Source organism: Salvelinus alpinus, chromosome 23 (assembly GCF_045679555.1).
Source record: "Salvelinus alpinus chromosome 23, SLU_Salpinus.1, whole genome shotgun sequence".
NCBI classification, from domain to species: Eukaryota; Metazoa; Chordata; class Actinopteri; order Salmoniformes; family Salmonidae; genus Salvelinus; species Salvelinus alpinus.
Window position 1 is genome coordinate 38,307,963 of NC_092108.1, and position 127,884 is coordinate 38,435,846.

The following is a 127,884-nucleotide window of genomic DNA, read 5'->3' on the forward strand; positions in this document are numbered from 1 at the left end:
CTGAGCTTTACGGACAATTCCTTTGACCTCATGGCTTAGTTTATGCTCTAACATGCACTGTCAACTGTGGGACCTTATATAGACAGGCGTGTGCCTTTCCACATCATGTCCAATCAATTGAATTTACCACAGGTGGACTCCAATCAAGTTGTAGAAACATCTCAAAGATGATCAATGGAAACAGGATGCACCTGAGCTCAATTTAGAGTCTTATAGAAAAGGGTCTGAATACTTAAGTAAATAAGGTATTTCTGTTTTAAATTTTTAATACATTTGCAAAAAAAATGTAACCTGTTTTGCTTTGTCATTATGGGGTATTGTGTGTAGATTGATGAGAAAAAATATATTTAATTAATTTTAGAATAAGGCTGTAATGTAACAAAATGTGAAAAAAGTGAAGGGGTCTGAATACTTTCTGAATGCACTGTATATATATATATATATATATATATATATATATATATGTCTGTGTATGTATTTATTATTATCTCTTACCGTGATGTCCAGGTGTGTGACTATGTGTAGGTAGTTGTTGACAGTATGCTCCAGCCTCTCCAGCAGAGTTGAGGCACAGCCAGGCTGGCTCAGTGTCCTAACCACCCTCAAACTCCCAGTCAGAGCACCCAGAGACACAGCTATGTCCCTCCTCTTCTCCTGAGCCTGTGGTAAAAACACACACACATAGGTAACACATGCAAACACACACACACACACAAATACAGAGAGAGAGATACAAACATCAAATTATTGCCACAATTGGATGCTACTGAACCGAGGAAAACAAATCATCTGCCTTGAGAAGCAGAAGTTGAAGTGTTTGATAGCGTACCGATTTCCTCTCCCAGGAAGCCTTGTGAACCTTGATGCAAGGGAGCTGAATGGGGGACGGCAGGGTCTTCAAGACATCACAATCAGCCTGAAGAGAGGAGAGAAGCATACAGACATTAAAGGAGAGAGGTAAGACAGACAGACAGACAGACAGACAGACAGACAGACAGACAGACAGACAGACAGACAGACAGACAGACAGACAGACAGACAGACAGACAGACAGACAGACAGACAGACAGACAGACAGACAGACAGACAGACAGACAGACAGACAGACAGACAGACAGACAGACAGACAGACAGACAGACACAGCTACTCTCTGTGTTAAAGGTAACGTATATGGCAGATTGTTTAAAACATACAGGTTTAGCCTCACCAATGCAGCCTCCATGTCTGCCACAGTGTTTAGGTCCCTCCGGGACTCTCTGTCACACACAAAGTCTATGGGCCTGGTCTCAGCATCCCACACCTCAGAGGCTACCATGCACAGCAGCAGCAGTCCTGGACACATACAGTTGAAGTCGGAAGTTTACATACACTTAGGTTGGAGTCATTAAAACTCGTTTTTCAACCACTCCACAAATTTCTTGTTAACAAACTATAGTTTTGGCAAGTCGGTTAGGACATCTACTTTGTGCATGACACAAGTAATTTTTCCAACTATTGTTTACAGACAGATTATTTCACTTATAATTCTCTGTATCACAATTCCAGTGGGTCAGAAGTGTACATACACGAAGTTGACTGTGCCTTTAAACAGCTTGGAAAATTCCAGAAAATTATGTCATGGCTTTAGAAGCTTCAGATAGGCAAATTGACATAATTTGAGTCAATTGGAGGTGTACCTGTGGATGTATTTCAAGGCCTACCTCCAAACTCAGGGCCTCTTTACTTGGGAAAATCAAAAGAAATCAGCCAAGACCTCAGGAAAAGAATTGTAGACCTCCACAGGTCTGGTTCATCCTTGGGAGCAATTTCCAAACGCCTGAAGGTACCACGTTCATCTTTACAAACAATAGTACGCAAATATAAACACCATGGGACCACGCAGCTGTCATACTGCTCAGGAAGTAGACGCGTTCTGTCTCCTAGAGATGAACGTACTTTGGTGCGAAAAGTGCAAATCAATCCCAGAACAACAGCAAAGGACCTTGTGAAGATGCTGGAGGAAACAGGTACAAAAGTATCTATGTCCACAGTAAAACAGGTCTTATATCGACATAACCTGGAAGACCGCTCAGCAAAGAAGAAGCCACTGCTCCAAAACCGCCATAAAAAAAGCCAGACTACGGTTTGCAACTGCACATGTGGACAAAGATCGTAGTTTTTGGAGAAATGTCCTCTGGTCTTATGAAACAGAAATAGAACTGTTTTGGCCATAATGACCATTGTTATGTTTGGAGGAAAAAGGGGATTTTTCCTACAAAAAGTACGATCTTCGGCTTGCAAACCGAAGAACACCATCCCAACCGTGAAGCACGGGGGTGGCAGCATCATGTTGTGGGGGTGCTTGCTGCAGGAAGGACTGGTGCACTTCACAAAATAGATGGGATCATGAGGTAGGAAAATTATGTGGATATATTGAAGCAACATCTAAAGACATCAGTCAGGAAGTTAAAGCTTGGTCGCAAATGGGTCTTCCAAATGGACAATGACCCCAAGCATACTTCCAAAGTTGTGGCAAAATGGCTTAAGGACAACAAAGTCAAGGTATTGGAGTGGCCATCACAAAGCCCTGACCTCAATCCTATAGAACATTTGTGGGCAGAACTGAAAAAGCGTGTGCGAGCAAGGAGGCCTACAAAACTGACTCAGTTACACTAGCTCTGTCAGGAGGAATGGGCCAAAATTCACCCAACTTATTGTGGGAAGCTTGTGGAAGGCTACCTGAAACGTTTGACCCAAGTTAAACAATTTAAAGGCAATGCTACCAAATACGAATTGAGTGTATGTAAACTTCTGACCCACTGGGAATGTGATGAAAGAAAGAAAAGCTGAAATAAAACATTCTCTCTACTATTATTCTGACATTTCACATTCTTAAAATAAAGTGGTGATCCTAACTGACCTTAGACAGGGAATCTTTACTCGGATTAAATGTATTTGGCTAAGGTGTATGTAAACTTCCGACTTAAACTGTACATACATATTAAACCCATTTAAGAAAATCTTTGCTATTGGTCAGTGGCCCTGGCTGGGCAATTCAATTCAGTCAACTTCAGTCTACTTGTATTTGTCCCCAAAGACATAGGCTCATGATAGTTTGATTTTACCCATTAGTTCAGTTAATTATGAAACCCCTGTGAATGGTCACTTTCTGAATACTCACTGCTTAACGCCATACCCCTCTCGGTTGCTTCTGATGTCCATTCATGTGGTCCATTTAAAAAAAATCTGGTTTACTGTCTTCAGTCGCAATATATCCTTGCCACTCCGAATTACCTTCTGCATGTCTGAAGTACGTTGTGTCCCCTCTATCGTCCTCGCTCCCTTCCTACGTTTTCATGGCCGGAAGGGCGCGCATTATCAAGTCCCAGAGCGCGCTCAACTTTCCTGTTGCACGTCATTTCCATATGCCAAAGGGTCACAATATCAAGGATCTCCTGTTCTTACGTCTGTCCCATGTCATTAAGTAACTTTCTCTCACTCTCTCTCTCTCTCTCAATGACAATGGCTCATCAACAGAAATATCATCCAACGTTCAGAGGAGAATATGTTGATGGACTACCTAGCCTAATTCCACCAGAGTTAAGGGTTTATTATTGTGAAATTATTCAATCTAATTCTTTGGTGTGCACAGCTGATCAATCAAGCGATTGGAATTCTTCCATAGCTGTTAGCACGTATCTGCTTTAGGCATGGAGTATAGAGGAAATGGTAGGCCTGAAGCTTAGGATTCTATTGTACCAACTTTAGATTTTTTTTTATCACTGACAACATAATCTTCTAATCTACAATTTACATAGTCATTCAAGTATGCAAACCATGTAAAGCACTTTCACTTTCAAAGAATTTCCCTCCCAAAAATCTCTCTCACTCTCACACACACACACTCCCCCCTCTCTATCGCTCTCTGTCTCTCTTACTCACTCACTCACTGTCTAGGACCGGTGTTTTGTTGTTGTTTTAGCTACATGCTTAGGAGACATCCCGTGTGCGACCATCCAGAGAGGTACAGTACATTCGGAAAGTATTCAGACCCATTGACTTACAGCCTTATTCTAAAATTGATTCAATAAAAAATTTCCTGCTCAATCTACACACAATACCCCATAATGACATCACAATACCCCATAATGACAAAGCTAAAACAGGTTTTTAGAATTGTTTAAAATGTATTAAAAATAAAAAACAGAAATACCTTATTTACATAAGTATTCAGACCCTTTGCTATGAGACTCGAAATTGAGCTCAGGTGCATCCTGTTTCCATTGATTATCCTTGAGATGTTTCTACAACTTGATTGGAACTTGAACTCCTCCTGTGGTAAAATCAAGTGAAAGGACTTTATTTGGAAAGGCACACACCTGTCTATATAAGGTCCCACAGTTGACAGTGCATGCCAGAGCAAAATCCAAGCCATGAGGTCGAAGGAGTTGTCCTTAGAGTTCCAAGACAGGATTGTGTCGAGGCACAGGTCTGGGGAAGGGTACCAAAACATTTCTGCAGCAATGAAGGTCCCCAAGAACACAGTGGCCTCCATCATTCTTAAATTGAAGAAGTTTGTAATCACCAAGCCTCTTCCTAGAGCTGGCCACCCGGCCAAACTGAGCAAATGGGGAAGAAGGGCCTTGGTCAGGGAGGTAACCAAGAACCCAATGGTCACTCTGACAGAGCTCCAGAGTTCCTCTGTGGAGATGGGAGAACCTTCTAGAAGGACAACCATCTCTGCAGCACTCCACCAATCAGGCCTTTATAGTTGAGTTGCCAGACGGAAGCCACTTCTCAGTAAAAGGCACATGACAGCCCGCTTGAAGTTTGGCAAAAGGCACCTAAAGGACTCTCAGACCATGAGAAACAAGATTCTCCGGTCTGATGGAACCAAAATTGAAATCTTTGGCCTGAATGCCAAGCGTCACGTCTGGAGGAAACCTAGCACCATCCCTACGGTGAAGCATGGTGATGGCAGCAGCATGCTGTGGGGATTTTTTTCAGCGGCAGGGACTGGGAGACTAGTCAGGATCGAAGGAAAGATGAACGGAGAAAAGTAAAGAGCACACAGCCAAGACAACGCAGGAGTGGCTTCGGGACAAGCCTCTGAATGTCCTTGAGTGGCTCAGCCAGAGCCCAGAATTAAACCCGATCGAACATCTCTGGAGAGACGTGAAAATAGCGGTGCAGCGACGCTCCCCATCCAACCTGACAGAGCTTGAGAGCATCTGCAGAGAAGAATGGGAGAAACTCCCCAAATACAGATGTGCCAAGCTTATAGCGTCATACCCAAGAAGACTCAAGGCTGTAATTGCTGCCAAAAGTGCTTCAACAAAGTACTGAGTAAAGGGTCTGAATACTTATGTAAATTTGATATCAGTTTTTTTTTTTATACATTTGCAACAATTTCTAAACACCTGGATTGTTTTGTCATTATGGGGTATTGTGTGTAGATTGTTGAGGAAATGTTTTTCTTTAATCCATTTAAGAATAAGGCTGTAATGTAACAAAATGTTACATTTCCGAATGCACTGTATACTACAAAGCAGAATCATTGAGTTAGCAAGCTAACTTTGATAAACAACCACAAATAACCATAGATTTTTTTTTGGTTCATTAAGAAATCTGAACTTAAATAGGCTTCGTGTTTTGATTTTTGAGTCAATTAAACCATCCCATTTCAAGCTTATCTTTCTAAAAAAATAAAAAGTTATTACAGAATATTTTGTCAAGTTAGATGGCTAAATCTTTGATCTTGCTTTGTACTGTACTCCTCAGGCAGTCAAGTTTGTTTACCACCCTGTCAGTCAACCAGCCCAAACTCTTCCAGTCCCAGAATGGACTAGGCAAGTCAGTTAAGAACAAATTCTTATTTACAATGACGGCCTACCCAGGCCAAACCCGGACAACGCTGGGCCAATTGTGCGCAGCCCTATGGGACTTCCAATCACGGCCGGATGTGGTACAGCCTGGACTTTAACTAGGGACTGTAGTGACACCTCTTGCACTGAGATGCAGTGCCTTAGACCGCTGCACCACTCGGGAGATTGCGTCCCAGTGTTAGCCTTTGGGTTACACCGTCATCATAATCACTGCAGCCCTAGCCAAACTGAATAGACACCAAGGCCCGGCTACTGTGCAATTCGCCAGGAGAGGAAATTGCTTTGAGTAGCCTCGTTAAAAATATATTTCAGTCATAGTCCTGAGCTGACTGCAGAGGTATCACACAGTGGGGGCTGTTTAGACAGCGTGCCATCAGTCGGGTCACCAACGGGACCAGTGGCAATTTTAGCATGTAAAACTTGGTGGGGCAAAAAAACAAAAAATATGGGATGCATGCCAGCAAAGCCACTACACAACACTGAACAATACATTAATTGCACTGTAACGGTGACAAACGGTGCCCACAAACTGTTAGGGCCTACATAAAGCTATCCTAACAACAGAGTCCCAACAGCAGTCCCAACAACTTACCACTTCTACAACTGGCTTTCAGCGGAGCCTTGCCTGGCAGCGGAACATTTCATTTAGCCTCATTTACTGCCTTTTAAAAAACATAGCTGATATGGATCACTTGCTTAAACAAATGTGGTTTCTAATGACAATTGAGATGCACAAACTATGGCATAAGGGGACGACAAGTGGATAAGAGGCAATCCGTAATTTCGATTAAAACATTAATGAACGAGCTAGGACGGACGTAGTCAATATAACTATTTGTTCAGTACTTTTGAAATGTACAGCGACAGAATTCAGAACATGGGCCGTTCTTACAGTGTTCTCCCTGTACATCAAGTCAGAACCGGAGGATAAATAAAGGAGGCATATAAGCAGACAATGAAAGCTCTTACAATATTTGATGATTACATTTCTCTAAAACAGGTTATAGACTACATGTGCACCACCAAGTCAGAACAGTAGGCAAAATTAAGAGGTGAAAATAGGCTAAATTATTAGGGTGAGGCACATGGGCTACTAAAAGCTTACTATAAAACATACACTTAGTATTACTTTCTTAGCTACAGTATACATATCTCCCTGGCATATTACATAATTTATGCAGCAGCATACAAGAAATTGTTGGACTCACCTTGTTGTGCTGTGCTCATTTGAACAGGAAGGTGCCGCGGCGGGCCTTCGTGGGCAAATTTTGTCATCAAACTTTGTCATCAAAGTCTGCCATTCTCTGGATTTATGGTGCTTTCAAGACAATTGGGAACTCAAAAAACAAAAAGGTAAACTCATGATGACGTCATTGATCTTCAGGTCATAGCTCTAGAAAGAGGACCGAGTTCCAGATTTACAATTCCGAGTTGGATGAAAGTTCAAAACGTATTATCCCGGGTTCCCAGTTGTCTTGAACTAACTAATGTCAGATTTTGCAGTTCAGAGTTTACAGTTGTTTTGAGCGCAGCACAAATCATGCTTCATCAACAGCATGGCCAACGTTGAATGTTAATTTTAAACTAGGAAAAGAGACCCTTAATCTTAGACTAAAAATGTGGGGCTCAAAACAGGCTCTACCCCACCTGCCCTGAATGATGGGTCGCCACTGAATGAGACTTACAAGATGACATTGATAGGCTCACGGTGAACATTTTTACCTGCAAGGGCTATCATAAATAATAGGCAACTAATAAAAATGTGATGAATATTAATCCCACTAGGCTATATGTGTTTGAAAAGGGTGTAGGGCTAATTATCTGGATTATCATTAGAATAATGTTAAGTCTTTTCTCGAGAATACTTGACTGTTCCAGTGTTCTTCGTGGCAAGGTGAATTCAAGATTTCATGAATTATCCATACTTGAATTTGAATGGCACAATGCAACACACACCGGTGGCGGTCCTGCTGATGCTTTTATAGCTCAGTAGCCAACCATTAGGTCTACTCTGTGTATTTATATTTCAGGAACAGAAGAGAACAACAAGTGTTAGTCATCACCTCGGATTCAATCTTTCACCGGGTGCTACTCGAATGCCCACGGGTCGCAGCTGTGAGAGGCAGTGATGATACAATTCGATAGGAGGGAATAGCAAAATCTCAGGGTGGACGTTGATTGATCCCCGTATTTGTGGACAATCAAGCCAGCCAGTAGAATGATACTTCGAGACGTATTGCACCCCATATTAACTGAAAGCATGTGTGTGTGTGTGTGTGTGTGTGTGTGTGTGTGTGTGTGTGTGTGTGTGTGTGTGTGTGTGTGTGTGTGTGTGTGTGTGTGTGTGTGTGTGTGTGTGTGTGTGTGTGTGTGTGTGTGTGAGAGAGAGAGAGAAAATGAGTGTGCACTGTTTGTGCATAGGCTGTATGGCCGGCTTTGTGTGAAGTGTTGAGAGAGTGTTGAGTGCACACCCGTCACAGGTTGCACACGGCCAGACAGTGATAGTGATACTCCCTCCATGCCTTTATCTATCTGCAGACACCTCGAACGGCGCTTGTTAATTAAGACGAATGCGCCACCAGCTCACGGTAATGGCAACCACGTCTGGACTTTCTTCACAAGGAGATAAGGGGGAAACGTGGCACTGACAGAACCCGCATTGCATCACGAACACCCGGTAGCCTACCCCGCTGCCGATACAGCTCGAGCCCCGCGGGAAAGCCTATTGCAGCTTTATTTATATAATAAATATTTTGGCAAAAAATGACGGTCACAGTCACACACTCACATTTGACCGGGTAGCTCTGCTGTCGCTCCGGGGCCAGCTGCTGTCTGAATGCATGCGCATCGACGCGGATGAACGCAGCAGTGTTCAGAAGTTTGAGGTGCTGTGTGCGCACAACCAATCAAGGCATCAGCAACAGGCCACCAGTTTTCACGTTTACCCGAGGTGCAGAAGAGTGAATGAGACAGGAGATTGGAGTGGAGCGCCTCTGCTTGTGGATGGACCACTGATCAAGGGGGAAAGTAAGCTTGGAAGTTGGAGTTTATGCACGGAACGCGCAGAGATATTCCTCATTTTTATTCACTCTGTTACACGAAGGATGGAGGGGCGCAGCTGACGGTTAGGGATCGTAGCCTCGAAGAGGATAAACACACCGAAGGAACCGAACTGCCGGACGAGGGAAATGTGAGTATGAATGAGTCCTCGGCAACCTCAAGTCCATCATGCACCCATACCGCCGCCGGTGTCCTGTCTTTCCCCGGTGACGACGACAACAACGGGTCAAATTATTTTGTCACTATTCCCCTCTTGTTTTCATCAGGTAGCCTATCTATAGAGTATCAATTGAACTTCGGCAATGTGTTCATGCTCGAGGGAAAATAAATTGGTTATTGAATCAGAGTCACATTGAATTGTCTGTATCCCGTAGGCTTTAACATGTTTTTATTGCAAAAAATGAAATCATGTTCAATGTAGTGACATTGGGCTATATATCTATTGGCATCCTTTATCTAGACACCGAAACTTGTTAGGAGAAGAGGTACAGGTGGTTATGTATCCTATTCCACTTTCCGCATCAAGTCGTCGTCAGGGCTCAAGGTCCTTATAAGGTCTCTCATTGCTGCGGTTCATCTTGAAATTTACGCGCACGGCGAACGGCTATTTTATTCGCTCAGAGGACTTTCCTTTATGTCGTTTCTGTAACGTTTAATAATAATAAAGTGTTTCTACTTCTAAGACCTGTATGTCATATTTTGACATTGAATCCACTCATTGACATGCAGTCTATGAGAAAAATTGCGATGACGTCATCGAGAGAGTATGATCCAGTCTGCAGATTTTATTTAGGTTTCTTTAAATGGTTTGACCCACTTGGAAATCCTAAAATGACTCTCTTCAGTTCCCTGACTGGTACTTGTCCACCCTCCTCCTCCACGTACATGTGAAGCCCCTCCAGTAGTTCCTCACCGCAAAGAACGTAGACGTTACCTCAATGCTGAAGAGCACACCTGCAACACACACACACACACACACACACACACACACACACACACACACACACACACACACACACACACACACACACACACACACACACACACACACACACACACACACACACACACACCTGATGCACAGAGACACACACACACACACACACACACACTCTACTCTCAGATTCATCTCTGTAGGTCATACCATTTATGAATAATTTGTTCCCATCGTGGGGTGCCAAAATAAACTCCACAGGTGTGTATTTATTCCGGATTGTTCCTGTTGAGACTGAAGGTTGAACTGGGTCAGTGTGTTGGTGCTTGGGACTGCAGAGCACCTAGTTTCACTACTGTAGGAACGACAATACAGCTGCTCAAAGACACAGCCACAGTAGTACTTGCATGGTATTCAAAGCAGAAGCACACCTACAACAATAGATATTGCAGAGAGAGACCAAACAAACGTAATAACTCCTCTTTCTCACTGATAAGAAAATGATATGTTTGTGTTGCCACAGTTTGAGCCTATGTCGAAATAAATATGGCTTGGATTATGTGTGCACGTTTCTGCATATTTGTGAATGTGTGTGTGTGTGTTGGCCTATGATTTTGTTGTTCCATTACCATGAGCCAGTTCCATTACCATGCCAACAGCCTATCAACAGCCTCATCACTGCAGCGGAATTCTTCTGTCAGCCAATCAGAGGCTCTTTCTCTCAGGGGAATTCAGTCTTTTCATCCTGTGTACGATGAGAGCCACTGATACTCCAAGGTCCTAAAGGCCTGGAGCGAAATGGCAAATTAGCACAACACAGCACAACACAACATGTAATATTCATATGGAAACAAATTCAGTGATCAATTGCCCAGTTTTGTAGGCTACAGAGTGGGTGAGGGAAAGGTCATTGTTGTATCTTCAAAAGTTTCCAAAGTCGGTTTTGATTATGGGGTATGCGTGAAGCAGATTGTAGTTTTCTGTATTCTATCTTGTTCTAAGGGCAGTTCTGCCTCCAGGGCAAAACTAATGTGATTGGTTGAAAGCTCAACAGTCAGTGGGCAGAGCTCATAGGTGGAAGGTTGGTGGTAGGTTGCAGGGCACCACATCCAAGGTTGCAGGGCACAACCCCAACTCTTACCCTAACCCTAAACTTAATCATTTGGAATTACTTGCCTAAATTTAACCAATCACATTTCATGACTGAACTTTCGCACAGACCTGGGTTCAAATACTATTTGAAATATCTCAAATACTTTCACATACAGTACAGTCAAAGCAAGCGTTCAGATATATTTTATTTGAAAAGACAAGTAGTTGAATATTTAAATATATTTGGAAATACTCAAATACACTGACTCAAATACACTGCCATGCATTTAACCCAGGCATTTGAAAATAGTATTTGAAATAAGTATTAGAAAAAACTATTTAACCATTCAAAAACTCAAATAAAAGTATTTGTTTTGGGCTGTGTATCAGATATTCAAATACACATGTATTTGAACCCAGGTCTGAAATCCTTAAGAGCACCCGTGCGTCAATCTAAGTAACATAATAAAAAGAATCCCCATCAAAATGGGTCAGTTTAAGCTAGAGATATCATGGGCTGCGTCTCAATTTACCACATCCACCTATGTCGGCCTTCCACATCTGCGATGGAAGGTGGTCAAGCTACAGCTGTGTTTGTCAGAACATCAGACGTCCGAAAATCAGCCTTCTCACAAAAGCGTCTGTAGAGTCCGAACAGTGTTCTTCGTTTTGTTCTACGACCCCTACAAAAGTCACAGGACCCGTCTGAAGGTAACCCATTCAAACGAATGGAAGTATGGAGGTAGTTTTGTGCAAACAAAAATAAGGGGTTAAATATGTGTCCAAAAAAACTATAATATTTCTTGAGCTTTCTTATATCTCCTAGATATAGGACAGACACTTCAAAACCTTATTTCTTATGATTTATCATTTGACTGGCTTTTATTGCCGTTTATGAATGTGTTATTCAATGCGTTTCTATGGGCTTTGGTAGTAAAGGCCAAATTCAATATTTTATCAAATAGTTTTAATATATATATTTTTTTATACCTGAAGGGGTCCTACAATTCTAAATCAAATAGCTAAATGATCCATGGTATGACCATCCTGAAACAATTCCATATGTTAGATTAGTACCCCTTCCCCCTCCTCACATTTCTTCCCTAAACATAACCCAACCCCTAACCCTAACCTTAACCAATCGCATGTCTTGCTTAAACTTAACTAGTCACATTACATTTCTGCCCTTGGGGCACAGCTGGCCTCAGAAGAAGATTCAATAAGGGAAGCTCATATGAGAATTGTTGAATGTCTTGAAACTTGCCACTAAATTAGCAAATGTCTCTTCACAATGTCCTCATGTCATGGAGCTCCGTTCAGTGATCTGTCTTGCAGTCTCTTTTCCCTCTGATTGACTCACTGACTGTGATGATGGAGGATGACTTATGCAAAGCAGTACTGTAAATCGATGCTGTAGCTTTACTCTGTGATTCAAAACAATGTATGGACTCAATGGGCTAGTACTTTATGTCCCTGCATAGCAACCAGCATTTGCAGCTCTAGTCTACAATCCATTTTAATTACAGTGCCTTTATTAGGTGTAACAGAGCTGAGGGCTCTTGTTCCACCCATGGTCCCCCAAGCAGCTCTCTATTAGCCTGACGACTCACACTAAATTCTTTCGCTGCTCTGTCGTTCACTACATACTTTAGTCTGAGACTGCCATCATTGAAGTCGTTTGTGGTGACGAGAGCAAGATGGGTGTTGTACTAAACAAAGTCATCAGCAATTGGATCATCTCTAACCAATCAGAGTATGACAGCCAGTTACGAGTTTTAAAACCGTGGCTTTACCCACGTGTGTTCTGGCTCCGGCCCAACCCATCAGTTTCTGGACCAATCAGATGGCCCTGAATGTCTTCACATTCGTTGAAAGGCACTCAGATCCAGACTCAATGCGGAGAAGAAACTAACGTCCATGGGCATGGCGTAGCGTTTGGGCGGAGCAAGGAGTCTGGGTAACCAGCAAATTTATCTATCCCTATTCCCCAGTAATCCACTGTGTAAAGACACTGCTTCCATATGCTGTTATTGGGATTGCACTGTCTTCTTTTCCCTGATCACTCAAAAGCATAGCTGTGTGATCTGTATGGCTGCTATGCATCTGAGTGATGCTTTTGTTTATAGGCCATGGTTTGTCAGTCAAGTGAGACCCGAACATTGCTCATCTGAGGTGAGATAAAATCTATACCACACATGCAGTGTGTACTGGCTAAAGTGTAGCTTTAAGTATCAGGGGAAGCCATGGGCTGTGCATGTCACTTGAATGCGGCTATACAGCCTCCAGTGTATATCATAGGCTTACAATGAGTAATGAGTACACAGTGCATTTGCAAAGTATTCAGATCCCTTCCCTTTTTCCACATTGTGTTACTTTACAGCCTTATTCTGAAATGGATAAAATTATGATTTTCCCTCATAAATCTACACACAATACCCCATAATGACATCATTCTTAAATGGACGGAAGCAACTCCTCAGTAAACGCCACATGACAGCCCGCTTGGAGTTTGCCAAAAGGCACCTAAAGGACTCTCAGATCAAGAAAAACAAGATTCTCTGGTCTGATGAAACCAAGATTGATCTCTTTGGCCTGAATGCCAAGCGTCACGTCTGGAGGAAACCTGGCACCATCCCTACGGTGAAGCATGGTGGTGGCAGCATCATGCTGTGGGGAGGTTTTTCAGTGGCAGGGACTGGGAGACTAGTCAAGATCAAGGGAAAGATGAACAGAGAAAGTACAGAGAGATCCTTGATGAAAACCTGCTCCAGAGCGCTCAGGATCTCAGACTAGGGAGAAGGTTCTCCTTTGTACAGGACAACGACCCTAAGCACACAGCCAAGACAACACAGGAGTGGCTTCGGGACAAGTCTCTGAATGTCCTTGAGTGGCCCAGCCAGAGCCCGGACTGGAAACCCAATTGAACATCTCTGGAAAGACCTGAAAATAGCTGTGCAGCGACGCTCCCCATCCAACCTGATAGTGCTTGAGAGGATCTGCAGAGAAGAATGGGACAAACTCCCCAAATACAGGTGTGCCAAGCTTGTAGCGTCATCAAATCAAATCAAATTGTATTAGTCACATGCGCCGAATACAACAGGTGTAGACCTTACAGTGAAATGCTTACTTACGAGCCCCTAACCGACAGTGCAGTTTTAAAAAATATGGATAAAGGTAACAAGTAATTAAAGAGCAGCAGTAAAAAATAACAATATATACAGGGGGGTGCCGGTACAGAGTCAATGTGCGGTGGCACCGGTTAGTTGAGGTAGTATGTACATGTAGGTAGAGTTATTAAAGAGACTATGCATAGATGACAACAGAGAGTGGCAGTGGTGTGGAGAGGGGAGGGGGGGGGGGGCAATGCAAATAGTCTGGGTAGCCATTTGACTAGATGTTCAGGAGTCTTATGGCTTGGGGATAGAAGCTGTTTAGAAGCCTCTTGGACCTCGACTTAGCGCTCCGGTACCGCTTGCCATGCGGTAGCAGAGAGAACAGTCTATGACTGGGGTGGCTGGAGTCTTTGACAATTTTTAGGGCCTTCCTCTGACACCACCTGGTATAGAGGTCCTGGATGGCAGGAAGCTTGGCCCCAGTGATGTACTGGGCCGTTCGCACTACCCGTAGTATTGCCTTGCGGTCGGATGCTGAGCAGTTGCCATACCATGCAGTGATGCAACCAGTCAGGATGCTCTCTGGTGCAGCTGTAGAACCTTTTGAGGATCTGAAGACCCATGCCAAATCTTTTCAGTCATACCCTAGAAGACTTAAGGCTGTAATCGCTGCCAAAGGTGTTTCAACAAAGTACTGAGTAAAGGGTCTGAATACTTATGTCAATGTGATATTTCAGTTTTTTACTTTAAATAAATTTGCAGAAATGTCGAAAAAACATTTTTTGCTTCGTCATTATGGGGTATTGTGTGTAGATTGATGAGGAATATATATATATTTTTTTTTTTAATTGAATAAGGCTATAATGTAACAAAACGTGGAAAAGTCAAGGAGTGTGAATACTTTCTGAATGCACTGTATGAATGCACTGAATGCACTGTATGTGGAAGCCGTTCTCAGCAAGGACAACTGTCCAGAAGAGAGAGCATGTTCCATTCTTTCTGCCGTTCTCCAGAGAGATAAGTGGTTCATGTTTTCTGTGAGAGCTCTTCCATACAGGGCAGCACTGAAGGTAGCCTAGAGGTTAGAGAGGCGGGCTAGCAACGGGGGAAATGTGGTGGGCATCCTCGGTGTTATCTTCTTCCATTGTGCCCTTGAGCAAGGCACTCGACTTTAATCTGCTCCAGTGGTGCTGTACTCTCTGTGGGTGTTGTAGTCTTGAGAGCAGTATTGCAACAGTCTTACATTATATTGCCTATCTAAGTTCAAGGGAAAGGGGCATGGGAACAATAACATGTCTACTTGACCCAGCCTCACAAAACTAGCCTCAGTTGTCTTGAATCTTCATCATGAGCTGTGTACTTTGTGCTGGGCGCTGTTCAGTGGCTGTGGTGCTGAAATCAGCAATCAACTGTCTTCTGTTTTGAACGCTTAGACCATGGTGCTGTCCATGGTGCTGAATGTCTGTGCTGTATTACATTCTTAGAATAATGTGTTCTGTATAGAACCAAAAAGGGTTATATGCTTGCTTCATGTATGGCGTCCCTTAAAGTTCTGTATAGAACCGACATTGGTTCCATATAGAACCTTATATGGAAACAATTTTGGTTCAGTGAACAAGAACCCCTGGGGTTCTGATCAAATAACCCTACAAAAACCTTTAGGAGTGCCGTATATGAAGCAAGCATATAACCCTGTTTGGTCCTATCCAGAACCTATTTTTCTAATAGTGAAGGGCACAAAAATGTATTCCCGTAGGCCAGTTTAGATGTCTTTGTTGCTTTTCCCAGATACTGTAGTTAGTAGTTCCATCAGCCAGTTTGATTGTCCATGCATGATTAAGTCTATTCTGGATTAATTTGCTCACGGCTAATAATAATTTGCTTTTAATGGACATGTCTAATGCTGTAAAATATTGGGCTAATCTTTATCCAGGAAGTCACAGTTACATATATTCAAGAGTCCCTTATACATGGTTAGTTGATCATGAAATCAATTACATCTTAATTAACTGAGCCAAAATTAGGCACTCTTGACCTGAGGTAGGACGATATTGCTTTTTGACTATGATTTAAGCTCAGTTTAGTGTTTTTCTTCAGCACATGATGTATGGTTATAGTATTTGGTTAAGATTATCCTGGATCTGTGCCATAGGGAATTTTGCTCCCAGAGTACTCATGAGTTATGTGAAACTGTCCCTTATAAACTGTAGCCTAGGCTGCTTTAGTTTATTTTACTTTAAACAAGTGTGGGTAGACTATTATTACCAAATTATGACTCATCAGTTCTCACCTGCAGACAAAAGAACACCGGTGCGCCGAAGGATAGATTCAAGGAGAAACAGATAAGAGCTATTGGAACGAATACAAAACATAATTGTAAGCTCATTGTGCTTGGACCCTGCACCACCCCCGCAAAACACAAAACATCCACTCTGCTCCCTTCGAACTCCGCTGGGACCGACTGTACCAACATGTGGAGGAGGGAGGCAGCGTTGAAACAACCCGCATATGCGGCTACTCATCTGGAATAGATCGCACTAGTTCTTCAGTAGCAGCGGCGGCTTAGGCTATGATAATAACTTGCTACACTACACATGTGTAGAAGGCTATAGCTGTATAAAGGCAAGGAAATTGAGTGACAAATTAATGCGGACCGTTGATAAATCATATGGATGAGGATATTGAGACGATGCCGGCAAAGGACAAGGCCGAGAATCGGTCGCTCCAGTATCAGCAAACTTTGGTGAGTTTTTAGTGGGATAATCCCTAACCGGTCATGCTCATGTAAAAGTTATGAGTGCAAATCACTTGGGGACATGCGCCATTCATTTGAAATCCCGAGACACAGTCACTGAGCAGTGCCTTTTTTTGTAGGCTTGTTAGATTTTTAAGTGACTGTCAGATTTTTTAAATGTCATTCACAGAACATTAGATAACACCAGGATCTCAGGTTGCTTTTTTCTCCGCATTATTGCTGTGACTGGGCTGCTGCGCTGCTTGCGAAAATATGTGGCAGCGAGAAAATCGATTCAAGACAAACATCCATTTCAAAAGCTGGGCACCGGCATTGTGTGTGTGTATTTGTGTGTGTGCGTGCGTGCGCGTGTGACAGTGATTCGTGGTTTGTATTCCAGTGTGAACTGTTGTCAAGGCACAGTTATAGTGGCTGCCTGGATTTAAAGGTTGCCGTCCGTTTATCGATAAAGCACTCGGTCGTGACCGTCCACCGTTTAGGGCGCTATTCTGAGGCCTGCGGGCTCTGGAGCGGAGCGTGAAAGGTGTGTGCCAGGTCAGGTCTCTACTGTAGATTACGTCACCTCATCTTCAAATATCCTCAGGTGTCTGCCTTATGACACTGCGTCAAAACTATCCACCTGTTTCACAGATGTATAAAATTATGGACTGGTTGGCGTTAAAAAAAGTAGAACTCCCAAATAGGCAGTGTAGGCACAGGTATATCACTGCAAAGGCCTACTCTCCTTCTCCCATCCTTCTCTTCCACTATCTCTCTCTCCTCTCATTTTCCACCACCTCACTCTCTCCAACCTATTTCCCCCACTTTCCTCTCCCCATCTACCACATTTTCTCTTCTCCTCCACCTGTCTCAACCAATATCTCCACTCCAACTCCATTCTTTCTTTTTACACTTTATCCCCCTTTTCCCCTCACTCCTGCCTTGCTCACACTGCCCCTCTATTTCTCCACCTGTCTATACTCAAAGCAACCAATATCTCCACTCCAACTCCATTCTTTCTTTTCCACTTTATCCCCCTTTTCCCCTCACTCCTGCCTTGCTCACACTGCCCCTCTATTCCTCCACCTGTCTATACTCAAAACAACCAATATCTCCACTGCCCCTTTCCCTCTCTTTCCCCCTTTCCCTCCCTCCTCCATCTTTCCCTGCTAAATCTGCCCATCTACACAGGAACTAAAAGTGGATCTGATCTGAATAATAATTGCTTCATGCACCAGTTTTTCCCACTCATGTCACTGTGTGATTGACAGATGTAGCCTGGAGCACTTTATAGGGATATCTATAGATGGGGACAGATGGAGGGACACAGAGAGAGAGAGAGAGATGGAGGGAGGGAGAGAGAGAGAAAAAGAGGGAGAGAGTGTGATCAGAACAGGATGCAGAGAGATGGACTACTTGAGAGATTGATAGAGAGAGAGAGTGATCATACCAGGAAGAAGAGAGATGTACTGAGATAAATGTGTTCCTCCATAGCTGTGTGTTTCTTTGACTGAAGTCCAGCTTTTAGTGTGTATCTGAGAGAGGGAGAGAGAGAGAGAGGGGAGAGAGGGGAGAGATCAAGAGGGGAGAGAGAGATCGAGAGGGATATGGGGGGGATGACTGCAATCTGTTCCTCTATCTGCTTTATCAGACTGCGTTCCTTGTCAATATCAGACTGCAGTAGTTGTCTGTCTCTGTGGCTCCTATAAGCATGCATTAGTGAAAAGAGAGGGAGGAGGGGGCTCTCAGGCATTTTTAGGAGATTTTGTGCTATTTATGCTCTTCAGGAAGGCGTCACGTGGCAACAGCACACCCGGACAATATGCTAGTGGTGTATATGTGGGAGTGTCTGGTGGACATGTGAGAGAAACTGTGTGTATTTTTGTGCATATTTTTGTGTTTTCTGTGTCTCGTTTTTTTTGGTGCACATCAATGTTCAAGAGTGTGTGCATTCACTCGTGTGTGTGTGTGTGCATATGTGTGTGTGTGCGTCAAGTTCAAACTAACTTTTCCCGCTCCATAATGAGCCTAAATGTCCCGATTTATTTGAACTACAATTTGTATTTTGCCTTCATTAAATAGCATCCACTATGACATGACCCTCAGCAACAACCACGAGGACGTGACAGCGTTTACAGGGGAAACACATAACAGTAGACTAAATCAAACGATGTAGGCCTAATGGAATGATACGAATGTAGAGCACCAATTGAAGGGAACTAACACTACATTGACAGTTAAATATGTGTAGTAATTACTGACGGTCGCTACCGATAGAGGCTACCCACTGGGCACAGACGTCAATTTAACTTCTATTCCACGTTGGCTCAACATTATTTCATTGAAATGATGTGGCTACAATGTTGATTCAACCAGTGTGTGCCCAGTGGGTATATTTAACATATAGCCTACAAATGGAAGGAAACAGGAAAAGTCGGGTATATGATTTAAACGTTCTACAGAGCACAACCCATTACATTTAGTGCGACTCTTTGCCTTGTCATCCAATTTGGCTTGCATCTCCAAATGTAATCCTTGCAAGTTATAAGGCCATACAATATAAATTCTGTACATCCACACTAGAGCCCGACCGAGCCCGCCCCCATTCTCATCGACGGGGCTGCAGTGGAGCAGGTTGAGAGCTTCAAGTTCCTTGGTGTCCACATCACTAACAAACTAACATGGTCCAAGCACACCAAGACAGTCGTGAAGAGGGCACAACAGAACATATTCCGCCTCAGGAGAATGAAAAGATTTGGCATGGGTCCTCAGATTCTCAGAAGGTTTTACAGCTGCACTATCGAGAGCATCCTGACTGGTTGCATCACTGCCTGTTATGGCAACTGCTCGGCCTCCGACCGTAAGGCACTACAGAGGTTAGTGCGAACGGCCCAGTACATCACTGGGGCCAAGCTTCCTGCCATCCAGGACCTCTATACCAGGCGGTGTCAGAGGAAGGCCCTAAAAATTGTCAAAGACTCCAGACACCCTAGTCATAGACTGTTCTCTCTGCTACCACACGGCAAGCGGTACCGGAGCGCTAAGTCGAGGTCCAAGAGGCTTCTAAACAGCTTCTATCCCCAAGCCATAAGACTCCTGAACAACTAATCAAATGGCTACCCAGACTATTTGCACACCCCCCTCCCCTCTCTCTTTTACACCGTTGCTACTCTCTGTCACTTTAATAAATCTACCTACATGTACATATTACCGCAACTAACCGGTGCCCCCGCAAATTGACTCTGTACCGGTACCCCCCTGTATATAGTCTCGCTATTGTTATTTTGCTGCTGCTCTTTAATTACTTGTTATTTTTATTTCTTATTCTTATCCGTATTTTTTATTTTATAAACTGCATTGTTGGTTAGGGGCTTGTAAGTAACCATTTCACCTGTTGTATTCGGCGCATGTGACGAATAAAATTTGATTTGATTTGATATGGGATTTTTGGGTCGAGTACGATACCGATTTTAGGGAGGCAAAAGTCACCGATTACTGATATATCTACTGATATATTGTTTTTTTTAGAGGTGGAATGAAAAACATACTTTTTCCCCCCCTCATTTTCTGCTCTAAATTATTATTTCTTAACTAAATATAAAAATGAGCATTTATTAAGAACATCTTATTTGTGGTTTACATGACAACCACCAAAAAGCTATATCCTATATCTAACTAAATCCTCTATAAATACAAAATTAAACACAAACACTTGTTCAGTTTACCTTCTTAGATTCAACATAAAGAGTTGTCTATCTATGGCAGTGGTTAAGAATGCAGAAGTGTTTGTGCTGAAGCACCACAAGCACACTAATAAACGAGAAGGGATGAATTAATTAAACTTTGTCTCAAAGTAAATCTGAAACTGCACTGTTCACAACCTATGCAGTGAAATGCAGTACCATGCAGTTCTTAATGTCTACACTAGATGTCAGCATTTGTATTGAGTAGATTCACTGCAGTGCTTTATAACATTCAAAGGTCATGTAAAGAAACACTTTATGGCATCGTCTGGTGCCCAAATTTATGACATATGTCGCACAGCGAGAGTCGAGTGGAAACTAACAGATTTGGTCCAGTCAGTCGTCCTGATGAGCCCTTCCCAGCTAGCTAGTTTAGGCTTGTGGCAAGAAACTTCAGCATGAATTTGAAACTTGTCTGCCGAAATTGGGACTAGGGGGTGTTCAGAATCATTCCGTTTTTATCGGTGACGTTAATACCGTAGTTGTACATTTTCAGTGAAAATCACTACAATAAATTTGCTTTATCTGTCATGGTCTGATATTGGCTAAACTATCTAGCTCTGCTTACTGGGGCAATCGGGAGTGAAGGACAGTGTGCCTTGTTGCCGGCTTGCAGCGCAAACTCTCCTCATTGAGCAGTAGATTGTACCACGGTGATGGTTACTACCACTATTAGATGTATTTCTCCGTCGCCCATCGAAATAAAGTTTTAACTAGCGCCATGCTGCTATTGTTGCCATTTAGCCAGCATAAACTAGCTATGTGGGAAGGGCTCATCGGGACTACTGACTAACCTGTGTCCCCGCACATTGACTCTGTACCGGTACCCCCTGTATATAGCCTCGCTTCTGTTATTTTATTGTTGCTCCTTCATTTTTATTTATTTATTTTTTACTTTAGTTTATTTTAGTAAATACTTTATTAACACTTTTATTTCTTAGAACTGCATTGTTGGTTATGTGCTTGTAAGTGAGCATTTCACTGTAAGGTCTACACCTGTTGTATTCAGAGCATGTGACAAATACAATATGATTCATCTTCAAAGCTGCCGCGACACACGTCATCAATTTGCGCCCCCCAGGGGTGTCCGTATAGCCTCTCCCGAGAACTTGTTATGACAAACACACACTTGCAGTTCATTAGGACAATGTTTTCTTACTGAAACCATCATGTAAATTACACTGTTATTCAATTCAAAATCTATACAAAATGTATTGGATGTATATTTCAACTGCAAATAGCATGTGCTGATGATTTGGCTGAGAATGTTCGTGCAGGAAAACCCTTGCCGCACTGGTTTTAGTCATACACGTTCTAATTTAGCTTGCATATTTCGGGAAACTAAATAAACTCGTTAACATAATAGACCCAGACAGTAGCGGTGTTATTTTTGTATCAAGGATAAGTGTTCACTTTGGCACCAGTTCAGTGCTGCAAACATAAGTAGCACAGATTGCTGGCTGGCTAGATAGAGACTAACTAAATTGCTGGCTAGATAGCCAGCTAACGTTAACTAAGTGAGAATGTGATGAGGATAGGGCTGTTTGCTTGGTGAAGTGTACTTTTGATGATTTACTTATTCAAATATGCTGTCGCTGACTGCGGCAAGCTACTCACCGTCAAAACACCACGCCTACTCTCACGTCGTGACTTAGTGGTGAATGATGTTCAGTGAGCAGCTCGTAGAGTGCCCTCTTTAGGCAACCATTATATTTAAAAATATATATATATTACAGGAAATGAGCATACGTATTTGTTCATTCTATGTATATCATTTCAGTGCATTTTCTGTGGAATAGAGACAGATACAAATATTTCTCAGATCATATCAGTGATTTCATACTTCACTGTGGAAAAGGGGCAGAAATACCTGTAATGTTGATATGCTTTTCAGTTTCCTGACATATTTTAGATTTAAGTAATTTAGCAGATGCTTTTATTCAGAGTGACTTAAAGGAGCAATTATGGTTAAATCCTTTGCTTAAGGGCACATCGACATATTTTTGACCTACGGGATTTGATCCAGCGACCTTACTGTTACTATCCCAAAGCTCTTAACTGCTACCTGCCACCCTGGTGACTGGTTTCACATTTGTCTCCAGTGATAATGAGTTAAAATATATCTAAAATAATTCTAATTTACAAACCTAGCTCTTCTCAGTAGCTCTTATCAATTTAGAAATTACAGCGCGTGGGGAATGCTGTTATTCCCAGCGGGAAAAAAGAAAGTAGATGTTTTTCCACCACAGACAGGTTTGCTCGACCTTATTCATGGTTTCCTCGCACGGAAAGGTGGTGGAAATAAGTCAAGGTCAGTATACACATCTGTGGACACACCTTTGCCACCTCCATTTCTGTGATCTCCACCCCAAGCATATAGCTGGCTGGCACATGCGTTTCCCCATACTTAAGTTCATGGTCAGAATGCATGCAGAGAGAAAAGTGTATGAAAAAATTATTACGTTCCATTTATGCGTGCGTATCTCAGGTGTGAATTCCCCTCTGGCTTTGTACCTCCAGTTCATTACAAATAAATAAATGGCCTATACAATTGCATGTGTGTGCGTGTGTCTGTTTGTGCTTGTCTGTGTGCCTGCATGTATGTGTGTGATGGTATGTGATACATTAAACTCCCTTCATCATCTGAAATGGAGGTAGGTCTTTTTTCTCCTCAGGGAGAATTGATTGACAGATGGCTCGTACTCCAGATATTAACCAAACATGTGAGAGCTATTTGACATGTACTGTGGGGCAAGCGGGCCCTGTACCTTTTGCTCTCCCAGTTAGAAATGTAATATGACTCTGCTATGTATTGGTGTTTAGACATAGCCTAGGACTCGGAGCTACAGATGGGTCTGAAACAGAAAATAGGCCTTGTTTTACTAAATCAGGGGTTGGCTCATTTACCCTGTCTGGACTGGTGTCAAGCAGTGATGTAGTGAAATAAATGTTTACGTTTGACATATTTAGCAGAGGATCTTATCCAGAGAAACTTACAGTAGTAGGTGGATACATTTTTGTACTTTTTCCCGTACTGGTATACACCGTTAATGCAGTACCTTCGGAAAGTACTCAGACCCCTTGTCTTTTTCCCCAAATAATTACGTTACAGCCTTATTTTAAAATTGAATAAATTGTTTATTTTCCCGCATCAATCTACACGCAATACCCCATAATGATAAAGCAAAAACTGGTTTGTAGAATTTTTTGCTAATTTATAAAAAATAAAAAAATAGAAATAGAAATAGAAATAATGCATTTACATAAGTATTCAGACCCTTTACTCCGTACTTTGTTGAAGCACCTTTGGCAGTGATAACAGCATCAATTCGTCTTGGGTATGACGCTACAAGCTTGGCACACCTGTATTCGGGGAGTTTCTCCCATTTTTCTCTGCAGTTCCTCTCAAGCTCTATCAGGTTGGATGGGGAGCTTGCTGCACAGATATTTTCAGGTATCCCCAGATATGTTCGATTGGGTTCAAGTCCTGGCTCTGGCTGGACCACTCAAGGACATTCAGAGACTTGTCCTGAAGCCACTCCTGCGTTGTCTTGGCTGTGTGCTTAGGGTCGTTGTCCTGATGGAAGGTGAACCTTCGCCCCAGTCTGAGGACCTGAGCGCTCTGTAGTAGGTTTTTATCAAGGATCTATCTGTACTTTGCTCTGTTCATTTTTCCCTCCATCATGACTAGTCTCCCAGTCCCTGCTGCTGAAAAACATCCCCACAGCATGATGCTGCCACCACCACTCTTCACCATATGGATGGTGCCAGGCTTCCTCCAGATGTGATGCTTGGCATTCAGACCAAAGAGTTCCATCTTGGTTTCATCAGACCAGAGAATCTTGTTTCTCGTGGTCTGAGAGTCTTTAGGTGCCTTTTGGAAAACTCCAAGTGGGCTGTCATGTGCCTTTTACTGAGGAGTGGCTTCCGTCTGGCCACTCTACCATAAAGGCCTGATTGGTGGAGTGCTTCAGAGATGGTTGTCCTTCTGAAAGGTTCTCCCATCTCCACAGAGGAACTCTGGAGCTCTGTCAGAGTGACCCTCGGGTTCTTGATCACCTCCCTGACCAAGGCCCTTCTCCCCTGATTGCTCAGTTTGGCCGGGCGGCCAGTGCTAGGAAGAGTCTTGGTGGTTCCAAATTTCTTCCATTTAAGAATGATGGAGGCCACTGTGTTCTTGGGGACCTTCAATGCTGCAGACATTTTTTGGTACCCTTCCCCAGATCTGTGCCTCGACACAATGCTGTCTCGGAGCTCTACGGACAATTCCTTCGACCTCAGGGTTGAGGTCGTGTTGTCATCTTCAGCTATTGTACTCATAAGTTATTTCTCCATTCATATCTTTTAAAGGTCCAACTCCAACTAAAGGTCCAACTCAGCCGTTTTTATCTCAATATTAAATCACGGGTAAAACTTAACTGTGATTGTTTTCAATTAAAATGGTCAAAAATAAGCTAAAATAGCTTCTTAGCGAAAAGCAATTTCTCAATCATGAATTTTGCTTGGACTGTCTGGGAGTGGTCAGAGTGGGAATGAAAAAACAGAAAATGTGTTATTAGCAGAGAGGTTTAGTACTCTCTTTCTTATTGGTCTATTAACTAATTAAGGCAGGCCAAAACTCCATTACACCAAAATGTCAGGTGATCTTTTCAAACAGCTCTTACACTAAAAGGGAATTATCATGAATTTTACAACTTCACAGTATTATTCCCAACACATAGTGTGGAAATATATATATATAGTGGCAAGAAAAGTATGTGAACCCTTTGGAATTATCTGGAATTCTGGATAAATTGGTCACACAATTACATCTGATGTTCATCTAAGTCACAACAACAGACAAACACAGTCTGCTTAAACTAATAACACACACATTATTGTATTTTTCTTGTCTATATTGAACACATCATTTTAACATTCACAGTGTAGGTATGTGAACACCTAGGCTAATGACTTCTCTAAAAGCTAATTGGAGTCAGGCGTCAGCAAACCTGGAGTACAATCATTGAGACGCGATTGGAGATGTTGGTTAGAGCTTCCCTGCCCTATAAAAAACACTCACAAAATTTGAGTTTGCTATTCACAAGAAGCATAGCCTGATGTGAACCATGCCTCGAACAAAAGAGATCTCAGAAGACCCAAGATTAAGAATTGTTGACTTGCATAAAGCTGGAAAGGGTCACAAAAGTATCTCTAAAAGCCTTGATGTACATCAGTCCACAGTAAGACAAATTATCGATAAATGGAGTTCAGCACTGCTGCTACTCTCCCTAGGAGTGGCCGTCCTGCAAAGATGACTGCAAGTGCACAGCGCAGAATGCTCAATGAGGGTAAGAAGAATCCTAGAGTGTCAGCTAAAGACTTACAGAAATCTCTGGAACATGCTAATATCTCTGTTGACGAGTCTACGATACGTTAAACACTAAACAAGAATGGTGTTCATGGGAGGACAACACAAAAGAAGCCAAAAGTGCACCTGGATGTTCCACAGCACTACTGGCAAAATATTCTGTCGACAGATGAAACTACAGTTGAGCTGTTTGGAAGGAACACACAACACTATGTGTGGAGAAAAAAAGGCACAGCACACCAACATCAAAACCTCATCCCAACTGTAAAGTATGTTGGAGGGAGAATCATGATTTGGGGCTGCTTTGCTGCCTCAGGGCCTGGACAGTTTGCTATCATCAACGGAAAAATACATTCCCAAGTTTATCAAGACATTTTGCAGGAGAATGTTAGGCTATCTGTCCGCCAATTGAAGCTCAACAGAAGTTGGGTGATGCAACAGGACGACGACTCAAAACACAGAAGTAAATCAACAGAATAGCTTCAAAATAAGAAAATACGCCTTCTGAAGTAGCCTAGTCAGAGTCCTGACCTCAACCCGATTTGAGATGCTGTGGCATGACCTCAAGAGAGCGGTTCACACCAGACATCCCAAGAATATTGCTGAACAAAGAGGAATAGTAAAGAGGAATAGTTCAAAATTCCTCCTGACCGTTGTGCAGGTCTGATCTGCAACTACAGAAAACGTTTGGTTGAGGTTATTGCTGCCAAAGTAGGGTCAACCAGTTATTAAAACCAAGGGTTCACATACTTTTTCCACCCTGCACTGTGAATGTTTACATGGTGTGTTCAATAAAGACATGAAAACGTATAATTGTTTGTGTGTTACACAGACTATGTTTGTCTATTGTGACTTAGATGAAGATCAGATCAAATTTTATGACCAATTTATGCAGAAATCCAGGTAATTCTACAGGGTTCACATACTTTTTATTGCCACTGTAAAACACAGGGAAAAACAATTTTGGACTGCACTGGGCCTTTAACATAAAGAGCCATAAAGACTGATCGACTGTGGCTGTGGAGAAATGAAACGCATTGGCTTAAACAGATTTCTATTTTTAGTTCTTTTCAATTAACCTTTACCAGGAAGGAAGTCTCGGTTTGAATCAGGTTTGAATCAGTTTTTCGAGAGTCTTGGCAAGACATCAGTGTTCATGATGAACCAACGCAATACACACGAACAAATACAATATTTAAATGTAGTTGCATTGGTTGATGCCACATATTGGTAGTGGATGAGGTGAGTTGAGATGAGGTGAGTTCCCATTGAGCACCTGCTGATAAAAGTGCTATGTAAATCCACCTATTACCCATCACCACATGGTATGGTTAAGGTCTGTTTCCAGACAGGTGTCCGGGTCAGCGAGTTCTGGAACTCTTGTCTGGTGCAATGCATGATGGGACAGCTGGCTGCCACTGCCACCGTATGCCTCCGGTATGACTCACGGCATGAATGCATAGAGGGATGGTTAGACAGAAGGTGTTTGGGTGTCTTTAAGTATTACAACATTCCATCTGATGTCTTCTCCTTCAAAGTGTGTGTGTATGTGCATGACTGTGTGTGTGTGTGGGGGGTGTGTGCATATGTGTGTGGTAAGCCTCTGTCAGAACAGATGTTAGACACAGCAGGCTCATGTCCCTATGGCCAGCGGGGGTTCAGGAGGATTTGGCTGCTGCACAGATCAAAGTCATGATCAACCTGAACAGGAAAAGCAGCCCGTGGAGAACTGCAGATGCAACCAAATATGATCCATTCTCACACTGTGTGTGCATGCGTACGTGTGTGTGTGTGCGTGCATGCGTACGTGTGTGCGTGTGTGTGTGTGTGAGTTTGTGTTTGTGTGTGCAAGGTGTGGGTGTGTGTACATTAATAGGTGTATGAGAAAGAGCAAGTGTGTGCTGTGTGTGTGTGCGTGTGATTGCACTCTTGCGTGTGATTAGAGCATTAGCAGAAGATGTGCCCTAGAGAGAAACACCTCTAAATCCATGTCACACACACACACACACAACACACACACAACACACACACACACACACAACAACACACACACACACACACACAACACACACACACAGAGACTATTTTTCTCTTCACAGGGATGTAGCTTTTCATAGTCAGCATTCCTGTCTCTGCATACACACAGAGGTGGGCTCAGTTCCACTTTAGCTTCTGACAGAACAAAGCTACCTTCTCTCTCTCTCTCTCTCTCTCTCTCTCTCTCTCTCTCTCTCTCTCTCTCTCTCTCTCTCTCTCTCTCTCTCTCTCTCTCTCTCTCTCTCTCTCTCTGATGATGATGAAATACTGCAGGTGTGAAGGAGGGACAAAGAACGGTACAATCTCTTTGGACATGTAGGATAGTGTATTGCAAAATCAGCATGTTTAAAATATATGTTTCAGTTTGACTGAGTGTCAGTTAAATTTGATACAGGGCATTGATTCCTGAAATGACTGGAATGGCCATTTTTGGCACACCATACAGGTTAGAGGTCAAATGCCTTAGGTAATTCTACGAGGTTGTGTTATGTTTTTGGGGGTCGCTTGTGAACGTGTGTTCTTGATATGATGGTGTGCATAGGTAACTACTCCACCAACTCCGGCCTCCATGACCAACCTACTGTACATTAATGCAGATCTTCAGACAGATGAAATCTCACTTTCCCAGCTAATTCAATTTCCCAAGCCTGTCCCATGAGCCCTGGGGGTTTTGGATAAGCTGCTCTATCACTGCTCTGAGTTTCAGTACTTTGTAATATGCAAGTGTGTGTTTTGATCATAATACTAGAGCAGATTGTGGAATGAGATTTTAGTGTCGTTTCTGTTCTTTGACGCAATATTGTGTGCAGGGTTTTGTTCAAGCCCAGTTCTGACACTCCTGATTCAACTGAGCAAGAGGTTGATAAGTACTGTGATCTGATCAAAGCAGCCTGATGAGTTGAAGAGTTGAACCAGGTGTGCACAAGTAAGCGGTTCACAACCTTTTCCGTTCCTGGGACCAGCAAATCACCATCAAAAGCTCGAGAACCATCATTTGCGGAGTCGCAGAATTATTATTAATTATTATTAATTATAATTATCAGAATTATTATAATATACAGTTTATCTTGGCGGTCAAATGTTATTACTTTGAGCAGGGAACAAACGAAAGGCCTATTAGCACAAACAATTAGCATTGTGAAAAGTAATGTAACATTGCTTATAATACCATTAATACTCCCAATTGTTATTATTTTTGGAACAAAAATGTAAAACATAAAGAATATATATATAATTCGGACCACCGGTAGTACCCCTATGCCATAGGGCCTATGGGGTGGTCCACGGACCCCGGTTTGAAAAACACTGGCCTACTGTAAGTAGCAGTAAGGGAAACACTCCTGTGTTGTCAGTAATCTTGTTTAAGTTGCTATATCATTGTTGCTTTTTCATCTGATGACAATGTTGCAGGTAATATCTTTGGTAACCGTAGTGGTGACCACAGCTCATTTAACACATAGTCCTTCAGTCCACCTGCTGCTACACCAGGGAGCCGCGCTCCAGATGGTCTCTGATTGGTTTCTCACAAGCCCAGGACGGGGCCACTAACAGGCAGCATTAATACCACTGTGTGCGTGTGTGTGTGTGTGTGTGTGTGTGTGTGCGTGTGGTCTTCTGCACGTGATTGTGTTCATTATCATTTAGCCTACACGTGTATTCAAATACAGTACCAGTCAAAAGTTTGGACACAGCTACTCATTCCAGGGTTTTTATTTTTACTATTTTCTACACAGACTGCAAAGCGGTGAAGGCAAAGGGTGGCTACTTTGAAGCATCTCAAATATAAAATATATTTTGATTTGTTTAACACTCTTTGGTTACATGATTCCATGTGGTATTTCATAGTTTTGTCTTCACTTTTATTCTACAAAGTAGAAAATAGTAAAAATTGAGAAAAACCCTTGAATGAGTAGGTGTGTCCAAACTTTTGACTGGTACTGTACATATCAGGTGTTTCCACAACCATCAGCCAGTCTACGCGTCTCGTCAGGATGTAGCTGGCAGCCTACACGGTAGTGTTGGGGCGTAGTGGTTCCATGAGGTGTTGCAGTGTGTCATATGTGGAGTTGCACTAGTTAAATGGGTAGAACAGGGAGAGGAGGCTGATGGGTAGTAAAGTGATGGGAGGTGGGCTATTGGACATCCCTCTGTCAAGACAGAAGCCACAGCTGTGCAGCTTTCCTTCTGTGCCTCACCTGCTCAAGCATGCAGAAAGAGCAAGTCTGGAGAAATCGTGACGCCCATCTCAATGAGTGGGAGAGAGGGGAAATTGAGGGAAAAAGGTAAGTGATGGTAGCTGAAGAGAGGAAAGTAGAGAGCAGAGAATGTCTGGAGGCGTGATGCTCATCTCAATGCTCTGATCACAGCACTGTATTTACAGACAGAAAAGGGGACAGAGCAGAGAATAAAGTGAGCAGAGTAAAGGGACTGCACTGACCCTATACACTGATATATACAAATTGCAGAGAGCATGTCTCTTCTAAATGTTTGATTACCAAGGACATTTTAACCAGGAAATTGAAAGGATGACCCGTGTGCCACTAGATGTGTATTCAGTGGTGGTTGCAGGCCTGTGTAAAATCCAGACACTAGCGGTACAGTACAGGTTGGTATATGGGGAATAGTCCTCAGCTGGCAGACAGGCTCCCCTCTGTAGACATTACCCTAATGCCATACTTTGTAGGATCACTCCCCCTATAACTTGGCACACATGCCAGTTAACTGTCATTAGACACGCTGCCTGCAAGCAGTCACTTGGAAACATGTGCCACTTTCACATCTGCTAGACAACCAGTCACTCCTCTACATGGCCACTTCCAATGCAAGCAGCTTAGTACCTCTGCTTGTTCTGGCTCAGTCTGACAATCTATAGACAAGATGCAGAGCTTGTGAAGCTACCTTCCAGAACCCGTTTACAGAACACCGGATTTCCATTTGATGCATCAGCGTGGAATGAATTCCTCAAGTAGTCAAGGCACATGACCAATTACACTTACATTGAAAGGCGCCAACTGTCAGTGGCACATGGGTGTCAGTGTCCAAGTATACAGTTCAAAAAAATTAAAACATAAGGGACAACCCTTCAGAAACTTGAAGTCAATGTATTGCTATAGTAACCTTGCGTGGCTTATCTCTACAACCAAACAAGGATCCAAGGTGATTGGCAGAAATCAGAACCACCCTGTTCCCAGTGTTGAAAGCAAGATCAGTTCTCTATTAAATTCAAAACAAAAACCCATCAACATGAAAATTGAAAAACAAGATTTTATTTAGCAAGCTAGTGGATCACAAGTCAATAGGCATCTTGTATCTGCTACTAGGTCGTAGTCAGGCCCTTATCCCAAGCAGAGGTGGATCAGAAGTATTTCTCAGGCCTGGCAGGTGGTTCTTGTCGGGTCAGAATCACCTCCCCACTGGACACCACGGTGGTCTCTCCATCCAAAGACTTCACTCCTGCCACATCTCTCCCTGGAGGAACAGAATTTTAAGTCAATGCCTCAAGCACTAAATCCAACTAGTGCACAAACAGTTACGTATTTCCAGCTACTTTCAAACCCTGGTCAAATTAAGGTTAGGATATATTGATGTTTGTGCAAATGTAAACCCCATAGTGCTCTAGGACCAGGATTGATGGCCACCACTTAAAAACAACTAAAGCTAGATGATCAAATTTAAAACCATCCCTAGATGGAAGATTAAAAATAAAACACTTACTTTGCCTGTTGCAGCTCTGTTGACAGGAGTGATTTCCAGTAGCGTAGCACACCTCTGTACTACAGTGAATGAATACCTGGATGGAAGGAATGTTGGCATTTATTGGGATGATTCATGTACTAGAGGCAGCTCTGCAGAGTGGTCACTAGCTGGAACCTAACCTTCACAGCCAATTGGTTTGAATTTCTACAATGACCAATTTTGACTTAACAGCCATCCCATCTAGTGCAAAATACTCAGTTCTGCCTCCAGGGAAAGATTGCTACTGAATGTCGACCTGCAGATGGAAAGCAAACCTTTAGCTTGGTATCATTTAGCAAACTCTTATCCAGAGTGACTTACAGGAGAAATTAAGGTTAAGCAGCTTGCTTAAGGGCACAGATCTCGCCTACTCAAAGATTCGAAACAGCGACATCCCAGTTACTGGCCCAATGCCCTTAACTGCTAGGCAGCCCCAAATAGCGACAATTACGCAGGCCATTTAAAAGCCATCAACAGCACCGCTGGCTTTCAACTAGTGACTTGGACGGGAGTGCAGTGGACTTCCTGGCCAATCAGTCAACCATCAGGGAGAAAAGCCCAGCAGACCATGAGGCCTTAATTGAAACTCCTGCTGTAGTAAAGTAAAGATGCAGTACCCTGTCCTTCAGAGGAGCTAAGGTGTGCGCATCCACAAAAGTGAACATCTTGACCACAAAGCGTTTGTAGTGGGTGGGGAACACGACGCCAGATGAGCCAGCCACAGGGATCACAGAGGTCAGGTAGCGGTCATCCTGAGACGGACACCTGGGGGGGAGACAGTCATGGTTTGTACAACTAAGATCTTCCCAAAGTCCCTAGGTTTACATCCTGGTTGGAAGAGCCCCAGTTACTTTACATGGAAGCACAGACTAAAAATTAAAGTAGGAAAGGAGCAATAAATGGAGAAAAAAGCAGCAAGGCAACCATCTTGGTTCTCCAGTTACCCATCAACCAGGAGGTCCCACTTGGGCAGGCTTAGAGGACTGGGGGTGGAGGTGGCCCAGCAATGCTCCAAATTCAGGACCAGGTTAGAGTCAGTCCTCCTCAGGATGTGAACCTCAACATACACCGGCTCCTTTAGGACCTTGACAACTGGGTAGTCTGCGTCGCTGTAGTAGGAGGTGTAGGCTTCCACATCTGGAAACAAAGGTTAGAATTCAAACACTTGAAGTGTAAACATTTCATTAGTGCTGGCCAGCTTACACCACCCCCCCAAGAATGTTGGAACAGGCATGGTTCCACCCAGGAAGCAACACATTTGAAAGTCTTTATAGAAGAACTTACAGAACCAGGCATGTTATGCCACAAATCAATTTCCCCTCAGACACAACTACAAGCCATTAATGAAAAAATGTATTATTCCAACACACAACCGTTTCTCCAACTTACCTTCCACACATCCCTTGTTGTAACATTGTCCGCTGGCCAGTCGGAGCACCAGGCTGATGGGTCCAGGAACAGCAACCGGAGCAGGTGGAGCAACAGTGTTCACATCAACAATCAGTACCTCCACTGCAGTGCCAGAGTACTTACACTGGAACCGCAGCCTAGGAGAGAAACATTTTTACTGTTATGGAATGTACATTAGGACCACCAGTATTGGGTTTCTCAACATTGATTGTGTGGGCTAGCTAGCATTTGCTGGGTACGACAACTCGAGCGTCAAATTAGATAACAGTTAGTGTCAGCTTCTTCAGTTAATTAGTCCCCTTGAAATATCTTAGAGATATCAAAAGAAAAAAATAATAATAGTTGGAGCATTTAATTGAGCCTCGAGTGGAATTGGTTGAACATTAAGCCACTGGAGAGAAGACCCACTCAAAATGGCTGTCTCTTGTGATTGAGCCACGAGGTCCAATCCCCACTTCATAGGAAGATGTCATGCTGTTCTCGTAGACCACATAGCCACTGTCCTCCTGAAAGTTACAAAACACATTTAGTTGGTGTACACCAACGGATACATAACAGCCAGGCTTTAAATGAAGAGCAACGCAGGTGTTCATTTTTATCCTCACATTAGATGAGGCACACTGGGTAATTACATAATTAGCGAGTTATCTACCAGGGAGAATAGAACACCAGCAGTGTTTCAGACCAAGATATGACCCCCCCCCCCCCCCACTGTGGAAACTACAATGGATTGGATTCATAGACACTCAAAGATTTACAGTGCACAGCACATTAAGACAGCTACCCACCATCAGAGTGGTGCCACATGCAGTGACAGGAAACTGGTATACAGCAAAGACTGTAGTGATGCCAACAGGCTTACAGGGGGCATCCTGCCCACCAAGCAGACTAATGGAATCAAGGTCCAGGTTGGGCCGAGTGGTATCCCTGGCCACCACAAACTGACCGTCTCTGCTACACTGAACAGTCACTGGGGAAGGAGATTGCACAGAGAGAAGAAGGCACTAACACTTCATAAAATGAGTCTTACAAGTTAGGCTTGGCAGGGAGAAGTACAAATAATTATACAAAATTGTAAAATACATTAGAAAAACCAAAACTACAGTAGTTGACTCACCCGCTTTCCCGTAGTAGCACCGCCACCCATCAAAGCAGCAGTTGATCGCTTCACATTGAGCAGTAGTAATGGCAGGGGTTCCACAAGTAATCCTCTCTTCCTCCTTTACTTGGCATTTCTCTATAGGAGTGGAAGCCACTGGCCTCTGGATGACCTGCTGAGGCCGCCACTGGGGCTGCTCAGCATAAGTTACAGGTCTAGTCAGATGCTGTGGACGCATTCCCCACTTCAGTGCACCAAGGACATTGGTCCAGCACACAACCACTACCGCAACTTCAACCCACCCTGCCATTGTTGTACAATATAGGACTGACTCCACTGTACTTCTGTGGCTTGCTGAGGCTTTTATACCTGAGATGTATTCATTACGGAAACCGTTCACCATATTAAGAACCAAACGACCACAAACAGAGCAAAACAAGAGTTTCTATTGGACAAATTGAGGTAGGTCCGCCCCGTTTTGTTCCGTTTGCTTCCGTTTAAGAAAAGTTCTGCAAAGGAATAGGCGTATTGAATATACCACTGATTGAGTGTGTTGGTTTGGCGGGAGCCCCTCCTCGTTAAGAGTCAAGCCGTCGCCAGCCCTGGGTAGTTAATCAGTCAGGGCCTGGCAGGTGCAGCTCATTGACGGCTCATTTGGCTCTAGGGAGCGATCATTACCTAGGGATTGTGTCTATCAAATTGGCCAATTTAAATGCTATGAAATTGATAAATTGTCTGTATCACTGGATCCGTCTCAGTAGTCGAAAGTTGCTTCCTCTTCTTGTCTCCTTTCTGTCATTTTCACTGAGCCGAGAATATAGGCTACAAAATAACCAATATTCAGAAATTTCCTTTCACCAGTCTTCTCAGCACAAATGGAGAAAGGACGAAACCATTTTGGACTATTGAGATACATCCTCTATTAGTCTCCTTCACTTTCTCTCTATCTCTCTCTCACCTTTTTCTTGTCCCCCCTTCTCTCCATCCTCTCTCTGTCTCTCTCTCCCGTGTTTAATCACAGGAGGTTGGTGGCACCTTAATTGGGGAGAACAGGCTCGTGATAATGGCTGGAGCGGCATAAGTGGAATGGTATCAAATACATCAGACAAATGGTTTCCATGTGTTTGATGCCATTCATGTATTCCATTCCAGCCATTATTATGAGCCACGCTCTCCTCAGCAGCCTCCACTGTGTTTAATGTATACGTTTCAAAAGGACTTAGGCACTGAAAAATTTTCATTTTCTTGACTGCTCATCAGTCTCTAGGGATTGGTCAATACCATGAGCTTGTCAAAGGGATCATTTGAATACTTGATTAATGGTCTGCACAATCTCTTTGGGTCCATCTCAATAGTCTGAAGATGCTTCCTCTTCTTGTCCCCTCTCCTTCATTTTCACCAAAAATCTTTTTGAGGGACACCTTTTAGCTATTCCTTAAGACTATTGAAATGCAGCCACTATTTCTCCTTCCTTCCTCTTCTATCTCTCCCTCTCTAATTCTCTCTTGCCCTCCCCCTTCTCACCCCTCTGTCCTTCTCTCTCTCCCATGTATGAGTAATGTATTATATTAAGCAGAACTCAGAAGCTGGTTGTGTATGCTGAGGGCCATAACGAATACTTAAAAATGATCTAATATTCTCTTTCTCTTCCCTTCCTCCCCCCCCCCCCTCTCATTTAGATGTATGGGCGTTACACACAGGAGCTCGGTGTGTACGCCAAGGAGGAGGCGGCCCGCCTGCGTGACGGCGGGGGGCTGCGGAGGGTCACCAGTGTTCGCAGTCGGTCGGCAGAGCTGCTGGAGTATGAGAAAGACCCCTGCGCTAAGTGTCATGGTGAGTGACCGACTGACCTCAACATGACCCCTCATATTTACTAAGATGTCTAATGACCTCAACATGACCACTCATATTTACTAAGATGTCTAATGACCTCAACATGACCACTCATATTTACTGACCTGTGTAATGACCACAGAAAGACTACAGTGCCAAATATCAGAGTGAGCGAGTACTGTGCTCCTATGACCGCTCCTATGACTGCACCACAACCACTGAATTGACAGCATCATCCTATGCTGCACTAACCACCTCACTGACCATAATCTCAGTTAACCCAGAACTAAAGTCTTACGTAATTGGTCAGATGCTTTTAATTAAGAGAAGAGAGAGAACGGGGATCGGAACCAGAACGAAGAGCTCCACCCTCTCTCTTTGCAAGTTACGGGCATGTCTATGGGCCAAATGTCCCTTCCCCTTCTTAAATTCGAAAAATGATAACACCTGCGAACTCGTGATTTGCCCAAATAACCAGTGACGAAAAACCCTATTGAACACAAAACACATTTGAAGAGAGGTTCTGATATTATTGGTGCATCCTATCAGCCTCTTAATGAGAGAGATGGGTAAAGTTGACGCTTATGACACAGCATGATGACTGATGAGCAATCCTGTGCCATGGCCTCGTGGGTGATGGCACTGCTCCTCTGCCAATGTAAAAAAAACAGCCCCCTCTGCTGGTAATGAATGGACACTTAGTGTGTCTGTGATGACGAGGGCTGCTGTTGTGCATGTCAATAGCCTGTCACCTTCATCTTACTGCGTCACTCCTTTCAACCTCCTGGCTTTTCTCCCCAGAGTAGTACAACATGATGAGGGACAGGAACAAGGAGAGGATGTGCGTGTGAGTGTGTGCGTGACTGAGAGAGAGAGAGAGAGAGAGAGAGAGAGAGAGAGAGAGAGAGAGAGAGAGAGAGAGAGAGAGAGAGAGAGAGAGAGAGAGAGAGAGAGAGAGAGAGAGAGAGAGAGAGAGAGAGAGAGAGAGAGAGAGAGAGAGAGAGAGAGAGAGAGAGAGAGAGAGAGAGGTAGAAAGAGAAAGAAAAATAAAGTAGCATCACTATCTTTGTGGGTGTGATTTAGAATGCATGTGACTGTGTAGGCTGAAGTTTATGGCTGTGTTCCAACTGCTTTCTATCCATGTCTCCTACACACCGTGCCCTTTCTATCCGTGTCTCCTACACACCGTGCCCTTGTGGCTACTGAGCCGATTACGATTGGATAGGTGAAAGCATTATCGTAAATACTCTGTCTAGCTGACTGGAAAAGAGCTTACTGAAAATAAATGTAGCCAGAGTGGTTGGTTTAGGGACTTTTTCCTCTGTTAATAAGCTAGCTATCAGAAGTAGTTACTGATCAAGTGTAGTATCTACTGTTGTGTTCAGTGACCAGTTGATTTATTCTCAGTCTAAGAGAGAGAGAGCGAGAGAGAGCGAGAGAGAGAGAGCGAGAGCGAGAGAGAGAGAGAGAGAGAGAGAGAGCAAGAGAGAGAGAGAGCAAGAGAGAGAGAGAGCAAGAGAGAGAGCGAGAGAGCGAGAGAGAGAGAGAGAGAGAGAGAGAGAGAGAGAGAGAGAGAGAGAGAGAGAGAGAGAGAGAGAGAGAGAGAGAGAGAGAGAGAGAGAGAGAGAGAGAGAGAGAGAGAGAGAGAGAGAGAGAGAGAGAGAGAGAGAGACAGAGAGACAGAGAGAGAATACAGTGACAGTATATGTGTGTTTATATTTGTACTAGGAAGCCTGGTTTCTGTTCAGGCTAGAATGAAAGGTGGCCGGCGCTTAGGATAAAACATATCTATAGAGTTAAAAGGGTACTGGCACTCAAACCTTGAAGAGGAATAACCCAATGAGGCCGAGATGCAAAGACATAACAAAGAGTGAAATTTCACGGGTCTGTAAAATAAAAGGACACAACTCAGCCTCTCTTCAATAAGACTCCTGAGTACCAGCGAGATCTTGCCACGTTCTGGTACATGTTACATAACTTGAGGAGAGCAGAGCCCAGCCATCCTCCCACCAGAGGAGTAGGAGGATGAGTGTTTGCCTCTGTTCTATTCTGTGTGTGTCTCCCTCTGTTCTACTCCACATCCAGAGCCACGGTTTGAGAGCCCTGCCTACACACTCCGTCAAAAGGCTGAGCTGCTCATCGTGACGGTTAGCTTTAGAGAGCGGATTGCGGGTTAGCTAAGATGGAGAAAGCGCTAACTTGCTACGCTAACACTTAATCCAGCGTGACTGACTCCTCTCACTCGCCACCATTGGCCGTCTACTGTATTCTATGTTGTACATGTAGTTCTACGGCATTTTATTGTGATGATCTGCGTGCATTAACTTCCATAGACCGCGTGTTGAAATCAATATTTTTTACAACCTGGAGCTGTGTGGGAAAGACTTGATCCCAGATAACAAGTTGTGGTTTCCAAAGTGTTTCCGGTATTTATTTATCCTGTTTGAGGTGTTCTTCGAGAATTCCTTTGAGATGTGCCAGTGCCTCTCATGAAATGGGCTTTTCCCATTTCGTGCACTGGTTGCTCGTGATTGTTGTAGCCTATGCTTGCGCTGAGGGAATTTACACTCACATTTGTTTTGATTGCTTTGGCCCACATGTCATTATATCATTTATTTTTGTACGATTCATATTACGAACAGAATAAGCAATTCATTACATAGTGATAAAAATATGCATCTGGCAGACCGTGTGTGTTTTGGATTGAGAAGAAGACATCTGTCACGCTGCTGTGGATATAAGGACGGGCCAAGTCGCCCATGCAAGCACCGGGCAGAGGGCCACCCACCACATGCCAAACTAGTGTGTGTTTGTGTGTATCTGTTAGCCAGAACGTCTTCCTGAGATAACATAGGTACCACTAGCAGTGGTGCCACTAGTCGATGGTGCCACTAGTCGATGGTGGGACCGCTAGTCTGACTTATTGCCGTGGGATATCGTGGAATAGTCTGTACGACAATACTTTCCTGTGAACATTTTGTCAAAAATGTCGACCTGCACAGGGACCAACCTCTATTGTGGAAAAGTCTGTACAACAATCATTTCCAGTGAACCTTTTGGATCCCATATATTTTTATGCTGTTTTCAGAAGAATTTGAAATTACAAGGCCATATACATGATTAGGGGAGAGAAAATGGGAGGTGGGAGGGGTCAACGCAGGGATTAGACCCCGGTCTCCGTCGGGGGCACATATGTGTCGAGAGAGGGGAATGTTACCCCTTGATCCCGGACCTGCACACTGCGAATATTTTGTCTGAAAATTCAACCTGCACAAAGACAAATTCCCCCAACGAACCAACCGAGTAAGTTGAAATGGAATTTTATTCAAAATTCTGTCTTGTAGGGGACTCGCCTATCAAGATAACAATGATAATATACAGTGAGCTCCAAAAGTATTGGGACAGTGACAAATGTGTTGTTGTTTTGGCTCTGTACTCCAGCACTTTGGATTTGAAATTATCCAGTGACAACGAGGTTGAACTGCAGACTGTCAGCTTTAATTTGAGTATTTGGTCCCATATTGATTACATCAAGCTTGCTTGTGACTCTACAAACTTGTTGGATACATTTGCTGTTTGTTTGGGTTGTGTTTCAGATTATTTTGTGCCCAATAGAAATCAATCAAATGTATTTATAAATCCTTTTTACATTAGCAGATGTCACAAAGTGCTATACAGAAAACAAGCTTAAAACCCCAAACAGCAACCAATGCAGATGTAGAAGCACGATAGCTAGAAAAAACTCCCTAGAAAGGCAGGGACCTAGGAAGAAACCGAGAGAGGAACCAGGCTCTGAGGGGTGGCTAGTCCTCTTCTGGCTGTATCGGGTGGAGATTATAAGACTATTAAGGCCAGATTGTTCTTCAAGATGTTCAAATGTTCATAGATGACCTGCAGGTTCAAATAATAATCACAGTGGTTATATAGTGTGCAACAGGTCAGTACTTCAGGAGTAAATGTCAGTTGCCTTTTCATAGCCGAGTATTCAGAGGTCGATACAGCAGGTGCGCGAGAGAGAGAGAGAGAGAGAGAGAGAGAGAGAGAGAGAGAGAGAGAGAGAGAGAGAGAGAGAGAGAGAGAGAGAGAGAGAGAGAGAGAGAGAGAGAGAGAGAGAGAGAGAGAGAGAGAGAGAGAGAGAGAGAGAGAGAGAGAGAGAGAGAGAGAGAGAGAGAGAGAGAGAGAGAGAGAGAGAGAGAGAGAGAGAGAGAGAGAGAGAGAGAGAGAGAGAGAGAGAGAGAGAGAGAGAGAGAGAGAGAGAGAGAGAGAGAGAGAGAGAGAGAGTGAGAGTCAGTCAAAAACAGCAGGTCCGGGACAAGGTAGCACGTCCGGTGAACAGGTCAGGATTCCATAGCCGCAGGCAGAACAGTTGAAACTGGAGCAGCAGCACAACCGGGTGGACTGCGGACAGCCAGGAGTCTTCAGGCCAGGTAGTCCTGAGGCACGGTCCTAGGGCTCAGGTCCTCCGGGAGGAGAGAGAGAGAATTAGAGGGACCCTACTTAAATGAGCATAGGACACCAGTTCTTGAGTGTCTCCATTGATCTTAGGTCCTGGCAGTTCTGTGCAGACTCAGGACAACTGAGCTTTGGAGAAGTACACAGATTCAAAAAGGAGTCCGTAATTTGCTTTCTGATGATCATGATCTTTTCATCAAAGTAGTTGATGAATTCATCACTGCTGAAGTGAAAGACATCCTCTCTTGGGGAATGCTGCTTTTTAGTTAGTTTTGCGACAGTATCAAAAATACATTTAGGATTGTTCTCATTCCCCTCAATTAGGTTGGAAAAATAGGATGATCAAGCAGCAGTGAGGGCTCTTCGGTATTGCACGGTACTGTCTTTCCAAGCTAGTCAGAATACTTCCATTTTGGTGGCATGCCATTTTCGTTCCAATTTTCTGGAAGCTAGCTTCAGGGCTCGGGTATTTTCTGTATATCAGGGAGCTAATTTCTCGTGACAAATCTTTGTTGTTAGGGGTGCGTCTGCATCTAGAGTATTACGCAAGGTTAAATTTAGATCCTCAGTTAGGTGATTAACCGATTTTGTACTCCAACATCCTTGGGTAGGTGGAGGGAGTCACATTACAGTCACATCAAAAAGTGCAGCCAGAATAACAGCAAAGTAGCTGCATTTGTTTAAGCTGTTTTCTAGTGACATTTATTTGGATACATCCATAACAATGAGCTAATGAGGTGTGATTTCACCTGGCATAGAAAATGTGCTCTCTCATTAGGAAACAGAGGAGCTAGCCAACAACACAGATAACACAGTCACTTCAAACTGAAGCTGGAAAGATTGCAAACTAACTGCACTTCATTTTGTTTTACCTTTTTCAATTGACATTTCATTAAAATGATGCCAGCTGATCCATGATTCCGACTGACTGAGAAACGTTGCCTGCCTGTCGGTCTCGTCCCGACCCATTCATTACTATGGGACAATTTGAATATTGAAACAATGTTGCAAATGTCGGAGAGGTTTATACAAATCTCTGCTGTTGAAAACTAAATGTTAGTCTTAAAGAAATGTGAGATAATGTCTAGATGCTTTTTATAGTGGAGATCAAGTTTATAAATTGCTTGGCTGGGTTGATGGGACAGTGGGTTGCACAGTCAGATGGAACGGAGTAAATAGGCATGTCATAGATTTAGCCGGTGGTAACTTGTGGAATAGACACCAGCTGGAGTGCGGTTTTAACCAATCAGCATTCAGGTTCATTCTATTCTTATGCACGACGCATGGCGGAGTGCCTGGACACAGCCCTTAGCCATGGTTTATTGGCCATATACCACAAACCCCTGAGGTGCCTTACTGCTCTTATAAACTGGTTACCAACGTAATTAGAGCAGTAAAAATAAATGTTTTGTCATACCCGTGGTATAAGGTCTGATATACCATGGCTGTCAGCCAATCAGCATTCAGGGCTTGAACCACCCAGTTTATAATGGTAAATCATGTTTTGTGTAATTTTGGAGTCACTTTTATTGTAAATAAGAATAGAAAATGTTTCTAAACACTACCATGATTACGGATAGTCCTGAATGAATCGTGAATAATGATCAGTGAGAAAGTTAGACGCACAAATATCATCCTAACCTCTCACCATTACAATAACAGGATTAGCATTTTTTGGGGTATGATATTTGTAGCTAGGATAGTCCAATCAGTAACAATTTGCCGCTGTTTTCCAGGGAGTCCTGGGTTCCATAGAATCAATAAAAACATTTCTGTGTATTCAAACAAACACATTTCAACTTGACTGTTACTTTCTGCATGTAATGATTATAATGGAACAATTCACAAATGCGAACATAAAGCATTTAAGACAACTGTCTCTGTTTTGATTCTGAACAGTCTTTGTTTTTAGTCCGAAAGACTAGTCAGACAAGGAGGTACACTGCATGGCCAAAAGTATGTGGACGCCTGCTCATTCCAAAATCATGGGTATTAATATGGAGTTGGTCCCATCCTTTGCTGCTAAGATAGTCTCCACTCTTCTGGGAAGGCTTTCCTCTAGATGTTGGAACATTGCTACGGGGACTTGCTTCCATTCAGCCACAAGAGCATTCGGGCACTGATGTTGGGCGATTAGGCCTGGCTCGCAGTCAGTGTTCCAATTCATCCCAGAGGTGTTCAATGGGGTTGAGGTCAGGGCTCTGTGCAGGCCAGTCAACTTTTCCACACCGATCTCGACAAACCATTTCTGTATGGACCTCGCTTTGTGCACGGGGGAATTGTCATGCTGAAACAGGAAAGGGCCTTCCCCAAACTGTTGCCACAAAGTTGGAAGCACAGAATCATCTAGAATGTCATTGTATGCTGTAGTGTTTGCCATGTGTTTGATGCCATTCCATTTGCTCCGTTCCAGCCATTTATTATGAGCCGTCCTCCCCTCAACAGCCTCCACTGTCGTCCACAATGAGCTCTGTTTCCTTTGATGAATCAAAGTATGACATGGTGGTGTCACTGGTTGTGCTGTCTTAGTTTTTTCAGAGCTGTTTCCTGTTTCTCACCCCACTGCCATGGAACATCCTTCTTTGTGAGCTACCGTAGTGGCACAGTGAGGGTGGCATAATCCTGGATGAAACCTGAGCAGTAGTTGGCCATGCCGGAGAAGACTCATTATTTGACTTGCATTTTGGGGATTGCAGGCATGGTGAATGGCAGTGACTTTTTTCGGGTCAGCTGAGATACCGCCAGCAGAGAAGATGAAAACAGAGAACTTTGGAACACTACTCTCAGGCTGTTCTTGCGGTCAGCTTTTGCTACATACACAATGATGTTGTCGCTGAGGTTTTTCACACCTGCAATGCCTTGGAGTGTCTGACAGCATTCTGGAACACCACTGCAGCTGGCGAGATACCAAAGTTCAACGGTTTATACCTCCTCAGGCCGAGATGAGTGGTGAACGTGGGGAATATCTGCTGTCGGGTGTAGTTCACGTTGGTGATATCCAGCTTTTAGATTCAGCTTGGAAAACACTGTGGTTCTGTTGAGTTTGTGGATGGCGTTGTCCATGGTGTGATGTGACATTCACGTAGAATGGCTGTATTGGCTTCGTGCTTGTCTGCCCAGACTCTGGGTCCTTGGGCTTTGAGGGTGTCAGGATGTGGGAGACCCAGGGATTAGGGCCTACTGGGGTCTACTAATCTCCCCACTGGGCAAAAACTGATTGAATCAACGTTGTTTCCATGTAATAAACGTGGAACACTGATTGGATTAGAAAATAGTCATCAACGTAAGCGAATTCCTTCTTTTTTTCACCCAACTTTTAACCTAAATCCAATGACATGGTGAAATGTTTTGTTGATTTTTTACATTGAATTCACATTAGTTGACAACTCAATCAAATGTAAATGAAGACTAGTTGAACTGATGTCTGTGCTTAGTGGGACCATCTCAACAATGTCATCAGTCTCCAGTAGCTCGTCTTCAACTTTTTGGGGGGATGTGGAAGGGCACGCGCATGTGTGGTTGGCACGTGGGCTGGACTTCGGTGTCTGTGTGAAGCTTCACCTGGGAATCTTTCACCGCTCCAATTCCATTGAACATTCTGTATGGTTGTCCACAAGTTCATCTGCCGCTGTGCGCTGGACTGGTGAGGAAGACGGAGTTGATTATCTTGATCAGGCTTAGCTCCTTAGTTGTGTGGTAGCTTAACCGGGAGTAGCCATCGCCTTGAATGACATAGAATGTGCTGGGAGTGTTCTTGTCTCTTGCCTCTACATTTCATGTGAGTGCACCAGCAATGGGCAGAGAGTTTGTGGAGCCGTATCAAAAGATCTTGATTTTGGCTGGGCTGAGCTGCGGCCGTGGCTTAAGTGTATTGAAAACTACCTCTGGTCATGTTCACTGCAGCCCCATCAGAACTACTACTCTGACACCATTTAGCTGAATGTGTGTCTGAGGTTGTCTAACACTTGTCACTACTCACTGCTTGATGAATCTCGCCTCGCATTTTCACAGTGTGTTGCACTTACGTGGTTAACTTTCTGGCGTGATCTGTGATGTTTAGCATTGTCTCTGGTGTCTGTGTGCTGCTCCTGTTTTGGTTTTGATCGACACTGCTTTGCAAAGTGATTTTGTTTCCCACAAGCTTTGCACTCTTTTCCTCTTGCCGGACAGTCTCCAGTATGTGTGTATTTGCCTCTATTGGTTGTTTGATCTAACTCTTTCTGTGCACTTGTTGTGTGCTTCTGATGCACTGTATTGACTACAGCAGCTGAGCTCTGCTCTATGCCTGTTGCATGGATTTCAGATAGTTCCAGCGATCTCCTGTGATCGAGAGGGGCGGTTACAGTCATGTCAAGCTCTCTCAGTGCTCTTCTGTGCATGTGACGTAGTAAGGTTGGACCCAGGTGCAGAGAAGAGACCAGACGAGGAATCAGTGGTTAAGGATAAACATACCACTTTACTGAGAAACGGTAGTCGCAGGATCATAGTGCACTTGAAAAACAACAAACACTAAGTCTCAACCTCACTCAGGAAACAAACGCACCCAGTGAACAATTCAAGCTTCTGCAAAGGACCACAGAAAACACACCTCTTTTTTAACAGGGACACAATCATGAAATAATAAGACACAACTGAGTCCAGTAAAAGTCTCTTGGGTGGTCTCTGCCGCCCTCTGGTGCCAGGAGGAACCACGACAGCGCAGCCTGGACGAGTTACAGCTCTGAATCATCTCCATGTCAATGCCTGCAAACTCAAAGTTATTTGCTAACATGCAAAGTCTGGTGTGGTAAGTATCTAGGCTCTTGCCTACTTCTTGATCATGACTCACCGTTCCATTACAATACACATAAGAGCCATTGGACGAAGACGTCTTATGTAAGGGGGAGGGTTTGTTAAGAGCCCCGACGCTCAGTCTGAACATTAACAAGCATTCCTTGCAGTACGGTTTTGGAAGAACCTGATCTTTCATACCAACGAGAAATTATTTTCTTAAAAACAAAAGGGTAAATTGATACACACCTTTATAGGGTTAGTGTTCCTACACGACAATATCGCCATGTTACAGCGCGTGTTTACAAAAATCAGAATCGACTACCTGTGTTAATTAGCAATCTGTGTCTCCTAACACCTGTGTGTAAACGGAAGATGGCTGCCTCAAACGCGCTGCTACTGAAAAATACTGTTGGCTGCAACTGTGTTAAAACCAGTTTTTATTTGATTTATTTTTATTTCACCTTTATTTAACCAGGTAGGCCAGTTGAGAACAAGTTCTCATTTACAACTGCGACCTGGCCAGTTAACATGAAGTCTATTTTGCACTTTTGAAATTATTTTGAAGTGATTGGTCCCATCATGTTGCTCAGTTGGTAGAGTATGGTGCTTGCAACACCAAGGTTGGGGGTTCAATTCCCACTGGGGACCAATACGAAAACGTACAAAAATGTATGCACTCACTGTTGTAAATTGCTCTGGATAAGAGTGTCTACTAAAATGTGAAAGTAGGAAGATTTATGTTTCCAGAATCATACCGCAATTGAGAATTGATTCACTTTTATATGGAGTATTTGGCTGTTTTGGCTTCGAGAGCCAAACAGTTCATGTAAGGTCCTTGGACTATAAGGATTAACGTTAGGTTCCTTTAGTCCATTATTGGACTTCTTGCCCTGCTACTGAGTGGCTTTATATTGGTATATTGGTACTGAACGTTCTTTTTCAGTTTTGTGTCTGCATACTTATCTGCCTCTACCGCGAACGTGTCGCAAATGTCATGTGCTCGTTCTCCTTTTAAGTGCAACAACAGTGCTTTCAGCCTAGCATCGCCGGTAAATTTTATGGCTATGGTGTAAAGTTAGAATATCTGCACCCATTTATTCCAACATGGCCCGACGGAACTAGGGTCACTTTCAGTTTTAAACGGTGCGATTGCTAGCACCATTTCAATGTCCTTTTAGCTAGCTACCAGCTTGTTAGCTTGCAAGCGTTAGCGTGCTAGCCTAGCTTGCTAATCACGAGTGAAAATCCTTTACTTGCCTGAAAGGAAAATTCAGTCAAATGTTTGTGCTGTAATCCATCTCGTTTTTAATCCTCGTCATCATTGTAATATTCCATATGCATGAATAATAAAGTAATGTCCAGACATAGTTCAGTTGATGGTCGTTTATCTGGAAGCGTTGCATGGTTGACACACATACAGTGGGGAGAACAAGTATTTGATACACTGCCGATTTTGCAGGTTTTCCTACTTACAAAGCATGTAGAGGTCTGTCATTTTTATCATAGGTACACTTCAACTGCGAGAGACGGAATCTAAAACAAAAATCCAGAAAATCACATTGTATGATTTTTAAGTAATTCATTTGCATTTTATTGCATGACATAAGTATTTGATCACCTACCAACCAGTAAGAATTCCGGCTCTCACAGACCTGTTAGTTTTTCTTTAAGAAGCCCTCCTGTTCTCCACTCATTACCTGTATTAACTGCACCTGTTTGAACTCGTTACCTGTATAAAAGACACCTGTCCACACACTCAATCAAACAGACTCCAACCTCTCCACAATGGCCAAGACCAGAGAGCTGTGTAAGGACATCAGGGATAAATTGTAGACCTGTACAAGGCTGGGATGGGCTACAGGACAATAGGCAAGCAGCTTGGTGAGAAGGCAACAACTGTTGGCACAATTATTAGAAAATGGAAGAAGTTCAAGATGACGGTCAATCACCCTCGGTCTGGGGCTCCATGCAAGATCTCACCTCGTGGGGCATCAATGATCATGAGGAATGTGAGGGATCAGCCCAGAACTACACGGCAGGACCTGGTCAATGACCTGAAGAGAGCTGGGACCACAGTCTCAAAGAAAACCATTAGTAACACACTACGCCGTCATGGATTAAAATCCTGCAGCGCACGCAAGGTCCCCCTGCTCAAGCCAGCGCATGTCCAGGCCCGTCTGAAGTTTGCCAATGACCATATGGATGATCCAGAGGAGGAATGGGAGAAGGTCATGTGGTCTGATGAGACAAAAATAGAGCTTTTTGCTCTAAACTCCACTCGCCGTGTTTGGAGGAATAGAAGGATGAGTACAACCCCAAGAACACCATCCCAACCGTGAAGCATGGAGGTGGAAACATCATTCTTTGGGGCTGCTTTTCTGCAAAGGGGACAGGACGACTGCGCCGTATTGAGGGGAGGATGGATGGGGCCATGTATCGCGAGATCTTGACCAACAACCTCCTTCCCTCAGTAAGAGCATTGAAGATGGGTCGTGGCTGGGTCTTCCAGCATGACAACGACCCGAAACACACAGCCAGGGCAACTAAGGAGTGGCTCCGTAAGAAGCATCTCAAGGTCCTGGAGTGGCCTAGCCAGTCTCCAGACCTGAACCCAATAGAAAATCTTTGGAGGGAGCCAAAAGTCCGTATTGCCCAGCGACAGCCCCGAAACCTGAAGGATCTGGAGAAGGTCTGTATGGAGGAGTGGGCCAAAATCCCTGCTGCAGTGTGTGCAAACCTGGTCAAGAACTACAGGAAACGTATGATCTCTGTAATTGCAAACTAAGGTTTCTGTACCAAATATTCAGTTCTGCTTTTCTGATGTATCAAATACTTATGTCATGCAATAAAATGCAAATTAATTACTTAAAAATCATACACTGTGATTTTCTGGATTTTTGTTTTAGATTCCGTCTCTCACAGTTGAAGTGTACCTATGATAAAAATTACAGACCTGTACATGCTTTGTAAGTAGGAAAACCTGCAAAATCAGCAGTGTATCAAATACTTGTTCTCCCCACTGTATGTACAGTGGTTGACTGACAACCATAAACTGTAGTACTATGGCTCTACCATGAGGTGTCGTATTACGCTAGTGTCGTCGTAAACAATGTAATCAATGTTACTGCACTGTCGGACCTAGAACATTACATGTATGTGTGTCTGTGTGTGCGTGTTCCAACTCAATGTGTTTGTGTGCATACGTGTGTGTGCATGCTCGCCTGAGTGTGTCTGCACGCCCGTTAGCATGGGCAGGTGAGGTGCCAGTCCGCAGGTGCCCTGGCTGGCGGTTGTCAACTGGGCCTATCATGTTGCCATGAACACAGTTGTGCCCCTGCTTCCCCACTGTTCCCTTGGGGACCTCAATGTCCCCCTGTGACCTGCCCCATCACTCTCTGTCTGTCAGCTGTTCTCTCTCTCTCTCTCTCTCTCTCGCTCTCTCGCTCTCTCGCTCAATTCAATTCAATTCAAAGGGCTTTATTGGCATGGGAAACATATGTTTTCCTTGCCAAAGCAAGTGAAATAAATAATAAACAAAAGTGAAATAAACAAGAATAAATCTCTCTCCGCCTACTGTCAACTGTGGTTCTGTCTCTCTCTTGATTGATCATTCCTCTCCCTCTTATCTCTTTCCTTTCCCCCCTCTTCCTCCATCTTTCTCTCTCACTTGTCCATCTCTCCCTCCCTACATCAATATTTCTCTCGCCATCTCTCACAAAGATAAAACATGTTTGAATTTCAAATCAGTAGTATACGTTTATTTAAGGATAAAGTCATATTTATATCCTTGTGGCAGTGAAGAGACATTGGCTAAATACAGAAGATATACAGCAACTGTGTCAGTAGAGCACGTTGAGTGTCTTGAGGGACACAGTCTACGAACGCTCTAGATACTGAACCAGTAGAATTCCAGACTTTGCCAGTTCATAGAAAAAGGAGAATAAATTTAGTCTAATGGAGCCTCTTTTCACTGACCTAACTTTATCTATATATATGTTGCATATCTGCCCATAGCCTTTCAAAGGTTCTGTCCCAAATGGGACCCTATTCCCGAGTGCACTACTTTTGGGGCCCATAGGGCTTTGGTCAAAAGTAGTGCACTATATAGGGAACAGGGTGCCATTTGGGACATGGCCTTTGAGAGGCTATGGGCAGATATGTCTGTGGAGTAAGACAAAGACAGACATATACAGTTGAAGTCGGACGTTTACATACACCTTAGCCAAATACATTTAAACTCAGTTTTTCACAATTCCTGACATTTAATCCTAGTAAAAATTCCCTGTCTTAGCTCAGTTAGGATCACCACTTTATTTTAAAATAATAGTAGAGAGAGTGATTTATTTCATCACATTCCCAGTGGGTCAGAAGTTTACATACACTCAATTAATATTATTTGCCTTTAAATTGTTTCACTTGGGTCAAACATTTCGGGCAGCCTTCCACAATAAGTTGGGTGAATTTTGGCCCATTCCTCCTGACCGAGCTGGTGTAGCTGAGTCAGGTTTGTAGGCCTCTTTGCTCGCGCACGCTTTTTCAGTTCTGCCCACAAATTGTCTATAGGCTTTGGAAGTATGCTTGGGGTCATTGACTTCCTGGCTGATGTCTTGAGATGTTGCTTCAATATACCCACATAATTTTTCTCCCTCATGATGCCATCTATTTTGTGAAGTGCACCAGTCCCTCCTGCAGCAAAGCACCCCCACAACATAATGCTGCCACCCCCATGCTTCACGGTTGGGATGGTGTTTTTCGGCTTGCAAGCCTCCCCTCTTTTCCTCCAAACATAACGATGGTCATTATGGTCAAACAGTTCTATTTTTGTTTCATCAGACCAGAGGACATTTCTCCAAAAAGTACGATCTTTGTCCCCATGTGCAGTTGCAAACCGTAGTCCGGCTTTTTTAAATGGCGGTTTTGGAGCAGTGGCTTCTTCCTTGCTGAGCGGCCTTTCAGGTTATGTCGATATAGAACTCATTTTACTGTGGATATAGATACTTTTGAACGTGTTTCCTCCAGCATCTTCACAAGGTCATTTGCTGTTGTTCTGGGATTGATTTGTACTTTTCGCACCAAAGTACGTTCATCTCTAGGAGACAAAACGTGTCTCCTTCCTGAGCGGTATGACAGCTGCGTGGTCCCATGGTGTTTATACTTGCGTAATATTGTTTGTACAGTTGAACGTGGTACCTTCAGGCATTTTGGAAATTACTCCCAAGGATGAACCAGACAATTTTTTTTCTGAGGTCTTGGCTGATTTCTTTTGATTTTCCCATGATGTCAAGCAAAGAGGCACAGAGGTTGAAGGTAGGACTTGAAATACATCCACATAATACATATTACTTTACCTTAAAAAAACATATACTATAGTGCAGTTTGTGTAATGCAGTTTGTATAGTGCAGTTTGATTAGTGCAGTTTAAGGCGATTTTACAGTTAACAACTGAAGCTATTTCACATGCTGATATTGACTTTGGTATTACTGAGTTATCATTGGCTAGAACTCGAATTGCTAGGGGGCTGGCCCACGTGGAGGAAGATGTAGGGGAAATGGCGCAGCACAGCTTTCAAACCAGGGATTTCATGGCTAATCGAGGTAAGACGGTAATTCTACTAATACATTATTCATGTATGAATTACACATTGATACATCCAGCCCAAAGAGGGATGTTTAAAAAATACTTAATAATCGCCAAAGTTCCGGAGCATGCCTTTAAAGGAAAAATACACCCAAAACCACTAATTCCTATATTTTACAGTGTTAAATAACACTATGTGAGAACAACATGTTTTGTTTTTCAAGTCCAGTTTTTATTATCACATACACAGGTACAGTGAAATGCCTTTCTTGCTCTTTCCCAACAATGCAGTAATAATCAATATCAGTAGTACTATATTTTTTGTTATTAAAACAAGTAAAGTAGATCAAAAACATACAAGAAATGTTAATTAGAAGAACAGGCGAAAGTAAGTAAGCTACATACAGGGTCAGTTCCAGGGTCAGTGCCAATACCATATTGACAATACCATATTTACTATGTGCAGGGATACTGGAGTGGTAGGGTTAGATGCAGTTTGTACAGTCAGGTCCATAAATATTTGGACATTGACCAAGTTATTATTATTTTAGCTGTCTACCACAGCATATTAGAGTTGAAATTAAACAATGAATATGAGCTGAAAGTGCAGACTTTCAGCTTTAGTTTTGAGGGTATTTACATCCAAATTCGGTGAACGGTATAGAAATTACAGCACTTTTTCTATGTGATGCCTCCTTTATAAGGGACCAAAAGTAATTGGACAATTGGCTGCTCAGCTGTTCCATGGCCGGGTGTGTGTTATTCCCTCATCAGTTCATTTACAAGTAAGCAGATAAAAGGTCTAGAGTTGATTTCAAGTGCAGCATTTGCATTTGGAATCTGTTGCTGTTATCCCTCAATATGAAGTCCGAAGAGCTGTCACTGCCAGTGAAGCAAGCCATCATTAGGCTGACAAATTTCAAACAAACCCATCAGAGAGACAGCTAAAACATTATGTGTGGCCAAGTCAACTATTTGGTACATTCTTAAAAAGAAAGAACCCACTGGTGAGCTCAGGAACACCAAAAGGCCCAGAAGACCACGGAAAACAACTGTGGTGGATGACAGAAGAATTATTTCCCTGGTGAAGAAAAACCCCTTCACAACAGTTGGCCAGATCAAGGACACCCTCCAGGAGGTAGGCGTATCTGTGTCAAAGTCACCAATCAAGAGAAGACTTCACCAGAGTAAATACAGAGGGTTTACCACAAGATATAAACCATTAGTAAGACTCAAAAACAGGAAGACCAGATTAGGGTTTGCCAAAAGAACATCTAAAAAAGCATGTACAGTGAATTCTGAAGTGTTTAGGGCTATATTATCTGCTCAGATTCAGCCAAATGCATCAAAACTCATTGGACGGCGCTTCACAGTGCAGATGGTCATTGACCCGACGCGTACTGAGAAAACAACCCAATACTTTTTTAAGGCAAAGAAGTTGAATGTTCTGCAATGGCCAAGTAAATCACCTGACCTGAATCCAATTGAGCATGCATTTCACTTGCTGAAGGCAAAACTGAAGGCAAAACACCCCAAGAACAAGCAGGAACTAAAGACAGCTGCAGTAAAGGCCTGGCAGAGCATCACCAGGGAAGAAACCCATTATCTGGTGATGTCTATGGGTTCAAGACTTCAGGCAGTCATTGAGTGCAAAGGATTTGCAACCAAGTATTAAAACTCACAATTTAATTTATGATTACGTTGGTACGTCCAATTACTTTTGAGCCATTAAAACTGGGGGGCTATGTTAAAAATGGTTGTAATTCCTACACGGTTCACACAATAATTTTGATAAAAGCCTTCAATTAAAGATGGTCTACACTTAAAGCACATCTTGATTGTTCTGTTTCAAATCCATTGTGGTGGCGTACAGAGGCAAACTGATGCAAATTGTGTCACTGTTCAAGTACTTATGGACCTGACTGTATAGGGGTAATGTGACTAGACATCAGAATATATGATAAACAGAGAAGTGTGTGTGTGTGTGTGTGTGTGTGTGTGTGTGTGTGTGTGTGTGTGTGTGTGTGTGTGTGTGTGTGTGTGTGTGTGTGTGTGTGTGTGTGTGTGTGTGTGTGTGTGTGTGTGTGTGTGTGTGTGTGTGTGTGTGTGTTTAGAGTCAGCACGGATGTGTGTGGGTGTTATGTTAATGTGAACAAATTGTGTGTTAATCTGAGTGTGTGTGTGTTGGTGTTTCAGTGTGAGTGAAAATGTAGAGTGTGCGTAGAGTCAGAGCAAAAATACAAATAAAACAGAAGGGTCAATGCACATAGTCTGTGTAGCCATTTTGTTAGCTCTGTAGCAGTGTCATGGCTTGGGGATAGAAGCTGTTCAGGAGCCTGTTGGTGTCAGACTTGTTGGTACGGTACCGTTTGCCATGCGGAAGCAGAGAGAACATTCTATGGCTTGGGTGGCTGGAGTCTTAATAAGTCGACTGCAAAACCCACAATGCAATAGCTAGCAAAGCTAGCACACAATAATACCAAAGTCAATATCAGCATGTGAAGTATCTATAGTAGTTAGCTGTAAAAATCTCCTTAACAAACTGCACTATCAATTTAGGAGTTTACAATCTCACCATATTCAACCTGCAAATCTGGTTTTATAGACTAGACGTAATGTTTATTTATTTATTTTTATTTCACCTTTATTTAACCAGGTAGGCCAGTTGAGAACAAGTTCTCATTGACAACTGCGACCTGGCCAAGATAAAGCAAAGCAGTGAGACAAAACAACAACATAGTAAATGTAAATCCGAGAAACTCAAATTGGTATGATATGTTACGTTTGGTATGGTTACACAAGACAGATGGTTATTTAAGGCAACAACAAAAAAGTAGGGTGGTTGGTCGTATTATAACGCGAATGTCTAGCAACCCAAAAGTTGCGAGTTTGAATCTTATCACTGACAACTTTAGCATTTTAGCTAACTACCAACTTTTCAACTACTTAGCATGTTAGCTAACAAATTAATACATACCATACAAAACGTAACATGGAGTATCTCAGATTTACGTACAGACTAATATGAACACGAATGCTTTGAGCCCAGATTGAGCATTGAGATAATAATTAATAGAAAGATGACTTTTAGTTTGTGAAAATGTCTATCGCACGTCAGATTTCAGTACTGGCCGATGTCATAACGCGGGATTTTATCTTCTCGCTCGAATGAGCCATTGATTATATTTTTGCGATAATCCCGACCTTGAGAAATTTGTCATTTAACAGAGGTTCACCACATTTCTCATATTTTTCTGATTCAGTCCGTGGTGTTTAGCTTAGTGCTGTTACGAACTTCAGACGTCGATCTGCAGGTGCTGGAAAGGGTTAGGCTTAGGGGAAAGGTTACATGCTAAGTAGTTGCAAAGTAGCGAAAAAGTAGTAAGTAGTTGAAAAGGTGCTAAAATGCTAAATTTGTCACTGACGAAATTTGAATGGTCAACCTTTGGGTTGCTAGACGTTCACGTTATACGCCAACTAGCCACCCACTCAAGTTTTTGACTTAAGTAACCATCTGTCTTATGTAACCATACCAAATGTAACATATCGTACTAATTTGAGTGTTTCGGATTTACGTTTACTATGTTAAATCCAGTCTATGATACCAGGCTGCAATGCTATGTCATACCGGCTGTATTTCTGCCTGTGTGAACGGGAAGAGTTCAGATACACATGAAAACATTAAATGACCCCAGGAATCGATAGAACATTGCTCAGAGATGCCAAAATACGATATAACATTCAAAATGGGTGAATCTTTCCTTTAATTTGACCCTCCTCACAGCAGGAAAATAATCCAGCAGCCACAGGAAATGTGAATAATTATGTGGATTTTGATTCATCTACATTTTTGTAGGGGTTAATCCCTTTTTCGTGAGGGCAAATCAAGTCTCTCTCTTTCCACCCATCACCAAGTCCATTCATTCCCTTCCTCATTCATTCAGCTCAACATGTTGGAATGCATCTGTCCATCCTTCCCACTGGCTTTTTACACAGTGTTCCTTCTGTCCACATTTCTCTTTTCTTATATTTTTTGTGCTCTCTCTCTCTGCCTGTTACTGTGACTATTTCTCGCTTATCTTATGCTTTATTTTCCTATGGTTTTCCCTCTCTCCTTTCTCTCCCACCCATCTCTCCCTTTCCTCCCTCTCTCCTCTCTCCCTCTCTCCAGTGTGTACGTCTCGATGTCAGAAGTTCCTGATCTCTCGTGTGGGCGAGGACTGGATCTTTCTCATCCTACTGGGTCTGGTCATGGCCCTGGTCAGCTGGGTGATGGACTATGCTATCGCCTTCTGTCAGCAAGGTGAGTGAGAGGGAGAGCGAGAGAGAGAGAGAGAGAGGGGAGGGGTAGGTATTGCGGGAGAGAGAGAGAGATATTCCGAGCCCCCCAAGTGTAAAAAAAGTTTATTTAATTGGTTTTATGTATCTCTGTGTGTCTGTGCAGCTCAGAAGTGGATGTACGGGGGACTGGACAGTAACATGCTCCTGCAGTACCTGGCATGGGTCACCTACCCAGTGGTGCTCATCACTTTCTCAGCAGGGTTCACACAGATACTGTCCCCGCAGGCTGTGGGTAAGAGACACACCCATGCTCAAGTGTGACACACACACATACACACACACGCAAGTACATGAATGGGCTCGCAGACACACACACATATACTCTCATTGAATTTCACCTCACACCTAAATTCATTGCTAATCATGCACACTCATATATGTAAATGCCTCATTTACATACAGAATGAAACACTGTACATGATTGTTTAAAGGTCACAGATGTATGGAGTGGACTCAGTTCACAAAAGTAGTTGGCAAAGGTTATACAACTTCAGGACATCCTTGACTATATCCTTGAAACCGCTAGTACTGACAGCCTTGAATACATACATAATCTTGAAGTTGATGCATGAATATACCTTTTTCTCCCCTTCCTTCTCTCTCCCTCCTCCGGCCCTCTCCTCTCCCACCTCTGCTCTTCCTCCTTTCTCTCCTCTTCTTTCTCAGGTTCGGGTATCCCAGAGATGAAGACCATTCTGAGAGGCGTAGTGCTGAAGGAATATCTCACCTTTAAAACCTTTGTGGCCAAAGTTATCGGGCTGACCTGTGCTCTGGGCAGTGGCATGCCCCTGGGAAAGGAGGTGGGAAACCCCTAGTGGACTGTTACGGAATGAAAGGGATATGTTTGAAATTCCTGGGTTCGTGTTTATCAAGCATCTCAGAGTAGAAGTGCTGATCTAGGATCAGTTTTGCCTTTAGATCATAATGAATAAGGTTATGGACAGGGGGCGACCTGATCCTATTTCAGAAGTCCTACTCTGAGAGGCTTTATGAATACGGGCCCTGATCTGAAATTGGTTTAGTTCTGCCTTTTTTTCTCCCTTTCCCCCTTCCTCATCCTGTAACCCCTCATCTCTCTCTCTCTCTCTCTCTCCTCCGATCACTCTCTCAGGGCCCGTTCGTTCATGTGGCCAGTCTCTGTGCAGCCCTCCTGAGCAAGTTCTTGGCTGCCTTGTTTGGTGGAATCTACAAGGTGAGAGAACCCCCCCCCCCACATACACACACACACATACACACACACCCTAACCTTTAACCCTTTAACCCTTAGTATCTGTGTGGTACCTGTCTGACCAGCGTGCCACCCCTCCAGGACCCACTCTCACCTCCACTCACCTGAGTCCAACCCTGGGCTCCAGTCTGGCTCCTGTCTATGGTTCTCAGTCTGCCAAGAGATTACTTTCCCTGCCATACACCACCCAAGACTTGGAGGAGGAAAAGGAGGAGGTGGAGAACGAGGAGAGGGGGGGGGAAGGGAGATGAAGGAAGAAAGTGTAAAGTCAGCAGGAGTTAAATAAGACTGTCTACTTTATAGAGCTTCCATATTGATCAGTGTCAGCGCTCAATCCATTTGAACCCAGTCACTATAAGAGATTACATTTACTTTCTGTCCAAAAAAAAACACAGCAATGATGCATTAAAGAGAATATCCCAGAAGATTTTGGTCTCTGCTTTTCTTCATTTTAACTCTTAGGTACTCACTCAGATTTCTGTCTTTTCCCACTTACTGCTTAAGGAAGAGCCCTTTGAGGGAAACAAGGTACGAGTGCACGTGTGTCTGAGTATGTGCACGTCTCAGAGTTTCCACGTTTCATGTACACATGTTGGAGCGTCATGTGAGCATCATTCCATTTCTAATCAAGGGTTCCTATTATATTCTATGTGAATGACACATGACATCTCCATTTACTTCATGTTATTCGGTTCATTCTGGCATTCCTCGCTGTGACTCCATTGTATTCCAATGCCCTAGGCCTTCCCTCTTTACCAGAAATGTGTATGTTTGTATGTGTGTTTACATGTGTGTGTGTATGTACTATATGTGCTTGCACATACGTGTGTGTGTGTTCCTATTCCTACAGAATGAGCTGAGGAACACTGAGATGCTATCAGCCGCATGTGCAGTGGGGGTAGGCTGCTGCTTCGCTGCCCCCATTGGAGGTAATTACAATATACTTTGGGTGAGAAATACAATAAGTGAAAGAATGGTGTTACTGCAAAAGTGATTGTGTGGGTGCGTGTGCGTGTGCGTGTGTGTGTGTGTGTTGCAGGTGTGCTCTTCAGCATTGAGGTAACGTCTACGTTCTTTGCGGTGAGGAACTACTGGAGGGGCTTCTTCGCTGCCACCTTCAGTGCCTTCATCTTCAGAGTACTGGCTGTGTGGAACCAGGACGAAGGTGAGGAGGTGTGTGTGAGTGTGTGTAAGGGGAAGGGCTTTGGGTCTACGTCACTGAGTCAATAGTTAGTCGGAGGTGACTCATGTTATTCCTCCCTGTTTCTCTTTCTCTCTCTTCTCTCTTTCTCTCTGTCTCTCTATGTCTGTCTTTCTCTCAGAGACCATCACAGCCCTCTTTAAGACACGTTTCCGCCTGGACTTCCCCTTTGACCTCCAGGAGCTGCCAGCCTTCGCCATCCTGGGGTACGGGTTTCTTGTTTGTCTTTTGTGTCCAACACGCCGAGGTCTGACTCCTCCTTATTCTGATCACTTCAATGGCTATTGGCTATTGGCTTCAATGGCTATTGGCTATTGGCTTCAATGACTGTTGGCTTCAATGGCTATTGGCTTCAATGGCTATTAGCTATTGGCTTCAATGGCTATTGAACTAGAATGGTGTGTGACACTGTCCCCTCTCCTCCTCAGGATTGCGTGTGGTTTTGGTGGGGCCCTGTTTGTCTACCTGAACAGACTGATAGTAGAGTGTATGAGGAAACAGAAGACCATCAACAAGTTCCTGCTCAGGAAGTGAGTCTAACACACACGCGCGCACACACACACACACACACAACTTCATACACTGCTACACACACCAAACACACACACACACACACACACACACACACACACACACACACACACACACACACACACACACACACACACACACACACACACACACACACACACACACACAGCGCCGGCTCGCCATTTACGTGGACCACACACTGTGCGTTGGAGGCCCAGACAAAAAATATATATATTTTTTAAAAATTGAGAGAGAGTTTGAAAGAAAACACTTTTGAGAGGTGGAATTCTATAATACACAAAGTGCAGCACGACTACAAATAAACGTTCTCTCAAGTAATGTTTTGGGCCCAAGGGTTATGAGGTGTGGGTCCCCCAACCATATATCACTTTGGGCCCCCAAAAGGCTAAAGCCCTGAGTTCTTTCGTACATGAACAGCAGTGTATTGTAGAGAAGATAAACACTGTAAAACAGAATGGGAGCACCTGAGCAACACCCACTTTTTTTAACCAGAAAACGATCATGATCCTTTGGGTAATTTGTTATTTTCAATGATTAGTAACGTTTTGAGCTAGTAGACGTGTCCATTTTATATATGATATAATAATGAACAGATTGCATTTTGCGTCCCGGTCACCTCAAGATGAATGGTTTTGACCACTGAAATGTTTTACTTCGCTCCCGCCCACCACTGTTTTAGTTCAGTGCCGTTAGAAAGCACTACCGTAGTTGCACCACTGCTGTATAAAATGAAAAGGCACCTGCAATATATATTTTTTTATCTATTTTGTTGTGCCGTTACATTTGTATGTTGTTTCATGTCCGACGGTGTTGGTCACATGGTGTTGTTACATATCATTTGACATTTGCACCACGAACAAATTCAATCTGTAATTTCACATTTCCTGTAAGAACCATGATGAGCATGGCTCGGGCATGTCTTGGCATCGCTGTATTGCAGCCTCTGACTCTTCCATCAGCCTACTAAAGGTTGCACCTTTGCAGACAACTGCATGTCCGGTAGGGACCTCGCAATTGAGAAATAATCAGTAGGCCTAATATTACATGATTAAATCTGTGAGAAAAAAAATCCTCCCCAAGCTGTGTACAGGCATTTAACACCATTCTGCACGTTGCCATCCATTTCCCAACATCAATCGGTTAAATGACATTGTTAAAATATTTTCATTCAGTTACAAAAGTAACAGTCCTGGGTGAGCCCCAAATGCGAGCCCACCGTGGCCACGTTGAGGTTACAATGTAGCCAATATGTATGCGCTAAATGGAAAAGCACAGGATCATTTGTTTTGTCGATAAAACAAACAGCTCTGCTTGGCTTGGTAAGGAACAGATCGACATTCACTGGGGGGAGGGGCTGGTCCAACTCAAGACGTCATAACAAAAGGATGCACCCCCTTCCCAAAGTAAAATATGTCCACATATAAATAAATGTAACACTCTCCCCCCTCATAGAATGAACTCAAAATAATGTTTACGACCACAAATAACAATAACTGTAGCGGCCCTGTGTTTATAAATATGGATTTTTTTATGGCACAGTCGCAGGGTTACGAGCTCACTCTCCCTGCATGTTTCATTACACTACGACCAGCCGGCTGCAGACAATGATCAGCTAGGGGGAAATCCGATTTTTTTACATTTGGATGCCATATTTATAATTATATCAAATATATGCAAAAAATTCTCCACCAACAAGTTTCTGTGCCAATGCACCACACAACCAATAAACAAAGCATACCGACTTCGGCACTTCAATATCATAGCTTGCGTTTTCAACAACACAATAAATAGACTATTTCAATCTCCACAAACAGAAATCACATCCCTCCCTACTTTGTAGGCTTACCCAGTATAGAAGGCTTGGCTTGACAATCTCCGAATGTCATTAAACTTTTTGATGTTTTGTAACAGATGTCTCTTTCCATTCATCAATTGGCGCCTGCACAGCTTGGATTGATTGATTTTATTTGTACACAAAGATTTTTTCAAGTGACAGGGATTGCACAATAAAGTCGGGGATGTATTTCTATTGTGGCCCCTATGTTTTACATAAATACATATAGAATGACATAGATACAGACACATTCCAAAGATGGAGACTACAACATGCTCAACCTCCAGATGAGTATGAGGGGGGAGTTTAAAATACAATTCTTAAAAGCTTGTTTGGCTGGTAGATCATTTTTTAGATGTTAGGAGCTGCTAGTGAACCATGATGTGCAGGCAAAATCATAGTGACACTGGACCAGTGCACTTGCCATAGTCTTTAGGGTGTATATAGCTAGGTTTCCATCCAATTGGCGACAGATTTCATGTGAATATTCAAAAATCTTCACAAAACAATATGCAATTTCAGCGCTGGACAACATGACAGGCAACATTTTAATTTACTGGACATTTGAGAAACTACTTGGACATCCATATGCATTCAGATCCAACCTGAATGGCGCAGCCAGCCCCATCAATAAACGAGGGCTGTTGGCCACATTTAAGTGTCCTTAAAAACAGCCTATAACAAATTACGAAAACACTATTCCTTGTGTTTCGATGTGTAGCATATGCAACTTTATATCACATTTTTTTTTCTTTAGGTACTTTTCGAAAACAATAATGGCCTAACCCCAGAAAGATAGAGAGCATGCTACGACACCGACATGCATTTCTTCATGTCAGATAGACATGTGTCCAAACTTTTGACTGGTAATATATATATATATAAAATATAGGGCTTTGAACAAGAACTGTCAACTTGAAAATGCAAACTTGAGTTCACATAAGAATAATATTGCAGAGGTATTATTAATTTATCAAAAGCGGGACACACTCACTCACACTAATGAACCCACAGCTCCTCTCTCCATGTCAGACGTCTGGTGTATCCTGCTATGGTCACCTTGATCATTTCCACCCTCACCTTCCCCCCTGGGTTTGGACAGTTCATGGCTGGACAGGTCAGAAGTTACACTTTTTTTTAAATATCTGTGTCTGTGTATCTGTCAACCACAATGTGTATGATACATTTTTCAAAATATTAGACCAGGGATGCATTTCATTTGTCTGAAACAGCCTCCTTCCTTGTCCCCTTCATAGTCTCTGATATGAAGGATCAGTTCTGTGTTGTCTCCACCTATCCTATTCTGTTAGATCAGATAATGGAAGGAGATGAGGAAAGGGAACCATTTTAGACTATTACGATTGATACAGTATATCCCATGCCTAACAGTTATGTCTCTCCTTGTCTCCTCAGCTGACGCAGCATGAGTCCCTGGTGGCGTTGTTGGACAACCGAACATGGTGTCGGCAGGGCGTTGCCGAGGAGTTCGACTACATCAGCCACTCCCACGCCTGGAAACACCCCCAGGTTAACGTCTTCATCACTCTCATCCTCTTCATCGTCATGAAGGTACGTGTTCATTTATTTGAGATCGAGAGAGTGGGTTTCTGTGTGGGTTTGGGATAGGTGAGGCTGATATTGTTTATTTTTAATCATTTTTATTTAACCTTTATTTATCCAGGTGAGGCAATTAAGAACACATTCTTATTTACAATGATGGCCTGTCTCGGTGTGAACCTGTGATTGTGTTGATGTCAAATGTTCTGCTCCAGTGTGTCTGTTTTCAGTTCCCTCTATTACCCTTCTCTCACACACGTCTCTATCTTCATCTCTCCTCAGTTCTGGATGTCTGCAGTAGCTACCACCATGCCTGTGCCATGTGGGGCCTTCATGCCAGTTTTCCTCATTGGTAAGTCACTTGCTGTGTGTGCGAATTTGTGTATTTAGCCATACACACTAAAAACACCTGTATGTACACTAACACTTTATGTATGGGATGTGCAGGTGCGGCATTTGGACGTTTGGTAGGAGAGACCATGGCAGTCATGTTCCCTGATGGCATCCATGCTGATGGCAGTGTCTATCCCATAGTGCCTGGCGGCTATGCTGTAGTGGGTGAGTACATCACCAGTTGCATTAAAACGAACCTGTTTTTTGCTTTCAAGGCCCCATTACAGCTCTAACGTGTTCACTTATGGCTGAATCCAAACCTGAGACTACTGAATTTAACCATAGGCCCCTCCATTTTGGCTCTCTCTGATGTGATTGAAACTGCCGGCGGTACTCCACCAGTTGCACTAAAACCAACCCGTTTTTTCATCTTCAAGGCCTCATTACGGCTATTTTGTATCTACTTATGGGCACCATCTTGGATCTTTCTGTTCTCTAACATGATTGAAAAATGCAGGAGGGTGTGATGCCGAAGCTATTTTCGTCAATTGTGCTAGCTTATTGAATGTGACTGGTGGAAATGTATTATGCTACGATAAAGCAGACAAGCAGGTTAAGGATTGAAATAAAAAGTTTAATCATTTTCTGCTCTTCATTGAACTGATGGATTAGTAGAATTGTTTTAATTTTTTAATTTATCCGTTATTTTACCAGGTGTGTTGACTGAGAACACGTTCTCATTTACAGCAACGACCTGGGGAATAGTTACAGGGGAAAGGAGGGGGATGAATGAGCCAATCGTAAACTGGGGATTATTAGGTGACTGTGATGGTTTGAGGGCCAGATTGGGAATTTAGCCAGGACACCGGGGTTAACACCGCTACTCTTACGATAAGTGCCATGGGATCTTTAATGACCTCAGAGAGTCAGGACACCCGTTTAACGTCCGCACCCTACACAGGGCAGTGTCCCCAATCACTGCCCTGGGGCATTGGGATATTTTTTAGACCAGAGGAAAGAGTGCCTCCTACTCCAACACCACTTCCAGCAGCATCTGGTCTCCCATCCAGGGACTGACCAGGACCAACATGTAAATGTAACTAGTACAATCACATCGCTAGCTTGAGCTTTCATTTGTTTTGTTGTCTAAAACAGTAAAGCTAACAAATAAACGTACAGTACCATTGAAAACCTGTTCACCTATTGCTTATGAAACGTGTTTTTTTTGTGGAGAGATGTAATGAATGAAATGTGGACTCACCCACTACTCACCCTGTGCTACCAGCCTTTCTGTACTCTCTGTAGTTGTAAAAAAAAAAAAACGTTCCACCACTTTGGGCCAAGTCATATTCATCATCATCCATACTGTGTATCCCTCCTCCCCAGGTGCAGCGGCGTTGTCGGGGGCAGTGACTCACACGGTGTCGACAGCAGTCATCGTGTTTGAGCTGACGGGTCAGATCAGCCACATCCTGCCGGTGATGATAGCAGTGATCCTGGCCAACGCCGTAGCCCAGTCCCTCCAGCCCTCGCTATACGACTCTATCATCAGGATCAAGAAACTACCCTATCTCCCTGAACTGGGCATGGGGCACCACGAGTAAGTCTGTCTGTCCATCTTTTCTTTTCTTTGTTTATGTCTCTATCTCCCTTGCTTTCTGTTACTCCCTTTTCTTTATTCTCTTATGTTTTCAACTGTCTTCTTGACTGATTCTCTCTTCTTAACATTATTTCTTGTCCTCTCTTCGTCTATCTCCTCTTTCATTCTTACCCCTTCTTCTGCTCTCTTCTCCTCTCCTCCTTCAGGAAGTATAACATCCGTGTGGAGGACATCATGGTTAGAGACGTGCGTTACATCACTCTCTTCTCCTCCTACCGAGAGGTACAGGAGGTCCTGATGACTGGACAGCTGAAAACACTGGCCCTGGTTGAGTCCACAGGTAAGGGTCCGTGTGCAACTGCACATCTATAGTCAGCTATGAATCCAAGATGCATCCTTCCTCCATGACACCATGACACATTTCTCCCTCTCTACCGCTTTCCTTCTTCTCTCCCGTGTCTTTCACTTCTTCCAGCTTTTTGTTTTTGTGTCCTATTCCATCTATTCCGTACTCTGCTTATTACTCTCCCTTACTGTTCCCTCTTTCTCTCCTCTCCTTTCTCCCTGCACCCCTTTTCTCTTCCTCTGTCTCCTCTCCCTTATTCTCCTTTACTCTTTTCTCCCCTATTTTGTCACTTTCCCTATCTTCCTATCCCACTCTTCCCCTCTCTCCCTCCCTCTCTCTCTCTGTCCCTCAGACTCTATGATCCTGTTGGGTTCTATAGAGCGCTCCCAGCTCCAGTCACTCCTGTCCATCCAGCTGGGTCCAACGCGCAGGCTCGACCACCTCCGGAGGCACGCCCAGGACAACGGCACACACACACACACACTGGGCGCACACACACACCTGACCAGCCTGGACACCATGGACAGTCCCCCCAGCCCACCCTGCACACACACACACTCCTACACCTCCAACTCCTCCAATACCAGCGCACGCCATGGGGTTCGCTTCCTGGTGAGTGTAGCGGAGGTGAGTCGGACTCCCGCTCACGTGAGGAGGTAGCCCTGCGTGCCACTTAAAGTCACTGTTATCATCAAGAGTGGGGTAGTTTGGCTGAAGGTTATTACACATAATGTGTGGATGTGTATTTGGATGGACAGATATTGCTTACAGAAAACGTGTGAGTCAGGGTGTGTGTTTGGAAAGGTATGTGTTAGGATAGGTGTGTGTGTGTATGTACAGTAGGTGTGTGGGGCTGGTTTGGTGTGTTTGGTAAGGGACGTCTGTGAAGTTTGCCTTACAGTATGTGGGGCATCTTCAGTACTTCAGTATGCCTTCTACTGTCTACAGTACCTCTAACCAGTGTGTGTGTGTGTGTGTGTGTGTGTGTGTGTGTGTGTGTGTGTGTGTGTGTGTGTGTGTGTGTGTGTGTGTGTGTGTGTGTGTGTGTGTGTGTGTGTGTGTGTGTGTGTGTGTGTGTGTGTGTGTGTGTGTGTGTGTGTGTGTGTGTGTGTGTGTGTGTGTGTGTGTGTGTGTGTATATTGTGTCTCCATCTAGATCTCAACAGAGGAGTCCTCCTTCAGTGCAGCTGTGACCAACTCTCAGCTGCCACTCAAATCTGCTATGAAAACTGTCCCTACTATTCACAACACAGAGACACCCAACAGTATACACACTCTCTCAATTAATAGAGACACGCCGACTCCCTCTCCTCTGTCAGGCTCTCAGCAGACCCTTTCCTGTGGTGACCCTGAGAGAGAGCTACTCGAGGTGAGTGTGAGTGTGAGTGTGTGCATGTGTTTATGTTTTTATGTGTATGCTTGTATCCTCATATGCCTCCTTCCTTTACGTCCACTCTGTCCTCAGAGAATCTTTAGTAACTTTAAGCCCCAGCTTTGCTGTAACATAACATTGCGCTGATGTTACGCCATCGCGCCTCTCCTCCCTCTCCTTAGTAAGAGAAGCATAACAAGCGTTCTGCGTTGCAGTAACATTGTATTCATATTTATATCACCCACTATCCGTCTCCTCTCTCCTTATCAGCTGGTAAGACCATTATAGAGTATAACGTTGTTTTTAGGTTGTGTTAACGTTGTGCTAACGTTGTGCTATGTTACTCCCTTCTCTCCCTGGCTTTAAGAGCCCGGCAGAGCCAGAGGCTCCTGAGAGCAGGGGGCCCAAACGAGTCAGGATCTCCATGGCGGCGGTAAGACTGCCGCCCGCATTAGAGCCCGTTGCTAAGTAACCGTTGCCTAGCGACCTAGCATAGAGCAAGTGACCGACCAAAATTGCTTTGGGTACTTCTACCAATCCAAAATATACTGCGGCTTTGTAACACTTTGTAGAGAGAGAGAAATGAGAAGGAGAGAGGAAGGCACAATTGACCAAATCTGTGTTAAGTCATTTTAGTGATTCAGCTGATTATTTAGCCAACAAAAGCTAAATCAGCAGTGACTCACAAAGCCGGCTGAGTAACAGCGTAGCTGCAGGGGCAGACACATGCACTTTTGATTGTGGTTATGTGTTAGTCTCATTGTTTGGTATGTGTTGTTAGTCTTTTGCGCTCATATGCAGTGGTGGTATGGATTCATTGTATATTTGTGTATGTGGGTGTAACCACTGTCTCTCTTTGTTTTCAGGAGTCCCCTGAAGTAGAGGATGACATGACCACAAACGAAGTAAGACTGAACTCTCTCATTGGTAAACTGGCGTGTCAGTCAAAAGCAAACGAAAATGCAGTGAGTGATGTGAGAGCTTTATAGATGTTCTTTTATTGGCTGAGTTTTGAATCCACTCCCACAGATAGCAGAGTGGGAGGAGCAACAGCTGGACGAGCCAGTGGATTTCAACAACTGCAAGATAGACCCCGCCCCTTTTCAGCTTGTGGAGCGGACATCTCTGCATAAGGTGTGTCGTCATCAGTTCACCTGTCACTCAATCTACCGATCTCTTACCGATCTACATAGTAACCCAACTGATATGTCTTAGTTGAAAAGGTTTTTCTTGTGATACTTGTTGTCGTTGTTTCACTGCCAAGGCAGACATGAGCAGAGCATCTGCTAAATGACTCAAATCTAGAAATGTAACCAGGCTACAGTGTCCGACAATGGCTGAGTTCCATCCCTAAAAAACATGGATCTCTTCCCTCTGCCCTTGATGACCCCTTTGATTGATGGGGTTGGTGACAGAGATATGATAACACACAGCTTCCCTAGTCAGGAGCCTTTTATTACAAATAGAAGTCTCTGCACTAAACCATGGCATTTTTCTAATAGACAATTTGTTCTCAATTATGTTTTACCCTCTCTCTCTCTCATTCCCTCTCTCTCTCCATTCCTTCTCTCTCCATCCCCCCTCTCTCTCTCCACCCCCTCTCGCTCTCTCTCTCTCTCCACCCCCTCTCTCTCTCTCTCTCCACCCCCTCTCTCTCTTTCTCTCCATTCCCTCTCTCTCTCTCTCCATCCCCTCTCTCTCTCCATCCCCCTCTCTCTCTCTCCATCCCCCTCTCTCTCTCTCTCTCTCTCTCTCTCTCCACCCCCTCTCTCTCTCTCCATCCCCTCTCTCTCTCTCCATCCCCTCTCTCTCTCTCTCCATCCTCTCTCTCTCTCTCTCCATCCCCTCTCTCTCTCTCCATCCCCTCTCTCTCTCTGCATCCCCCTCTCTCTCTCTCTCTCTCTCTCCATCCCCCTCTCTCTCTCCCTCTCTCTCTCTCTCTCTCCAGACTCACACCATCTTCTCCCTGCTGGGACTGGACCATGCCTATGTGACCAGTACAGGGCGGCTGGTGGGCGTGGTCTCCCTCAGGGAGGTGGGTGTTCCCGTGCATTAGAAGAACCCTTATGTCACGGTCATGTAGTTAGTGTGTAGTTATTTGTATTTTCAACACGGATGTCATAATACTATGTTTGATTTGAGTGCACTTCACCTCAAAATCACTGCAAACACATGATATGACATCACAGGAACACGTCCTCTTTACTTTTTGGCTGTGGTTGTTTGAATATTGTTATCACCTCAGATCAGTCCTAAGGACAATGTTGTGCTTCATGAATCAGAAGCAATCAAGGCTAATCAATCTGCTCGTTACAAAAGTTGATGCAGATTAACAACCCAGTGTGCTTGGAGATGGAATCAAAAGCGTAATATGAATCACTACTCTGTGTAATCCAAAATCACATCATAATGTTCAATTCTATATCTCTGTCGCTCTCTCTCTCCAATCTTCTTTCCATCCTCTGCCCCGTTTCTTTCCATCCTCTCCTCCGTCTCTTTTCATCCTTGCTCCCTATTTGATTCCTTTCCCTCTCCCTCCAATCTCTACCTCTCCTCTCTCTGTCTAACCTCTAGCTGCGTAAGGCCATAGAGGGTTCAGTGACGGTGACAGGGGTGAAAGTTCGCCCCCCTCTGGCCAGTTTCCGTGACAGCGGCAACACTACCAGCGTTTCCGAGGTGACAGAGCTGCACAAGCTTTGGAACCGCCACAGAGGCCTCTCGTTACCACGGGAACCCACCCCGCCCGACATGGAGGACCAATTGGACGTTATGGATGAGGAGACCCCTGTCCACTTCATACAGGACCAATCAGATATGGAGTTTGAAACCATCCCCACTGACAATATGGACCCGCCATCAGAATTGGTTCTTCAGGAAAGCCTCTCAATAACAGAGGACCAAACAGAGGAGTTTATCTTAGAGTGCAGCCCTTCCCACACTGACGAATCAGAGCTGGCCTGTGATTCTGACTCCTCCCAATTCCCTGAGACTGACCAATTGGAGCCGGCGAAGGAACATGGAACCCCACCCCAGAACATAGAGCAAATGGACCAATCAGAACTGCAGTGTAAGCAAAGTCCCAACCGCACTGAGGACCAATCGGAATGACAGAAGGGGCGAGGAACAGTTAGGAGTTGCTTCGTGGTTCGTTGAGGTTTCTACAACCTTAGAGGTCACGTTCACCTGAATCTTTAAGCTGGTCGTCTGTGTCCACAATGTATTGTGTGCGTGTGTGTTGGTGTAAATTAGCTTGTATTCCTGTGTGAGTGATAGAGTAACTGAGTGAATGTGACAACATGGTTCTGTGTTTAACAAAGTGTTTTTGGGGGGGGGGGGGGCGTGTGTGCGTGTGTGTGTGTGTGTGTGTGTGTGTGTGTGAGACTTGCCGGAACCTTGCCCATGCACCCATCTGGTGCCGACACTTCTATTCTCAGTTTGATTATCAGAGCCAAACTACATTTTCCCCCCTAAATATAGCTACAAATAACACAGAGATAGAGAGCAGATCAGAGGGATAAAGCAAAGGAGAGAGAGGAAAGAGAAGGGAGGGTCTCACTTTAGATTAAGTGGCCTATAAAATCTACGTATTTACATAGCTACATTCTAAAGGACATTCTGTAATTACAGTATAAGTGCATGTACAGTCATATCTGAAATGGGATATTAAGAGAAAGACAATAAGTTACAACCCAAAGGCAGCTAAGAAAAGGCCAACACATTGACATTGCTCAGTCATAAAATGGCATCCCACAGGGTTAAGAGCATTTGTGAAGCACATTGTAATTAACATGCATTTAACTCAAAGTACATGTAGCCTTGTCTGGCATTAAGGTAGGAGGGCGGACGGACGTTAGAGAGTTTCTTGTCTTGTAACAGGGTGTTTTGGTCACAGTGTCATTTTGTATCTTACATTTCTTGAGATAGGATGTTATGTGAATATCGTATCCTATCTACTGTTACCGTGTTCCGCATGTTTCTGGAATGATGTGAGTGTTAATGACACGTTACATTGCACAGGAAAAGTTGGTTATGTGGAGAGAGACGACATCAGTTGTTGTGAGCACACATATGCACATAGGCCAATAGTACACGCACAAGGGCTCGATTCAATCCGTGGCGCTGAAGATCCGCGTTGTAGTGCGATTGACATTTTAAAGGCAATGTTCCCGCATTAGCGGAGAATGTATTCCCTGTAAATGCTGCATATGTCATCTCAATCGGAAATGACATTTACATTTCAATTGTGCTGTACTCTGGATCTTCTGTAATACAGATTGACTCGAGCACCAAGTAAATGAACACCATACACATTCATAAATCTAAACATGGAAAATAATATCCTAGAAAATACACACCACACACACACACACACCTACATTGAAAATTATTAATACAGCCTGCCTGGCCTTAAAACCAGTTTAGAAATATGTACTACCAGCTTAGAAGCACAGTTATAACTCTCCAAGTGCACTGATGAGCAATAGAAGCCTCTATAGAGAACTGAAACAACTGTTTAAGAGAAAGTGTGAACCGGTTCTCTCCACGGTCTCATTATAAAATGAGTTCAACAAACAGATGTTATGTACTTTGTCTCTTCAATAATTTCTCTTAGCTCCATTGACAGATTTGAGCCATTATATATTTCAATTCTATGTAAAACCATGCCATAACAAATACAATTCAACGGTTAATTTTCTTCTGTAAAAAAGTCAGTTGCGCAACCATTTATTGTTGTCTTACTTTTGTATGCACATAGAATGTGAAGTAGTGCTCGCCATACAAGATATAATGTAAAATGAGTCTAACGTAGAGAGTGTATAAGGTAATTAACAGCGCATCTAGTTAAGCAATAAGTCTGTAGTTTCTCCCTTTATATGGCCCCGGCCTGTATATGGTTTGTACATATGAAAATACATTATGACGGAAATCTACACATTGTACATAGGAGAATATGCATTTGAGATCAACAGCCATTGTTATTTTTCAGAAAGCATACTAATTGTTTTTTGTACATTAAATTTCAACAAAACTTTGAGATGTAAATCTGTTTTTCCAAAACTCGTTTATTCTGTGTGTGTGTGTGTGTGTGTGGGGGGGGGGGGGTTCTTTTCCTTCTTGTCTCATATCAGAGATGGGTAAAATGATCAAATGGTGAAAATATATTTTTTTTTAAATCACGTTTTATTCATCCAGGACAAACCCCATTACTTGACTTCACATCATGGTCCTGGGAAAACACTACAATAACAATCCATAGAAAACCAGTGAAATAACAACATAAAACCTCTCCGTTTGAACAGCACAGTATTCGGGAATCGATTTTCAACTCTCAAATACAGCGTAACATCAGCAAAGAAATGGCAAGGAAGTGAAAAAGAAGAGAAAGAGAACAAACAGGGTGCAGGGTAGAGGAAGCAGGGAGAGACAAGCCGAGAAAAGGAAGGAAGGAAGAATTGGAGGAAAGAAAGAGAAACAGGAGGAAGGAAGGAAAGAAGGATGGAAGATGAGTAAAGGCTAGCCATCACTAAGTTACATATCTAAGAGTCGACAGACTATCCAAGGGGAACACCTACAAGATGAAAAAACACAACATCCAATGCTCCCTCTTTTCTCCTCCTCCTCCTCCAACCTCCTTCTCCACCTCCTACTCTTCCTCATCGAATGACGCCACTCCCGACGAGCCTCTGTCGGAGAAGAAGCTTCTCTGGCTCTGGCAGGAGTGCCACACTCTACCTTCCTGAAACACACTCCCTTCTTCGTCTTCCTCTTCCGCTTCCTCCTCTCCAAGAGACTCAGAGTGAGAGGTTGAATAGCAGGAGTCAAACCTACTGCTTCTGACCCTCGGCATCAAGTCAGGCTTGTGGACGATACAGACACCCCCACCGGTCTCTAGCTGTGGTACAGGCTGATCCTCACCATCCACTAGTTCCCCCTCTCTGTGGAATGGGCTAGCCCGGTCACTCTCTAGAATAGGCCGGTCATTTTGCTGTGGAGCTGGGTCATTCTGAGATGTGGGCTTATCACAGTGCAGGCTGTTGCTGCTAGAGCCAACGGGAATGGTTGAGCTGATAAAGGGTGGAACTTTAACGCTGCCAATCTCAGCCTGGAATGACACTCGGGGCTCGTGATTGGACATTGCGGTGTCTGAGGGAGGAGCAAAGAGTCAGAACACCTGGAGATGGATGAGAAGAGAGAGATGGAGGGATGAGAAGAGGACGAGTGACGGACAGGGAAGGAAAGAACGAAGAGAGTGAGGGATATTGGGGCATAGCACCGAGTCTGGGGCTCTATTCAATCTGTAAAACTGATGCGTTACAGATTCTGCAATAGAAATTTAAAGGTAATTTCCGATTAAGCCGGCATATACAGTGTTTACCGTGAACGCAGTCTCCACTAAGGTAGGAACATTGCCTTTAAATTTCAATCACGCTGTAACGCTGAATTTCCACGATGCGGATTGAATAGAGCCCTAGCTGGAAATGATGATCGAAACACACACGATGAGATGCATGACATAGATATTGGGTGTACTTCTGTGCAAAGTGGGTGTATGTGTTTACCTGAGCGGGTAGAGAGTGTGAGTGTGTTTCTGTTGTTCTGGAGGAACTCTTTGTCAGCTTCTTCCTCATCATCATCCACAGAAGCCCAGGCTTTCAGCTTTGCCTCAGCGATAGCAAACTGCTCTGCCACTCCTGGAAATGGACACACAAACAAATAGGACAAATAAAAACACACACAGGCTAAAAACAGGACTGTTTATTTTCACCCAAAAACCTTACAGCACACATCAAGCACGGGAGAAAGTGGGACACAGACAGACAGACAGAGTTGTCTCAGAAATCATTAGAAAGTGAACAGGGGAGAGGCTGTATCACCATGGGGACACTAGGGGACAGTGAAGTGACAGTTGGAGGAGAGTCTCTAATTGGCTACCATCTGTTGGGCTCTCATAGGACAGGCCGTCATCGCTTAGGTGACGCAGGAGGGGCACAGATCTGAGCTGTGACATATGCAGGGGTTAGAGAGGAGCTGTGGGACAGGTGTAGGGATGATGGGGGGGTCAAGACCACACACAAGTACGTATGAACGTACGCAAACAAACACATGGTGGTGGTCCACTTTACTTTTGATCCAATTGACCCACAAATCGTCAGCATGGACGTTAAATGCTAATGACTGAAATCCACAGAGTAAAGCACTGTACAGAGGATATATTACTGATACGATCCTATCTGAGGCATTGATTATTAAACACCATTGACTGCAGAATTAGTTGGATAATAGAAACAGGAGGTGTCCTCTTGAAAAATAAACTAAAAGAGATAAGCTGAGATAAGATACATTCAAATATATTAAAAGAGGACAACATTCAATTGCTATAAATTGGTGTGTGACAGCGGCTCTACTTTACTGGCTAAGTTGGTGGAGGGACACGCACCTGCAGCGAAGCGCGCCTCCTGTTCTCCCTCAGTGAGGTGGCAGTAGGAGTTGAAATGTGTGTGGAGGGGGTCCGTGGGGGAGTCTGTGGGTTTGGGCCAACCCTTCCACTCTATGAGGTGGGCGACCCTGCCACCCTGCAGGGACGTGGGCTTGGTCACATGGTCCTTCATCGCCTGGGATATGCCTGGAGAGAGAGAAGTAGGAGGCCTGGGTTAAAGAGAGTGACCTCTAAAAACTTAGTGACCTCTAAAAATGATGGGTCCTGGGTCCTTCAATCTGTAGTGCTGAAGATCAGCACTATAGCGCCATTGAAATGTAATGTTAATTTCCGATTGTGCCGACAAATACAGCCTTTACCATGAATGCAGTCTCGTGAATGCGGGAACGTTGCCTTTAAATGTATATTGCGCTCCAGTGCAGGTCTTCAGCGCTATGGATTGAATCAAGCCCTAAGTTTGCACAGGATTTGTATGTGTGAGATGAAAGTAAATCAGTGTGTGTGTCCCTTACCATTTAAAGAGGATCTGGCCAGAGCAGCAATCTCCTGGATGCTGACTGCCTTTCTTGTGTCTGAAGATTTTCTTGACTTGGGGATCATTTCAGCACCCTCAAATTTTACCTGGAAAAAAAGCAGTCATGCTCAGTATGTCACTTACACCACAGCACTTAAGTGTTTTCTATAGTAATGTTGTAGGGCAGGGATGGACAACTTTGATGGGGGTGGGGGGCCACAAAACATCTGAACTCATCATGGTGGGAGGCAGGGGCTCGTGATCCTGCGTACCCACCCACATCCATGCCCCCACCTTGTGAGTAAAACATTTTAGCGGCTTCTCTGTTTACAGTGAAGAGGGAAAAAATTCAGTTTTAGAGTTCATTTCCTGCAAATTACACATTTTGCCATTTGTCTTTGGAAAACTGTGACATTTTATAACTAATTTCATGCAATTGTACTTATTTTACCATGGGGCGGAGATATTTTTCAGTTCTACAGCTTATTTCCTGCAAATCTACACATTTTGCCATTTGTCTTTGGAAGATTTTGAAATGTTATAACTAATTTCATACAATTCTACACATTTTGCCATGGGGCGGAGAGAAATGTTAGCAGTTTTTAATAGGATATCAGAGTGAGAGTGACTAACAAAATCAATCGGGACCAGGTTGGTAATTCGACCATGATTACTACAAGTTTAGATAGCTGGCAGCTAGACTAACTTACCAAATGTTGGCTGACATGGGCTAATTAAGTGAATGTCAGTGACTGATAAGAGAACAACTGCTGATGCACAACCACATTTTGAAATTGCACCTTGTGCATTCTACTATTCTAACTTTCAACAGTAAGTTGTGATCTTGACTGAGTTCCTAAAAAATATGTATACATACTGTATGTTAAGATGGCGCCGAAGAGGATGGCTGATGTTTTACATGCCCGTAACCAATTGTGCTATTTTGTTCGTTTCTTTGCGTTGTTTGTAACTTGTTTTTTTACATATTTTGTACATGCTGCTACCGTCTCTTATGACCGAAAATAACTTCTGGACATCAGAACTGGGATTACTTACCATGAACTGGAAGAAGCTTTTTCCTTTAATGAGCCTGACGAGAAATATATACTGCTCTCCCGGGAACAGGCCCAGATCCCCGTCATTTGCGTGAAGAAAAGACGGAGGAAAAGAGGACGCAGATCGGGCTCCTTTTGAGAATCCGTAGGCGAGCAAGTAAACTCCCACTGCCATCAATTCTACTTGCTAACATGCAATCAATGGAAAATAAAAAATGATGACCTACGATTACGATTATCCTACCAACGGGACATTAAGAACTGTAATATCTTCTGTTTCACCGAGTCGTGGCTGAACGACAACACGGATAATATAGAGCTGGAGGGATTTTCAATGCACCGGCAGAACAGAGAAGCTACGTCTGGTAAGACGAGGGGTGGGGGTGTGTGTATTTTTGTCAATAACAGCTGGTACGCGATGTCTAATATTAAAAAAGTCTTGAGGTATTGCTCGCATGAGGAAGAGTACCTTATGATAAGCTGTAGACCACACTATCTACAAAGAGAGTTCTCATCTATATTATTCGTAGCCGTCTATTTACCATCACAGACCAATGCTGGCACTAAGACCGCTCTCAACCAACTCTATAAGGCCATAAGCAAATGCAGGCAAACTTAAATCAGTTATACCTAATTTTTACCAGCATGTCACATGTGCAACCAAAGGAAAAAACTCTAGACCACCTTTACTCCACACACAGAGATGCATACAAAGCTCTCCCCCGCCCTCCATTCGGCAAATCTGACCATAATTCTATCCTCCTGATTCCTGCTTGCAAGCGAAAACTAAAGCAGGAAGTACCAGTGACTCGCTCAATACGGAAGTGGTTAGATGACGCGAATGCTACGCTACAGGACTGTTTTGCTAGCACAGACTGGAATATGTTCTGGGATTCATCCAGTGGCATTGAGGAGTACACCACCTCAGTCATTGGCTTCATCAATAAGTGCATCGACGACGTCGTCCCCACAGTGACCGTACGTATATTTCCCAACCAGAAGCTATAGATTACAGGAAACAGACGCAACGAGCTAAAGGCTAGAGCTGCCGCTTTCAAGGAGCGGGACACTAATCCGGACGCATACAAGAAATATCGCTTTGCCCTGAGACGAACCATCAAACAAGCAAAGCATCAATACAAGATTAAGATTGAATCCTACTACTCTGACGCTCGACGGATTTGGCAGGGCTTCAAAACTGTTACGGACTACAAAGCGAAACCCAGACGCGAGCTCAGCCTACCAGATGAGCTAAATGCTATTTATGTTCGCTTCGAGGCAAGCAACACTGAAGCATGCACGAGAGCACCAGCTGTTCTGGATGACTGTGATAACGCTCTCGGTAGCCGATGTGAGCAAGACCTTTCAACAGATAAACATTCACAAAGCGGGGCCAGATGAATTACCAGGACGTGTACTCAAAGCATGCGCGGACCAACTGGCAAGTGTCTTCACTGACATTTTCAACCTCTCCCTGACTGAGTCTGTAATACCTACATGTTTCAAGCAGACCACCATAGTCCCTGTACCAAAGGAAACGAAGGTAACTTGCCTAAATGATTATCACCCTGTAGCACTCACATCTAGTCATGAAGTGCTTTGAAAGGCTGGTCATGGCACACATCAACAGCATCCTCCCGGACACCCTAGACCCACTCCAATTCGCATACCGCCCCAACAGATCCACAGATGACGCAATCTCAATCACACTCCACACTGCCCTTTCAAACCTGGACAAAAGGAACACCTATGTAAGAATGCTGTTCAATAACTACAGCTCAGCGTTCAACACCATGGTGCCCACAAAGCTCATCACTAAGCCAAGAACCCTGGGACTAAACACCTCCCTCTGCAACTGGATACTGGACTTCCTGACGGGCCTCCCTCAGGTGGTGAGGGTAGGCAACAACATGTCTGCCACGCTGATCCTCAACACTGCGGCCCCTCAGGGGTGTGTACTTAGTCCCCTCCTGTATTCCCTGTTCACCCACGACTGCGTGGCCAAACACGACTCCAACACCATCATTAAGTTTGCTGACGACAAAACAGTGGTAAGCCTGATCACCGACAACGATGAGACAGCCTATAGGGAGGAGGTCAGAGAACTGGCAGTGTGGTGCCTCAATGTAAGCAAGACAAAGGAGCTGATTATGGACCACAGGAAAAGGCGGGCCAAACAGGCCCCCATTAACATCAACGGGGCTGTTGTGGAGCGGGTCGAGAGTTTCAAGTTCATTGGTGTCCACATCACCAATGATCTATCACGATCTATCAAACATACCAAGACAGTCGTGAAGAGGGCACAACAAAACATTTTCCCCCTCAAGAGACTGAAAAGATTTGGCATGGGTCCCCAGATCCTCAAAAAGTTATACAGCTGCAACATCAAGAGCATCCTGACCGGTTTCCTGGAATGGCAACTGCTCGGCACTACAAAGGGTAGTGCGAATGGCCCAGTACATCACTGAGGCCAAGCCTCCTGCAATCCAGGACCTATATAATAGGCGGTGTCAGAGGAAAGCCCATAAAATTGTCAGAGACTCCAGTCACACAAGTCATAGACTGTTCTCTCTGCTACCGCACGGCAAGCGGTACCAGAGCGCCAAGTCTAGGACCAAAAGGCTCCTTAACAGCTTCTACCCCCAAGCCATAAGCCTGCTGAACAATTAATCAAATGGCCACGTGGACTATTACATTGACCCCCCATTTGTTTTGTACACTGCTGCTACTGCTGTTTATTATCTATGCATAGTCACTTCACCCCTACCTACATGTACAAATTACCTCTTACCTGTATCCCCGCACAATGACTCGGTACTGGTACCCCATATATAGCCTCTTTATTGTTATGTTATTGTGTTACTTTTTATTATTTTATGCTTTATTTTTTTTGGTAAAATTTTTCTTAACTCTTCTTGAACTGCACTGTTGGTTAAGGGCTTGTAAGTAAGCATTTCACGGTAAGGTCTACACTTGCTGTATTCGGCGCATGTGACAAATAAAGCTTGATTTGTATATATATTTTGTCTTTGGAAAATTATCCATGGGCCTACAAAAGGTTTGACGCGGGCCGCCAGTTGCCCATCACTGTTGCAGGCTAATGGACTTAAATGTTGCTCCGAGCCCAGTAAGATATCATGAAATCGATTATACAATTATGTCATGTCTTTATTGAAGCAGCGGACAATGTCGCATCACGTGCGTGAGAATGGCGAAAAGACCAGAGACAATCCTGTGTGCGTTTCAGCACGTGGACAGCAACCGCTCCTCAGAGCGTATGAGTTCCATGACTTTGCACTAACCATTTAAAACAGTTAACATATATTTACATATTGCCTCTGTGATAGTGTATTTACAAGCAAGCAGTAGGCTATGCACGTTGTTTCATGTTGTAAGAAAGTAGGGTCCATCATAATTTGTGGTCAACTAACAGTAACGCCTATGAAAAAGCGTTGCCTTTTTCCATGAAGGAACCATAGAATCGTTGGTACGAAGTCTGCAAAGGATGACTCCACCCTACCTCCTCTCGTTGTCGCCCCCCTCTTTCTCCTCCACGAAAAGTCAACCACATCTTGGACATGAAGAGACGACGTATCACCGCCGAACAAGACAACGCATTAATCAACCCCACATCTTGTCTCTGTGAGTTTTAACGCTGCTAATGACTATACTGCCGCGACAGATGCCAAAGAATAGGGTAAGCCGGTGAAACCATTTAGCTCAAACGGTTAAACTTGAGGGAGTCCAAGAGACCGGACAAACATATGGCCCGAGGCAAGCTCAATAGGCTACTGCTGTGTAAGCAGCTCGAAACTCCCTATCTGCTCAACCTGCTGTGAAAGGCTACGATCCACATTAAAATAGAGATGTGCGTCTGGAGTCAGGGGGTCAGCGATTTTAGCCTCCTTTCTTTATACTTCAATAACAAAGTTGTTATTTGGTGCACAGTCCAATACAAAACAGAGGGCTCTGGTCTACACACGTTTATAATTCTTTGGCCCTCCAGCTCTAGGTGCAACAGGTTGAAAATGAGACAAGGTCACCGACAAAGATGACGAGCTTTATTGACGCTGAGGGACAAAGAAGACTTTAGGAATTGGCTGGAAATCAGTCGGCCCTAAAGTAGGCTACACGTGGTTGACATGACCACGCTAATACCAGACATTCCTAAGCAGATTTGCTCTTAAACAGCTAACAGGAAAGCTGCCACTTTTGAGACCATGGCGCACAGATGCACTGTATAATGACATTCATGCTGACAATATGTGGGTCAAATACAAAGTGGACCAAGACCACCATGTTTATGTTTTTGAATCTCTCTCTCTCTGCCTATGTGCGTGTGTGTTGTTTGGTTTTACTATCCTTGTGGGGACCAGAAGTCCTCACAAGAATGGTAAAACAAGGACAATTACGACAAGTGGGGACATTTCACAGGTCCTCACAAGGAAAAGGGCTATTTTAGGCTTACGGGTTAGATTTAGGGTTAGAATTAAGGTTATGGTTAGGAGTTAAGAGTTAGGAGTTAGGTTAAGTGTTAGGGTTAGGGATTTGGAGTTAAGGTTAGGAGTTAGGGAAAATAGGATTTTGATTGGGAATACATTTTTTGGTCCCCACAAGGATAGTAAAACAAAAGTGTGTGTGTGTGTGTGTGTGTGTATGTGTGTACACGTTTTACTATACTTGTGAGTACCAGAAGTCTTCACAAGAATAGTAAACCAACTAAAATTGTGAGGACATTTTGCCGGTTATCACTTGTAAAAAGGCTATTTTAGTTAGTGTTGATTTAGGGTTACAATTAGAGTTAAGGTTTTGAGTTATGTTTAGGGTTAGGGGTTAAGGTTAGTGTCAGGGGTTAAGGAAAATAGGATTTTGAAAAGTAATAAATTATTGATCCTCAAAAAGTCCTTACAAGTATAGTATCTGTCATTCTGCCCCTGAACAAGGCAGTTAACCCACTGTTCCTAGGCCATCATTGAAAATAAGAATGTGTTCTTAACTGACTTGCCTAGTTAAATAAAGGTCAAATAAAACATTTAAAAATAGTAAGTGTGTATGTGTGTGGGCATATAGGGCATAAATATAGAACTTCAAGGCAAAATGATGAAATGGAGCATTCAAACAAATAACCTAATAGAAAAACATGCATTACTGTCCTTGTTGATAGGCAACAGCACCACTCTATAAAGGGGATTACATATATTCTTGGATAAACATGAGCCTAGCCATATGGTCGACTTGGCATAGAGTAAACAGCAAAGAAAGATGGTGATATGCGACCTCCCACGTGCCTATTCAGCACCCACGCGTCTTTTCAGCACAGGGACAGCTCAACGTAGGCTAATTCCATCCATGCTATTGTTTCCTTGGGTTCGATCGTGCTAAAGACTGTATTGCTTTATTTAATCATGCAGGTAAATCATTGAGAACAGATTCTCTTTTACAATAACGACCTATTGTAGGTTAGGCCTAGAACCCAAATTTCTATAGCTCAGTAGGTAATATGTCATGTATTCTGTTGTGTTTGGAAATCATACTAGCAAACACGGTCGTTATAGTGCTATTACAATAATCCCATAGTATGGAATAGGGGATAGATAGGCTATATAGGACCTATGTACTACTTTTCTCTTTGACACCTCGTGGTGTGTTTAATCTACCGTAGGCCTACCATAGAAAGGGATAAATAAGCATGCTGTCTCTGAGTAGAATTGATTTACCGTGAGGCCCCTGCCAGATACCTGCCTATTCACCGGTGACGTGACATGGCCGTTAACAAAGAACGAGACCGACAGCGGACATCATACTGTGATTGATGGCACGGTAATTGCCGGGAGAAATAAATAACGCCGGTGCCTGTGTTGGTGTACACGGTGTGGCTCGAGCAGAGGATGCGGAATGTCTCCAAGCAACGGGAAACAACATCTGCATATCAATGACCCTGACTCCGGAGAGGGCTTAGCAACGGGCTCCGGTTAACGTTACAGAGACTGCCGCATTGTCATAAAAAGCCAATTAAAAGGGATAGCAAGCATGTCGATCGGTAAACAAAATACAGGACTTTATTTAGGGAATAAAGGCATGCAAATAAATGTCGGTCACACACATTAACACCTACCTGTAAACCGAATAGAGGTTGCGGCACCGTCGAGCGTCGCACATGATCACAATGAGCTTGTCTCAAATCCCATTAACAGATGCTACCGTGGTGCCCGTGTTGTTATTCCCCACGGTTTTTAAATGACTTCTCTTGTAGCCTAGCACAAAACGCCCGGCTTTCACACTTCAAGCCTCAGGTTGTCGCCCCGCGATATGGGCTGCTACAGCCTACCTTTTTGCGCTCTGTCCAAATGGTTGGCACGCGTCATCGGCGAAAGGCGGTGTCATAACCAAATCTGTCCCCCTCCATCCAATCCTCTTCCCTCCTTTGAAAACATGTTGCGAAATATTTTTGGGAAACTATTACTGGTCTGTTGTCTGTTAATGTTGACTACGTAGTTGACATCATCTAATTGGAGACTAAAATTAGCACTAATTGTAGGCTATCGCTTTTATAACCAACAAACCTGTACATCTGATGGTTAATCAATGAAAAAAATCCCTTCACCGGGACCCTGATGATCACAGAGGGGTACCAAATCAGGTACCGAGTCAATGTGCAGGGGTACGAGGAAGTTGAGGTAATTGAGGTAATATGCACATGTAGGTAGGGGTAATGGTGACTAGGAAATCAGGATAGATAATAAACAGAGTAACAGCAGCGTATCTGAAGAGTGTGAACGTGTGTCTATGTGTGAGTGTGAGTGTAGAGTCAATATGCATGTGGGTGTGTTTTGTGTATTTTTAGATTTTTAGATTTATTAGGATCCCCATTAGCCGATGCCAATGGCGACAGCTAGTCTTACTGTGGTCCAACACATAACGAAAAAGACATTACAACTGATATACATTTAAAAACATTAACATGTAGTGTGTGTGTGCATCTATCAGTTACACATACATGGCAGTACATACAGTTGAAGTTGGAAGTTTACATACACCATAGCCAAATACATTTAAACTCGGTTTTTCACAATTCCTGACATTTAATCCTAGTAAAAATTCTCTGTCTTAGGTCAGTTAGGATCACCACTTTATTTAAAGAATGTGAAATGTCAGAATAATAGTAGAGAGAATGATTTATTTCAGCTTTTATTTCTTTCATCACATTCCCAGTGGGTCAGAAGTTGACATACACTCAATTAGTATTTGGTAGCATTGCCTTTAAGTTGTTTAACTTGGGTCAAACGTTCAGGGTATCCTTCCACAAGCTTCCCACAATAAGTTGGGTGAATTTTGGCCCTTCCTCCTGACAGAGCTGGTGTAACTGAGTCAGGTTTGTAGGCCTCCATGCTCGCACAAGCCTTTTCAGTTCTGGGCTTTGTGATGGCCACTCCAGTACCTTGACTTTTTTGTCCTTCAGCCATTTTGCCACAACTTTGGAAGTATGCTTGGGGTCATTGTCCATTTGGAAGACCCATTTGCGACCAAGCTTTAACTTCCTGACTGATGTCTTGAGATGTTGCTTCAATATATACACATAATTTTCCTGCCTCATGATGCCATCTATTTTGTGAAGTGCACCAGTCCCTCCTGTAACAAAGCACCCCCACAATATGATGCTGCCACCCCCGTGCGTCACATTTGGGATGGTGTTCTTCGGCTTGCAAGACTCCCCCTTTTTCCTCCAAACATAACAGTGGTCATTATGGCCAAACAGTTCTATTTTTGTTTCATCAGACCAGAGGACATTTCTCCAAAAAGTACGATCTTCGTCCCCATGTGCAGTTGCAAACCGTAGTCTGGCTTTTTTGGAGCAGTGGCTTCTTCCTTGCTGAGCGGCCTTTCGGGTTATGTCGATATAGGACTCGTTTTACTGTGGATATAGATACTTTTGAACCTGTTTCCTCCAGCATCTTCACAAGGTCCTTTGCTGTTGTTCTGGGATTGATTTGCACTTTTCGCACCAAAGTACGTTCATCTCTAGGAGACAGAACGCATCTCCTTCCTGAGCGGTATGACGGCTGCATGGTCCCATGGTGTTTATACTTGTGTACTATTGTTTGTACAGATGAACGTGGTACCTTCAGGAGTTTGGAAATTGCTCCCAAGGATGAACCAGACTTGTGGAGGTCTACAATTTTTTTCTGAGGTCTTGGCTAATTTCTTTTGATTTTCCCATGATGTCAAGCAAAGAGGCACCGAGTTTGAAGGTAGGCCTTGAAATACATCCACAGGTACACCCCCAATTGACTCAAATGATGTCAATTAGCCTATCAGAAGCTTCTAAAGCCATGACATAATTTTCTGGAATTTTCCAAGCTGTTTAAAGGCATAGTCGACTTAGTGTATGTAAACTTCTGACCCACTGGAATTGTGATACAGTGAATTATAAGTGAAATAATCTGTCTGTAAACAATTGTTGGAAAAATGACTTGTGTCATGCACAAAGTAGATGTCTTAACCGACTTACCAAAATCATAGTTTGTTAACAAGAAATTTGTGGAGTGGTTGAAAAACGAGTTTTAATGACTCCAACCTAAGTGTATGTAAACTTCCGACTTCAACTGTACACACAACAAGTAGGTGACATGGGGGAGAGGCATTGTGCCGTGAGGTGTTGCTTTATTTGTTCTTTGAAACCAGGTTTGCTGTTCACTTGCACTATGTAAGATGGAAGGGAGTTCTATGTTCTCATGGCTCTGTATAATACTGCACGTTTCCTTGAATTTGTTCTGGACCTGGGGACTGTGAAAAGACCCCTGGTAGCATGTCTGGTGGGATGTGTGTGTGTGTCAGGGCTGTGCGTAAGTTGACTATGCAAACAATTTGGGATTTTAACACATTGTTTCTTATAAAAAGAAGTGATGCAGTCAGTCTTTCCTCAACTCTTAGCCAAGAGAGACTGGCATGCATAGTATTTATATTAGCCCTCTGATTACAATGAAGAGCAAGATGTGCCGGTCTGTTCTGGGCCAGCTGCAACTTAACTAGAACTTTCTTTGCAGCACTTGACCATATGACTGGACAATAATATATATAAGATTAAACTAGAGCCTGCAGGACTTGCTTTGTGGAGTGTGGTGTCAAAAAATCTGAGCATATCTTTATTACAGACAGACCTCACCCCATCTTTACAACCTTTGAATCTATATGTGTTGATCATGACAGTTTACACTCTAAGTTAACACCAAGTAATTTAGTCCCCTCAACTTGTTCAACAGCCACACCATTCAGGTCTAGAACTTAGGGAATGATTTGTACCAAATACAATGCTCTTAGTTTTAGAAATGTTCAGGACCAGTTTCTTACTGGTCACCCATTTCTTAACAGACTGCAACTCTTGATAAGGGTTTTAGTGACTTCATTAGCACTGGTTGCTGATTATATGATATGATAAGATAAGGGTTTTAGTGACTTCATTAGCACTGGTTGCTGATTATATGATATGATAAGATAAGGGTTTTAGTGACTTCATTAGCACTGGTTGCTGAATATATAATATGGTTGAATCATCAGCATACATGGACACACGTGTTTTGTTTAATGCCAGTGGCAGGTCATTGGTAAGAATACAAAAGAGTAGAGGGCCTAGAGAGCTGCCCTGGGGTACACTACACTTTACATGTTTGATATTAGAGAAGCTTCCATTAAAGAAACCCCTCCAAGTTATATTAGATAGACAGAGGTTGAAAAGCCATAACACATACGTTTTCTCAACAACAGGTTGTTGGGCTCCCGAGTGGCGCAGCGGTCTAAGGAACTGCATCTCAGTACAAGAGGTGCCACTGCAGTCCCTGGTTTGAATCCAGGCTGCATCACATCTGGTTGTGATCGGGAGTCCCATCGGGCGGTGCACAATTGGCCCAGTGTCGTCCAGGTTTGGCTGGGATAGGCTGTCATTGTAAATAAGAATTTGTTCTTAACTGTAGGAACTATTACATTACAACGGAACGACTTGATTAGTGTAGTGTTAGCTAGCTACATAGTTGTCTTTGCTGTCTTTGTATCTAAGATAATTGTGTAGTTTAGAGTAATTATCGAGTAATTATCGAGGTTAGCTAGCGCCGCCGTTCTCCTACCTAGTCAACACTGCTAGCAACACTGCTAGCAACACTGCTAGCTAGCCAGCTAGCCAACTATCATTTTAGTCAATAAGATTTTTTGCAACGTAAGCTTAACTTTCTGAACATTCGGAGACGTGTAGTCCACTTGTCATTCCAATCTCCTTTGCATTAGCGTAGCCTCTTCTGTAGCCTGTCAACTATGTGTCTGTCTATCCCTCTTCTCTCCTCTCTGCACAGACCATACAAACGCTTCACACCGCGTGGCCGCTGCCACTCTAACCTGGTGGTCCCAGCGCGCACGACCCACGTGGAGTTCCAGGTCTCCGGCAGCCTCTGGAACTGCCGATCTGCGGCCAACAAGGCAGAGTTCATCTCAGCCTATGCTTCCCTCCAGTCCCTCGACTTCTTGGCACTGACGGAAACATGGATTACCACAGATAACACTGCTACTCCTACTGCTCTCTCCTCGTCTGCCCACGTGTTCTCGCACACCCCGAGAGCTTCTGGTCAGCGGGGTGGTGGCACTGGGATCCTCATCTCTCCCAAGTGGACATTCTCTCTTTCTCCCCTGACCCATCTGTCTATCGCCTCCTTTGAATTCCATGCTGTCACAGTTACCAGCCCTTTCAAGCTTAACATCCTTATCATTTATCGCCCTCCAGGTTCCCTTGGAGAGTTCATCAATGAGCTTGACGCCTTGATAAGTTCCTTTCCTGAGGATGGCTCACCTCTCACAGTTCTGGGTGACTTTAACCTCCCCACGTCTACCTTTGACTCATTCCTCTCTGCCTCCTTCTTTCCACTCCTCTCCTCTTTTGACCTCACCCTCTCACCTTCCCCCCCTACTCACAAGGCAGGCAATACGCTTGACCTCATCTTTACTAGATGCTGTTCTTCCACTAATCTCATTGCAACTCCCCTCCAAGTCTCCGACCACTACCTTGTATCCTTCTCCCTCTCGCTCTCATCCAACACTTCCCACACTGCCCCCACTCGGATGGTATCGCGCCGTCCCAACCTTCGCTCTCTCTCCCCCGCTACTCTCTCCTCTTCCATCCTATCATCTCTTCCCTCTGCTCAAACCTTCTCCAACCTATCTCCTGATTCTGCCTCCTCAACCCTCCTCTCCTCCCTTTCTGCATCCTTTGACTCTCTATGTCCCCTATCCTCCAGGCCGGCTCGGTCCTCCCCTCCTGCTCCGTGGCTCGACGACTCATTGCGAGCTCACAGAACCGGGCTCCGGGCAGCCGAGCGGAAATGGAGGAAAACTCGCCTCCCTGCGGACCTGACATCCTTTCACTCCCTCCTCTCTACATTCTCCTCTTCTGTCTCTGCTGCTAAAGCCACTTTCTACCACTCTAAATTCCAAGCATCTGCCGCTAACCCTAGGAAGCTCTTTGCCACCTTCTCCTCCCTCCTGAATCCTCCTCCCCCCCCCCCCCCTCCTCCCTCTCTGCGGATGACTTCGTCAACCATTTTGAAAAGAAGGTCGACGACATCCGATCCTCGTTTGCTAAGTCAAACGACACCGCTGGTTCTGCTCACACTGCCCTACCCTGTGCTTTGACCTCTTTCTCCCCTCTCTCTCCAGATGAAATCTCGCGTCTTGTGACGGCCGGCCGCCCAACAACCTGCCCGCTTGACCCTATCCCCTCCTCTCTTCTCCAGACCATTTCCGGAGACCTTCTCCCTTACCTCACCTCGCTCATCAACTCATCCTTGACCGCTGGCTACGTCCCTTCCGTCTTCAAGAGAGCGAGAGTTGCACCCCTTCTGAAAAAACCTACACTCGATCCCTCCGATGTCAACAACTACAGACCAGTATCCCTTCTTTCTTTTCTCTCCAAAACTCTTGAACGTGCCGTCCTTGGCCAGCTCTCCTGCTATCTCTCTCAGAATGACCTTCTTGATCCAAATCAGTCAGGTTTCAAGACTAGTCATTCAACTGAGACTGCTCTTCTCTGTGTCACGGAGGCGCTCCGCTCCGCACTGCTAAAGCTAACTCTCTCTCCTCTGCTCTCATCCTTCTAGACCTATCGGCTGCCTTTGATACTGTGAACCATCAGATCCTCCTCTCCACCCTCTCCGAGTTGGGCATCTCCGGCGCGGCCCACGCTTGGATTGCGTCCTACCTGACAGGTCGCTCCTACCAGGTGGCGTGGCGAGAATCTGTCTCCGCACCACGTGCTCTCACCACTGGTGTCCCCCAGGGCTCTGTTCTAGGCCCTCTACTATTCTCGCTATACACCAAGTCACTTGGCTCTGTCATATCCTCACATGGTCTCTCCTATCATTGCTATGCAGACGACACACAATTAATCTTCTCCTTTCCCCCTTCTGATAACCAGGTGGCGAATCGCATCTCTGCATGTCTGGCAGACATATCAGTGTGGATGACGGATCACCACCTCAAGCTGAACCTCGGCAAGACAGAGCTGCTCTTCCTCCCGGGGAAGGACTGCCCGTTCCATGATCTCGCCATCACGGTTGACAACTCCACTGTGTCCTCCTCCCAGAGTGCTAAGAACCTTGGCGTGATCCTGGACAACACCCTGTCGTTCTCAACTAACATCAAGGCGGTGACCCGTTCCTGTAGGTTCATGCTCTACAACATTCGCAGAGTACGACCCTGCCTCACACAGGAAGCGGCGCAGGTCCTAATCCAGGCACTTGTCATCTCCCGTCTGGATTACTGCAACTCGCTGTTGGCTGGGCTCCCTGCTTGTGCCATTAAACCCCTACAACTCATCCAGAACGCCGCAGCCCGTCTGGTGTTCAACCTTCCCAAGTTCTCTCACGTCACCCCGCTCCTCCGCTCTCTCCACTGGCTTCCAGTTGATGCTCACATCCGCTACAAGACCATGGTGCTTGCCTACGGAGCTGTGAGGGGAACGGCACCTCCGTACCTTCAGGCTCTGATCAGGCCCTACACCCAAACAAGGGCACTGCGTTCATCCACCTCTGGCCTGCTCGCCTCCCTACCTCTGAGGAAGTACAGTTCCCGCTCAGCCCAGTCAAAACTGTTCGCTGCTCTGGCACCCCAATGGTGGAACAAACTCCCTCACGACGCCAGGTCAGCGGAGTCAATCACCACCTTCCGGAGACACCTGAAACCCCACCTCTTTAAGGAATACCTAGGATAGGATAAAGTAATCCTTCTAACCCCCCCCCCCTTAAAAGAGTTAGATGCACTATTGTAAAGTGATTGTTCCACTGGATATCATAAGGTGAATGCACCAATTTGTAAGTCGCTCTGGATAAGAGCGTCTGCTAAATGACTTAAATGTAAATGTAAATGTAACTGACTTGCCTAATTAAATAAAAATAAATAAATGGTCAAACATATCAAGGCTGCATCAGTCAATTGTGTCAGTGCAGTTCATGTTGAGTGTCCTTCTCTATAAGCATGCTGAAAGTCTGTTGTTCATATATTTACAGAGAAATTGTATTTGGTCAAACCCAATTGTTCCCAACAGTTTGCTTAGAGCTGGCAGCCAGCTGATAGGTCTGCTGTTAGAACCAGTAAAGGCCGCTTTACCACTCTTGGGTAGCGGAATGACTTTGGCTTCCCTCCAGGCATGAGGACAAAGACTTTCCTCTAGGTTCAGATTAAAGATATGACAGATAGGAGTGGCTATAGTCAGCCACCATCCTCAGTAGCTTTCCATCTAAGTTGTCAATGCCAGGTCTGTCATTATAGATCAATAATCATTTTTCGACCTCTTGTATCCTTGTATTGCTACTGATGTGTCATCAAATGAATTATCAAAGTGAGTCTCAGAAATAGCTAATATATGAATGTTATCTGATGTTAGCAAGTTATTGATTTCATGAACCTTATTTATTAATATGGGCTATTAATATGGGCTATTTTCAGCCCTTTCCTGGGTAGCTTATCAGAGATGGACATAATATAGAAAACAGCAAACAAAGCTATACATTCAGCAGTCCATTAATCAGTTGGTGTGCGTAAGTGTGTGTGTGTGCTGCGGGGTTGAAGCTACGAACCCATAGGCTTGGTTCGCTCAGGATGTACAATAAACAGAGTAGCAGCAGCGTATGCTAAGAGTGTGAAAGTGTGTCTATGTGCGAGTGTTGGAGTGTCACTCGACACTCTCCACTTCAGCCCCGTCGATGTGAACGGGGGCGTGCTCAGCCCTCCATTTCCTGTAGTCCACGATAAGTTATTTTGTCTCGCTGACGTTGCTGCCAGGTCTACCACGTCGTGTCGTTGGCAAACTTTAAGATGGTGTTGGAGTCGTGCGTGGCAACGCAATCATGGGTGAACAGGGAGTACAGAAGGGGACTAAGTACGCACCCCTGAGGGGCCCCCGTGTTTTGTGTCAGCGTGGCAGATGTGCTGTTGCCTAAACTCACCACCTGGGGAGGCCTGTCAGGAAGTTCAGGATCCAGTTGCAGAGGGAGGTGTTCAGTCCCAGGCTCCTTAGCTTTGTGATGAGCTTGCAGGGCACTATGGAGTTGATCACTGAGCTATAGTCAATTAACTAAAAATCCTTGTCTGAGAGAGATTTACATGGTTACCATCACTCCAGGGTAAGCTTGCACGAAACATAACCCTTATTTAAGTGTATCTAAAATTCCAAGGGAAAAATTTATGGTGGAATCATTTCCCTGTTTGACCGCTAAGTTTTATGAGTATTATGACACCTCCACTGTGGGGTCCTATAGACAGCTACGAAAATTACAGATTAAAACCCTCTTGGTAAATAGTACGGTCTACAGCTTATCATGAGGTATTCTAACTCAGGCAAGCAGAACCTCAAGACTTCCTTAATATTAGAGACTGTTAATAGCTGGTGCGCAAAGAGACACACCACCCCTCCTTCAGTTTACCCGACGCTACCGCTCTGTCCTGCCGATGTATAGAAAAACAGAGCTAGTTTGACATTTGATAGTCTTGAATGGAGATTGTCCAGTTTATTCTCCAGTGATTGCACGTCCGCCAATATAACGGAGGGTAGAGACGGTTTATCCACTTGCCGACGTAGTCTCATCCGTTATTCTACATGCCGGCCTCTTAACGCCGCCTCGTCCCTTTTCGTGTGTCAAGGATTTGTGCCTGGTCCGGGATGAGCAGTATGTCCGTCTCATTAAAAGTAGAAATCCTGATCCAAACACAGTGCCTGAATTGCACATGGACACCTGTTTAAATTCATAAATGTTCCCATGACATAAGGATGTCATAAGGGTTGTAGGTGTAATAAAGCATATATATACAGGCACCAACATGTTAGAAATTAATATGGTGGAAATTAGTAATTGGAGCTAATTACATGTTTTTTTCCTGAATAAGGCGGTGGTAATGTTCAGGATAGATAAACAGTTTGTGAGAACTGAAACGACCAAAACCAGAAGAAAAGCATGCAGAAACAATATTGAACTACATATTTTAAAACGATACCATCTTTGAGGACTAACACTCAAATAAAAGCCATGACAAGATGCATAGAATTGCAGAAAACTTGCTTTAAAACGGCAAACTTCTCTCAGCTCAACAATCTTTTATTGCTGAAAATTCGATTTACAACAGCAAAATTCTCTTCACCCACCAATATACCCTTCTAGCTAACAGGCTGATAGAGTTAACACTTCCTCTTCCAATGAACTGTGGGAAGGCGAAAATAATGAAACGGTCTATCAAATCTATTCATTTTGAAATGGATTACTTCTACCTGCCATTCTCATTCCCCTGATAAGACAAGTCATTCTTTTTGTTGCCATCATGTGACGGGGGTCCCTGGGTTGCCGACTTTACCCAGGGAAGAAAAGTTTGAAAACCCCTGCACTACAGTACCCTTAACGCAAGACCTGGGACATGCATGTACAAACTCCGCTCAGCAACTTGATAAGTCTTTTATTTGCAATTTTCGGTTTCCTCTTTTCCAGTTTATGATGCAAAAAGAAGCAGTAATTCCTTAAATAATAAAGAAAGCAACAAAATATTTACAAAAGTCCAATAAAACTAATCAATGGATGACCTAAAGCACCCCTCTCTGCATCTGGACAAACTGCCACTTCTGTTGGAAAATGATACAGCATTTTATAGTTTACATTACATCAGTAATTTCTTTTTATTATTTCTGAAAAATAAAACTGACAAAAAAAACAACTTTAATATATATGTACAGAACGCTCCTGAAATGTGATTCCACTTAGAGTAGAAAAGGCTTTCGGATCATTTCTGTTTTTCTCATTTCATTAAGTTGATTTCTGTAGGTTTCAAGTTTTAATGGTGATTTTTGTCATTAAGAGTCCTCTAGTTATGGGGTTTGTTTTCTCATTCGACAGGGGTCGAGAGAGAACGCACCCAACAGTTCATCATGTAACTACAGGAGAGGTAAAAGACGCAGTATCTCAGTCAGGATTGACTACTGGGGGAGGAAGTGAAAGGTAGGCTTTAAGGAAGCATATAGAAGACCCCCACCGTCCTCCAGTAGCCAAGGTCAGAGGCTAATGGTCAAAGGTCACAATCCACCCCCCATCTTGTTTCTCTGTCCTCAAAGTCCCAGTACTGCGGTAAACAGGAAGTGGAAAAAAGGAGAAGAACCATCGCTCAGAAAGCCATTCAGCGCCTCTATAGTCGGCAACATACGCTTGATGTCAGCTGATCAGCAAACATACCTCGTCTACATCATTAAAAGAAACACACTTCAACCATGCTGCACACACACACACACACACACAAAAAGAGAAGACAGAGCTCTGTGTTCGATCGGACGTCACACACGCGCGTGGCATGATACCCCACTCCTAGGGAAAAACATGCTACATGACACCTCTACCATTGTCTCTATGCGTTTGCGTGTCATATAGTATGTTGCATAATATAATTTTGTCTACAACCACAAAGAGCAGCGTGTTGGTTTGTTATTGTTTTCTCAAGAACAACAAGTCAAAAAGGGTTTTAGACGCAGTGACCGTAGTAGTTATTCCACGCGTTTACACAAGCAAAATCCGTCTCAATCATTTATTTCATTTTCGGCGGACACACGCCATCACAAAAGAGGGAAAAGAGAATGAGGAAGTGAGCGAGAGAGAGAGAGAAGAGAGAAAGTGATTGCATGTCAGGTCCCTCTCTAAAAAGCCTTGTTGAGGATCGATATCAGTCCGCCACATAAAAAAAAAAAGGGCCATAGAGTCCAATTCTCTCATCGGGCTCCCCTTGCGATACACCACCCTAGCCATAGAGGGCGGTGGTGGTTTTAGAGAGGCCATTTAGTCCTTGTCGGACTCCTCTTCGGCCTCACGGAGCCAGGTGAAGAAGGCGGTGACCGACTTAAGGGCCACGCCCTTGCCGGTCTGCTCTGCGGGGTCTTTGCTGGACTCCCACCTGTAGAAGGCCTCCTCTTTGATCACGTCCTCGTCGTACAGCGCGTCAAAGAACATCCGCAGCAGATCTGGCGAAGGGAGGATGCCACAGTCAGAGAGGGTAGTTAAGATGCACAGCCATAATCATGATTCCTGAACTATGAATCTAGCCACAACACCATCTGATAGAGAAATGTGGATAAATACATACTCCTTCAGCAAACATTTTAATTCACACAAACAATCAAAGCTCATTTTACACAATCCCATTAGATTTTTTTTGCGAGACAGGAGACAAAGCCAGTGGGGCAGAATGTGAACGACAACCACAAAATCTACATGGAATGGGAAGCAACTGCAGTGCATGTTCACGACAAAAAGAAACATCAAAACGGAGGTTCTGTATCTGAGCTGGTGATTGGCTGGGCCACAAGAGACTACAGCCAATGAATAGGCAAAGAGGTTTACTCTGCGAGCACTCTAGCACACCAGGACAATGAGGTTGTAAAGGAGTGACTCTAGCCTCGCTATCCACAATCATACACAACCTCACACTGAGGTGAAACACACACACACACACTGCAGTACTGTACTCACTGGCCGGTTGCTCCATGTGCACCATGAGGCCCTGGAGGGCGTAAAGGGCCTGCAGCTCCCTATGCTCGTCACTCAGGTACCGCTGCAGCAGCTTGGCCCTCTGGGTAATCTGCTCCACGTCCACTTTGTACGGGTTCTCACCTGGACAGAGGGATGGAGGGAGAGCGTGTTTGAGTGAGTGAAGGTGGAGAGAGGGAGAAAGGATGGATGCATGTTCCAACCCCATTCTTCTTACAACGTAGTCTCCAACCAGTCAACCCGATTCATAGGAAAATTAACCCAGACCCATAAACCTAGAGTAGCACCAAACGACCAACACTCATTCTACACCCAACTTGATGCCCCCATTGCCAATCAGACAGATATCAGAATGAACCAGCGATTGAGCATAGAACCAGAAACATTCTGGCACCGAATACATAGCACTGTCCTTGCTTTCTCTCCATCACACACACACACACACACACACACGATATACAGGGCAACAGCATGCATGCCAAGAAAGGAGGTTGGAAGCATCTGTAAGGTATGCAAACAGAAGGGCCAGATATATGGGCTTTGCGGTACTCACATATAACAGCTGACTGGCAAATGGAGGTCATCAGAGCACGCACAAACTGGTTGGCAGCCGCCTGCTGTTCGTCCAGGTTGGCCTGGAAGTGAGAGGGTAAATATTTACCACACAGAGCCTGCTTTCCCAAAAGTTAGATGTAGATAGCGTGTTTAAACTTTCAATTGACCTGCTGATACACAAAGTTGCATATGCACACACACACACACACACACACACACCTCGACCCAGTCTCTGATGCGCTGGTTGTTAGCCTTGTCCTGGATCAGTCTGTCCAGATGTTTGCTAAGCTCCTCCCCACTCATGGGCTTCTTCTGATTGGTCTCATCCGACTCCTCCCCCAGGGTAAACTCAATTTTCTGGAAAGAGTGAACACACCATAGAATTACATTAGGAACTCTACGGAAGGCACGCTCCGATCCCTCAGACAGGTTGCCTGACCACGTCACGAAAATGGTTCACGCGCGTCGCAGAGTGTTATGATTCTGAAAGGTCAAATCGCTATCTACAAGGAAAAGAAGCTGCCGTGTGAGGAATCGTAGGTGGCTTGTTTCAGTTAGTTGCGTCTTGTTCTTGAGATCATGTCTTGAGGTGTTTGGACTTATGTCACGTCTATGCAAATATGGCTAAAATTAGCTAGCTAACCAACAACTGCGACAAAGCAATTGGAGATAACCAATGCTTATTGTGCAATCTTTTTGTATGTTTTCAATAAACATTTGGAGACAAAATATAGTTCACGTTGTTGTCAATGATCCTTTGATTCTAAGCCAACAAGGTCCGTTTTGCACGCATCGGTTTCGTTGCTAAACACACCTACACCTAACTTCCCTTAACCAAAACAACAAAAATCCTCTCATTTATTTAGGGCAGTCGCATGTTCAGTTCACCGATCTTAAATGGCATTCAGATCGAGTGGCACAAAAAATGAAAAGTTTAACCCCGTCTCCCACACTGACCTGTTCAGTCACAAACTTATTGACGTCCTCATCCTCTGGCAGGAAGTCTCTCCAGTTGAGCCCTGCTTCCATCCACAGACCACCCACCTTCTTATGGGTCTGAAAATCATTTTTTTTTTTTTTTAACAAATCATTAATACACAATTCATTTACACACACACAAAATATGTTATGGACATACACAAACCCCACAGAGCTGCTTGCACAGAGAGACTTACCATTCCTTTGCAGAGTAAGTTGAGAATCTGCACCAGCAGCAGACCAGCCTTACCCAAGGGAATCAGGGGCTTGGAGATCTCCCTGGAAAAACACACACACACACACACACACACACACACACACACACACACACACACACACACACACACACACACACACACAGTAGCAAAAGGTTATTGAGCGTTCCTTTAAACTTCTCATTCATTCTTTACATCCGTCTCAAACTGTAGATTTTTTGCCTAGCACTTCTTCACTATTCATCCACAAGGTGAAGCGTCAGTCAAAGCCTTTCTGGAACCAACGCTGTTGCATGCAAGTGACCGCCGGAGTCGGGGCCTACGCAACCTATATAGAGCCTGGGCCTCACCTGAAGAGCTGTCCCATGGGGATGCCTCCGTCATGAAGCATGGGAGTGATGAGCTCAGCCAGGTATTGCCAGATGTGGGGGATGTCTATGGCCATATCCTCAGCCACCTCCAGGATCTCCTGGAGCCTGTGATTAAAACATAACCAGGTAAAGACCTTATTCAGTGCTCTCTCACCCACAAAACAAGGCAAACTAATAATTTGTAGAACTATCTTGTGGACAGGATTGCGTGCTTCCTCAAAACACACACTCTCTTTCATCATTTGAGAAATGCACACAACCTGGTCTTTAGGGCACTACTCTCCCTGCCTCTCACCCCTTGTAGTACTGTGTTGTGGGCAGGGTGCCAGCCTTGAGGAGTGAATGCAGCAGCAGGCCCATCCGTTCCCTGGCGATGGCGCTGCGCTCCAGAGTGTCCTCCAGGCCGTTCCGCACAAACACAAAGAGCAGCGGGGCGCTGTTCAACTCCCCTACACACTGCAGCGCCTCCTACAGGGCCGGACGGGGAAGGACAGGGGTTTAGTATTACAGCAGTTAGCTATGCAATGCAATCGCCTCTGATTGTGTGTGTTTACCTTTGTCATGGACACAAAACTGATGGTGTGTGTGTGTTTGTGTGCATCTTCATGTTGTCGATGTGGCCTGTGTGTGTGTGTGTACCTTCATGTTGTCGATGTGGCCTGTGTGTGTGTGTGTGTGTGTGTACCTTCATGTCGTTGAGGTGGAGGTACTCCTCAATGATGGCTCTGGACTTCTTGTCCAGCTCCTCCTCGGTCATGGCCGGTTTGGCCGGAGCAGCGGGGGGAGGGGTGGGGCCTGTCTCACGCTTCACTGTACAGATACAACACACACAGTTACACATACTATTGTACACAAAAACACATTATACACATGTATCCAGCGTGTGTGAATGATGTATGTGTAGAAGTGTGCGTGTGTCAATGTGTGTATAGTCTCTTACCAACAGCCTCCTTACTAGGAGCCCTGTCCCGGCTACCACTGCCTCCTCGGTCTCGGCTGCCTCTGTTCCGGTCGTCAGACATGCTGGCTACACGCCGGACGGGGGGTTCCGTAGGGGTGCGACTATCGCTCCTACGCTCCTCTGTCTCGCGGCTGAAGCTGCGCTTGGTGACAGGCGGGCGGGCGTCCCGACTGCTGTCGCGCCGCTCGAAGCGGTCGAACCTGTCCCGGTCCCCGCCGCGGTCACGACTGGAGCTGGACCTACGGAGAAGGAGAGAGATATTGGAGAGCGGAGAGGAAGGAGAGATGGGAGAGTGGGGGGGGGGGAGAAGGGGTAGAAAATCAAGGTGTGTAAGCAAGAGTCGGGGGGCAGAGAGAAAGATCGGGAAGAATGAGGGGAAACGGAAAGCGAAACAGCAAGATAAGTACTGACCTCTGGGGGACCCTGCGGTCAGCGTCGGAGGACGACACTGGTGGAGCAGACTGCTGCAAGGCAGAGAAACGGTTGCCAGTGGCCGGACGGCCAGTCTCCGCTGCTACAGAACAAAAGGATGGAAGGAATGAGCAAGAGAGATCAATACACGCATATTACACAAATGCCAAGTGTGTATATATAGGTGTGCATGCGTGCATTTTAAGTGCGTATAGTAGTGTGACAGTAGTACAGTATAGTACAGTATTTTTTTACACTTGTGTGAGGGATGTCGGTGTGTGTTTGAGTTTGTATGAAGTAGGCTTCTACCCGACTCCGTTTAGGTTGCCCTGTGTTTGGCACGTGTGCGCCCATATGTGGCCCTACCTGGTTCAGCTCCGGCGGCAGGCTTGGCTCCTGTGGTGCCTCCACTGCTGCCCTTGCCCCAGCTGCCCCACATGCCCTTACCCCCGAGCTGGGGCGCAAGGAGCTGGTTGTTGAAGTCCAGAGCACCAGGCTAGTGCGGGGAGAGGTCAAAAGGTTAAAGGTTGAGAGCAGAGGTGATGACATAAGTATATCCATCTCAACGGGGACTCGACTTGGTAAAAATGGCTACTGAAGTGACGCAAGTAATATCCCTGAGAACACAAACTCTTCACCTGGTCATGTGATCGCAAAAAGCATCCTTATGAGCTACTGAAATACAATCAATACACTATTGCTTACCTTCCCCCTCATAATTAGGAACCCCATTCGTGTTGGTTTAGTAATAAAAACACGTTCCTTTATTAGTTGCGAACCTTAAAACCGCCGCTCACCTTGGTGATCTTGCTGAGCCGGCTGGTATCGATGGGTCTGTTCTTGGTGGAGATGGGCACTGTGTTCCAGCCTTCGTCCTGGGGCTGGCTGCCCCTAGCCCCCTGGCCGCCGTGCTGGCCCCCACGGCCCCCCTGATCTCTTCCTCCTCTGTCTCGGTCTCCCCCCCTCCCGTCTCTTCCTCCTCCACCACCACCGCTACCACCTCCTCCTCTTCCACCACCACCTCCTCCACCACCACCACTGTCATTCCTTGACATAAGCTGCTGTTGGACCTTGACCAGCTGCATTTGCTCCTCTCGCTCAGCGTCCTTGTGGATCTGGTCTATGGTCTTAGGGCCCTGCTCCCCTCGCCGGGGCACCCAGCCGCTCTGGTGGAGGGAGAGAGGGGGAGAACTCTTTCAAAGTCTAAGATTTAGCAACGGTTTTAGAGCCATCTGATGAATTAGAGTATGGTTACTGCTGTGACGCCATGACTGTAATGATACTATTGGAGAGAAGACAAACAGAGGAAAGAAGAAGTGAAAGAGAGCGCTGAAGTGGAGAGAGGGAGGAGGGGATGGATTGAAGGACAGAAATATGGAGGGAGGAAGAGGGAAAGAGGAGCGAGAGAAAATGAGAAAGGAGAGAACATTGTACAGAGAGGGATGGAGGGAGGTGTAGTCGTACCCGTCTGAGGTCGATGACGTCCTGCAGCATGAAGCGGATCCTGGACGAGGTCTTCTTCTCCTTGATGATCTTGTCCATCTGGGCAAAGTACTGGTCCATACGAGGCTGTAGGGACAAACAGAGGGACACTCAGACTGGTGTGTGTGGCCATTCACATTTCTGCAGAGGAAATATGTCCGATATCAGTATGTGCGTCCGTCCCTGTGCATTAGTGTGCGCACATGCCTTTGTGTGTCTGTGTATGTGTCTCTCTCCTCGTACCTTGGCCTTCTCAAAGTCCAGGTCCTTGCCGATGGTGGACAGCAGTCTACAGAGGCACTCCAGCGACTCCTCGTCGTGGTTCTTCACCAGCTTGACGATGCAGTCGTGCATGATGGCCTCCGTCAGCATCTTCAGCTTGAACAGCTCGCCGATGAACTTGATGTTGCCCAGCGACCGCCGGCGCGCCTTGTCCTTCGCATCCTCCAGCGCCGCCTTCAAACCGGCTTTGTCCTCCTGGGAGACGGGAGGTGAAAGGTCAAAAGGTCATTTGAAAGTAAAGAAAGCTGTATTGCCCAAAATGCACCTGCTCTGAGGGTTAGGGACGAAACAGAATGTGATTCTATCTTTGCTAGTTCAGCCACAGACCTCGGCAAAAGTGAAAAACAGCAAGTCAAATGAATAGTCAAATAAATGGATTTAGATTTTTATGAGGATACAGACCAATCTTGTGATATTGGCAATATGAACAAGAGTTGGATATGAATATAACAGAATGCATCTGTTATGAGGTTGTGTAGACAGGATGTGATGTCGTACCTCTTTGGCGGCCTCCATCTCCTTCTGTTTGGCCTCAAAGATCACGTCATCGTCCTGGTCCTTCTCAAACTCCTTCTGACAGCGGTTCAGCAGCAGCTTACGGAAGTTCACAGTCACCCCCGGCTTGTCTGTGGTGGGCACTTTCAACTGGGAGGACACAAGGAAAGGAAACAAGGAACAAGTCATGTTTAGTTCAAGGTCAGTTTCGTTTATGTTCAGTAGAGGACTGGCTTAGAAAAGTACACTCAAACAAATGGATGAAGACAGAATTAAAACAGAGGGGGAGAAAAGAACGAAAGAGGGCTTCTCAGCTCCTCGAGTTCTTCATTTCCATCCCTATCCTGCAGTGTATGGATGTGCATCTTTCCCTTTCAAGACGATTCCATACGCATCTAGATACATGGGCTCCCAAATGATACATTTTAGTTTGAAACGATTCGGTGTGATTCAGTCCATTTTCCATTCTAAATTCAAATCTGCTAGGGACTCCCGAGTGGCGCAGCGGTGTAAGGCACTGCATCGTAGTGCTTGAGGTGTCACTACAGACCCGGCTTTGATCCCAGGCTGTGTCACAACCGGCCGTGACCGGGAGCCCCGTAGGGCGGCGTACAATTGGCCCGGCGTTGTCCGGGGAGTGCTTTACTTGTCGACTCCTTGCTGCGGGCCCAGAGCACCTGCAGGCTGACTTGGGTAATCAGTTGAAAGGTGTTTCCTAAGGCACATTGGTGCGGCTGGCTTCCGGGTTGAGCAGGACGGTGTTAAGAGCGGTTAGGCGGGTCATGTTTCGGAGGACGTAAAAGTCTGCTGCTGATGGAGCTCATGGGCTGGGCCTCTCTCAACTGGATCTGTCTGAGCTGACTTCTGTCTCTCTGTGTGTGTGTGTGTGTGTGTGTGTGTGAGATGATGATGTACGTAGACACCTGATCTGAGCCATAAGGGAGATAAGGCATCTACCACCCCACTACAATAACTTGTCATGTTTTTTTTGCACATTAACTGTTTAAGCTAGTAATGTATCAATAGTTATCGTTTACAAAACGAGCTCTGACATGGCCAATGAACAGAACAACTCGGTTGTCACAAAATATGAGGTATTTTCAGAAGGCAGAATGTAATGAGCAACATTGTTTTAGTTAACCGGCAATTCGTAACGGTTCAATACATTTTCTGACTGATGCACTTGTATCTTTAACATTTGAACATTTACATCCCTACTGCACTGGTCCAAACACATGGCTCAAAGTAGAGGCAGAGAGAATGAAAAAAAGACAAACACAAAATGCCCAAACAACGTCAGTCACGTCACTCACCCCCATAAGGCAGCGGCACATGTTGGCGTAGGCCACGGAGAAGTTGGGCTCGGAGATGGCCTTCTCAAATATGAGATCGATCACTCCCTTCAGCCTCTCCTCCGTGTCGATGGTCAGCTCTGTGACCTGTTTCATCAGCTGCTGGAACATCTGAGGGGTCAGCTTGTTGAGGATGGAGCGGACCCTCTTGAACAGCTCCTGGGTCTTGGCCTGCTCGGGGTCGTCGCTCTCCTCCTCCTCGGGGCCGGGCGCGCGGCTCCCCGCCATCTTCACCGCGGGCTTCCAGGCTTTCTCTGCCTTGTTGAGCTCCACGTCGCCACCTAGCGATGAGGAGATGATGATCTTGCGGGGCTCCTTGCGCTGGCCCTGCTGGGAGCGCCGGGGTCCTGGGGGCTGGGGGGAGAGGAGAGAGAGAGAGCGAAGCGGGGAAAGACAGGAGGAGGGAGAAAGCAAGATGGGTGAGTTTTTAATTTTCCCGTTATTTTACCAGGTAAATTGACTGAGAACAGGTTCTCATTTACAGCAACGACCTGGGGAATAGTTACAGGGGTGAATGAGCCAATCGTAAACTGGGGATTATTAGGTGACTGATGGTTTGAGGGCCAGATTGGAAATTTAGCCAGGACACCGGGGTTAACACCGCTACTCTTACGATAAGTGCCATGGGATCTTTAATGACCTCAGAGAGTCAGGACAGCTGTTTAAAGTCCCATCCGAAAGACAGCACCCTACACAGGGCAGTGTCTCCAATCACTGCCCTGGGGCATTGAGATATTTTTTAGACAAGATGAAAGAGCGCCTCCTACTGGCCCTCCAACACCACTTCCAGCAGCATCTGGTCTCCCATCCAGGGACTGACCAGGACCAACCCTGCTTAGCTTCAGAAGCAAGCCAGCAGTGGTACGCAGGGTGGTATGCTGCTAGCCAAGGGTAGAGGGATAAAACAGAGAGAAAGAACATCATGTAGAGGAGATAAGAGGGACATGACGTCTATGAACTTCAAACACACTGGGCTGTCAATCAATTCACTACTTGAGCCCAGCTTTAGACATAAACAAGGTAGAGAGCAGTTCCAGTCTTAGAACACTATTCAATGGTCATTTTTAAATGCTCTCAATAAATTACTGGTGGTCGACCAATTAAACCATTTGTTTTCAAGCAACGTGTGACAAATGATTGATTTCTATGAGTTGGAGAGTGAGGTAATGACATACTTTGAACTATGACTAATGCTTTCCAAGAGACAGAGACAACAGCCCACACGTAACCAAAAAAAAAAAAAAATTGATCTTGGTCTTGAATTATAGGATTTATATGCACTGACAACAGAGGCATCTGGATGGATCAGCAAAGATGTGTGCTCGATTTTATACACCTGCCAGCAATGGGTGTGGCTGAAATAGCCGAATCCACATACTTTTGTGTATATATAGTATATTAAAAATAATATATTTCTAAAGAAAAAATATATGGGGGATTAAAAATGGAGACCAATTTCCAATTAAGCCTCAATCTCTCTGCAATATTAAATATGATCTACCCCCTAAAAAAAATGTAAGTGTCCACTATATAACTCCATACACGGACCCACACTGCGATACTCACTCCCATATGGTCCCTTCCAGGGCCCCGTGGTCCCCCTCCCCCACCTCCGGAGGACTGTCTGCCCAGGTTACCCATGAAGGCGGGGGTGAAGTCTGGCCCGGCGTTCATCATGTTGCGACCCGGCTCCGCTGGGCGCATGGGAGTCTTATTAGCCTACAGAGAGGAGAGAATTAAAAACCTATGAATTTAACATTGAAATTAGTATCGGGACATACTAGAAAAGCACATGAATGAGCTATGGGAGCATAATTGCTTTACTTAGTTGTGAATAATACATTTCTAACTGGATGCCTATAAATAAATAAATTAATAACCATATTGGCTCATTAAATTGTTATTTCTTTCCTTCAATGGTATAGTTTACCTTATCCAACACCACATCGCAGATAAGAGGCAGGCCCTCGGGCTTGTTCATGCTGGCACCAATGTACCGGAAGCCCAGCAGGAACTCCCTGTCGTACCTCTTCTTATCCTCCGGGTCGATAGGCTTCCATTGCTCTGTTGGGAGGAAAGGGTGGAGGAGTGGGAGAGTTTGAATGGGCGACGGACTCTTTATACTGCTTAACGTTGTTGGAACACATCCAACCAAATCTATCAGACCACTCTTGAAGAGACATGCATTTCGGGAGGGATAACGCTGGCCATACACATGCATAATGGGGTCTTTGACCATTCACGATGAGACTTTTCACTTAACAGGAAATTGCCGGCGTCAACAAAGATAACTGAAGTGGGCCACCCACCTCCTTTGTACTGGTACTTGAGGTCGCCTGGTTTGAGCGGGGGCGTGTCAGCGTTCTGCTTGTCCTCCTTCTCCTCCCACGTCTCGTCTGGCGCGTCGGCGGTCGCCAAAGGGGGAGGGGCCACAGGGCTGGGCTCCGCCGGAGTGGACAAGGGCTCGGGGGCAGCCGCTGCCGCCTCCTCCTGTATGGATGAGAGTTGGGAGAAGGGACAGGACAATTGGAGGGGTAAGACAGAGTAGAATGAAGTTGAGACCCCTACAATGCTGTCAGGATTTGGGGTGACAATCTTTTTTTCTTACATTTTTGTTCGTTTGTGAGAGAACAAGTTAAAAAGTTGCATACCGGAAGTTTGACCAAAACTAGCTGGGAAGTGAAATGTTTGTCTCGACAGATATACCAGGACTCCAGGCACAAAGAGGAGACCAACGGTGCCATATGCCAAGTTGCTCTTGCACTGACTAATGAACAGTCCAACCGGAGTAGCGGCTGCTGGGAGCTGTGCTGGGAGTAACAATCTTACACGTTTTTCAAGGTTTACCACTGGTGCACCTTCCAAGTGGTCATGGACAACTGTTCAGAATAGCTCATGACTTTAGAAGGCCGCTCTGTTCTACGCAAGCAGGCAGAGGAGTAGATACAAACGCACCTCTTTGAAGGCATCCAGCATGTCTCCAATGGCTTCCTTCTTGTTCAGCTCCTTCATGTTCCTCTTCTTCTTTGGCACAGACACAGCAGCTAGGAGAAGAGGGTTACATCAAAAAGTTACGTCAAAACCTGAAGCCACACCATCCAGAACCCGTCTGCGCCAGCCAAACCCTTGGTGCACACAGTACTTCCTGACCAAGTGACCCCGACCAGTAAAAACCCTCCCCTCTCACCTTGCATAGACGTGTCCTCTGAAGGGCTACTGGCCAACGGCACTGTGGCTGCATCCTCCTCTTTCTCCTCCTTCTCCCCCTCCTCTGCCACGGCAGCAGCTGCAGGGCTAGCAGTTTCCTGAGGTGTGGGAGCGGCAGGCTCTGTGTTGGGCATTGCTGTCCGCTCTTGTGCGGGCACGGGGGCGTCTACCTCGTCGGGGTACTCCTGGGGGAGGCCGTTGGACAGTGGCGTCTGCGCCTCGCTCTTCTGGGCCATGGCGGGCTCCGCCTCCGGGACAGAGGGAGTGACGGCAGGAACAGGGGCAGACACGGGCACAGCAGCAGCATTTTCCTGTTTTGGCGCTGTCGGCTCGACCACGCTCTCAGTTTTAGTGGGTGCTTCCACAGACACCACCGGCTTCACGGCCGGGGCGGAGTGTGTGATCGTTGCCTTGGCAACGGGGGTCAAAGGTCGTGGAGCGGGTTTAGTGTGTTCTTTAGCGATCGCCACCGTAACAGGCGCCACTACCTCTGGCTTGGTGGTAAGCACAGGCTCCTCCATTACCTTCTCTACATTCTCCTCCTCCACCACTACTACTTCTTCCTTTTTATTCTCTGCCTCCTCTTTCTCCGCTACCAGGGCAGGAGGCTTCTCGACGGCTGATGGGGCGGCCGATGGCTCTTCCTCAATGGGAGGAGCTTCGGGAGTCACTGCCTTTCCCGCCAGGCTCACACCGGCATCCACCGTGTCGCTGACCTGAGCGATGGTGGTGGTGGGGGGTGGTGTCTGCACCTCTACAGGGGGAGGGGAGGTAGGAGCTGCCGGGGGGGAGGGGGAGGTGGGAGGGGCCTGGTCTTCCTCTGGTGGAATGGCCTCCTCGGCCTTCCCCGCAGCCGTGGGGACAGCCAATTGGCTGACGATCTGTTCGGTAGGTGGGGCTTCCTGGCTATCTTTTTCCTGTTTGGCCTCAGCTGGGACGGTGGCAGGCTCTGGGGTCACCAACGCAGGAGGCGGGGTCACGGCGGCCATCGTTTTGGAAACTGTGGGTTCCGTGTTGTCATCTGAAAAAAGACATAATAATCAGTTCAGAACCGTTTTGGAACTATTACGCAATATCAATCAATCATTGAAGATCAAGTTCATTGTTTACGTCATGCTGTTCTACTCTCTATGTAATGTGGAAAATCTCAGTATGTAAAGACATTGTAGTACCACAAGACCTGGGAGGACGCTCACCTGTTCTCGTCATCATAGTGACGGGCTTTGTAACTTCTCCGTTGGTCTGGGAAGGACCTTCTCCCTCTGCAGTGGAAAACTAGTGGCAGAAAACGAGGAGCACCGTCAAAACTAGCGTATAGTAGATTTAAAAAATAATAAACACAAATATGTTGTACAGTGTTTTCTAACGCTATCCTATTGCCTTGATCAAAACCAGTTGAGTTGAGAGTTGGAGACAAGACACAACAACCTAAAAGTAAACACTAACTGAATGCAACCGTTCTGGAACAGTTGGCTTCCATTCCAAACTTCCTGGTCTCCTCTATGACATCACCTCTGTGGAATCATCTCAAAGACACAAGATTCCAAACTTGTTGTGAGCTCATCACTGGGAACGATCCCAAGGAGGTGGCGAAATCAGGGGATGTATTGAGGGATGGGAAACATTTAGCGTTGAATGTATAGAACTAGAATGTATAGAGCGGACACTGTTGCATCTGAGACATTCGTATCTGTTCTACATGATACATTTCTGTTTTTTTTCTACATAGTATATTTGATGTCCTCATATGATAAATACCAATCACAAAGTTTCAGGATGTGAACAGCAATAGAGTTTTAATCATTGGACAACAATGTTTCTGAATGGTCTGTGAGGTTACATTGTCCTGAACAGGCAGGCCCCAGTGGGTTGCGAGGCATACCTGTGATGGGGGGGTGGAGGTGGCCCTTCCCCCGGACATGATCTCCTCTGTGATATCGCGGCCCCCCTGGTTGGGGTCTCGTATTCTGATCTGAAGAGAAGGATGAAGTTGAACAGCCAACAGTCAGACTACTTCACATTAGCATATTAACCATCACTCGCCAGGCCATCACTGTAAATAAGAATGTATTCTTAAAAATCGACTAGCCTGGACAGTATTCACTAGACGCCAACAGATGAAAAACGCAACGAAGGGACTGGCTATCCGTTTTCGTTTCCCATCGCAAAATGTTTTGCTACGGTATATACTGATGAATACAACCCTGGTTAAATAGGCCTAAATAAATGATAGTCCCCTCTTCTCTTCTCCCGTCATCCCTCTTACCATCTAAACTTCTTTCCCGCTGTTCAATCTCCATCTGTGTCACGAGGTTAGTTGCCTTTAATCACATATCTAGGGTCACATTACCCTGAGGCCAATTCTGATCTAGGAACAGATTACCATCCCCCTGGTTCTATCTTTAACCATAAGGGGGAGGGGGGAGAAGATATCCGTGTCTGACCCTGTATAAGCGGTAAGGGGCAAGATGTACTACTCCTGCACTGCATTGACCTCAGCAGCGAGGTCATAGTATACCAGCTGCCCTCTGACCTTTATAGGTCTTTTCCACTCCTAATATATACCCTGGTATTATACTAGGGAAATAGTGTTCTCAACAGTGTAGGCTGACACTAACGACTTGTTAAAAGCAGCATCAACAACTTCTGAATCCCCTGAACAGTTGCTTTTTATAAGGAAAAGGCCCAATTGATATGCTAACAGTTAACCGTTGTCATGTTCACGCACCCAGAAAAGTCCCAGTCCGGCCCCATGTCAGGGTCTTTTTTAGGTGGAAAATCAAAAGCCTGCGTCTTCAGGCCAAACACCAGGGGTATAGTCTTAAAAGTGGAAAAGCAAGATTAGTTTGTGGTACAGTACCGCTATGCGCTCCCTCTTGGGTGCCGGTGGTTGGCTCGGCGGCGGCTGAGGGGGCAGGGCCTGTTGCTGGGGCTGGGCCGGGCTTATCATGACAGGCGCCGTTTGGACAGGGGGTGTGTGGCTGTACTGGGGCTGGGCCGGGTAGTAGGCACCTGCTGTGTGGGGGGGGGGCAAGTCAAACACAGCACGGAAAGCAACACACAATCGCACACTAAAATGACCACAAATATACCATAAAGACTAAACAAGCATTGAAACAACCACACACTGAAATAGGAACATGTTAAAATAGGAACATGTTAAAATAGCCACAACAGGGCCTAAAATAAAAACACCCGCCTGATACGGGTTGATTGGCATTGGCGGGTACGACGTCCATTTTACCAGCCACGTTGACAGTGCATTTCACTCGCATTTGCGAATAAGAATAGGGTTAGAAGTGAAGAACGAGCACATTTACAGCAAAATAAATAGCTGGTAGCTAATCACACAAAGAAGCACTATAATACGACAGCTCCCACACTGCCTGGCTGGGGAGCTGTGGGCACTGGGATTGAAGTGCTGAAGACTGATTTTAGAAGCGCTGAGCACAGGCAGAAATGTTGGTCTAATTCACTCTAAAGTCTACTACAGTGAGACTGTCTTCCTTGGCTATTACAATGTCTTGTTCACCAGCTGGGTTGTCTCCAATGGGTCTGCTTCAACTGCTAGCGAAGACCTGAGATATTTTAAGATATAGCCGATGTCACAAATAATAAAGTAACATTGAGCAATATTACCACATCACTTATTACTAGTAACACATTTGTTTAAGAAACATTACAAAGCATGCTCCTCCAGGTTATTTGGGGGGGGGGGGCCCTGACCCACATGCACCTGGAACAAAATAAAACAATGTATACACAATGGGGGGGGGGTCAGCTACAAACCAAACAAAAACAACTATAAACAAAACTACAAATCAAACATGCAGATAAAGATGCAGCCCTGCACACACCGCGCAACACACAAACACACACACTTACTCACCGGGGTAGCGCTGGGAGGTGAGAGGAGCGCCGTGGAGAGAAAGACGCCCGTTCTCTCGCCCGCCCCCTCTCCCCCCACCCCCCCGCCTTTCCCTCGCAGCCAGAGAGGGCTCTGAACACGACAGGGGGAGGAGAGGAAGGAAGCGAGGGAAGGGAAGAGAGAAAAAGGAGAGAGAGATAGGGAGGACAGGAAGAGACAGATGCAGAGTGAGTGAATGAGAAGGGAACCAGAGGTAAGCAGGGTGTTAAGGCAGTAAGAGGCAGCAGGTGAGAAGACAGAACACAGACTGATAGAGCCGAACCAAAGCCAGAAGAACACACACACACACACAGCCTTGGATCCTTAGAGAAACAAAGACCACCATACACACAAACACCTGCCAGGCAAAACCACCACAAACAACCAGCAAAGCCATACGGTAAAGAACCTAAGATCAACTGACTGACCAACTGTAAGATCAACTAAGATCAGGCCCTAAAATTAACACCCGCCACCTGCCAAATGCGGGTAGATGTCGGCATTGGCAGGTAAGACTTCACCAGCCACGTTGGCGCGTGGTCAGGGTTCCACAGTGCAAGCATTTCACTCGCATTTGTGAATAAATATAAATCAAGTGTGAAAACTTTTATAGTAAAATCTATTCTGCTGTAGCTGTTTTCAAAGTATTTCAGCCATTGTTTCATAGCTGGAAAATGAAATCGCACAAAGTCAAAGAACTACGAAGCCTATATAGAGTTGAAGTTTACATACACTTACGTTGGAGTCATTAAAACTCGTTTTTCAACCACTCCACAAATTTCTTGTTAACAAACTACAGTTTTGGCAAGTTGGTTAGGACATCTACTTTGCGCATGACACAAGTAATTGTTCCAACAATTGTTTGCAGACAGATTATTTCACTCATTATTCACTGTATCACAATTCCAGTGGGTCAGAAGTTTACATACACTAAGTCGACTATGCCTTTAAACAGCTTGGAAAATTCCAGAAAATTATGTCATGGCTTTAGAAGCTTCTGATAGGCTAATTGACATCATTTGAGTCAATTGGAGGTGTACCTGTGGATGTATTTCAAGGCATACCTTCAAACTCAGTGCCTCTGCTTGACATCATGGGGACATCAAAAGAAATCAGCCAAGACCTCAGAAAAAAATTGTAGACCTCCACAAGTCTGGTTCATCCTTGGGAGCAATTTCCAAACGCCTGAAGGTACCACGTTCATCTGTACAAATGATAGTATGCAAGTATAAACACCATGGGACCACGCAGCCATCATACCGCTCAGGAAGGAGACACGTTCTGTCTCCTAGAGATGAACGTATTTTGGTGCGAAAAGTGCAAATCAATCCCAGAACAACAGCAAAGGACCTTGTGAAGATGCTGGAGGAAACCGTTACAAAGGTATCTATATCCACAGTAAAACGAGTCCTATGTCGATATAACCTGAAAGGCCACTCAGCAAGGAAGAAGCCACTGCTCCAAAACCACCATAAAAAAAGCCAGACTACGGTTCGCAACTGCACACGGGGACAAAGATCGTACTTTTTGGAGAAATCTCCTTAGGTCTGATGAAACAAAAATAGAACTGTTTGGCCATAATGACCATTGTTATGTTTGGAGGACAAAGGGGAAGTCTTGCAAGCCGAAGAACACCATCCCAACCGTGAAGCACAGGGGTGGCAGCATCATGTTGTGGGGGTGCTTGCTGCAGGAGGGACTGGTGCACTTCACAAAATAGATGGCATCATGAGGTAGGAAAATTATGTGGATATATTGAAGCAACATCTAAAGACATCAGTCAGGAAGTTAAAGCTTGGTCGCAAATGGGTCTTCCAAATGGACAATGACCCCAAGCATACTTCCAAAGTTGTGGCAAAATGGCTTAAGGACAACAAAGTCAAGGTATTGGAGTGGCCATCACAAAGCCCTGACCTCAATCCTATAGAACATTTGTGGGCAGAACTGAAAAAGTGTGTGCAAACAAAGAGACCTACAAACCCGACTCAGCTAAACCAGCTCTGTCAGGAGGAATGGGCCAAAATTCACCCAACTTACTGTTGGAAGCTTGTGGAAGGCTACCTGAAATGTTTGACCCAAGTTAAACCATTTAAAGGCAATGCTACCAAATACACTCAATTTGTATGTAAACTTCTGACCCACTGGGAATGTGATGAAAGAAATAAGCTGAAATAAATATTTCTCTCTACTATTATTCTGACATTTCACAGTCTTAAAATAAAGTGGTGATCCACATTAAATGTCAGGAATTGTGAAAAACTGAGTTTAAATGTATTTGGCTAAGGTGTATGTAAACTTCCGACTTCAACTGTAGCGCGTTCCACTTGCGCTGCAACACAGCCTTGCTGTGGCCTCTGCGCATGTGAAGATCTGAGTCAGATTCATTTTTAGAAGCCTACCCACAGGCACAAAAGTTGGTCTAATTTACTTGAAACTAAAGTCCACCGAAGTGAGACTGTCCTTGTGTTTCTTCACTATTTACATTGTTTTGTTCACAAGCTAGGTTGTTTTTCTATCTTTGAGTTTCAACTGCTAGGGAAGAGAACGCTTCTACTAGTCAGACTCAATCTCAGAGGCACAAACATGACGAGTTGCGCTACCACGGTAACCTCCCGCCCCGTGAGCGTTTTTGTCTCATCTGTGATACAGTATTTTGGTTAAAAGACTCAGGTCACAGGCTCCCGAGTGGCACAGCGGTCTAAGGCACCGCATTGCAGTGTTGCGGCATCACTACAACCTGGGGTTCGATCCCAGGCTGTGTCATTACCGGTTGTGACCTGAAGTCCCATAGGGCGGCGCACAATTGGCTCACCATCGTCCGGGTTAGGGGAGTATTTGGTCAGGGGGGCTTTACTTTGCTCATAGCGCTCTAGCGACTCCTTGTGACAGGCCGGGCGCCTGCAAGCTGACTTCGGTCACCAGTTGAAAGGTGTTTCCTCCGACACATTGGTGCAGCTGGCTTCCGGGTTAAGCGAGCGGGTGTTAATAAGTGCGGTTTAACGGGTCATGTTCCGGGGGGAAAATTAAGGGCTCAGGTGACAAAAAATATTATTTAATATATCACATTAGTTACTTCTTACTAGTAATTAGGGATGCAATGAGACACCGTATGTTGTCGAACCGTTCAACACGCACACGTGAACCGCGGAATTACGATATGCCTGTCATTTTCCAAGACGTAATTATTGCGCTGCAGACTACACGCACGTTGTACATTCAGATCCACAGAACCAGACGCGCAACTTGAGAACAGGCTTGGCCCCAGGCCATTAGGGGACTCCTGAGGGCTGACAAACTTTACCTCACAGCAATGGCTCAAAATGTGGCAACCGCAGTGACCGCAACCCCCTCCCCTTAAACAACCAAACCAATGGACGATTTGCAATGACATCTCAGTAGGAAACCTCCCTTAAGGGGGCCCCATGAAGAGAGAGGAAACTAAAAACAAATATTCTCTCAGCTCCAACGTGACAATGGCGAGCGCTAGCGAAACAGAGAGAAGCAAATTTGAAGAGGCACAGCTGTCTTTCAAATCCGCTGTGTGGGAACATTTTGGCGTTCAATACGATGATGAGGGTAAGAACCCCAGACAATAAACAAACAAAGTACAGTCTGCAAGCATTGCTTTGCCACTGTCGGCTACTCGAGTGGAAACACTTCTAACATGTGTAATTTAAATCGTCATCACTCGGCCGTATCCCTTGCAGGTGGAGCTGGAGCAAGGAGAGTCCACTCGTTAGCGAAAACACAACAATTTCTCGCTGCTGCCTTCCAACAACAATTTGCAACAAATTCAGAAAAACAAAGAAATAACGAAAGCAGTGGGAGTATTCATAGCCAAAGATTTGCAGCCCTATTCAGTGGTTACTGACTCGGGATTTCATCACCTGATGAAAAATGTTTAACCGCGTTAACAAGGGTGGCAGAGTAGCCTAGTGGTTAAAGCGTTGGACTAGTAACCAAAAGGTTGCAAGTTTGAATCACCGAGCTGAGAAGGTACACATCTGTCGTTCTGCCCCTGAACAAGGAAGTTAACCCACTGTTCCTAGGCCGTCATTGAAAATAAGAATTTGTTCTTAACTGACCTGCCTAGTTAAATAAAGGTTAAATAAATACATTTTTAAAAAATACGGAGAGAAATTGGATATGAACCCTATCAAGCTCTCTCCACTGATAGTTGGACCTCCAGAGCAACTCAAGGCTACCTCACTGTGACGGTTCACTATGTACTGGATTGGGTTGATGAAGGGGTAGCCCTTGAACTAATGAACGCTGTGACGGAGTGGAAGCAAGAGAGACCAAATAGCACAATCCCAGCCACTACAGATAACTCACAAAACATAGTGAATGCCATCCGTGAAGCCGATGGGTTTGGGCCCCCACATTGGATGTTTTGCACACATCCTGAACCTTGCAGCCAAGAGGGCAGTCTCTCTCTCAAGGCAGTGTCCCGCCTCCTGGGGAAGGTCAGAAAAGTGTTGACTTCCCCCCCACCCACAAAAACACCACTGCTCACCAAGTTGACAGTCAAGCAAGAGATACCAAAGCACAAATGAATCCATGACATCCAATCCATCACAACCCATTGGAATACCACACGTGACATGCTGGAACATTATGTGGAACAGCAACCGGCCATCTACTCTGCTGTATTGGACAAGGCGGTGAAGAAGTCGGTCAAAGACATAGCCATGCTGACTGACAGTGAACTGAAGCAGGCAGAAGAACTCATTTTGGCTACTCAAACAATGACAACTCTCATGAGCAGTGAAACCTCATCAATGATCCCTCGAAAGACAATGATTATCAAATCCATGGCACCAGGTCCTGAGGACAGTGCAACCATCAGGGAGGCCAAGGAGGCCATCACTCAGGACTTGGAGAGAAGATACACAGACCGGGATCTTCTGGACTACCTTCACAGATCTACAGCCCTTGATCCAAGGTTTAAATCCCTGCCAGCCTGCTGCGACAGAGTCCACAAGGACCTCAAGGAAATTGTGGAGCATGAACATCAGGTATTTGATCTATTTTTAATGATATTGCTTTTATCATGTGCGTTAAAATGTGATGAGATATGTGTCACTTAATAATAATTGTATTATTATTTATTATTACCAGCCATTTTTCTTGCAGTTTCAAGCAGGGCCATCCACAGAGGAAGAAAATCCATCATTATCCCCTCCTCAAAAAAAGATCGCCATGGCAGAGTTATCTGGGGAGCTTTTCAAAGCAGAGGAGCAGACCAAGCCCTTTTCCAAAATGATTGAGGTGGTCACCTCATACAAGGCAGCAGATTGCCTTCATGTGGATGCTGATCCTTTTGTGTGGTGGAAAACTAACCAGTCAAAGTTCACCCATGTTACAAAACTTGCACAACAGTGCCTCAGTGTCCCGGGAACCTCTGTTGCAAGTGAGAGTTCTCGCCAACGCAGGGGACATTGTCAGTGCAAGCCGTTCTCGTCTTGCTTCAGAGAATGTTGACATGCTTATCTTTTTACAGAAGAACCTAAAAAGAACCTCAACATAAAGGAATAGATATCTCATATAGGGTACCAACTTGATGTTGCACTTTGTTATTTGTAAATTTAAATATTGCCTATACAAGTACGTACCCTGTTTATTTAAAATAGAGAAGGCAAAGAACCTACAGGTCGTCAAAGCTAAGAAGCACTTTCAATTTGAATGTTAATCTCCCCTTGATTTCATACAGTAGAGACAGAAACCAGGCCTAGTCAGTCATGCTGTCATTTTTCTGAATGGAAAGTTTTGTCTATAGGCAAAATAAAGAGTTCATTGTTTAAAGGGTGCTGTGTTATGTTTCTTAAATATAAAGATACCGAAACCGTACCGTGGGCCCACTGTCCGTTGCATCCCTACTAGTAATGTATTGTATTGTTGTATGTATTGTTCTAGATACATTACAAAGCATGCTTGTTCGTTTTTTGTGTGTTTTGTTGGTGTAATTTTAGCAGGCCAAAAATATTTTGTCTGGTAAAATGTATTGTTTTTATCTACCTGCCACAGTGGGTGGTGGACCAAAAAGTTACATTTATGCCCTGACTAAGAGCAACTGTAAAATAAACACAGCTAACTAACTAGCCATGGTTGTGGTTCTAGCAGTGACTGCAGTTCAACACTAGGTTTTGGTTCGAGTTCCAGCTGCTGATCTAGTCGTGCCTGTGGTTCTAATCCAGATTGTGGTTGTGGTCATGCTTGGCTGTTGGGCCACGGCCCAGAGTAGAGCCCCTTACCATAGGTGGGGTATTCAGCCGGGCTGGTTCCTGGGTAGAAGCCTGCCGTGCCGCTGGTCACGGGGTATTGTGGACTGGGTGGCATGTAGGGAGCCCGGTACTACAGAGAGAGAGAGGGGCAGAGAGGACACTTAGAACTGTTTATAGGTATAGGACAGTGAGTTACCTGTCCTAAAGGTGTCAAGCTTCTTGTTTGCTGCATTTCAGTATAGCTACAACAGTATGTTGATTTTAGACTTTTTGGTGCTGGAATACTGTACGAGAGGTGTTATACAATTAGGATGGCAAATTTCCCAAAACTTCCACGAAATTCCGGAAAGCTGTGAATTTGATGGAATCTTGCAACCCTATATTCAAGTGAAGTTAACCGTTAACATAAAGTCATCATGACCAGTTGTGGCACCTGTCCAGGGGGGATGAAGTAGCCCTGAGGGGACCCAGCAAAGGACAGCTGCTGCCCAGGGATCATCATCATCTGTGAGCTGGGCTGGTAGACGTGGGTGGGACCCACCGGACGAGGCCCGCTGCTGGTCTGGACCCGGGGGGCACTGGTGGGCATGGTGGCCCTGTTGGCATAGTAGGGCTAGAGAGATGGAGGGGAGAGAAACTGTCAGTATATTTCTACGGTATATTTGAGTGTGTGTATGAGCGAAATGGTGAGCTGTGTGTGTGTGTGTGTGTGTGTGTGTGTGTGTGTGTGTGTGTGTGTGTGTGTGTGTGTGTACTGCGGTGTTAAAATGTCACATGTTGAAACTGTCAGATGGTTGAGGTAGGTCGAGACTCCAGAGAGCTGAACACACTGCACACACGATGACTGCCAGGGGGTTTTAGTTTGGGATTTACAAGCCTGTGTTGTGAAAAACTGGAAACCTCATGGGTGCATGTTCATAGAGTAGCGAGTATGAGAATCCCCCATGACTGACAGGGAGTGGCTATATCCATCTTGGCCCAGTATTTACAAAGCGTCTCAGAGTAGGAGTGCTGATCTAGGATCCGTTTGGCTTTTTCGATAGTATTGAATACGATTCTATGGACAAATCCTAGATCAGGACTCCTAGTCAAAAGACACTTTGTGGATACAGGCTCTGGTTAGTATTTCAAAGGAGACTGGGAATTAGGCTATAATAGGACGGAGCAGGATTAAACTGAAGCAGGATCAGCTACAAGTTTCAACAATGATCATAGCTAGCATCTAACCAACAAAAGTATTTTGCCAATGATCACTGATTATTGTCAGCCCTTGGGCAAGGGTCGAGAATAAACTTTTGGACGTTAGTTCTATAGACTCAGACTAAACTACGGCTAGGTTAGACGAACCGAGAGGAGGGTGAGAAGGAAAAGAAGCTGTTACCTGCAGTGCCCTGTATCCGCCCTTCAGCCGCACAACACACGGGCAGAGAGCAAGAGAGGGGGGGGGGGGTGAGAGGAGGAGGACAAGAGAAGAGCAGAAGGAACGAGAGAATGAGAAGAAGCAGTATATCACTCAGCCACTAACAGTTCGCTGCTGACTACCAGAAAATATGAAGCCATCAAGTAAAAATAAAGCTAGAGAGTTAAATCCACAAGGAACTACCGTAGGCGTGTTCCTAGTTTCATTCAAGCCTATTGATCGTAGGCCTGGCTGATGGGTTGGCTGGCACTTTGCCTGATTAGGGAAACGAATTTATACATGGACAGGTGAAATGTAAAAACCAATGGACCCTGGTGCCTAGGAACTTTACTGTATAGTCCTACAGTGGGTGGAATCAGATGTAACCAAGGGCAACCTATGTAATTAGCAGCCTGAACACATCACTACTGGAATCCTTGGTCCTGGAGAGCCACAAAAGGGCTGAGGATTATAGCCCGGCACTCTACTCATGGCCTGGATTGATACTTTTTGAAATATTTCATTCAAAATCAGGTGGTTTTGCATCTAGTTACAGCTGGGTCTGATCAGAACTAAATTGGCTGTTTAGCCTCATCTTTCTCTGAAGTTAAATTGCATTCACGCACAGCGGTCTACTTTCAGGTCGGGATGACAGACATTTTGGGGAAGGTGAGGGGAGTTAGTACCTGTTGGTGTAAAGCACGAGGCCCTGCGGCGAACTGGGAGGGAGGACAGCAAAAGAGAGCAAGAGATCAAGGTTGGTAGCCAGAGACACTTAAACACAAACAGGTTGGACCAAAGCGTTACAGTTGAGCAAGAGTTGGAGTTAACAGCGTAACAGAAGCTTGGACATTTACAGAGCGTGAGCAAAAGAGCAGGAAATAGAATGAGAGAGATGGAGAGGGCAATACCTGTCGCGGTTGCGGTGAAGAGTTCATTTGTTGAGGTGGTGGGGTGGCGAAGACGAGAGAAGGGGGCTGTCCTGGGGCATAGGCAGCCTGGGAGAAAAGGGAGGGAGAGAAACACAACTACGTTAGTTAGATAACTTCCTGCCAAAGATGGGTTTTGTTCAATAGGGTACAATGTAGAAAAACATTTCAAAATGGAAAACAAAAATGTGCATCCTTATTGGACAAGTTCAGGTAGCATGTCCCAGTTTCAAAACGTTCTCACGTGTTTTTTCCTAATGAACGCTCCCCTGACCAGTCAGCACACGCTGGGTCTTGTCATTGGCTCTCACCTGTGTCAGTCCAGGGGAGGGGGAGGGGTGTGGGACAGAGGTGGGTCCCGTTATAGGCTGCGGTGGTTTGTTCATTTCACTTGGTTCTGCATTAGGGTGGCGCTGACTTGCCAGCCGATCTGAGGAGGAGGAGGAGGAAGAGTTAGCAAAACAACAAAAAATTCAAAATCAACAAAAAACCACAGAAGACTACAATCTACCCAGTTTCAAACTAGTCGGACTAGGCTATGGTGAGTAGACTAGATATACAATAATAACCTGGACACCTTGCCCAGTGACCGATGAGCGAGCAGCCTCAAGTTAACCCCCTATGAAGTTCATGGGCTTCCACTAACAGGGTTGTCAGAAGTTGTGACAGCATTGTTGTTGAGCCGAGTTCCAAAATTGGAAATGGGTTAGTGGGTTTGTCTGCGCTATAGAAAGGTTGTCCCGCCAAGCAGCAAGGGTGGTGTTTACTGACCCTGCCCTGATAACAGTAATGCCTCCTCCCTGTACCCTTGCGCCAATACACACTTATTTTCACCTCCCTATATCCCTCCTTCACTTTCCACTTAGTCTTCTAGGTTTAGCCTCTATCAGCTGGGGAAACTTGCATATACCTCTTAACCGCTATTTAGACCAGGAACAAGAGAGAGATCAAAACCCTCCGGGGGTTGAATTGGGTTACGGGTAATTACCACATCTCCACTATAGGGGCAGTTGAACCATCTATTGATCCTCCAGGCAGATGATAACAATAAAATAAAAAACACGTCGCAAACACGTCGCACCATGACTATCGTCAACTCACATATTGATGGGGGAGATAAATTTGACATGACATGTGGATTAGAAGGCGAAAAACCACTTACTGGGGTCATGGGGTCCGAGTGGCGCAACGGTCTAAGGCACTGCATCTCAGTGCTAGAGGACGTGATCGGGAGTCCCATTGGGCGGTACACAATTAGCCCAGCGTCGTCCGGGTTCGGGGAGGGTTTAGCCGGGGTAGGCCGTCATTGTGAAATAAGAATTTGTTCTTAACTTGCCTTGTTAAATAAAAGGTTAAATAAAAATCTAAAATATATATTCACTTCTCTGCATCCGTTCTTGGGGATTAGGCTCACGCTGGCCTGAGCTGGTACATTCACTCACGCTCAATTGAACTAACTGGTTAGTTAGTATCAGAGAATGTATTGTTTCAGGTCAAAGTTCACTTGCCAGTAGCCTCTATTTGATTGTAACAGATTTCCCCAATTTTTTAGATATGTGCTGGTTAGTGGTTACAATGTTTGAGATTCTCTATATTTTCTGTATACTTTTACTGTTAAGCATGGGACTACTGAGACATTTAAGAGGTTTCGCAAATTCCCATTACTTATTGCTACAGTGTTGCCATTAATTCAAGCATGAAAAGAAGTAGTGTCAAACTGTTATCACATGGTCTAAAGAGGCGATCCCACATTAGGAAGACGTGTCATATGGCTAGCTAACTACTAACTAGCAAGTAGCCGGTGTTAGCTATGTTATCCCATCTGTGGCTCGCCCATTCTTTGGTAAACACATTTTAGGCACTAAATAAAAATAAAGACCATGAAATAACCCTATGATAACACGATCGGTTTGTGGTTTGATTCGGTACAACTAACATTACGGATGGGTCAAATTGCAAGGAAGGCCTTCTAGCATGCAAATACCGCCGGGGTCCAATGATAGTGGATGTCAAACACACTCCACTAGCTAACGCGCGCTAGCTAGCTAGCTAGCTAGCCTGTGTGGTAGTTTACGTGTCTCTCATAGTAATGTCGAGTGACTGATAAATTCTGCATTGACAAGTCGACACAACATTTGTGCATCGCAATATTAAAGATATGACTTTCTTGGTATCCAATTGAAATAGTTGATACACTTTCATATGTTAATTGGTATGCTAGTCTTGCGATCAGAATGAATTCATTGTAGGCCCAACCAAGCCGCACACATAGAAAAACCAGCATGACAATTGCCTTACCTAGATTTAGCTATGTTGACAGGTCGGATTAACCAACGTTACATATTTTAAAACAGTGTGATTTAAAAAACTCATGTGTAAATTGCCAGATCTGCATTGAAGTAAAACACAAGCTAACGAAATGGTGATGATGGTTAGTCAATTTGTTTCGAGGGGAACTGTCATATTGAACGTTCAAAAGAGGGAAGATTAGAAAACTAGAAAGAGGTGGCATTAACATTCCAGGCTAGCGTTAGCTCGCTAACTAATTTACCAATACGTTCACCCACTTCAAACACCGACATGAACTGGCATTAGTTTAAACTCAAAATGTTAGCTATCAAGCTCGTTTTGACTAGCAGACAACGAAAGACAATATTCAATTTTAGCTAACTAGCGATTTTACATGTAGCTAGCTAACATGAGCTACTCTTCTAAACTAGCTAGCTAAGCTAACCTTGTAAATGGACTGACAGAGCAGGGCCTTCATCCAATTGTCTTTCAAAGATCGATAGCAGGTAGCGAACACTGGATTCTTACCGGTTATGAATTGTGTCTGTGAGGGATATGAGCGAAGACTGGACTCAACAGTGGAAAATATATATTACACCCGATCGTCCGTTACTTAAAAATTGTAGTGTAGTTTCTTGTCCTCTCCTCCAAATGGAAAGTGGTGCCCTTATTGGGGTGAGTGCTATTGCTGTCACTTGTTCTTTAAATCCATGGAGCGTGCAAAAGTGAGTAGAGCATAAAATGTATTAATATAGCACTTGAAGATTATTATTGACAACTCCAATGCCTCCGGAAAAAGCCCCTGGACCGGAGGTCCATGATCAAGGCGCCGATGGTGACGGATTGCCGGTAAAATACACAATCTACTGGGGTTTCGTTCGGTTTACAGCGAGGCCATGTTGCGATGCATTCTCGTCCGCTGGAGCCGGCCGGACGGTGAGCCTGGTAAGTCGCATGGGTACTTCCGGGAAAATCGTTAGTTGATGACGCATCCTCCGTCATGTGACAGTGGACACGAACATTAGCGTTTTGCACTTCTGTACACAAACTTCATATACGTGTTGTATAAATAATTTTTAAGAGCTTTTATTGCATACTGTTGTATTCATGAGAAATTACATATTCTCAAGAGTAGACATTTGTTTGTAATTGATCAAGGCCAATAACTTGACATGTCTGTGCTAGGCCTACACATATAAGAAATATGTAATTTAGTCAATAAGTTATTAATTGATATAATACAGTAGTTTTCAATGAAGAGGTGGCACAATGCAGAAGTAAATAGTGATAAGAATGAGTCAATCAGTGGTGGTTGATGTATATCCTTCAATCTTTCTCAGGGGTCACACAAACCCCACATGATTGTGGATTCATTCCCCTCTTCAAACTCAACTGTGGATTTCCAACTGCAGTATTGATATAATAAAGGTAATTTAACTTGACTGTACCCACTTAGCCTCTGGAGAACAAAATAAGTGGCACTTGTCTAGTTGCTTTGGACCTGAAGATTCTAAAATTATTTCCTCTCATACTGTGCTCCAACTGTGCACTCGAATGGCTCAGTGGATTGGAGCATGGTGCTTCAAACACATGAGAAACACCAGAAGCTGTATGTATCAAAGTGTCTCAGAATAGGAGCACTGATCTAGGATCAGGTATCCCCTGTCCATGTAATCGTATTAATTGTGGATGATTCTAAAAGGCATTCGTTCGTTGACAGGCTTGATACATATGGCCCCAGAGTACACACAACAGTTCTTGAGACACCCATACAGGTTTGGTTCTTCAGTCATAATCACTTTCATCATCTTCAGAGGAACTTGTTCAACGTTCAGAGATTATGAGTCAGATTGGTATTATTTATTTTGACAGGGAAGACATATTGAGACCTAGGTCTCTTTTCCAAATGCGCCCTGTATAATACAATATAAAATACACATTAAATACAAAATATATAATTACAAATATTAGAATACAAAAACACAGTCATGGTAAGCAGAAATAAAACATCACAAATTACCCAGAAAAACAGTTACATTCATCCACAAATAAATCCCCAATCAATACTTAAAATTACCCAAATGGCACCAGAACACCAAGAAGAAATGTATTTAGAATTTTGTTCCAGCAATACGGTGCATTAAAACTAAAAGCAGAGTTACCTAGCTCAGTGGAGACCCTAGGAACCTCAAGAGTTAACCAATCCTGTGAACGGGTTAGGCATGTCCGGTGTCTACACTTCCACAGCAAAGTTAGATAAGACGGAAGGTTATGAAGTGGGGCCGTGAAAAAAAAGGGAGTAATGTAGAGATCTACGGGTCTTTAGTAAAGTCCAGCCAAGCTTTTGATACAGGATACAGTGATGAGTATCAAAACTGTAACAAAACCAAGGGCACTGTGGTGGAGAGCAACCAAAGGTTTAAGAGTAGTAGCAGCTGCACTTTGATAAATAATATCACCATAATAAAGAACAGATAAAAAGGTTGACTGAATATTCTACTTCCTACTGCTTAGAGAAAGGCACTATCTGTTTCTGTAGAAAAAGCCAACTTTAAATCTTACCTTCTTAACCAGCTCATCGATATATTTTTTAAACGTCAAATCCATATCAATCCAAATGCTGAAGTCTTTATATGTGGGAACACGTTAGATTGGAGAACCATCTAATGAGTGAACATGTAATTCATCTGAAACATTCTTACAAGAGTTTAAAAACAACATGTCTTTCGTTTAGCCTGTATTAAGCACACGTTTTAAATCAGCAAGGTATTCCTGCATAGCTCTAAAATCTGACTGTAGTTTTGACACAGCCAGATCAACAGTCAGGGCAATAGCATGCATAATAGTATCATCCAAATATAGATTACTTTTTTTTAATGTACAGATTGACCAATGGTGTTTATATAAATAGTGAAGAGAGCAGGTCCCAAAATTGACCCCTGTGGTACACCTTTATGTACTTCAAGAAATTCAGACTTAACCCCATCCATCATGATGGCCTGAGTTCTGTCATTAAGATAATCATGAAACCATGAACAGGTGTCAGAGCTCAGGCCTATCAAGGACAACTTAATCAATAAAATAGCATCATCAACAGTATCAAAAGCTTTTGACAGGTCCACAAACAGAGCAGCACATTTCATTTTAGTGTCTAAAGCACTGACAAGATCATTAACAACTAAAGTGGTTGATGAAATAGTGGTATGCCCAGGCCTAAACCCTGATCGATTCAACAACAACAAAAATAAGAGCAAATTTGTACATTTACCAAGGATTCGAGAATCCTAGCTAAACAATGAAGCCTTGAAATGGGACTATAGTTATTAAGATCTCTACTATCCCCGTCCTTAAGGAGTGGCAGCACAAGATGATTTCCAGACTTTTGGAATATTTCCTGATAACAATGTTAAATAAAAAATGTGGGTTATTGAGCCATCAATGATGGGCGCGGAACACTTAAGCAGACCAGGATCCAATGTGTTGGCCCCTTGTTGTCTATTGCTAGCCAAGCATACAGGACTTATTTTTCTGTAAATAGTCTTAAAGAAAAGATTTGATTATAATTTCTCTGATCATTCATCAAGTTTCCCGTATCAGCATCCAGCCCAGTATCATTGTGAATAGCCTTAGAAGTTATTTCAAAGAGATAGCCTGCAGAAATAAAATGGGGATTAAATGCATCAATGATGGCATTTTTTCCCCGTAATGAGGCCAGTGTCTGAATTAATTTGTTGTGGCAGAGAGGAGGAGAAATTATTTTAAATAAAAATAGTCACTCCACCACCTCTACCCTGTCTGTCAGCTCTGAACACATGATAGCCCTCAATATTAATATCAGAGTCCAGAACGTCCCCAGAGATCCAAGTTTCAGTCGATACCAGAATATCCGTATTCATCTGCATAGCCCAGATCTTGACGTAATCCAGTTTAGGAAGTAAGCTCCTGACGTGCAAATGGATCAACCCAAGATCTTTATGATTTTTAAAGTCACATGGAAACTCCAACTCAAACGAGTTACGTTCGTTCAATAGGCGGTTGCAGGCCCTGTCTGATGGTTGATATTAATATAGTTGGTATGGCTATAAGATTGCATAGAACTGCACCATTTGGTCTCTCTATTAGTAATAAAGGAAGGAGAAGAAAATGTAATTACTTTTCCAAGGTTAGCACCATAGGGCCTGAGGCCGCAGCCAATGTCAATATGAGGAACTCTGAGTAACCAATTATGGAATGCTATACATTTACTTGCATGGGCTTTGGTTGCTATCGTGCAACAGCCCAATCCATCTACGTGATTTGAAAACCGAGGGTTTTTTGGAATTCACAACCTCTCCCTCAACATTAGTAAGAGCAAGGAGCTGATCGTGGACTACAGGAAACAGGGGGAGAGCACGCCCCCATCCACAGGTCAAAAGCTGTCCAAATCAAAAAAGACTTAAATTGGTCCAAACACAGGCGCACAGTCGTGAAGAAGGCACAACAGTGCCTCTTCCCCCTCAGAAGGTTGAAAATGTTTGGCATTGGCCCTCAAATCCTCAAAACGTTCTACAGCTGTACCATTGAGAACATTTAGACTGTCTGCATCACTGCCTGGTATGGCAATAGCACCGCTCTCGATCGCATGGCGCTACAGATGGTGGTGTGGACAGCCCAGTACATCACTGGGGCCGAGCTCCCTGCCATCCAGGACATTTATATCAGGCGGTGTGGTAGGATGGCCCGAAAAATCATTAAAGACTCCAACCACCCAAGCCATAGACTATTCTCTCTGCTTCTGTACGGCAAGCGGTACCGGTGCATCAAGCCTGGCACCAACAGACACTTGAACAGCTTCTATCCCCAAGCAATAAGACTGATAAATAGCTAGCAATAAGACTGATAAATAGCTAAAAAAAATAGCTACATGGACTGAGGTAATCTTGTATCTTTATTGATTTTGCACTGTGTCTATGCACACTCATAGGGCCCTACACACTCATACACACAACCTCACACCATCATCTGCTCACTCACACGTTATATGCACATACATGTATACTGACTCTACACACACCCACTCACACACAAGCTGCTGGTACTCTGTTTATCTTATATCCGGTTGCCTAGTCACCTTACCCCTATACATCTCTACCTCTGTCACTCCAGTATCCCTGCACACTATAAATATGGTATTGGAACTGACCCTGTATATAATATGCTTACTTACTGTGTTCTTCATATTTCTTCTTATTGCTCATGTTTTTTTCCCTAGTTTTACATTGTTATTGATTATGGAATTGTTGGGTTTTGAGTTCGCAAGAAAGGTATTTCACTGTACTTGTGCATATGACATTAAAACTTGAAACTTGAACTAAAAGCACTGATATCCCTCACTGTAGCCCCCGGGTTGCACAGGGTATTTGCTCCAGGGACCAAGATGTGCCTCACCATGGAACTACCAATGGTGATGGCTGGAGGAAGGTGAGTGGCTGTGGACGTCTGGCCTTTTCTGAGTCTCCTTGAGGACCAACAGGAGATGGAGGACAGAGGACCCATTGCTGCCAATCTGATTGCTGCCAATCTGGAAAAAGACAGTTTCCCCTTATGTGTCACAGATCCTCGTACTGTTGCTCATTCCATTCACCATCTCCGGAGGTCTACTTCACCGGCTTTCTAGGCGTCACTGAGCTGGATTCATTACCACTACCCCCGGGCTGTCTTGTCTCATTACGCACACCTGATTCCCGTTCTCCCCTGATTAGTATGTTATGTATGTACCCTCTGTTCCCCATTGTCCTTGTCGGTTATTGTTCCTATGTCCGTTGGTCTTGTGAGTACCTGTGCTTTGTTTCGGCTTTCGTACTGCGTGTATTGTGTACTCGTTATTACGGGTCTCGTCCCGTGTAATTATTAGAGGTTTAAACCTCGCTTTTCTTTGGGTTACATTCCTGTGTATTATATATACTGTACGTGTTTGTTTTGGGATTCGTCCCCATGCCTTTTCCATGGCATGTTGTATTTTTGGGTGGAGTAATAAAAAAAAACGATTGAATATTCCTGCGCCTGTCTCCGATCATTATACAACGTGACATTATGGTGGAAATTGGTAGACAGCATTTTCTTTTTCTGTTAAAATCCACGCAAATAAAATATGTTGGTGAGGAATCAGACAAGTCAATCAATGCACAGTGTGATAGTTAGATTGAATCACACAGTTTGTAGGCTCACCACAGTTATAGGCAGCAAGGCAGAACAAAACCACAGACTAGAATCCAGCCAGCACTAGGACACACAAACTCAACCAAGGCACAAAACTCACCAGCATAACAGCAAGGAGAGGGCGGTGACATACTCAATGCGATGAAATGCAGGGGCCCATCAAAACAGCAACGCAGCAGAGGCTGTATAACCAGTATGATAGCCAGGAGAGAAGAACCTTAGAGGGGATGTAGTTTCCAGTACAGGCCAGTGGAAAGTTGGATGGGTGTCAAGTGTTACAATGGGTCACGGGAGATTCCAAAAGAGTAAATTCAAGTGAGGTTGGCAGTAGTTGAAAAACATCCAAGGCACAATGACTCTGTATGCAATATTGTCCAATGTGTTCACAGCCAGATGAAACCAAGGTAAAAAATTATTACGACATTAATGTAGAAGCGTCCCTAGTCAGGGTATCTTTAAATGTGCATTTTGTTGAGTTTATTTATTTGGTCACAAATGTGTATAAAATTAAATGAATCATGGCAATAGACTAAATTAACATTAATATTGAGAAACCATAGCTGGCTACCGTATCTGACAAACAAAATCTATTACTTGATAAATATACAGTACCAGTCAAGTTGACACCTACTTATTCCAGGGTTTTTATTTATTTTGACTATTGTGGAATAATAGTGAAGACAACTATGAAATCATGCAGTGACCAAAAACATGTTAAACAAACCAAAATATATTTGAGATTCTTCAAAGCAGTCACTGTCATGTGTACTCCCGCTCCTTCCCTCCAGCGTTTGAAGTCGCTGGTTTACTAACCACCGGTCCTGGGAACAATCATTCTGCGCACCTGTCGTTCATCATTCTGCGCACCTGTCGTTCATCATTCCGCGCACCTGCGCTTCATCATTAAGCACACCTGGTCTCCATTACCTTCCCTTTATCTTACACTCCCTTAGGTTTCTTCCCCAGGCAGTCATTTTTCTGTTGTTCATGTCTAGACTTTACTCCTACGTTGTATTTGTTATATTAAACGTACCACCTGCTTCTTGACCCCCAGTGTCTACGTTACAGCCACCCTTTGCCTTGATGACAGCTTTGCACACTCTTGGCATTCTCTCACCCAGCTTCATGAGGTAGTCACCTGGAAACCATTTCAATTAACAGGTGTGCCTGTTAAAAGTTAATTTGTATAATTTCTTTCCTCATTGCGTTTGAGCCAATCAGTTGTGTTGTGACAAGGTAGGGATGGTATACAGAAAATGGCTCTATTTGGTAAGAACAGCTCAAATAAGCAAAGAGAAATAAGTCCATTACTTCAAGACATGAAGGTCATTTAATGTGGAAAATTTCAGGAACTTTAAAAGTTTCTTCAAATGCAGTCTCAAAAAAAACCAAGCACTATGATGAAACTGGCTCTCATGAGGACCGCCACAGGAAATTAAGACCTAGAGTTACCTCTGCTGCAGAGGATAAGTTCATTAGAGTTACCAGCCTCAGAAATTGCAGCCCAAATAAATGCTTCAGAGTTCAAGTAACAGACACATCTCAACATCAACTGTTCAGAAGAGACTGTGTGAATCAGGCCTTCATGGTCAAATTGCTGCAAAGAAACCACTACTAAAGGACACCAATAAGAAGAGACTTGCTTGGGCCAAGAAACACGAGCAATGGACATTAGACCGGTGGAAATCTGTCCTTTGGTCTGATGAGTCCAAATTTGAGATTTTTGGTTCCAACCGCCGTATCTTTGTGAGACGCAGAGTAGGTGAACGGATGATCTCCGCATGTGTGGTTCCCACCGTGAAGCATGAAGTTGGGGGTGCTTTAGTGGTGACACTGTCAGTGATTTATTTAGAATTCAAGGCACACTTAACCAGCATGGCTACCACAGCATTCTGCAGCGATACGCCATCCCATCTGGTTTGTGCTTAGTTGGACTATCATTTGTTTTTCAACAGAACAATGACCCAACACACCTCCAGGCTGTGTAAGGGCTATTTGACCAAGAAGGAGAGTGATGGAGTGCTGCATCAGATGACCTGGCCTCCACAATCACCCGACCTCAACCCAATTGAGATGGTTTGGGATGGGTTGGACCGCAGAGTGAAAGAAAAGCAGTCAATAAGTGCCCAGCATATGTGGGAACTATTTCAAACTGTTGGAAAATAATTCTTCAAGAAGCTGGTTGAGAAAATGCCAAGAGTGTGCAAAGCTTTCATCAAGGCAAAGGGTGGCTGCTTTGAAGAATCTAAAATATTAATATGCTATTATGCTACAATGTAGAAAATAGTAAAGATAAAGAAAAACCCTTGAAGGAGTAGGTGTGTCCAAACTTTTGACTGGTACTGTATATCATAAAACCAACTAAACTGAACAATAAAAAGGTACCCATAGTCTTATGAGAAGGCTATTCACTAGTCTTATGGTGAGAAGACTAGAGCGAGGGCGAGTAACAGTACCATGGAAAGCCCTGCTGACAGCTGTCTGTAGGCCATTATTGAAGTGTCTACGTGGTCTGCAGCCACTACAAATAGCACAAGGTGTTATTGAGCACGTGATATTTTATATGTATAGCAAGTAACGACGAGAATCGTTGAAGATGCACAGAGATAGTAATACGGGAGATGACTGAGTGCGTTTGGGAATAGTACTAAGTGAATGTGGATGTGAGAGCTGTGTGAGTGTGGAAAGGACGTGTTAAGCTGATTTGAAATGTGGATAATAAGAGGATTTAGATAAGAGATATTATTACTATTAACTACTGAGTGAATGAGAGCTGTCAGGGGACTATCTCCGGTGTGAAAGAGGTGCGCGTCTGAATGAATACCCCAACCAGTTCTGTGTGAGCTGAGTTTTCAGATCTATAACGTTATCTAGGGGTTCTGTCCACCACCGCCCATCGATATACAGGTAGTGAGCACTGACAGGAGAAGCCGTTGAACATTTTGAGAAGGTAACAGTTGAGCTGGGTAAGGGATGTAACAAAACACATCCAGAGTCCTTCCTCAGTACCGCCACCACATTGTACGATGACACCTCTGAGGGGACACACAGACACAAAGGGAAGAGGTTTAAGACAGCAGTACTAAAATTGTATATTAATACTTTATACTATGTTACCTTAGCGATACTGTAGCATGGTGGATGTTTTGTGAGGGAGTAGATTTAAACAAGTGTACTTACCACCAGGGAAGCTGCACAGACCTGTGGGGAGACAAAGAGGAATGCTGCACGTAAACAGTGGAGGCAGAGCAGAGGAGGGGATAGAAAGGGAGAAGAAAACCTAGGAAAGTATTGTTTGTGTGTGTGATACCTGCGTCATACTGTTCCACCTTGGCAGAGACCAGACCACATTTTCCAGCAGTGAACATCTCCCCACTATCCATCGCAGCTGCCTCTTACGTTGTGGGGAGGAGAGAAACAACATATAAATAGACGAAGGAAGGAAGGAAGGAAGGGAAGAAAGAAACAAACATACGTGATCGGTTCAGAGGGGTTCCAATCTATGTGGTAGCGTGGGGTGGAAGAGTAAGAGGAAGAGTCTGCTTTTTAAGTTGTAAAAATTAAATATTTAACGTTCAAAGCACTTGGCCGGTTCAAGAAAAGGGAAACAAAATCCTAGCTAGGTTCAGAGCACTTCACTTTCAAACCAAAGATACTTTCGATAATCAACAAATTGAATAGTCTCTTTTGTGGCTAAGCTGGGTTTTGGCTTGCAGCTTCGGGAGTCACTCACTCACGTTCTTCATCTTTTACTCCGTTCTTGTTTTTGTCTCTCAATGTCCTCTTCTGTTCTTTTCTGGTTTCTTCGTTCTATATTACTCTATTTCTTTGTCCATTCGTTCCTCCCATTGTTGTCTTCATTGTTCTCTTTCTCCCCCCATGCGTACTAGCTCCCGTTTGTCACGTTCCTGACCTTATTTCCTTTGTTTAGTCTTTGTTTAGTTGGTCAGGACGTGAGCTGGGTGGGTATATTCCATGTTATGTGTTTTCATTGGTTTAGGGTTGTCTAACTAGCCTGATGTGGTTCTCAATCAGAGGCAGGTGTTTTACGTTGTCTCTGATTGGGAACCATATTTAGGTAGGCTGTTCTCACTGTTTGTTTGTGGGTGATTGTTCCTGTTCGTTGCGTTCTTTGTTTTCTAGATTCACATGTTCAGGACTGTAGCGTCGTTGGTTTCGTTTTGTTTATTGTTTTTGTTCGTGTTGAATCAGTGTTCGAATAAATATGGATACATACCACGCTGCAATTTGGTCCTCCTCTCTTCCACGTAACGACGAGCGTTACACCGTTCCTTCCTCTGCACCGGTAATAAGGGGTGCTCCCGCCCCTCTGACTCCCATTGACCCCTACTCCTCTGGATGGGTCACACAAACAAAATGAGAGTAAGGAAATTATCGAAAGTA

The 127,884-nt window shown here is 44.4% G+C and overlaps 4 protein-coding genes and 2 non-coding genes across 10 annotated transcripts; 1 reads left to right on the plus strand and 5 right to left on the minus strand.

Moving 5' to 3' along the window:
• The first annotated feature begins 7,366 nt into the window (after positions 1 to 7,366).
• LOC139550919 (chloride channel protein 2-like) lies at positions 7,367 to 70,206 on the plus strand. 3 transcript variants are annotated; one of them, XM_071362188.1, is made up of 24 exons: positions 7,367 to 9,055; positions 35,852 to 36,005; positions 54,980 to 55,111; positions 55,253 to 55,381; positions 55,816 to 55,949; positions 56,261 to 56,341; positions 56,882 to 56,905; positions 57,228 to 57,306; positions 57,417 to 57,542; positions 57,700 to 57,784; positions 58,007 to 58,108; positions 60,979 to 61,081; positions 61,378 to 61,533; positions 61,804 to 61,873; positions 61,969 to 62,079; positions 63,241 to 63,454; positions 63,661 to 63,794; positions 64,153 to 64,412; positions 64,956 to 65,168; positions 65,539 to 65,604; positions 66,038 to 66,076; positions 66,201 to 66,305; positions 67,120 to 67,206; positions 67,746 to 70,206. In XM_071362188.1, exons 1-24 carry the CDS (start codon positions 8,915 to 8,917, stop codon positions 68,277 to 68,279), a joined length of 3,279 nt encoding a protein of 1,092 aa, XP_071218289.1. In that variant the 5' UTR covers positions 7,367 to 8,914; the 3' UTR covers positions 68,280 to 70,206. The 3 variants fall into 3 exon arrangements, with proteins under 3 accessions (XP_071218289.1, XP_071218287.1, XP_071218288.1); XM_071362186.1 differs by having other exon boundaries at positions 56,261 to 56,340; positions 56,875 to 56,905; positions 64,153 to 64,427; XM_071362187.1 differs by lacking the exon at positions 65,539 to 65,604 and having other exon boundaries at positions 56,261 to 56,340; positions 56,875 to 56,905; positions 64,153 to 64,427.
• Positions 31,175 to 34,519, minus strand: LOC139550921 (zona pellucida sperm-binding protein 4-like). Its single transcript, XM_071362189.1, has 8 exons — positions 34,191 to 34,519; positions 33,862 to 34,043; positions 33,482 to 33,579; positions 33,053 to 33,210; positions 32,608 to 32,800; positions 32,281 to 32,428; positions 31,643 to 31,718; positions 31,175 to 31,396 (listed from the first exon to the last, which is right to left on the minus strand). The coding sequence occupies exons 1-8, from the start codon at positions 34,480 to 34,482 to the stop codon at positions 31,284 to 31,286; spliced, it is 1,260 nt and encodes a 419-aa protein (XP_071218290.1). The 5' UTR covers positions 34,483 to 34,519; the 3' UTR covers positions 31,175 to 31,283.
• Positions 70,207 to 70,216: 10 nt separating the features above from the next.
• Positions 70,217 to 80,540, minus strand: LOC139550922 (protein FAM131B-like). Its single transcript, XM_071362190.1, has 5 exons — positions 80,294 to 80,540; positions 73,122 to 73,230; positions 72,610 to 72,795; positions 71,732 to 71,863; positions 70,217 to 71,315 (listed from the first exon to the last, which is right to left on the minus strand). Exons 2-5 carry the CDS (start codon positions 73,207 to 73,209, stop codon positions 70,816 to 70,818), a joined length of 906 nt encoding a protein of 301 aa, XP_071218291.1. The 5' UTR covers positions 73,210 to 73,230; positions 80,294 to 80,540; the 3' UTR covers positions 70,217 to 70,815.
• Positions 80,541 to 90,141: 9,601 nt separating this feature from the next.
• On the minus strand, positions 90,142 to 118,271 carry LOC139550923 (eukaryotic translation initiation factor 4 gamma 1-like). Of its 3 annotated transcripts, XM_071362192.1 has the most exons (32): positions 117,811 to 118,271; positions 115,305 to 115,423; positions 114,976 to 115,062; positions 114,751 to 114,783; positions 114,047 to 114,067; positions 113,099 to 113,278; positions 112,696 to 112,795; positions 105,395 to 105,549; positions 104,417 to 104,506; positions 103,731 to 103,809; positions 102,515 to 103,555; positions 102,283 to 102,371; positions 101,637 to 101,817; positions 101,258 to 101,391; positions 100,894 to 101,046; positions 99,289 to 99,681; positions 97,979 to 98,125; positions 97,442 to 97,675; positions 97,181 to 97,285; positions 96,514 to 96,882; positions 96,083 to 96,212; positions 95,717 to 95,819; positions 95,285 to 95,544; positions 95,030 to 95,154; positions 94,640 to 94,812; positions 94,324 to 94,449; positions 93,956 to 94,037; positions 93,738 to 93,836; positions 93,000 to 93,137; positions 92,779 to 92,860; positions 92,208 to 92,348; positions 90,142 to 91,699 (listed from the first exon to the last, which is right to left on the minus strand). In XM_071362192.1, exons 2-32 carry the CDS (start codon positions 115,377 to 115,379, stop codon positions 91,518 to 91,520), a joined length of 5,307 nt encoding a protein of 1,768 aa, XP_071218293.1. In that variant the 5' UTR covers positions 115,380 to 115,423; positions 117,811 to 118,271; the 3' UTR covers positions 90,142 to 91,517. The 3 variants fall into 3 exon arrangements, with proteins under 3 accessions (XP_071218293.1, XP_071218294.1, XP_071218295.1); XM_071362193.1 differs by lacking the exon at positions 114,751 to 114,783; XM_071362194.1 differs by lacking the exons at positions 114,047 to 114,067; positions 114,751 to 114,783.
• On the minus strand, positions 92,009 to 92,139 carry LOC139551410 (small nucleolar RNA SNORA3/SNORA45 family). Its single transcript, XR_011670279.1, has one exon. It is a non-coding gene; the product is annotated as a small nucleolar RNA SNORA3/SNORA45 family (small nucleolar RNA).
• Positions 92,576 to 92,716, minus strand: LOC139551404 (small nucleolar RNA SNORA57). The gene has a single exon (XR_011670273.1). It is a non-coding gene; the product is annotated as a small nucleolar RNA SNORA57 (small nucleolar RNA).
• Positions 118,272 to 127,884: the final 9,613 nt, after the last annotated feature.

Coding starts and splice junctions, on each gene's coding strand:
- LOC139550922 (XM_071362190.1), bottom strand. CDS start 73,209: ATGATCCCCAAGTCAAGAAAATCTTCAGACACAAGAAAGGCAGTCAGC. Junction 72,796..73,121: donor GGCCAGATCCTCTTTAAATG/GTAAGGGACACA, acceptor CTCTCTCTCCAG/GCATATCCCAGGCGATGAAG. Junction 71,864..72,609: donor GGAGGCGCGCTTCGCTGCAG/GTGCGTGTCCCT, acceptor GTCCATTTCCAG/GAGTGGCAGAGCAGTTTGCT.
- LOC139550919 (XM_071362186.1), top strand. CDS start 8,915: ATGCACGGAACGCGCAGAGATATTCCTCATTTTTATTCACTCTGTTAC. Junction 65,169..65,538: donor CTGAGAGAGAGCTACTCGAG/GTGAGTGTGAGT, acceptor CCTGGCTTTAAG/AGCCCGGCAGAGCCAGAGGC. Junction 66,077..66,200: donor ATGACATGACCACAAACGAA/GTAAGACTGAAC, acceptor CCACTCCCACAG/ATAGCAGAGTGGGAGGAGCA.
- LOC139550923 (XM_071362192.1), bottom strand. CDS start 115,379: ATGAACAAACCACCGCAGCCTATAACGGGACCCACCTCTGTCCCACAC. Junction 105,550..112,695: donor GGCTGAATACCCCACCTATG/GTAAGGGGCTCT, acceptor CCCCCCACACAG/CAGGTGCCTACTACCCGGCC. Junction 94,813..95,029: donor TCCACCTCAACGACATGAAG/GTACACACACAC, acceptor CCGGCCCTGTAG/GAGGCGCTGCAGTGTGTAGG.
- LOC139550921 (XM_071362189.1), bottom strand. CDS start 34,482: ATGGCAGGGTGGGTTGAAGTTGCGGTAGTGGTTGTGTGCTGGACCAAT. Junction 32,429..32,607: donor TGGGACCTCCTGGTTGATGG/GTAACTGGAGAA, acceptor TCTCCCCCCCAG/GTGTCCGTCTCAGGATGACC. Junction 31,719..32,280: donor TAGCTCCTCTGAAGGACAGG/GTACTGCATCTT, acceptor CCTTCCATCCAG/GTATTCATTCACTGTAGTAC.